At 35.3% G+C, this 113,722-nt stretch overlaps 11 protein-coding genes, 2 long non-coding RNA genes, 1 other non-coding gene and 1 pseudogene across 23 annotated transcripts; 7 read left to right on the top strand and 8 right to left on the bottom strand.

The window, feature by feature from the left end:
• Window positions 1-8,416: 8,416 nt before the first annotated feature.
• On the top strand, window positions 8,417-20,865 carry LOC108979994. 3 transcript variants are annotated; one of them, XM_035683633.1, is made up of 5 exons: window positions 8,417-9,120; window positions 9,547-9,782; window positions 9,870-10,407; window positions 14,355-15,485; window positions 17,597-20,865. In XM_035683633.1, the coding sequence occupies exons 1-5, from the start codon at window positions 8,955-8,957 to the stop codon at window positions 20,665-20,667; spliced, it is 5,142 nt and encodes a 1,713-aa protein (XP_035539526.1). In that variant the 5' UTR covers window positions 8,417-8,954; the 3' UTR covers window positions 20,668-20,865. The 3 variants fall into 3 exon arrangements, with proteins under 3 accessions (XP_035539526.1, XP_035539524.1, XP_035539525.1); XM_035683631.1 differs by having other exon boundaries at window positions 9,547-10,407; XM_035683632.1 differs by having other exon boundaries at window positions 9,547-10,407; window positions 17,600-20,865.
• A 107-nt stretch (window positions 20,866-20,972) lies between these two features.
• Window positions 20,973-22,136, bottom strand: LOC118343985. Its single transcript, XR_004797803.1, has 2 exons — window positions 21,916-22,136; window positions 20,973-21,710 (listed from the first exon to the last, which is right to left on the bottom strand). It is a non-coding gene; the product is annotated as an uncharacterized LOC118343985 (long non-coding RNA).
• A 452-nt stretch (window positions 22,137-22,588) lies between these two features.
• Window positions 22,589-25,513, bottom strand: LOC108980001. The gene is made up of 4 exons (XM_018950809.2): window positions 25,245-25,513; window positions 24,317-24,473; window positions 23,669-23,956; window positions 22,589-23,414 (listed from the first exon to the last, which is right to left on the bottom strand). The coding sequence occupies exons 2-4, from the start codon at window positions 24,449-24,451 to the stop codon at window positions 22,794-22,796; spliced, it is 1,044 nt and encodes a 347-aa protein (XP_018806354.1). The 5' UTR covers window positions 24,452-24,473; window positions 25,245-25,513; the 3' UTR covers window positions 22,589-22,793.
• Window positions 25,514-26,176: 663 nt separating this feature from the next.
• On the bottom strand, window positions 26,177-28,197 carry LOC118344050 (annotated as a pseudogene).
• Window positions 28,198-29,243: 1,046 nt separating this feature from the next.
• On the bottom strand, window positions 29,244-37,529 carry LOC109003611 (beta-taxilin). 2 transcript variants are annotated; one of them, XM_018981823.2, is made up of 12 exons: window positions 37,440-37,529; window positions 36,772-37,196; window positions 36,076-36,164; window positions 34,856-34,964; window positions 34,036-34,103; window positions 33,726-33,803; window positions 32,803-32,867; window positions 32,007-32,073; window positions 31,720-31,902; window positions 30,957-31,013; window positions 30,733-30,828; window positions 29,244-29,658 (listed from the first exon to the last, which is right to left on the bottom strand). In XM_018981823.2, the coding sequence occupies exons 2-12, from the start codon at window positions 37,166-37,168 to the stop codon at window positions 29,536-29,538; spliced, it is 1,332 nt and encodes a 443-aa protein (XP_018837368.2). In that variant the 5' UTR covers window positions 37,169-37,196; window positions 37,440-37,529; the 3' UTR covers window positions 29,244-29,535. The 2 variants fall into 2 exon arrangements, with proteins under 2 accessions (XP_018837368.2, XP_018837369.2); XM_018981824.2 differs by lacking the exon at window positions 37,440-37,529 and having other exon boundaries at window positions 29,267-29,658; window positions 36,772-37,428.
• Window positions 37,530-39,541: 2,012 nt separating this feature from the next.
• Window positions 39,542-49,159, bottom strand: LOC109003612 (transcription factor GTE6-like). 4 transcript variants are annotated; one of them, XM_035683396.1, is made up of 9 exons: window positions 49,153-49,159; window positions 44,792-44,926; window positions 43,333-43,548; window positions 42,752-42,829; window positions 42,197-42,421; window positions 42,003-42,101; window positions 41,746-41,804; window positions 40,206-40,356; window positions 39,542-40,096 (listed from the first exon to the last, which is right to left on the bottom strand). In XM_035683396.1, exons 2-9 carry the CDS (start codon window positions 44,909-44,911, stop codon window positions 39,908-39,910), a joined length of 1,137 nt encoding a protein of 378 aa, XP_035539289.1. In that variant the 5' UTR covers window positions 44,912-44,926; window positions 49,153-49,159; the 3' UTR covers window positions 39,542-39,907. The 4 variants fall into 4 exon arrangements, with proteins under 4 accessions (XP_035539289.1, XP_018837371.1, XP_018837370.1 ...); XM_018981826.2 differs by lacking the exon at window positions 49,153-49,159 and adding an exon at window positions 45,266-45,484; XM_018981825.2 differs by lacking the exon at window positions 49,153-49,159 and adding an exon at window positions 45,282-45,448.
• TRNAP-AGG lies at window positions 46,661-46,732 on the bottom strand. The gene has a single exon. It is a non-coding gene; the product is annotated as a tRNA-Pro (tRNA).
• Window positions 46,816-52,407, top strand: LOC109003614. Of its 2 annotated transcripts, none has more exons than XM_018981830.2 (2): window positions 46,816-46,925; window positions 51,516-52,407. In XM_018981830.2, the coding sequence occupies exons 1-2, from the start codon at window positions 46,847-46,849 to the stop codon at window positions 52,163-52,165; spliced, it is 729 nt and encodes a 242-aa protein (XP_018837375.1). In that variant the 5' UTR covers window positions 46,816-46,846; the 3' UTR covers window positions 52,166-52,407. The 2 variants fall into 2 exon arrangements, with proteins under 2 accessions (XP_018837375.1, XP_018837374.2); XM_018981829.2 differs by lacking the exon at window positions 46,816-46,925 and adding an exon at window positions 49,836-50,023.
• A 7,379-nt stretch (window positions 52,408-59,786) lies between these two features.
• Window positions 59,787-60,575, top strand: LOC109002971. The gene has a single exon (XM_018980907.1). It carries the CDS (start codon window positions 59,787-59,789, stop codon window positions 60,573-60,575), a length of 789 nt encoding a protein of 262 aa, XP_018836452.1.
• Window positions 60,576-67,076: 6,501 nt separating this feature from the next.
• LOC118344068 lies at window positions 67,077-67,706 on the top strand. The gene is made up of 3 exons (XR_004797834.1): window positions 67,077-67,331; window positions 67,411-67,492; window positions 67,625-67,706. It is a non-coding gene; the product is annotated as an uncharacterized LOC118344068 (long non-coding RNA).
• Window positions 67,707-71,413: 3,707 nt separating this feature from the next.
• LOC109002983 (protein IQ-DOMAIN 1-like) lies at window positions 71,414-76,355 on the top strand. Of its 2 annotated transcripts, none has more exons than XM_018980919.2 (6): window positions 71,414-71,807; window positions 72,319-72,416; window positions 72,576-72,932; window positions 73,393-73,620; window positions 74,457-74,576; window positions 75,311-76,355. In XM_018980919.2, the coding sequence occupies exons 2-6, from the start codon at window positions 72,336-72,338 to the stop codon at window positions 76,031-76,033; spliced, it is 1,509 nt and encodes a 502-aa protein (XP_018836464.1). In that variant the 5' UTR covers window positions 71,414-71,807; window positions 72,319-72,335; the 3' UTR covers window positions 76,034-76,355. The 2 variants fall into 2 exon arrangements, with proteins under 2 accessions (XP_018836464.1, XP_018836465.1); XM_018980920.2 differs by having other exon boundaries at window positions 72,579-72,932.
• Window positions 76,356-80,880: 4,525 nt separating this feature from the next.
• On the top strand, window positions 80,881-84,060 carry LOC109002984 (mitochondrial import inner membrane translocase subunit TIM14-1). The gene is made up of 3 exons (XM_018980921.2): window positions 80,881-81,004; window positions 82,035-82,213; window positions 83,758-84,060. The coding sequence occupies exons 1-3, from the start codon at window positions 81,002-81,004 to the stop codon at window positions 83,912-83,914; spliced, it is 339 nt and encodes a 112-aa protein (XP_018836466.1). The 5' UTR covers window positions 80,881-81,001; the 3' UTR covers window positions 83,915-84,060.
• A 1,590-nt stretch (window positions 84,061-85,650) lies between these two features.
• LOC109002986 (mitochondrial substrate carrier family protein C) lies at window positions 85,651-95,592 on the top strand. 2 transcript variants are annotated; one of them, XM_018980922.2, is made up of 7 exons: window positions 85,651-87,337; window positions 91,528-91,945; window positions 92,325-92,469; window positions 92,655-92,770; window positions 92,848-92,926; window positions 93,795-94,028; window positions 94,929-95,592. In XM_018980922.2, the coding sequence occupies exons 1-7, from the start codon at window positions 86,215-86,217 to the stop codon at window positions 95,274-95,276; spliced, it is 2,463 nt and encodes an 820-aa protein (XP_018836467.1). In that variant the 5' UTR covers window positions 85,651-86,214; the 3' UTR covers window positions 95,277-95,592. The 2 variants fall into 2 exon arrangements, with proteins under 2 accessions (XP_018836467.1, XP_018836469.1); XM_018980924.2 differs by lacking the exons at window positions 93,795-94,028; window positions 94,929-95,592 and adding an exon at window positions 93,627-93,788.
• A 420-nt stretch (window positions 95,593-96,012) lies between these two features.
• LOC109002987 (ATP synthase subunit d, mitochondrial-like) lies at window positions 96,013-99,086 on the bottom strand. Its single transcript, XM_018980925.2, has 5 exons — window positions 98,822-99,086; window positions 97,971-98,052; window positions 96,625-96,689; window positions 96,438-96,524; window positions 96,013-96,355 (listed from the first exon to the last, which is right to left on the bottom strand). The coding sequence occupies exons 1-5, from the start codon at window positions 98,990-98,992 to the stop codon at window positions 96,254-96,256; spliced, it is 507 nt and encodes a 168-aa protein (XP_018836470.1). The 5' UTR covers window positions 98,993-99,086; the 3' UTR covers window positions 96,013-96,253.
• Window positions 99,087-108,466: 9,380 nt separating this feature from the next.
• Window positions 108,467-110,463, bottom strand: LOC109002979 (LOB domain-containing protein 1-like). Its single transcript, XM_018980915.2, has 2 exons — window positions 110,085-110,463; window positions 108,467-109,154 (listed from the first exon to the last, which is right to left on the bottom strand). The coding sequence occupies exons 1-2, from the start codon at window positions 110,445-110,447 to the stop codon at window positions 108,813-108,815; spliced, it is 705 nt and encodes a 234-aa protein (XP_018836460.2). The 5' UTR covers window positions 110,448-110,463; the 3' UTR covers window positions 108,467-108,812.
• Between the last annotated feature and the right edge of the window lie 3,259 nt (window positions 110,464-113,722).

Raw genomic sequence — 113,722 nt, forward strand, 5'->3', positions numbered from 1 at the left:
ACAACTTTTATTTTTTTTAAGTAGTACTCACTTTTTTTATAAATGGGCTTATGAGAGATTTATTTATTTTAGTCAAATAGTTAACTACTCTTATGTTCATTTCATTACAATATTTTTAAGTAAGTCTCCCGATAACCGGCCTAAGTTTTTTTTATTGAATATAGTGACTATATTGGAGATAGTGACAATATTGATTGTAACCTTGATATTGAGTTTAAGCTTCTAACTATGACAAATGCATTAACTATGAATATGCTAATAGGATTAGAGCAGTTTTATATGACCCTTTAATTCAAGTTAGCAAGAGCAATATCTTCTTGCATAAAATGAATTCCAAACATTCATAACCTACATGTGAATGAGTCGAATTATTTATCTCTCGATCTATTAGAGACATAAGTGAAGCCCCGATCTTATTTTAATTAATATATCATTTGCATCCTTTTAAAATGAGTGTACAAGTTTTGCAATGTTTTTTTTTTTTTAAGGTTTTACCGATTTTAAGGATGATTGGTGTTGGAAGGCCAACTAAATGGATGATTCTGTCTCTGATATGTTCACACCGAATTATAAAATAACCATTTTATAAGAATAAGTGTTCCATTCCAAGATCCTATTTGCCTCCATGGTCCAGAAAGTTAAGTTGGATGGTGCTAGAACTTGGAAGAAGTACCTTTTTTTTTCTAAAGTCCCGAATATATATATAAATATTATGGACTAAAGTCCAGAATCTGAACTTTGAAATACGCGGAGTCGGTCCATAACATTAGGGAAAAGGCACATATATTTATACTCACTTGTCCATAATTTTTGTAACCACTTGTTAATTTTTTTTTCAAAAAGAAAAATCAAAGTTTAATGCTCATCAATACAATTTGTATATTCATATAATTAGTTCAGAGAAGATGATGAGTGGACTAAGAATGACGGCTTGCAATGGCCCAAAACATAATTTCATCTTACTTGCCTAATAAAAACATAATAAGGATAAACTCAAGCTTAAAGACGAGATAAAGAGCAATTAGAACTTTATTTTGGGTCGTAATTGAAGGATCATGATCTACTCCTCAGGGAGCAGGCTTTTTCTTTACGCCCTCACTCCCTCCCCTCCCTGTCTAGTTCTAAGGGGTGAGTGCACCATAAGGTACGGGATAGCCCCTCTCCACCTCCCACCCCGCATGGGTAGGAGGTGGGGTTTTTATCTCATCTCCCGCCCACTTAAATAATAGTTTAAAAGTGATCAAAAATATATTTTTGGACCTAAATTGTAAATATGATTATAATTTAAAAATTATTTAATTTTTAAATTTATTAGTATATATTTTGTATAGGTTGTAGTGTAGTAGGGTGACATTTTTATAAATTGTCCTCATAATACAAGTCTCACACTTAAGTAATATGAGACTTTTGTATTGCCTTGCAATCTATAAAAAAATCACCCTACTACACTACAACTTATACAAAATATTAAGTAAAAGTTATACTTAATACATATTATTGTATTTATATATAGTACAAATAATAAATATTTATAAATATGTATAGTATAAATATATATAAATATACTTTTTATATAATAAAATATATAAATGTTGGGCGGGAAAAATGTGGGGTTGGGTTGGGCCCTTCCCGCCCCAGCTAGGAGGGCCAAATGCTGGGTGGGGCCCCACTGTCCACCCCTATTAACTCTCTTTTTATTTCTATTCGATTCACACTATAGCCTAGACTGGCTGCTTCGATTACACATATACAATCTTTAACTTGTAAATCTCACGTATTTTATTTAAAATGATAATAAATTTGAGATTTATATTTTTTTTTTTTTTAATGAGTGTGCAGAACGTGCACATCCTAATATTACATATAACATTACTCTTAATCCAATGCTCTCATTATTATCTCATAGTTAATAAATCCTTTAAAACATTACATCCATAGCAATAACTACATGATGCATGTCATTGACGTGTCACAAGTGTGCCGCGTGGAAAATACACATATTTAATAACAATTGGCTTTGGTGTATAAAACGCTGAGATCTACATACCAATATGCCATGACACAACAGCTAGGTGATACAAGTATAAATATATTTAACAAAAGTGAGACACTACTGCATATTCATATTACTTTTCTAAAATCTAGTTGACCTGCTTCGGACATCATCTAGCAAATCGGCCAACAATTATTAGGACTTTTGTTTCATGCCATTTAAATACTAAAGGGATAGATATAGTTTATTCTAAAAAGGATAATAAATTATAATATATATTATTATAAAAAAATAATCTATTCATCATTTTAACTTTTATCATTTTATGATGTGACATTCGATGATAGATATATAAGTAAAATATAATAAATAATCTTTAATCACCTAATAACACATTATAGAATGATAAAAATTAGAATGATGAATAATATTATTCTTATTATAAATGTAGGGAGTCAAATGTAATTTTGGTTTTTGAAGAAGGGTGTACTCGTGTACAGCAAAATACACGAAGACTGCTAAAATGAATGGGAGCGTGACGTGGAGTTAGCAGTTTGAAGCTTCGGAAGTGAGCAAGCACTAGGGCACGTGTTTGGTTGCGTCCCGAGGAAAACGCCAAGCGAGTCGTATATGCCAGTCCACACGTGTCGTGGCTGACGTATGCAATTAGTCGTTTCGTGTTTGACTCCGTCTCAGTGCGCGCTGAACGGAAAACAGAATTAAATAAATAATAATAGGGCAAAATTATAGGGCGGGAACATTGAGATTACGAAAATGTTATCGCGTTTCGGCCGTTATGACATAAATGTCCTCTCCTTTAGTCATAAATACACTTTAAACTATGTTTGGAAAGAAAAATCTGAATTTAGATTTATGGATTGTTTGTGAATAGAGATGGTTTTATTCTATTTCATCTTAAAATCTGAGTACTTCTCTTGTTATTTCTATATCATACATTATTATTTGTTATTATTACTAAATTAAATGAATTATTTTATTTATCATCCATACATCATAAATTTAATAAGAAAAAAAATAAAAAAATATGTGTGGTTTATAGTGTAGGGATGATGAGTATAATTTTTTCAAAATTTATGATCTTATTTATTTCACAAACATCATTCAATCATCAATACTTTTCAATTTTTTAATTTTTCATTTAATCATTATTTAATTATTACAACTTTACCAATTTTCCAAACAAAACACACAAAAAAAAATCAATTTAACTTTTTCAAATCCCAAAATAAAAATTAAATCATAATAATATTTGAATTTTTTAATATTTTTATTCAGCTTTTTCTCTCTCATTTTCTAAAATTGAATAAAACATATTAACTCAAACTATTTTTCTACTATTTACAAATCATTTCACTACTATTAATATATTTATTATCTCATCTCATTCTCCAAACATTCTATAAATTTTGAGTTAATTATGATTTTAAATTCGAGATTTTGAAAAAAAAAATTTAGAAAATACTCATTCCTAAAAATATCTTATAAAAATAAACTTATAAACTATTCAACTTGATGTAATATAGAATCCAAACAAAAAATTGAATTCGGATATTTGGAGAATAAGATGAGGTAAGAATTTTGTGAATACTAGCGAAATAGTTCAAGTTAAATATTTATTGGATTTTGGAAAATGAGAAATAAAAAATTGGATAAAAAATATTATAAAGTTAAAATATTGTTATGGTATAATTTATTATTATTATTTTAGTTTTAGAATTTGAACAAGTTTTTTTTTTTTAATTTGAGAAAATTATGATTAGTTTAAAAATTTTGTAATGATTAATTTAAAAGTATTTGTATTTGATTGATATTTGAGAAATAAATGAGATTATAGAAATAAGATGAAAATAATTTTCAAACAACCCCTTAAAGAATCAAATCAAGATTTTACCGCCGACATCTTGCCATCCAAAATTCCAAATCCACCATGGATTCGTGAGATCAAATGTTAAAAGGGAATTGAAAAATGTTTTTATGAGAATAATTATTTTATAAATTGACGTAATTTGATGTGATACTTTAAATTTATCTTAAAATAAGAGCTTTACAATTAATGTATTAATGCACCGCATTAAGGGGTTGTTTGGAAACTTAGATGTGATTCTTATCTTGCTTAAAACTCTTCATAATTTCCTTCATAAACATTACAAAAACATACAAAAATTTTCAATTTCAAATTTTCATATAATCATTACAAAATTTTCAAACAAAACGCAAAAAACAATACAATTTTATTAAATTTGAAAATAAAAAATAATATCCAAACACTTATATTCAAACAATTTTGTTTACTTTATAATATTTTTATTTAATTTTGTATCTCTCGTTTTCCAAATATTAACTGAAATCATTTTACTATTATTCACAAATTATTTAATTAATTTCACATAATTCTCATATCATTTCATCACCCATACATATCCTAAATTTTACAAGTTAATAAACTTTATTTGTAAATTATTTATTAACTCGGTTATGATTTTTCAATAGGGAGTGGTTATATTTATATATAATTAGTTTGCTATATGAATAATTGCTATTCCAATAAGATTTATTTTTAGCTCTCGATAATAAAAGTATTTCATCTCATCATTATAATTTTTTTAAAATTTTTACATAAAATATAATAAACAATTAAATTTTTTTAGATTTCAAAACAATAATAATTTCAAAAAGTGACATACTAATAATACTTTATTTAACTTTCAACTTTCACATCAACTTATTATTCAAACAACACCTCAGAGATATTGGAATGATAGAGCTTTAAAAAAATTAGAATAATTCTACTTAATACCTCACACACTACACCCTTTTTTTTTTAAATAAACATGTGATGTTTGAATGATAAGTAAAATAATTCAATTAATCTAATAATAATAAAATAATTTTTTCCCTCTCACTGTTTAAGACTTAAGTGGCCGCCTACCACTTCGGGGCCACTACATGGCAACAGAAATAGTGTCCCATTTTAGAAAATTAAAAAAAAAAATGTAAGATTTAAATATTTCATAAAATATTGTCATATTCTTCAACAAAGAAAAAACATAAAAATATGAATGGAAATGTACACTCGTATTATTTATGGAAGAGTCATGTTATTTTAAGATTTGTATACCTTATATTGCTTACGCATTATAATTTGATTTGAAATATTAATTTTATAAATCAAATTTTATCATTTAATAATATAAATAACAAAATTGTTACGTATAACTGCGGTTTCTCGTGTCATTTTACCACTCCAGATGTTTTTTTTAAAGCACAAAAAATGAGCTCAGGCTATGCAGACTGTGAGGTTGAAGGAGAAAGTGTTATCGATGAGTCTCCCATGTCCAAACCAATTAATGATTTTTTCTTCAACAGTTTATCAAACACTTTGCATGCATTATTAACCCCCATCGCAACAGCTCTTCTACATTTATACCATTTATTCATACAACCAAACCAACAGCAAGTTTATAAGACTCTAAATGCAAGAAAGTAAGTGAATTGAAATTGATTTTTGTAGTTTATCTAATATATTCAATTCCCATACCTTTTGTCTATTTTGATTAAATTTCTACTGATTTTTCAAATTTTCATCTCCATCTCTATGCTCTGCAGGTAGTTCCCACACTGGAACCCAATTTCAAATTCTCCATAACTCTCCAATCCACACACTGATATTTATTTATTTTCCTTTGTTGTGTGAATTGCGAGTTTTTAGCACGGTGAAGAAGAAGCTTGCGATGAGGAGTATCAAGAAGCTCCTGATCCTCACGCCTGTGAAAACCAAAAATAAGAGAAAAATCAATAAACTAACTAAATCAATTCATTTTGTTTTATTTAATTCTAAAAAACAGAAAGATAGTTAGAGAACGCAGTGGCATATGAAACATACACATACAAAGTAATTAATTATAAGGTACTCATGATAATGCATGCAAGTTGGTTTTTGCATACTCGTAATGGGTAGGAGAAACCCTGAGGAATGAGACCTTGGTTTTGGAAGCCTCATTAAGGTTGATCTATCGAGCCCAGGTTGTGAGGCCTTTATAATGCGCAATCATGCAATTCATATATTTATACAATTTATTTCTCTCTTGCAAATAAACCCTTGCGTTGCTAAAAGTACAGGTAAAGAGAAGAGTAAAAGGAGCACATCAATAATTGAAGCCAAATGATCAAGACAATCTTACTACCCTGTCGTACGTAGCAGAACCTTCGTCCCCGCACTGGAACCCAAACTCAAATTCTCCATAACTCTCCAACCCATACTTTGATGCTTCACTCAATTTTTCCCGAACTTCATAAGACATCTCTCTCTATAAGACATTATAAATTTGCAGTTTCTCTATTTTTCAAAAAAACGTTCTCAGCAACCAAACAATGGACAACCTCCAAAATTTTAAATAAAAAAAAAATATATACAAACCCATTAAGCGGCAGAATTCCTTGGCGAACTTGAGGGTCTGGAGTGATTTCAGAAGAATGAGCCATGGTATTTGAGCATGCGGCAGAGGCAATGGGCCATGATATTTGGACTATCGTGGAGAAGAGAGGGAGAGGTATAGCTGTCATGGAAAGTAGGGAGAGCTTTGAGGGAGGAACGTGGGAAGAATAAGAGCTTCGTGCAGTCGGGACGTGCGAAGAAGAAGACTTTGGTTCGAGGCAGAGGAAGGGACGTCTATTTGCTTTGGAAAGTTCCATTCGTGCAAAAGACTCGTATCCAAAGTTTGGTAACGAAATGATTAGCATATTTGAAGGAGAGAGAGAAGTCCGACGGATATGGAGATGGAGATGAAGGGAGGGGAAATGAAATTTCGAAGGAGAGAGAGGGGGAACGAAATGGAGAGGGAGAGGAAGAGGAAGGGAAAAATGAATTTGGTGATTTGGACACACCGGTTGTGCCAAGCAGTTGCATCAATTATTTTTGTATAAATAATACGCTCTAGATACCGACTAGAGAATATAATAATTATTTCATTTTTGAAATACTCATTCTGCTATCTCAAAGTATTTGGAATTTAAGCTTAAGCCGGTGGAATATTTAACGATTTGCAAAATGTCTAGACAATATGATAGCCAGTGTGCTTTCGTTCATGCACACTTTTTGCCTGTAACAATTATTGCATCCATCGGGGCGTGCTTGGAATTCTACAATGGCATTTCAGTAACAAAATTGAGAATAAAACGTGACAACAAAATTTTTAAAAAAAAAAGAGAAAATAGGTTTACTTATCTCAACTTATCCGTCTCTACGTAGCTATATTTTTTTATAAGCTTGATAAATGTAATATATATAAAATATATTATATATATTTTGTATACACTTGGACATTTGGAGAGGCGGAGTTTTGAATCCAAGATCTTCATTTTAGAAGTTTAAGATTTATGCTAATCAGGTCACATACAGTAAGTAATGTTATATATTATATTAATATTTTACTTTTATTTTATTGTATAAAATATGATATTTTTATTATCATCTGATTGTTCTTTATTTTTTTTTTAAAAAAATAAAAATTTATGAGACAAAGGACAATATTATCTCATAATAATAATATGAAAGTAAAATTAGAACATGGTATATATAACTCTTTAATCCAAATTATCAGTGCATAATTTCGATCAAATTAAAATCGAGCTTAGCATCAAAAGATTGAATTAAATAATATGGTGTTTAAACTCAAGTTGGGCTTAACGAATGAACTTATTTGTTTTATAATTTGAACTCCATTAATTAACTAGAGCTTGTAAACTTTATTTTTAAAATTGTTTTTATAAGTTTAACGATTAATTTCATTAAATTTAAAATTTTAAAGCAATCTCATTACTCGCAATATTTGTGATTTCAATATAAAATATATTTTAATAAATTTTTATCCAAAAAACTTGTATTTTTCAAAAATCGAATAAGAATATGTCTCGAGATTTCTCAAGATTTAAAAAAAACTTCAAAACTTGTAGAGTATATAAATATGATTTTTCTAATTTTTATTATTCAAATTTAAAAACCATGGCTAGGTGCTGACACGAAGGTTCTGTCATTTTGAGTATTGGCCAAGGCTAAACCCGGCATTGTTGAAAAGAGGACGTATCTGGCGCGTGTACAACACCGGTACCTCCCGCAAATAGTCCCTAAAACCAGGGGCATTTTCCGGAGTTCGACTGGGAACACAGGAGGGACAAAGCAAAAAGGAAAAGTGGATTAAAAAAAGGTCAAAAAGATTGAAAGAAAAAATATATATTAAAAATAAAAGGAAAGAAAAAAATTATATATTAAAAAAAAAAAATAAATTACAAAAAATTAAAAAAACGTTAATTTTAATTGCGGACGCGAAGTTAGATTGAATAATGGTTTAATAGTGCTGTTGAGATCCGGATGCCAAATTCTCTCTCTCCTTGTGTCTGTCTGTCTGTCTGTCTCTCTCTCTCTCTCTCTCATGAAGGCTCTCCTTTGTGACTTTGTCCCATATCGGCTCACGTTTTCTCACTCCTCTCGCCCTGCAAGGCAGATTTTCGTTTACCACCAACCAGCCAGCCAAGAAAGAGAGAGAAAGGGGAAGATATCACAATATCAAGCCCTAGAACGAAGAAGATAATCCGAATCCATTACTTTGGACTCTGGGCATAGTTTCTTCTTCTATCTAATCGGCTCTCTTCCAAATCAGGACGGCGCGGCTTGTACTGCTTGTAAGGGGTGCCGCCTAGGGTTGGCGTTCGATCTGGAATCGACGGGATTCAGCTCTGTGTCGTCGTTTTGATTCTTTCGGTTTCAATCTTTTGATGTGGTGATTGTGGGGGGTGAACACGGTTCGTGCGTGGCTGCCCGTACGATCTGGCTTTAGAAACCCTGGGAGTTGCTTCTCCGGGTGACTTGTTTTGTTTGGTTTTCTCTTCCGCGCGGTGACTGCGGTTAGGTGTTTTGGCAGCCCATGCGATTGGGTTGGTTTTCATGCCGCCAGAACCATTGCCTTGGGACCGGAAGGACTTCTTCAAGGAGAGGAAGCACGAAAGGTCGTCGGAGTCGCTAGGGTCCGTAGCCAGATGGAAGGATTCATCCCATCACGGAACCCGCGAGTTCAATCGCTGGGGATCCGCCGATTTTCGCAGACCACCAGGTGATTTCTTTCGATTCATGTCTTCCCTCCAGAGCCCCTTGTCTCTTTCAGTTTGTCTGATTAAGAATACCTAAATCTAGGGCTTCCAAGATTATGATTTTTTTTGGGTTAAATAATTTTATAGTCTTTTATAACGTTTAGGTTTTTATCGATAAAACAAATTCCATCTGAAAGACTTTTTAGAAGCGGATTGGTATCGGATTTCCTGTATATGATAATCCTGTAGGGGTTCGGATTTTGTTTCATGCTTATTGTTTAGATCTATGATTAACTTGCCTCTTGGGTTATTGAAGATCCGAGTTTACGAATCTTATCTGGAAAATAACGCGCGTCATTTTTTTGGGGGCACATATTATGTTTTTTGCGAGAATATATACGTTGCTTGTGTTGATATCTTGAGCTTTTTTTGTTAAATATTCTCTGAAGGTCATGCTAAGCAGGGTGGTTGGCACCTGTTTTCGGAAGATTCTGGTCATGGTTATGTGCCTTCTCGGTCTGGTGACAAGATGCTGGAAGATGACAGCTGCCGGCCATCTATTTTGCGTGGAGATGGGAAATACGGCAGGAGCATTAGGGAAAATAGATTTAGTCAGAGAGATTGGAAAGGTCATTCCTGGGAAACAAGCAATGGGTCTCCAATTACGTCTGGGAAGCTGCTTGATGTGAGTAATAATGATCTGAGGTCTGTGGATGATACCATAACTTGCCTATCTCATCCTAATTCTGACTTTGTGAACACATGGGATCAGCTTCAGTTGAAAGACCAACATGATAAGATGGGTGCTGTCAGTGGGTTGGGTACAGGCCAGAGGTGCGATGCAGAGAACTCTGTAAGCTCGACTGTCTGGAAACCTCTTAAGTGGAGCCGTTCTGGAAGCCTGTCTTCACGGGGTTCTGGTTTTAGCCATTCAAGTAGCTCGAAGAGCATGGGGGGTACGGATTCCAATGACACGAAGGCTGATACACAGCTGAAGAATTCAACTCCTGTCCAGTCCCTTTCAGGAGATGCAGCTGCTTGTGTGACATCTGCTGCACTGTCTGAGGAAACTACCTCCAAGAAGAAGCCACGACTTGGATGGGGTGAGGGACTGGCAAAATATGAGAAAAAGAAAGTTGAAGGTCCCGATGTTACTGTGAACAAAGATGGGGCTGTTGTTTCTGCTTGTAATGCAGAACCCACCCAGTCTTTCATTTCAAACATGGCTGACAAAAGTCCCAGGGTTGCGGGTTTTTCAGATTGTGCATCACCGGCTACTCCATCCTCAGTTGCTTGCAGTTCCTCACCAGGTCAGATCTTTTTTTTTTTTAATATTTTTAAAATTTTGCATTTCTCTCTAAGTTATTTCAAAGCATCTACTTTGTCTATTTCACTCTTTATGTAGGGAAATTATACTCTCAGATGCCTCTTTGAATCACTGATATATTTACCATCTATAAGTTTAAAATGGTAGCATTTGATTTTCTTTAGCAAGAATGGTGTTTGAATTAGCTGAAATGAAATGGAGGAGTTCTTTGTTTTAGGGAGCACAACATGGCTTGTGGCGCTCTTGAGTGAGAGTATCAAGTGAAAGGGAATGAAATAACAAGATATCTGAAGCTCAGCTTATCTTTAGTATTCTGTTGGTGTTACTTGTTAGATTACTTGTCAAAAAGTATGAAAGAATGTCACTAGACTTGGGGGACATGCCCTTTGCTTTGAGGGGCAATTTTCTTCATTACTTTTGTTATATGCTTAAAAAATGACTTGTTTCGTCAATTTTTCTTTTGTGTTTCTGGCTTTTTATCCTAAGCATGCTAGCAATGACTCATTATATATTAGCAAACTGCCTAGCATGTTTGGGTTGTTGGCCAAACATGCTAGGCAGTCATCAAGTGGTAGCAGTATGGAAGATGATTCTGTTGTGCATTATGTGGTGTATTTGGACGGAAAGGAATGCTCGGTTTTTTGAAGATAAGGAACGTTCAAGGACCGAGTTGATGAATTTTTTTCTCCATACTCTTATGTGTTGGTTTTCCACTATTGTATTACATGTGGATAATGTTCAGGAATTCTTGTCTTTATTTTACCGTCTTTAGAATGTAACTAGGAGTTCTTATGTATACTTCCTGTATACAAGGACTATGTCTGTTTCATTCATATATATAATATCTTTCTTTTACTGATAAAAAAAAATTAAAAAACACAACTATTAGTTATTATAATCGCCATTCATTTTTTTGATAAGTAAATAATTGTATTAATAAGAATAAGCATAGCCCAAGTACACAAGATGATATACAAGAGGTAACACCTATCTAGGAAGAAGCAATGGAAACAAGAAAATCAAGACCATTGCAATCTACAGCTTTGGCCCATGGTGTGATACCCCATATGATAAAGATAATGGTAGGTGGTGTATGAGATCCCCCACATTGCTTGAGAAGGAGAAGTCCTTGCCCTTTATAATGTTTCAATGCAATTGTATCATTGACTAGTCCTTTTAGAGTATAGACCATGTGGTTTGGGTCTTCCATTAGAGCATTACAAATAGTGTCATAGCCTATCCCAACTAGAAATGTGAGACTTGAGTTATGCCACTTACAACGGATAGGCCCAACGAGGACGTTGGGAATTTAATGAGGTAGATTGTGATACCCCATACAATAAGGATAATGGTAGATGGTGTATTTGATCCCACATTGCTTGGAAATGAGAAGTTCTTGCTCTTTATAATATTCCAATGTGGCTCCAATTGTATTATTAACTAGTCCTTTTAGAGTAGGTCATATGGTTTGGGTCTTCCATTGGGGCGTTATACATAGATATAAAGTTCTAACAAAAAGTAATCTAAGCTCCTCTAATGAGGGTTCCTTGTATTCAAACCAACACCATAATCATCATTCATCACTGGCATATGCCAACACTATCACCTTCCCATTGTTAGTGTTGTCCACTGTGCTCTATAATCAATCAAAATTTTGTTGTTATTTAACCCAAATAAGATCATCAATGGCTAGGTATCACAAGATGGTCTATGTAGTTGATAATCTCTCGGTGAGAAAACACCCTAGGAGATGGTGGTAGGCAAGGATGGTGCTTAAGTTGAAGTTTTTGCTTATTTAATATTTAAAAGATATTCTTTTTATATGCCTTGCGTACTTGGGTTGCGCCCATTTGAGTGATTAATTAAAATGATTTATTTTTCAGATATTTGATAGAATTTTAAGTACTATAAAAGATTTATTCTATTCTCAAGTCAATGTGTAGAGCACACCATCCACATCACTTAGATGATAATATTTGATTTGTAGGATTCAAATTTTAAAACTTATATTCCAAATCAAATTATGTCATGTAAGAATTTTATTAGGTGTGCTCTACACACCGGCTTGAGAATATAATTTTTTACTATAAAATTATGGAACTATTATTTATTTATTTTTTATCAATTTGATTGAAAACGCAAAGGGGCACAATCCAAGTACACACAGTGTATGCTGGAGAAAGCACTTGACTAGGAAAGAGAGAGAAAATAGGAAGACCTAAAAAAAGATGGATTGGTGTTGCATGTGTAAGAAGAATGGTGAATCAGTAGAGATCATCTGCTTTTACATTGCAAGGTGGCTAGAACCATGTGTGATGGATTTTTTTCGGGAATCATATTATAATGGGTCATGCCTCTTAGGCCAGTGGATTTCCTAGCAAGTTTTCTTTGATTGGTAGATTTCCCTAGCAAGCAGGAAAGGCCTCTTAGGTAACCCACAAGTGGCAGCAATTTGGAGAATGAATTCCATATGTATGTGCTGGTGCACTTGGTGGGAGAGAAATGATAGAAGCTTCGCGGATCGCTAGAGAACAATAGACGAGCTTAAAGTTTTCTTTTTTAAAACATTGTTCTTATGGGCAGGGGTCATTGACTTTAATGGACTAAATGACCATGATTTTCTACTTTTGATTAAACCTTAGTTAGGTACTTCTCATGTATCATCCTGTGTACTTGGGCTTTGCCTTATATTATAAATAAAACTTCTTGATTACCTATAAAAAAAATTTTAAATTTTTTTAATATATATTTTGATTTTTTTGCTTCACGAAGTTTCTCTCGAAGATCCCAAGATTCTTTCTTCTCAATTAAGAATTACAGAAGTCAAAAAGAAAATTGGAAGTGAAATATCTATTGTGTCACCCAAAGTATGATTTGATGATTTTTTATAAGCAATCATAAGTTTTTGAATAGAACAATAGGCATAGCCCAAAGTATGATTTGATGATGGTTCATAAAGGCTGTCTTTACATTCATCCTCTGCTATGCAGAGGGACGGATGATCAAGGTTATTCTGTCTTGTAAGGTTGGTTACTGTCTAATCTGTACTAGGGGCTGCCTATATCGATAGAAATTGATATGATGCTTTTCCCATTTTTCCCCGAGAGAACTGGTAATTTGACCATGCATGTGCCTATTTCTTTCTCTCTTTGCACCCTCTTGTAGTATCCTAGTAATTTGACTGACTTAAATTTTCTATTCTCAGTCTACCACTTATAAAGTAACATCATGCATCTTGACTTTTTTCTCATCGTTGAGGAAAAGAAATAGAAAATTTGACTCATGGTGAGACTGTTTCTTGTTTTTTTTTTTTGATCGGTAAACAAATTTTTATTGATCAAAAGAGTAAGCAAAATCCCAAGTATACAGGACATATACATGAGCAACGCCTAAGCATGCTAGTTTAATGCCATGAAAATCAATTACAATCAATTACAATCAACCAATGGAGTAATGTATTGAAAAACAAAGTTCTCAACTATTGTTAACACACACTGTTAGAGCCACATGCTGCATGTGTGTATGTCTACTACATGTGTATAGTCTAGAATATGTGCTTTGAAAGTTATTAAATAAAATATTAACTTTAAATAGAATAGTATAGTCTATGTATGTTGAAAGCTATTTTAAGATATTTTTCCTTGTAATACCGATAAAAAACATATTTGTCCTTCTAATGTAATTTCTATATTCCAGAGATTTTTATGGATATTTTTTTTGATCGGTAATAGGTGCAAAAAAGCTAATTTTTACAAGCTTTTTCTTATGATGTGATGAAAATGGTAATTACAGAAAAAAATTAAATGACGAAAATGGAACAAATGGTTTGCCAATAAATATCTGCATTTTCTTAGATTTTCCCTAGTGAGTTAGACTTTCATGTAATATTTTCACCTTTTCTAATGTATATTATGGCAATCAATGTAACAGGTGTGGAAGAGAAGTCATTTGGCAAGGCAATGAATATTGACAATGATATTAGTAATTTATGTGTTTCACCTAGTCCGGGTTCTATATATCTTCCCGAGGGGTTTCCCTTTAGTTTAGAGAAGTTAGATATGAATTTGATAGCTAATTTGGGCTCTTCACTCGTTGAGTTGTTGCAATCTGATGACTCAAGCGCAGTGGATTCTAGTTTTGTGAGATCAACTGCTATGAATAAGTTGCTAGTATGTAAAGGTGAAGTTTCGAAGGCACTGGAGGTGACTGAGTCTGAAATTGATTTGCTTGAAAATGAACTTAAATTATTGAAGTCTGAAACTGAAATTGGCGAGCCTTGTCCAGCCGGATCCAGCTCCTTGCCAATGGAGAAGAATGCAACGCCCTGTAAAGGACAAGATGGTGTTTCCAATCTTTTCCCCAGGCCCGAGCAATTGCAAACTTCTTCTGAGAACACTATTATGGAGAAGATGCCTCTCTGTAATGGTGCCTTGGAAGACATTGATGCAGCTATTAAGGATGAGGATATGGATAGTCCTGGAACTGCAACATCTAAGTTTGTTGAACCACTTTCTTTGGTGAAAGCAGACTCTTTATCTGATAAGTTGGAGCATGGTGATTCTTCTGGTAACTTGGACGAAATTCAAATTGAGTCTGAAAATATGGTTGTGAAATACTCGGTGCCTGGTTCTGTTGGGGAAAAAACTGGTACCCCTGTTTCCAGTGAGGTGAGACATACTGATCAAGAAGATAGATTGTGTGATTCAATATTGGCTTCCAACAGAGAATGTGCAAATAGAGCATGCGGAGTTTTTAGTAAGCTATTACCAAGAGATCAACATGTGACCGATGTTTCTCGCACTGTCCATTTCTTGTCCTGCCAGAGTAGTGCTTTGATGAAAGAAAAATTTGCAATGAGGAAGCAGTTTTTAAGATTTAAGGAGAGAGTTTTAACAATTAAGTTTAAAGTCTTTCAACACCTTTGGAACGAAGATGCACGATTGCTTTCTGTGAGGAAACAGCGCCCAAAATCTCAGAAAATTTTTGACTTGAGCTTCCGGACAGCTCTTAATGGGAATCAGAAGCATCGATCCTCCATTCGATCTCGTTGTTCTTCACCTGGTAAGAAACTTTTTTCATATGCTGCTCATTATAATATTTTATTGTTCTCTGAATTTTATTTCATCTGGCTAAAATTTGAACTACTCAGTTCTCTTTTATCTGTAATTCAATGTAGTTTTTAATTCTAAATTCTATTTGATTTTGCTGGGATAGTGAATTTGATATCCTTTCCTTAGAATTTGGCTCCATTCCCTCACAAATTTAGTTCCTTGTGCTTTGTCTAATTTTTTATGGTACTTCAGGGACTGCCATAGTAATTGAGACAGACCGTTAGTTTTATTCAATAGTTATTTGTGGCATTTTTTTTTTGCAAATGCATCGACATAGGTAGGCAGTATATAGAGGTGATTGAAACCAAAGTTTTGAATTCTGTTTTAATAACCATACGGGTTTAGATATTGGAATGAAAAATTTCGATGTATGTTCAAGCAGATATGATCTTTATTTTTTTATAAGTAAGAGATAAATTTTATTGATACGAATGAAATAGGCATAGCCCGTGTATATAGGCGGTATACAAAAGTAGATATGATCTTTATATTTTTAACATTGAAACTTTTCGTCATTATTTATAACAAATAATATCTTTACTGATGAAAATAAATCTATAACAGGTAATATCTTTGAAAAATATTTTGGCAATTATTTTCTATTGATGTTGATTGTATTATTTCTATGATTAATTTCATCTTAAGTATGATGATTATCCATCGTGAATTACTTTCCTAAAGCAAGATACACTCATAATTAAATTCTTAAACAACAATAGAGGGCTCAAGCATATTACCACATCAATTAACAAAAAATAAGTAATAAAACGACACAATATTTGAGAAAAAATTAGAATGATTAGAGTTAAAATATATGAGACTGAACTTATCAAAAAAAATATATGAGAGACTGATAACATAGATTGAAAATAAAAGATACGATAAAAATTAAGAACAAAAATTATATCTTACATCTGAGATTTGAGAGTAAGAAACTAAGGGGGAAACTAGTATATGTGAGATTTTTTTTTTTTTTTTTGATAAGTAGTATATGTGAGATTTAAGAGGAGGAAATAATTAGGAAAGTGAGATGACATCTGAAAAGGGTTTGATTTGAAATTACAAAAATGCCATCATGCCATAAAATTATGGAATTGCCACTGGTGCATAATTATGGAATTGTCATCACAATTCTAGAAAATAACAAAAAATGCCACCAAATACATATCATACCTGAATGTAAATTCTGTCCAGAATGGACTGGTGTTTCAAGCGAAATGGAATATGGGGTGTAAAATGTACTGGTTACTACAACTGTACACAGTAAATTCAGATCATTCTGGCCAGAACGGAACAGAATTCAAAACAATGATTGAAACTCCACATCTGTCTTTTCCTGAGTAAAGTTATTTATGATGCAAGAGAGTGGATGTGATCTGTGGTCTATAGTAAGTTGGATCTGATTCGAGAATGGTAGGATTTCAAGTTTGACAGTGGTTACTTCATCTGATGTGACTTAGATTCGGTTAGAGCAATTTCCTAATTCTATGAGTGGATATGATTTTATGCCACTTGGTTCTGGACGGTCGTCTCTGAAGTTGTAAAAAACCTTTCAGTAAAGCATATGGATGACTTTTTTTTGCCGGAGTTGTTTGAATATACAAGGTAAAAAACATGGGATTTGAATATGATCCGAGTACTGGGCTTTTGCCTATTCTCTTATGATCAATAAAATCTTATTTGCCGATAAAAAAGAACATGGTATTGCCCATGCTTTGGAACCTTGTTCGTCCTTGTGTGTAAATTCTCGCTCATTTAAAAGAAGGGTGGATTGCTTAGTTCTAACACCTAAGCATATTTATGCCAGATGCACTTTTTCTTTTGTAGGCATACTATATTTTAATGATGCTAGGTTGAAAGTGATAAAACATATTTAATTGTCATGTTAGTCCTGTGTACTGTGGTACACCCTTTTTTCATTATAAGAAAATATAAGAAATTTATATTTCTTATATCTTAATACAATTTATACTACCTAATCAAAAATATTATCTTAGTTCTTTTTTGAATTACTTTATTATCTGTTTTTTTACATCATAAATTTATTATCTGTTCTTACAGCAGGAAATCTTAGCCTTGTCCCTACGACAGAGATGATCAATTTTACAAGCAAGCTGCTTTCAGATTCCCAAGTCAAGATTTACCGGAACACTTTGAAGATGCCGTCCTTAATTTTGGACAAAAATGAAAAAATGGTGTCAAGGTTTATCTCCAGTAATGGATTAGTTGAAGATCCCTGTGCTGTTGAGAAAGAAAGGGCTGTGATAAATCCCTGGATGCCTATTGAGAGAGAAATTTTCATGAAGAAGCTTTCCATCATTGGGAAAGACTTCAGAAAGATTGCTTCTTTTCTCGACCACAAGACAACAGCAGATTGTGTGGAGTTCTACTACAAAAATCACAAATCCGATTGTTTTGAGAAATCAAAGAAGCAAGATTGCAGTAAGCAAATGAAGGCCTTCTTTACTGATACCTATATGGTGACGTCAGAGAAAAAGAGGATTCGTGAGATTAATGCTGCTTCACTTAAGAAGTTTGGTAAATCTTCAATCATGGTAGCCTGTGCTGATGACCATGTGAGGAGCCAACATTCGAGTGCTGGACGACTCTTTTTGGGTGGCTATGGTGATTCTAAACCATCATGGGATGATGATGGCATTTTAGATAGGTCTAATAGTCTCGGTTTTATTGGGAATGAAAGTGATACAGTTATTGCTGATGCCTTAACTGGTATGTGCGGTTCCCTTTCATCAGAGGCTATGAGTTCTTGCATCACAAGCTGTGTTGACCCTGGAGAGAGCAACAGGGAGTGGAAGTGCCAAAAAGTGGACTCTCAAATAAAACGGCCTTTGACACCTGATGTTATGCAGAATGTTGATGATGAGACTTGTTCGGATGAGAGCTGTGGGGAAATGGATCCTTCTGATTGGACAGACGAGGAGAAATCTATTTTTATACAGGCTGTGTCAACGTATGGCAAGGATTTTGTGATGATCTCACGGTGTGTGAGAACAAGATCACGGGACCAGTGCAAGGCTTTCTTTAGTAAGGCTCGGAAGTGCCTTGGACTGGATTTGATGCATCCTGGGCCTAGAAATGTAGGAGCCCCAGTGAGTGATGATCCTAATGGAGGTGGAAGTGACACAGAAGATGCTTGTGTTGTAGAGACAGCGAGTGGCTCGGTTATCTGTGGCAAAAAGTTGGGCTGTAAACTGGATGATGATTTGCCTTTGACCACCATGAACACGAACCATGATGAATCCGATCCTGCTAAGATCGTGAACTTGCAATCTGACCTGAACAGATCAGAGGAAAACAATGGGATGGGACATATGGACCAAGAAGATTTTGAGGCTGTAGAAACTTTGGTTTCTGATGCATGTCAGGCAGAGAATAGTGCTGAGCTGGTTGTTCAGGGTGATAACAATGTTGTGGATACCGCTAAAAACCAGTCTGATTCGGTGAATGCTCAGAGAAGTGCAGTTTTCTTGGCCAATTCAGAATCCAGGGGTGATCAAGTGATTGAACAGGGTATGTTGATTGCAGAATCAGTATCCAATCGAGAAGGAATCAACCCTGGTCCGTTGAGTTCAGGAGTTTTGGTGGAGAATAAAGCTGTTACTTCTGTGGGATATGAAAATGAATTAGGGGGACAACGATTGCTGTTGGCAGAAAGTAGTTTGAATAATAAACAACATGAAGAAGGTGATGGAGATGCAACTGGCTTGCAAAGCTCGATACAAGATTCAAACACAGCAGGAAATGTTTCTCATCTGGCTGCCGAAAGTTCTTCTGGTTTCTGTCTCAACCCTGAGTACCAGCATAAATTTCCCTTGGAATTGGATTCTCTGGAAAAGCCTCGTGTTATCCCCTTGCCGCAGCAGAATTCTCTTGCTACTGTAACTTCATTGTCTCAAGATTCTGCATCCATTCTGTGTGATAAAACACTTAATCAAGACAGATCGTCATCGACACTTGATTTTCATGGGAACAGGGACAAGCAGTCTCCTAGATCTTTTAGTAGAGAGGACTGCCACCAGCATTTGTCTGGCCATCCTATTTTGAATCACGATGAATCCTCTCAGATTCTCAGGGGCTATCCTTTACACGTTTCAAAGAAGAAAGAGATGAATGGGGAAATTAGTTGCAGAAAGCTTTCTGAAGCTCAAACCCTTTCACAGTCAGGCAAGACCATCTCCACTCGATTTGTAGCAAAGGATTGCTCTCTTCAGAAATGCAGCAGTTCAAAGCCTCACAGCTCAGTGGCTGAACTTCCACTTCTGTCCCAAAAGATTGAACAAGATGGTTTTCATTCTAGATCTCATTCACGAAGTTTGTCAGATACAGATAAACCATGCAGGAATGGTGATGTGAAACTGTTTGGCCAGATACTCACTCACCCATCCTCCATGCAGAAATCAAATTCTGGTACTCATGAGAATGGGGAAAAGGGGATCCAAGATTCTAAGTTAAGCAGCAAATTGTCTAATCTAAAATTTCCTGGCCACCACCATGTGGATGGGAATATCCTGAAGTTTGATCATAATTACTTGGGCCTTGAGAATGTTGCAATGAGTTATGGCTACTGGGATGGGAATAGGATACAGACTGGGTTTTCGTCTTTTGCTGATTCTGCTGTCTTGCTGGCCAAATGTCCTGGTGCTTTTGGTAATTTTCCTACACCGCCTTCCAAGATTGAGCCACCACCATTGCAGGCAGTTGTGAATAGTAATGAACGAAACTCGAATGGTGTATCAGTTTTTCCAAGTAGGGAAATAAGTAGCAACGACGGAGTGGTTGATTATCAGGTATATGGGAACCGAGAGGGCTCTAAAATGCAGCCATTCGCTGTAGATATGAAACAGCGGAAAGACATTCTTTCTGAAATGCAAAGAAGAAATGGGCTTGAAGCAGTCTCAAGTTTACAGCCACAGGCAATGGGGGTGGTTGGAATGGATGTAGTAGGAAGGGGAGGAGTACTTGTTGGGGGACCCTGCACTGGTGTTTCTGATCCGGTCGCAGCCATTAAAATGCACTACGCCAAAAGTGACCAGTATGGGGGGAAGATGAAGACTGGATGCATCGTTAGGGAGGAAGAACCTTGGAGAGGTAAGGGGGGCATAGGCAGGTAGTAGAGCGGTTCTTTGCCGTAACACTGTAAAATAGTTTCTGTATTATTCAATTAAATGATAGGTTCGCCAAGTCCGTCTTTTTGGTAAAGTATTTTAGGTGCCTGTAATGGTGTAGCAGCTTTAATTTGTTGTACTTCATGGAAATACAGAAATAATCTGTGAAAGTTGGGAGGGGCAGTTTCAAGTCCTTGTGCAATCCTTTCTGGTGCCAACATCTATCTTGCATTTGACCCGTTATGCTTTATTGGGTGCTCGACATTTGTTTTCTTCCGAGGCTTTTGTGATTCCTTTCGAAGTTCTCTCTGTGCCTGACTCTTTGAGGCTGCCTGCCTGCACGGGGGCCAATATAATCAAGAGTTTATTTTTTTGACCTAAATTCAGATCCCAGTGTGGCTGTTGATATTGAAGTTTGCATTTAATGGTGGTTGGTAAATTTCAGTGTAGAAAAATTACGGGTATATTAATTAATTTAGTTGAAAATGCTATCATCCCCAACATTTCTCATTAATGATGCATTGGCCGATTGAATGGTGCAAGGAAGGATTCTACTTCTGACAAAAAAATCAAAGTATCCTGTGATGACGTGTCAGTCGTCTGTCGGCAGCATGTTGAATACTGCTTCGGCAAATTGATGCTGTTCACTTTGGCTTCTTCCTGTGTTAGGAAGGACAGAAGATGGATGGAAGAGGTGCACAGTCCTATTGAATACCTGCAATCGACGGCAGAAGTTGTTTCTCAGTGATATAGCTCGAGTAGCAGTTGGATTAGACTCCTTTAACTTGTTGATTCTGACAAATCTACTAATCATGATATGCGATTTGGTCAAACAAATTTTTGATGTTGAGGGTGAGGAACGTGAAAATGATAAAATAATAAAGAAGATCCCTTGTCGGAAATCATATATTTCAGATGTAACAGTGCATGAAAGCGAGTTGAGATTTACTCGAAGTATCTCCCTAAATCAATCTCCTGGTTTTTCGGATGTCAAAAGTTCCATCCATGTCTAGGGGACGAAGGTGTACATTCAATCTGCTAGTTTGCCCCTGAAAACATCATCAAGCTCATACTTTCAGAGCAACAGACTGAATTCTATGTACAATTAATAGAATGATGAAAGAATGATAGTAATATGATGAGAATTAAGATGATGAGTAGCATTGCTCGAATTGTGCTTCGTATCATAATCCCAAAAGTAGTAAACAGTGTTTTAGAACAATAATATCATGGACTTTGGTGGTAGTTACTTACCCAGAAAACTGGAATTCTTCGCCGGATGACATAATTTCGAGGTTGAATTGACTGTTGCAGCAACCTAGAGGAGCAATCAGGGAGTAACCTTATATTCTGAACAGTACAATAACTCACCAATATCATTTATGAAGGAGAGATTCACTCCTCTTCATCTAAGCTTTATCTAATACTAATCCCATAAGGTGGAATGGAAGGTGAGACCACTAATTGGAGACATAACTAAATCATCTGTACTGATGGACAGCGTGAAAGATCTCCGATTTCTGAATTTTATTTATTTTTTTTATAAATAATAAATAATAATAATAATAATAATAATAATACCATCTTCCAAAAGCATGGTAGGCGGCCTTCACCTACCTCTCACTTCGTCTATGTCTTTCCCTCGAAAAACGGAGACCACGTGGACGGTTCAACAGAAGGACCAAGTCAAGTTGAATACAATTGGTAGAAAAAAAAAAAGGCATTAGCTGAACTGCTCGCCAACTTAAATGGGCTGTCAAAGGACCAAGTCAAATTTCAGAATCCGGCCGTTGTGGAGCTGTTCTCTTTAGAAAATTCCGTGGAGGTTGACGTTGTACCTACTTCACCCCCTACCCACCTTTCTCCATTGACCGCATATAATATCATTTGCAACGAACTTGAATAATTCCACTCATGAAAAGTAACAGTACATGAACAAGGAAATCATTTTCACATTATTTCTTTTATTCCTTCATTTGCCGAAAAGTTTCCTCAATGAAAAGGGTACAAACTACACAGAGCCAAGACTTCGAAAAAAGCACACATGATTTGTTGAATACAAAGAATAACAACACCTTGTACAACACAAGGATATACATAATATACGATAACATAACTTGAAAACAAAAAACTTAGCAATAAACATCTGCTGGAGAAGAAGGCCCAGACATCTCAAGGGAAACTGAATCCCAGCTCACAATATCACCACAATGTCCCCCTTTTGATTTCACTAAATGTAGCTGATTTGATGAAACAGGTGCTCTGAGAGCTAATTTATCTGCAGCTATTGCCTTCATTCGGTGACGTTCTGCTCTCGATCCAATGACCTGTCCTAAAATTGATGCTGCGATGGTAAAAGCCATAGCTGCCTTGGGCATCAACACAGACTTCCTCAGCATGGCTATGAATGGAACGGCAGCATGAACTGCAGCGAACCAGGATGGTGAGAATTTCTCAGTGTGTTCTCTCCATATCCCTAAAGGAACGTTTGCTGCCATGCCCAGTAACCCAATCACAAGTACTTTTGCAGGCAGGGGTTGTGGACGGAGGTTCTTTGCAAATGCAGTTTTGGCTAGGGCTGCTCGGGCATCAACTATTGCAGGTGGGCACTTAAATTTCATGCCTGGAGGGGGCTGAAGTGCCTTAGCAACTAGGGGAATAACTTTGCTAACTGCTTGGTAGGACTTTGCAATGGGGCAGTTTCCTGTTTGCAGCCACTCGTTGCTCAATGCCTCATGCTTTGAACTTCCTCCCTAAAAGAGTAACCGTACAAACTATCAAGATAAAAGTAAAGGAGAAAGATGAATAATGATAGAAGTTCAATCAATAGCAACTAATCCAGTCACTTAGTCAGCTTCGACAATTCAATCCACAATATTCGGTATACTGATGAGATTCTTAGTTGTTCATAAAATAGTTCCCAACTAATAATTTAGACTTCACGTTGAATTCATATAGAATAATCAAAATGTGAAAATCATAGCTTGAACAAATGATGATACATTACCTGTGAAGAAGACTCTTTCTTGGATGAGTTCGATTTCCTTTTCTGATTCTTCCATTTCTCAGAAAATGAATCGAAACTGAAGGGCCCTCCAAAGGACGACAGGCTAATAGTGGCTGCCTTAGCAGCTAAAGGATTGAACTGGGCCGGGGCTGGTTCAGGCTCTACTTTCTCAAAACTCACAAATGATCTCGCAGAGAGGGGGACTACTCCATCATGGCCATGGAAAAGTCTGAATGCCATATCAAAATTGGGACCATCTTCAAAAATGGGACCTTTGCCTGCACGTACCTGAGCAGGACAATTTACAAAACACATAAAAATTTGTGTTGAGCACCAGGTGAGCGTGGAAAAGCTCAATAGAAGCACAATGCCAGCCCAAGACATGCATGCAATGGGTTTGAAATATTAAGAAGGAGGATAGTTTGCAGCTTTAGATATTAGCCGGGTCTGCAACATGATGAGGCAGCTCAAGAAGACATGATTTTCTGGGCTCAATGTTCAGTTAATAAAATTATATAAAGAAAGATAAGATGCGAATTCCTTTCAATCTAATACACTAGGTGAGGCCAATATATAAGATGTATTCTATAGCAACAAATAGAAATCAGTTCATAACCAAGAACAAGTCATTCAAAAGAGGTAACTCACAGGCATAGGGAAAGCCAGGGATGGTGAGAAGGAGAAGTTAGTTGGTTCGTTAATGTTCCTTAAGAATGGACATCTGGGCATGTCCACCTGAGAAGGCTTAGATTCTTCATTTAGGTCTCTGAAGAAAAATTCCATATCTATTGAAGAGCAAAGTATCCTGCACATCAGAAAAGTGCATAAACAATGTCATAATCACAAACCCACATTGCTACAATAGACTGGAAATTCCAAAACCAAGATTAACCAGCGTAAAGAGTCTATAAGAAAGCTAAAAGATGAGGCTTGTGTCTAAGAATCATAAAGAAGGGAAATTGTAACCGGGAGTGTCTTTTATATTAACTAAAGAAGGTAATGTCTGTTGCGAGTGTCCCATCTAAGATCGTCATCCAGCCACATGATATTAACTAAAGATCTGGTGTTAAAAGCTTGAATTATCATTAGAAGGGGGAAAAAATCAAGTTGAGAAACAGAGAAGGAAGGATTAGTTGCAGTGGCTAACCCAATCAAAATGAAATCTCAAACCATTTGTGCTGCAAAAGGCTAAATTTCAACTAAAGATTCCCAAATCTCTTCTGTACCACCAAAATTAGTCATGTAACGCACTTTTTTGAAAACCAATTCAAAACCCTTCTAGCATTCCTAAACCCATCGGGCGTTCTTACTTTCAAAGGCTATTGATTTACGTAACAGACCCAAATCTCCTAATTATCAATCTATTTTCAGAGTCATCTAATTTAGATCAGAGTAAATTTCAATATAAGCAATCATGCAAACTGAATCGACAGGCGACAGAGCTAAAATTACATAATATATATGTATATATCAGGAACCAATACTAGTATAGAAGCACACATTTATGCGCGCGCGCATACACACACACACACACACACATATATATATATATATATATGCATATATAATTAATTACCTGGAGAAGCTTGGAAAGGGAAAGGGGCACAAATCCCAGACCGAAAGCACGAGAGAAGAGAGACGAGAAAAGGAAGAAAGGAATCGGAGAGCAGTAGGAGTAAACGATGAAAGAGGTTGAGAAAGAGAGAGAGTAAATGGCGTTGTGGTAGGCACACGCACTTTGTTGAGGTTGAGGCGAGAGAGATAGAGAGCAGAGGACACCAAGTTGGAAAAATGTTCTATTTTACTTATTTTTTGGTAGGACCCGAAAATGGTGGAGATGGTCAACACGCGCCCCATTTGTTTGAGAAGGACTCGGCGAATCTAAAATTCGTGTGTACATATTTGTAATCTGCAAAACAAATGGGACTCTGACACGTTGCCGAGAAAGATCACCGAAAATCTTAGAGGAACGGATTGTATTTGTACATTAAGCGGTAATTCAGGTGCTAATTAAGCTTCCTTTCGATATGAATAAAATATCATTATAATATTAATTTTTAATATTTAAAAATTAAAAATTAAAAATTAAAAATTATTTATTATATTTTATGATAAAATGAAATAAGATGGGCTAAGTTGCATTGTACCGTTCAAATCAATATAATGGGCCGTGGGATTGTATCGTGGGCTGGGCTTTCGGGTAAGGGCCATGCTATTTAACTAATCCAATCTCAAATTTTTATGTTTAATTAAGTCATTTAAATTTTATTATCCCAACATATAAGTATGCGATGTCACCAATAAAAAGAACAAAAAGAAAAAAAAAAAAAAAAGTTATAAATCTACGTATTGAAGTCGAGAAAGTGAAGTAGCCCCATGCATCATCCTTTCTTGCTTGCATTGATGATGAAAGCATTATATATTTTAATTCTGGATAAAATGAAGGCACTCGTACGTAGTCTGAAAGGAAGAAAAAAAAAGGAGGCAGAACTGGTTATAAACTTGGAATCAGACCAAAACATAATTTGTTTGCTTGTATTTTGGTTTCAGCTCATAAGATCCTATATTAGATCCCTTGTCATTGTAGACACATGGGTCTTTAAGCACTTCTATCAGGAATAGGTGCTTGAGACTTGTTACTACGGACTTACGGTTTTCTTCTGCTATAAATGAGAGTCTTTAATAAATTTGAGGTAGGGACCACTATTGGACATGGGACCCTAAATATTAAAAAAAAAAAAAAAAGATTATAATAAATAATAATTAGAACAATATATATAATTTATATATATATATATATATGTGTGTGTGTGTGTAAGGAAGCAAGCAAGCAAATAAAAAGGTGGTTCTGTTGGATATATAGAAGAAATTAAACTACTTTAGGTTGGTCTGTCTCCTGGATAAGCTGTCTTAAGTCCAATTTGGTTGCCTTTCAAACAGCTTAAACATAATTTCTTCCATTTCACTGCGATCGAGCCCTTCTACGTCTTTTAATTAGCTGCCATTTTCTTGTTATCCTATACATTTTATATTTATGCAGTGGCTGAACAAAGTAAGTGCATAAATATATATATTATACGCAAAAGGAAATTAAGGAGCAGTATTTACATACACCAAGCTGCATCCCTAGTGGCATTGGCCACCTCATATGAACCCAATCGTCATTGCCGATCACCTGGAGGATCAAGTAGTTGATGATGATGAAATAATACAAAACGTGATTAAATTATGAGTCGTTCTATACAACTACCCATTTCCCTCATACGGCACACGAATCCTGATCTGGCATTTTTTTTTTATATGTTAAACGTTGCGTTTAGTTAAAACCTAAAATTATACCCAGTTTCGAATCTATTTTCCCTCCCCACCCCCGCACGCCCACGTTCTTCCTCTTCCTCTGTTCTCCCTCCCGCCAGCAGCGCCTAGCCTGTTCTTCCTCCGACAGCGACCATTTCATCTTCGACACCGTCTGAAACTGCCGACGAGAACGTAGCACGACAGACCCACCGCCAACAGCTTGCATCGACGAGTCTGCAGCTCCACATTCAACGTAAAATCTGGTTTTGGTTTTTTTTTTTTTTTTCTCCCTGTTTTATAATGTTTGAGCCATTTTCGTCTTTCTTAATGTTTTTATTTTAACTCACACAGACATTCGGGGTCAAGATATGTGATTTTTCTGGGGGTCGAGCTCAGTCCGTCGTCGCGGCTTTGGGAGTCCAGCTTCATCGAGTTGCCTTCATGGGTAGTGGTAGTTAAGGTCTTGAGAGAGGGATTTCTGAAGGGTCGAGTTTGTGGTGGTCTGATTAATTCAGGGAGGGAGAAAATTGAGAGAAGAAGAAGTTGATTCAGGGCGGGAGAGGCAAGAGAGGGTGAGTTGATTTAGGAAGGGAGAGGCGAGAGAGGGAGTGGGGCGAGAGAGGGAGTGTCGGGGAGGGAGGCGAGAGAGGGAGTGGGGCGAGAGAGGGATTTCGAATTAGACCGGAGGAAGAAGCGAACCGGTTTGCCAGGTGGATTTTCGTGTGGCGTGTGATGGGAAGAACCGGACTATGAATAGAGTTTTCCTTAAATTATATATGATATGTGTCATTAGAGAAAGAAGAAGGGCGAAATGGAGAAACCCAACCACGTTGAATGCACTGAAACACAAAACTTTAACACTCACCTGTTAATGCAAGAGAAAATAAAAATCCAAATACAAAACTGACATGCTTGCATGGATATAAACCATGGAACACTAGAAATCCAACACATACATGCTGACATGCTTACATTTAGTATGTAGATAACGTAAGTACTGTACTTTTGTGGATTACCTCAGTGGTGGAGTTGTCGTCCTTCGAGTGGAGGGGGTTGACGGAGAGGACAACTTTGGCAACGGGGCGAAAAGGCCGGTCGGAGTCATCGGGTGGAGACTGGAGAGAGGTATAGATGAGGTGAGGGCATTTGATGAGCCACGTTGCTCTCTCCGCTTTGCTTGTATCCAACAACGCATCGATGCTATTGTTGCAGTTGCCATCTTTCTCGTCCATGGCGCCACCGCGTGCGCGCGAGCGAGAGAGAGAGAGAGAACGAAATATGCAACGGATTTTCAAGACTCTGCAATTGTGGAGTAACAGAACAAACGATCAATATAATTCACAGCTCCGTTGTATATATATATATATATATATACTGAGGCCTTAGGGGGGCCATGCACAAGATTCCTATCCTCCCTACGTACTTACCTGGATTCTATATGTCTATTTTCCTTTTAATTTTCCCACAAAATTATCCCTTAAACATAAGACAGACATAAGACAATAACCATACTCTCTCGACCAATATTTTTTTTAACAATTTTTTGATCATGAATATTTTTTACCTTTCGAACCCAGATAGAAAAAACTTCCCGAATTCTAATATAATACTAAATGTTATTTTTAAAAAATTAGACTTTAATATTAAATATTGTCAGATTTAAGCATTTTATTTATTTCTATTCGAATTGCAAGACAAGTTTAGCTGGATAAAGACGCAGTGGAGTTTTAACTTTTAAGACGGCCGGCCGGGGCCAGTAATCTTTGATCCAATTATGAATCCCAATTGTATTACGTTCTAGTAAGAATATTTTCCTAATGAATTAGTTATTATAATGAAGAAAATAATTGTTAAGCTTTATGCAAATATCAACCCTTCGTATTTTTTAAACTTGTTTGAACTAAAATCTCGTAATCACTAGATTATTACTGGGTCTACATAAACTTCTAGAGATAACAATTCTCTAATTAGTATAAGACTACTTTGGTTTATGCAAAATTAGATAAATGATTTTTACAAATCTCAAATAGATAAATCTCGTGCAGATAGTTTATAAAAAAATAGACTTCATCTTAAAAAAAGTATAAAAAAACTTTTTTTTTAGTAGGACCTATTTTTTTACAAAAAGACTGCGCATAACTTATATATTTTAAACTTGTAACTAACATTATTCATATATCCCAGAAAGCATTATTACTTGGCTGAGAAAGCTTCTCAGCTTAAAGCATGCCTGTTTTCTAATGGATGGAAGTATCAATCAATTGTTCCACTGGACAAGTAAGAAAAAGATAACAACCAAAATTGATGTTCTAACTCAACTTTGAAGTTCATATATTTAAGGCTACATAGAAAGGCCAATACAATTAGAACTCTCAATAATGTAACAGGTTTTTTTTTTTTAATAAAGGAATTCCGTACAGTTACACTCACAAGATAACTGTTATCTTTTTATGCTGTTCTTTGACAAGGAGCCACAGCTTAAACAACACATGGGTATGAAATTATAAATAGTCATTCCCAAATAATTTTTGAACCTCTTAGTTCAACTTTTCCGGCATTCATACTGGAAATCATTCTGAACTTTTGACCTCAATGGAACTCTGTTTCCTTTCTGCTTGAAGTGATCGGCACAATGATTCCAGCTTTTCTTTCTGATTTTTCGTTTTCTCCAACTGTTTTTTCATGCGCTCCCGCTGATCACACAATAGAAATTTTTTAGCTTTTTGGTTATGAAGAGGAAACGATACAACTTACTTGAAAAAACATTAAAAACTTGTAAAAATTCCCCTCTAGGAACTACCAATTTGTCATCACTATGGCATTCATCTAATGCAAGCGAGCTCACTAGTTCCTAGGGAAAAGAGATATTAAATCTATCAAAAGACTTCAGGCCTGCCACACAAGTCCTTCTGGTCGCAGCTATCATATGTTCACATCACTGATCCAAGTTTTAGAAATTCTTTTTTTTGAAGTCGGGGAACCTCTCCAAGGCAGGGCCCTTCGGACCCACCCCTGCAGAGTAAACCCTAGTCCTGTGCACCGCACTCACGGAAGTTTCCCTACACAGAATTAGTTAAATTGCTAGATTTTCACCGGAGAGTGTAGCCCCAAAAGATTGTTTGCACCCATGAAGTATTGAACCCATGAGGTATTGAACCTTGGACTTTGAAGGGAGTGATACCCCCAAGTCCAAGGCCTTCACCACTTGGGCCAACTCCTTGAGGTTATCACTGATCCAAGTTTTAGAAATTCTTATGATTCTGCATCACCAATTTAAAGCCGGGTAATAGCAAAGCCAACACTGCATCAAGCCGGTACAGATGTCCATCCCACATAGAATCATTCCCAGGGGATTTGGCACCGACATAGACTACAATATGACTGCAACATACATTTTGAAGCCTTATTATTCAAGCATGCAAAAAAAAGAATGGAAGGATAGAACCAAGGCAATGCTAATGTCAAACCTATGATATTATAGTCAATTCAGAGTACTTTGTGTATAAGGCTCTCTTGCAAGGTATATGCAACCTACATCCGATAATGACTATGGCAGACAAAAGGTTTAAATCATATTTTTGAACAGAAGAAAGTTTGAGTGCACAGTATGGGAGACACATGAGGAATTGTGAACTGAGAAAGATAACAAGGTCAAGCTGCCAAAAAGATCCTGTACATGGTATGAAACTTGAAAGTAAGTTAACTTCAAGCCAAAGCCATCCTGGTGTGGGTGGAGAAGGCAAGCCAAAGATGCAGGAAAACCATACCTCATCGACAAGTTCTATAAGAGTAACGTCAGATTTCTCACTTTTGCTCTTCAGGAATGAATTTTCCTTCCTGAGTTCCTTGATTGATTTTGCCATCTAGTTGTTACATACATTGAAAGATGGATTTAACAGAACACATCATTCAAGTGACATTGTAAACAAAAAACAGCCAGGAAAGATGCATCTTAGTGAAATGTAATACTGAAGAAAAGTGTGATCATTACCTTCTCAATCTCCTGTTTGAATGTTTCAAAAACCTCATTGCTCTTTAACAAAGCATCCTGCCAAACCACTTTAGCAATTTAGATCGGGCAAAATTGACAAGGCATTTTCATACATACATGGCAAAAATCTCAGGAGGAACTATCGGCATGATGATCAAACCTGTACCTCAAAGGTCTATATGAGAAGGGGGAATGTTTAGTGAGGCCAACATAAGAGGAAGAGAATGGTCTAAGCTCTACAAGAAGGCTGCAATGCAAAGACAAGTGGGTGGCTGGTTTGCTATTCACAACAACTGATCAATTTGAAAGTTAACATGAATGAGCTTGGCTCTTCTTTAGCAATGCTGGGATGGTACACCCAACAGTTCTTAAGTCAAATATATATATATATGTATATATATATATATTATGAAATAAAGGATACCGTGGGGAAAAAAACCCCAAGTTGCCAATAGGTTTGGGATTAGAAAGAAAACAACACTGGTACACTAGGTTGAGAATAGTCCTGTCTAAAACGATGAGAATGAATATATTAGTGATTCATAGACTGGGAACCAATTTAATATTAATTCGTAATATTAAGATTGACAGCTGACCTTCTATTAGTACATGCACTTGAGACTCGATGCCTACTAACTGATGGACCCACTCAAATCAACATCACCCTTGAGGAACCTCTAACTATGAAATTTGTCATCTGATTGTGATAATATCATCTTGACATGATTTTACAAGACAATAAACAACATGGAGTGAAATATACCTGAAATTGTTGGAATTTTTCTCCATCAGCTGTCAACTGTGAGCGCAAATTCTTTTCAGTAGCCAATAATTGTGACACCTGTTCTGCATATAACTTCATCCGGGACTGTTCCTGGACCAATTTCTCTTCATGTTGCTTAATTTTCAGATCAGCAATCTGAAGTTCCAGTGTTTTCTGCTTTATCTGAGGATTCAAATTTCCAAGAACTAAATTAAATTAAAGATCAAAGTCTATAATATTAAAGTAAATAAAAACCCCAGTTTTACAAGAAAAAGGATACGTTTTACCTTCTGTGAAAATTGCTGCTCTGAAATAGTGTACTGATCAACTAGCTCCTTTAGCTTATTTCTTAGCCTGAATATGAAGAATGTACTAAATAATTTTGAATTAAATGAAAGAAACAATTATAACAACCTATTAAATATGGCATCGATGGATGAAAATCATATTCTATTCGTTGGTAGGCAATCAAGCAGTACAACATCAGGATAAAACATCAGTAGTACAACAAGGTGAGTTCTCAGGATAAAAGATTTTCCGCAATGAAAAAGGCACTTATGCTGTCTCTGAGTTGGTTGTCGGGAAATGTCACCACCAAACCTTAACCCACTGAAAAACTTGTTCTTATACTGAAGAGTTTATTTCTGGCAGCCCACTAATGGTTTACTACATCACATTTTGCTCTTAGCCAAAGCCATCAAAATATAGCCACCAGCAATACCACTCATGTTTTCTGCTACCCAAAAAAAAGTACAAATTCCAACCAAAATCAAAAAACCAATGCAGCAAATAATCAGTTCTTTGGGAACCTCTGAACATGAATTACTCCGTGGGCAACATTCAGTTTTTGGTTACATTTTCAAGATTCAGTTCTATATCCACCTTAAAAACGAACATGTTTGTGATGTTGCATGAATGACCATCACAAGTTGATAATGCGATAGTTCATTAATAATGCAACAGTCTCTTGTTTTTTATATAAAGTAAATGAAACTAAGAAAAATGCAACAGTCTCTTGTGAATGTATATTATATAATATCTATTAACGATGCAACAGTTTCTTGTGAATTTGCTTCATCTTACATCTCATTCTCCTTTAGCTGAGAGAGACTTTCATCCTTTTGCTCTTCTAGCTTATTGCTCACATCCTATAACCGAAATGAATACATACAATTAAATACATAATAACAAGGCCCAATAAATTGACATGAATCTCTAAGAAAAAAAAAAAAACTCTATCACATCACATGAGAAGAAATGGAACTTTTAAGTTGAGAAATTGAGAAAGGGGAAAAACTCTCTCCTATTTGAGCATTATCACGTGATGTCAAACACAGTTGGAAACTGATGAATACTGTGTTACAGCTCTTTTCTTTTTTACAAGTATATGTGTTATAGCCCGTTTGGATACTTAGAATATCTTAGTATATTTGTGAATAGTAGTGAAATGGTTTGAGTTAAAATGTTTTATTGGGTTTTGAGAAAGGAGATAGAAAAAGTTGAATAGAAATATTATAAAGTTGAAAAATTGTTTGAATATAATTTTTAATATTATTTTCGTTTTGAAATTTGAAAAAGTAGTATTGTTTTTTGTGTTTTCTTTGGGATTTTGGAAAAGTTGTAATGATTAGATAAAAAAGTTGAAGATTTGAAATTGAAAAGTGTTTTATGTTTTGAGTGATGTTTGGGAAGAAAAAATCTGAGAATACTTGAGATATGTTGCGTTGCCAAACGGGGGTGTACATGTCTTAACAAGAGACACTAAAGATGCGCAAAGTGATTTAACTTCCAACCACAGTAAATATATTTTGCAAATCCCATGTTGGAACTGACTTGGCAAGGCTTAAAAAATATTACATAACAATTACCACAACTACATTTTATGGTCTTTCTACTAAAGATTAGGGAAAAAGCAAGCATATCCCACATAACCTACTGAGCTAACTTTATGTCAAGATAAGTCACAGATTCTCAATCAAATTAAAAAAAAAAAAAATCAATTGAACCTTTATCGCATCTTGGAACTTGGCTGATAAATCTAATCTCAGGTTTTGCCCTTCCATGGATGCTCGTTTGCATTCATCCTGAGATAAAATCAGGAAGCCGTCACTCTTTCCAAGAAGACAAATGTTGTAACTTGAAGTACAAAAGGGATCAACTACAAAACTTTCCAAAGCAATTTGTAAGAGGATCAACATAAGTATTGAAGTACACACCACAATATAAGAACTCACAGATAAAGACATTGGCTATCTTATTGTGTATAAAATAGATAATGATGAGTATATTAGATGCAGTGCGTGAACGAAAGTATACCATTAGCATTTTGTTCTGGCGCTGTAATTCCCTACATAGTGATTCAAGCTTATCTCGCACAGTAATGGCTACATGAACAAGGGGAAGTAAATGGAAGAATATCAGTGTACACAGAACGTTATTAGATGACATGTATATGCATATGTGTGTATATATATATAGTACATGCATATGTGTGTGTGTGTATATATATATATATATTCTTGATAGGCATTTACAGATATAATTAAGGATGTCATGGTAATGCATACGCCAACAAAGATGCCATTTTTAAAAAGAAAAAAGAAATAATGCACAAGACTGTTACTCTGATGTACATAGCGGGTATCAATATCTATTTGTTTTGAACCACTCAAAGTTTGAAGGTAGAATTTGAAGTCATTGAAAAAGCTTCCACTTATGATATCAGTTAGCAATGCCTACATACCCTCTGATTCAAAATGTCTTCAGAAAAGTAAAAGTCAGGACTCTTTCCAAAGCAAAGACTGCTGGTTCCACTAGCCTAAAGAAAACAGAGGATTTCTTTTAACAAATTACAGATGGACCTATTATGAAGTAATATTGTTTACTATAGCCGTATTATGGTTAACACTCCACTAGAACGGGCATACATAGTCAACTTCTCTTACATGATATGTTACATCTTTCCAAGGGTCACTTTAACTAATTTTGATTAAATTTATGGAATTATAATTCTTTTATCTCTTAGTTTTATACCAAGTAAGTGCAGCCTACCTATGCTGCCGCACAGAAGAATCTTAAGACATTTAAGCCCTTTTTATAAGCTGGTCTAAACATTAGTGGAATCAATTCAACTTACCAGCATCTTTTTCTGCTAGAACTTGTTGATACTTCAGAGTGAACTCTAAAAACTCCTTTTCTGATCTGAACGTCCGCTTTGCACTCCTACATTTCGCTTCAGTGGTTTCCTAGGGCAATTTTTTTTTATAAGTAAAGCAATTATACTAAGGCGCAAAGGGATGCAACTGGATGTACACAAGGTATACAAGAGAAAGCACCCACTAATGGAGAAAAAGTAATGCAACAAGAAATCAATTCTAGATAATTGGAAAAGTTAGGACAATTATGAGCTGAATCCAGGCATAGAGAGTTTTAGTGTAATGGCTCTTATTTCTAGCATCTTCCTCTCACAATTGTTGTGGCATTCAAGTTTATCATAACGACTCTTAGACCTTAGCATAATGACATACGGGCATGATCCCCACTTGGGTAGAAATTGTCAAACTCACTTTTTTACATGTAATCGATAATTTATTAAAAAAAGCAAAAGATATAACTCAAGTACATAGGATGCATACAAGAGAGATACCAAATTAGAAAAAAAAATAAAATTACAAGGCAATTATGAAACTCAGCCCATTAAAATTTATAGAGGCTGCCAAGAGGAGTAGAGTATTGAAGAAGAAGATTTTAAGTCAAAAGTCACCTATCAAACAAACAAGTAAGAAATTTGAATAAACCATCAAAGTTCAACACGAAGAATGCAAAGGTGAATTGGCTAGTGTTATAATAAACTTTGATACTATATTCTTCCTCAGTAGACTTAACACGAATTTTCCATAGACATTGTAATCTGCTCAAAAAGTTGTGCAGAATACAAGATAGTTCAGCATCAAATAAAACAAACAAAAGAAAAAAATATTATGTACATAGCACTAATTTGCAGAAAATTCTTGTATACCAGAGAACGGGTATGCCACCTACAACAATCAGCTTAGCTCAAGTTCCATGGAAGCTAAATTTAAGTTATTTCACCTTATAAAAAAAAAGTTCAAAGAACTACTCAGAATATATATATATAGAGAGAGAGAGAGAGAGGGAGGAAGGGAGGGACATAGATAACACGAAAATATATATATAGCCATTCACCCACAACATTCCCGTTGGAGTTGAGGACCCGAGAGAGAGAAAGAGAGAGAGAGAGAACAAAAAAAGGTAAAATAAGTAAATAAAAAAAGCTAATTGTTTTTACTATCGAATGTATTATAAATATTAATCGAGCAATATGATATTACTAACTGGTTTTCTATTTTTCGCATTATCAGCACTCCCTGGTGAAGATATATCCTTCAAATGGGTTTCTGATGCTTCTGAGCCACCCTCAGTAGCTGTAACAAAGAAAGAGTGATATCAAATGGTCAAAACCAAAAGAACCAGCAAATAATTCAACACACATTTCAACATCACACACAGAGACACACATCTTCAGTTGACTTCTATTCCATTGTCTTTATGGAAACAACTCACAGAAAACACAAATACAATTGCAACTCTACAATTATTTATTCTGTTATTTAATTTCTGGGAGAACGTCTCTCCAAATTCTACTAGCAGTTATTTTTCTGAGATAAATGTATGGATGGCATATTTTCAAGTTAAAAATTTGTATGTGTGTGTATGAGAGAGAGAGAGAGAGAGAGAGAGAGAGAGAGGGAGAGGGAGCGTAATGGTTCCTTCTTCACCTTCATTCACATGCAAAATATCTACCCCGCCCCAAAAAAAAAAAAAAAAAACAGTCATTTTCAATTTACCTTAACAGGCTTCACACCAATATTTCTTTATAATCAATCGAGTTCTTTCAGCAAAGAATGTTATTACTGTATACGTATCATAAGAGAAGTGTCCTATAGTTATGCAATTCACCACACGAAAAAATCAATTCATTGCTAAGAAGGAAAAATAGAAAAAGGAAAACGACAAAGTAAAGATAATTACATCTCTCCGAACTTTGACAATCTGCTTGAACTTGTTCTTTTACCTTGCAGCATCTGGCTACCCCAACTGAAGCCTCGGAAACAGTTGATGCGTCTTGAGATCCCTGTGAACCTTCTGTCTGCTCGGAAGCATCGAAACTATCTGTTTCAGACAACGGAACTGGAAAAGTCCGAAGTTTTTGGGTCTTCTCTTCACTAACTGGGCTTGTTTGAAACTCATTTGCAGCCAACTCATCCGAATGATCAATTTCTGAGAAACTACCCTCCTTGTAATCTCCACGTGGTTTCTCTTGTTCAACTGTTGGAGTTGGAGGAGCCAGTGGTTCTGTGGAGCCCTCAACAAACCCATCTGGCAATGAATCCACTTCAGGAAGCTGATTTGCATCTGGGTTCACCATCTTACCTCAATTGCTTGCCAAAATATTCCTGGGGAAACAATTCAAGGTAAAGGTGCGTACAAAACATAACATCCGACCATGAGAAGCCGAAATGCCAGAGATGGAAGAGAGCACAAATCAAAACCCTAATAGATAAATGTATGTCTATATGGAGGGAAATTAAGCGATCTGAGTTGTAGACAGGGATTGATCAGGAACTACGAACACAGAGAGTGCGGCAGCAAAAAGAAAACTATTATTAAAAAAAAAAAAAAAACACTAGAGGAATTACCGGGCAGATGTATCGATGAAATTGTTCGGGAAAGCGAGAGAGTAATCCTAGTCGTCGTCGTCGTCGTACATTTAAGTGAAATGGGCAGGTATTTATTCTTATTAATCTTATAAATACCACCATTTTACTTCTTTAGAGTTATTATTATTTCAAATTGATTTTTTGTGTGTTTTTTATTTTTATTTTTTTAAACATTAAAAAAAATTATATAAATACACTAATAATAATATTTTTAACCATTTAAAAAAAATTAAATACACTAGTAACAATTTGAAGGAGCAGAAAATAGTGTTAATGCGAAAATAATAGAGTTACTACTTTCCTATTATTTATTTATTATTTTTTTTGTATTTAATTTTTTTTACATAATAGTTAAAGAAGTGATTATTAGTAAAATTATATATATTTTTTTGATGATTAAGAATATTAAAAAAATACTTAAAAATTAAAAAAAATTAAAAATTTCAAATAAACTATAAATAATAAGGGATAATAATCCTATTACTACCGGTGCTAAATAGCATTATTCAAATAGCTTTCGTAACTTGGTGATCGTATACGCCGATATGCATATCAAGTCCCATTCTTTTCCTCGGGTTGGGTGTTAATATGTTCATGATTTGATAGGAAGTCATCTGATGATTCTGATCGCCCCTTCCAACTATTTTTTGCCAAGAAAAGAAAAAAAATCCCACTCTTCTAGTAATCTTGTGCAAAGAGCCAATCCTAACCTAGGCGAAAGACACTTTGTATTTGCTGGAAAGACAATGGTGAAGTACTTTTTGCCAAAACAGATTTGATTAGTAAGGTCAAACCTAACCTCGGCGAAGCAAGTGCAGCTCTCATCACCATCAAAGAAGTTGAAAGGCTAAAGTTGAAAAATATTATCGTGGAAGGAGACTCAAATGTAACAATTCAAGCAATATCAAACTCCTCCTACGTCCAATAATGGATTTTGAGCCTCATCATAAATGATATTAGACATCATCTAAATTTATTTAAAAAATAGACAGTAAAAAAAATTCATCGATTTAAAAATTGATGTGCACACAAACTAGTGCATTGGACAACGGCAACGCAAGCCTCCGAAAATATCCCTCTGATCAAGATTTCAGCGTCTTTATTATAATTTTATAGTGAAAAAGATCCTCCTTTATAATTGTTAATCATGTAGATCTCCAACTATGTACTAAACTGCTTTATGTTTCTAATATATCTCTAGTAACTTGCGAAAAAAAAAAAATCTTGTGCAAAGAGTCATTTTAGTTCCAGTATCAAGGCATACAAGGATTACCTACTTCTTTTTAAGAAAAATGAGGCTTGTTTTTAGAAAAAAAAAAAAATATTTTTCACCTATATTTTACCAGATATTTAAAGTGTGCAAATTTTACATATTTCTTTTAAAATAAAGTGAAATTTACAATTAAGAAATGATTTTTCATATAAATTTCATGTTTATTTACTTTTTTTCAAAAAGAGTACATATCATTTGCACGCCCTAAGATTACAAATATAATTTATCTTTTAAATGTATTCGCTCTCTTAAAATAAATATATGGAGTTTACATGTACTAAAATTGTACAAATCATTTTCCATTAAATATTAACTCAAACTCATTCTTTTAGGATGTTGGTGTTTTATAATATAGAGAAATATTTTAGCTATAAAAGAATTACACAAAAGTAAATCTACAAACTGACATAACTTAATATGAAACCTCAGATTGTAAAGTTAATTTTATTGTAAAATAGATCTAATAAATTCCATGAAATTACGTAAATTTGTGAATTTATTTTTATATAATCTCTTTGTGTGTGTAGCATTTATCTTTATAATATGATGATGAATCCGATAAACTTTCTCCACGGATACATGTTGGAATATATGTCATCTTTGATTGCAAGATCTTTGCAAGTTGTTTGGCAAGAACTTTATTACCCTTCGGAAGCCGTTTAATGGAAGCTGTTCTTTTAAAGGTCTAAATTAATGGAACCTGTTCCCTATAATCACGAAATTTTAGAAAGTTTCTAACATTCCCGTGTGGGGATTATAGATCGTCATAATTAATTGCCGGGACTTTATCCATTACATGAATACCAAATTTTTTTTTTAAAAATTATCGGCACTATATTAATAGCATTTACTGACAAAAAATTAAATTGTCTAAAATACTGACTACAATAAGAACTCAATAAAAGACATTGTTTACAGATCATTGCATATGTTACACTGGCAGAGCACCAAGTGAAGAAGATTCACAAGGCAGCACACGACTTCAAACTAGAGATATTGATGAAGACTGCATCCATGGCCTCGCCATTTTCTCATTAGAATCCATCGGAAGGGTTCTCCGACCGTGGAGAATTGGACCCCCGCGAATGTCTTTAATGGTTCACAAGAAACGTGGCCAAATATACAATCCAACTGCACTCTCCAACTGCAAGACATTGTTATGATTGATGCCATTTTACTTCTTTTTCTTGGCAGATTTCGCAATAGCATCACAAATCTCTCTTTTCCGTTTATTGTTACTGATGTTGTTGTTGTTGTCATTGCTGCTGTTGTTGTTAACGCCACCTGCAATTGCAGAACTCTTGCCTTGAACTTCCAAAGCATCCTTCACAAAAAACTTCAACCTCCATAGCGTGGATTCGCTCTGCATAAGAAGCACAATAAATTATTCATTTTGTAACCGATCAATCGTGTGCAAGAATCTAGAAGATGGAAATACTGGCCGGCACTGGTCAGGAAATCATAATGATGACCTGAGCGTCAATGTCCAGGTCCACCTCTTCAGCAGTTGCTTGGAAGCATGGATTATTTTGAGCAACAATCTCCAATGCCTTGGTTAGATCTTCAGGGGATAATTTGGTAAGTGCTGCCCCAAGCTTTCTCTTCTCTTCAGTAGAAGTTTTTCTGAGAATCATGTTCTCAACGTAAACTTCAATTGCCTTTGCAGTGATGCAAAATTACTTATGTGTACATACCACTATCACTACCACTACCACAATCATGTCATTTCTTTTCAAGTAATCAAATATTTGATTTGAAAACCGCAACTCAATCATGTTATTGAAGGCAGCACAACAAATAATGTTGGAAAACTGGATTCTACAGTATTTAAGTACTCTTTCTTTCAGTTATCCAAGTGTACCACTGGTCAAAATGTTAATACAAAACCATTTCACAAACTTGTGTGTCGTATTAGATACACCTTCTGCAAACCAAACACAAGAGGTGGGCCTGCTTGATACGCATTTGTATGTGACGTGAGGCTTCAGTCTGCACAATATGAAAAGATTGTTTCTAATGCATTCCTCTAATTCCAAAGACAACCATACTTAAGATGCTACCAAACTTAAATTGACTTATAGTGTGGCTCCATAATATAAATTTTCTAATAAATTTGGCAACATTATATGCATCTATACACTATTAAGGTTTTTTTAAGATAATTTGAATTTACTTGCAAAGCTTCACATCTCTCCCCAACTAAGCAACTTATTGTATGCATTGAACTGTGTAGAAAATAGAGTTCTGTATGCTATTCGCTGGGTAATGACAGAATACCACAACAAGTCACTTCCATAAAAATCGCCCTGTAGTCTGGAAATTTTAAGTTTCACATAAACGTGCACGGTGCACCCATCTACATGCTATGGGTCCTTCAACTGGTATGTTTGGCAATGTGTCTGTGACCAAAATCCTTTGGTACAGATTTAAGTAGATGCATTTAAAGTGTGTTTAGTTACCACTGTTCCTGCTCCAAGCAAGAGGAACTATAGTCAACGAACAGCAATTGCTCTTCGTAATTATAAACAGTCCAAGTAGAACAGTTGCATTGGAATTATACAAGTACATAACAAGCATATTAGACAGGAAATACCAAGCAATCTGTAACACCCCCTGTAGGCTAGGGATGTTACATAATTTACGTCTCTCACACCAAGCAAGAGACCAACATACAAATTGATTCTTCATTTAATCAAAATAAATCCTTCATTTTAATCAAAATAATTCTTCACTCAATCTGATCTAGAACCCATCAAGCCTGAACAGTCATTTCCATTCTCTAATTTGATGACATAACTTCCAGTTGTGGGGAAAAATTCAATTAAGGCAAAAGCACTTGCGGAATTTAAATTAAAATGAGAAAGATAAATCTAATCCATGTGCACGTGTCCAATCATAATCAACAATCAAATCCAAATTTAGCCCTGATTTTGTTGGCTCTACGGGGATTACAAATACAAGCTAAATAAAGCTGTATTTTCCAGTATTAGATAATGATGTCATGGAACAAACCTGCACTTTTGAACAACCAGCTCTCGGAGATCTTCCAGATGCACGTCAAGCTCATACAGCTTAAAAGAATTCATCATGGCACATTTGATTAAAGGTCCTCATTAGATTCCCAGTATACGAAATCAGACTAGAATAAGGAAACCAGAAAAACACCTTCAACATGCTTGAAGATGCTTAAAAAAATCTATGAGTTATCTCATATAGCTTATTTTGTATCAAACATATCCTCATAAGAATGTTGAAAAATTTTAACATACCTCGTTACTTGTATCTCTTGCCATTTTGGCATGAGCAACCTCCTGAGCAAGCTGCATATCTAACTGTGTCTCTGCTTCCTCCTCTTCTTGTCTTTTTTCCTTCAAGTACATTGCTACTAACATTACAAATCATCAAAAAATCATTGACCGGGATTAATACAAGGATAGGCCGTCGATGTTGGGAAAGAAGTTACCTCTTCAGTAACTTTAGGTAGAAGTTGCAGCCACTTCTCCTCAAATTTTTCCAATAAAGTTTTGGCCATAACATGAACATCACTTTTATCATCATTATATTTCATTGCATTCTTGAAAACCAACCTCACGTCAGTACATAGTTCCCGAACATTCTTATATCCCGTACCATCCTTGGCCTCCATTTGATTTTTTATCGTACCGAAATCCATGGGTTTGTCAATTACCTATTTTACATCATCTAGAATGAATTAGTCAAATGCATACCAATGATGGCAAGGCAACTGAAGACTGACTGCCAAACATGAACCAACGGCGTATCCAATGGCAAGGCCAAAGTATTTAGGACAATCTTCCAACAATTATAATTACCTAGCACTAATATCGACATGGCAATACATGGCATGCCCAGAGATCACAAGCAGGTATACAAAAATTCAGTTATAGAAACAAAGTCACCTTTACCCAGATAACAACTCGTGAATAGGAATGCAATGTCACATGATTATTATCATATGCAGTGACATGTTTGGAAAATTAAAAACAAGGAACTTTACCTCATAGTAGTCATGTAGGTTAAGACCTTCTACATCTACAGGTTCCAAAAAAGGCCATGCCCACTTGTGTTGCATGATCTGACAGCCAACACAAATACACATCAAGAAATATGAAATAACATGCACGATCATTTTCAATCTTACAGCAAATACTATATGTAACAACCCAGGGAAACCGTTAGTCAATTTGCACTATAACCCCCAAAAAATAACAATCATTTTGAAGTTTCCCTAGAATCACTTCATAAAGCTTAGTTTCACCCAATAAGTGGCCAATATGAAAATTAACATCAGCGATTACATTTATAACCTACCCACTCTAAATGAGTTATTCATTTTTCTGATGTGGAACAAGGTTACAGAGCACATATGAGATCAATTATCCAACTAAATTAAACAAGAAAAAAAAATCCACATCCACTCAAATTCCCAAAATGGAACAGTAAATAAAATTCGCACACATGCATACGCACATTCACACCTACAAACACAAGATGCATCATACATCTAGGCATATATGTTAAGAACACATAATGTCTAAGCAGTGATATGTGACAGGATGGCTATTAAGCTTATTTAACCTGGCGCAATATTGTGCCAAATTGACGGATGAGCTCTTGCATTCTCTTTGCAGCAGCTGCTTCCCGACGTGATGCATCTTGCTGCTGCTTCTTAATACTTGGAATATGTTTGTCCTTATCTTTGTCCTTCACTATCGAGCTACCTTTGGATATGCCGAGTTGCTTTTTACTTGTGCTTAAGTAGAACTGTTCTATCTCATTTGTTCTCTGCTCAAGCTGTAAGGTACAATGAAATAATGACAATCAATTTATAAATGTACAGGCATTGATATGTAGGGTTGTTTGGGAACATACATCTCATCTCAAAACTTCTCATAATTTCCTTCCCAAATATCACTCAAATACAAAACACTTTTCAATTTCAAATCTTCAACTTTTCCATCTAATCATATATCATTCTAAGGAAAACGTAATTCACAAAATTATAACAGCATCCGCTCAATATGAAAAGGTTAATACTTTTTGTCTTTATTTTTGGATGAGCATATCTGCAGCCGTAGAAAATGTTCTTTAACTTACATGCAAAAACTTGATTATAACAAATCAAATAACATGAAATGTTTGAGTAAAGGATATAAACATGAACAAGTGAGCCCCTGAATGGATATTACAAATAAATAAATAATCAAACATAGCATGAATTTTCTTTTTCTTTGCACTGTATAGGTAAAAAAAATCACTAAATACTATACAAGGGAGCCGACGTTGAAGAAAACAATGAAAAGGTACAATCTGCTCATCATCGCCTTCCCGCAAACTCTAATCCCATATAAAGGGACCAAAATGCGGTTTCAAAATCTCAAGCACATATAGGTTTCCACGGCTATTTGGTGATTAAAATCAGCAGTCAATCAAGAGACAATTGTTAAAAGCCAATAAACATGGGGGAAAAAGCCCACGCCAAGACAAACTGTTTCAGATCACAAAATATGTTATACTTATTTTACAGCATATACTTAAAAACAAAATATTCAGGACATAGCAGCATCAGAAAATCCTTGCAATTAGCTATAATCTGAAGAATTAGGAACCATTTTAGATCTCTTGAAAATAAAATTATATCTATGTAGACAACCCCAACAGTGTTCTATGGCAGTCAACGATATCGTTTGTCTGTTTTCTGTTCAATGTGTCAATCAAGTTATCATAACGGGAAAAAATCCGTTTATAAAGTGCATAAAGGCATCTGTTTACAGATTAACCAGCTTCCAAAGCTATAAATGTCACATTACCTTTCTTTTAAGGAATTTCTAGTGAATTTCAAGTTTGAGTTCGCAACATAATAATTATACAAGCATGATATTGAAACATGCTGATTGATTGAACATGATAATAAACCAAAACAAAAACCCACGGTAACTACGCTGTCGTTTAAAACTAGCAAGAAAGTAAGCACTAGAATACAAGATATAAACGCATGGAAAGGCACCTGGTTATTAGTTGTTAAGTATATTCCTACCTTATCAACCTTCCCGAAAATCTCGTCGACTTGACGTCTGAAACCCTCGATATCTGCAGCAGTATCCTTAACAATACTTCCAATTCCTACATTCCCTACATCCAAAGTCGGTGCTTCCATTGGATATATCTGACACTGCAATACAATAACATGATCAATCAATGGGAGTGCCGAGGGAGAGCATGTGAATCTTTTACTGTTAACAAAGCATGGAAACAAAAATAGAGCTCGAATGTTCATTGTTACAGACAAGAGGAAACAAAAACCTGCACTTAACTAAGCTTTAGCACAATTATTTGGTTCAATTGAGCTCTAAAAACTCTTAATTTACCATGTATTAACTACTATGTAATAGAAAACGTTGAGAAATCGAATCAACCTTGCTAGAAAATACACCAATTGCACATATACATATAAATATAAATATGCAAACGTAAATATAAAACATATATCCGTAAACATATGTATGCATACAAGGAGAGATTGGAACCGGCTAGAAAGACCCAAGATTGTGTTTCGGAGACGAATTCTGCAGCGTATTTGGGTTCCGGGGAAGTGACTATAAAAGATCTTTCGACTGGCGAGAATGGTGTACTTGAACCCAGCGGCGTGGTCTTGTTAGGAATTAGGATTACTATGAAGTCCTTCTCCAACCCCTTGGCCCTTGCTTCCTTTTCTTTCTAATTTCTGTCTCATTTCAACGACAGTCGTTCACACTCCGTAAACGTATAGTAAATGCGACTGTCGTGAACAAGGTTAAGTTCATCCGGTTTATTCCGGCGACTGGTGGGACTTACAACAGCGACCAAGTCCCATTTAACAAATCCTTTCGCCACGAACTAACCAAATTGACAGTGCGTTACAAAAGAATCAATTCAAGCAATTTCAAACGTAATTTCATTTCAATAAATATATATTATGCTAATTAATCTTAGAACCTCAAAGAATTTATTATCAAAATAAGATTTTGAATCAATTTTGACCATGAAGAGATGCTTCCAATAAATTGATTTGAGTTTGAAAATTTTTTCTCATATGTCATTATTCACTATCTCACATCTTCCATTCTATAAAAAAAACTATAAGTATAAAATATGAGAGTAAATAATAACTGATGAGTATAATTCCTCTTCGAGTTTTGGGCACTAATTATTGTGTGATAGGTAACTACACTATCTTGGATCATACGTGCTTCCCCATTTTGGTCTGGAAAATAAAATAAAAATAAAAAGGGAAATATATTTCCTCACTTTTTAATACCATTTACTTTACATTTTATCCATCAAGAAAAAGCGACACACTTAATCCTTCAATTATTGTCACGCCACTCATCTTTTACAATATTATTATATGATATCAGGAATGAAAAGTATATTTCAAATTAAGAAACACCAACACAAAATAGTAAACTAATAAAAAATTAACAAATGTCTATAGCCTAAGATAAATACAATAATTGAAAAAATAATCAACAATCCATGGGTAGATCGAGCAATCAAAATCTCTCATACGTGCATTAATGTTAACGTTAGTATTTATAGAGCTTTGCTACACCATGTTGTCTATTAATTATTTAAAAATAATAGTATTAGCTGTTATGAATAACATCACATCAAGCATAATGGTATAAGAGCGAGACAACGGTAGCATTTTATAAATTTAAATAAGAACTCAAGGTGCTTTAAAAAAAACAAAGTGTTATTAATTGGTATACATCTAGATGATAAAATTAAAATTCAACCGTTGGATGACGACCATCTTTTGGAAGCAATAAGCCAATATCCAGTTGGGCCGTATTACGGCCCAACAAATAAAAATAGTATGTGGGCCCAAGTAGTGTGTCCCGCATGGAAAACCTTTAGAGGTTTGGGGGCATTCCGAGAATTGAACTCGGGACCTCTCGCACCCTAAGCGAGAATCATACCACTAGACCAAATGCCCTTTTTGTCCAAGTCTTAAAGTAAGAGAGTTATCTTAATCAAACATTCTTTTGCCCTCTTCTGTATTTCGTTCACGGTCTTTTGAGCTGGAATCAGATTTCGAAAAACTCGAGCAATGGCCATTACTGCTCTCCTTCGCTTGCTCCGTTCGCAGTCGAAGCAGCTCTCCTCCAGAAACTACTTCCCTTCATCAGGTTTTTCCTTCTGCCTCTCCCCCTACTCTAAGTCGTCTGTCTAGAATGAAATTGCCAAAAAATAAAGAAAAGTGATCTCTGTGGGATACAAGAAGATTCTACTGCTAGTGTATCATTTGATTGTTTTAAAACTCAATTCAAATGGCTCATCTTGCTGTATAACCCTATGGCCTGTTCAATCTCTCCCGTTGCATTCAGTTGGATATCAAATTATAAGATCACTGCGACTTAATTATTTTTGTGAAAATATTAAATTGCATCCAACATCTTATACTGCTTCATTCACACAAGTTATACAATTTGTTATTCCTCATGGATCATGAAGCAAGCTTCTATACATTGGGACTCTTACCCAGACAGTATTTGAGCAATTTGAGAGTGGAAAGCGATCTTGTTCCTCCTATCAATGTACTCTATTTTCTACAAAGTTAAAGTCAGGCATAGTTTGTTTACATAGATGAGATGAAAATTGAAAGTTAAATGAAATATTATTAAAATATAAGTTTTTAATATAATTTTTATTTTGAGATTTAAGAAAGTTGAATTGTTTATTATATTTTGTGTGAAAGTTTAAGAAAGTTATTATGATTAAATGAGATGGGATGAATTGAGATAGTTTGTGAAAGTTTTCCATAGACTAGGGCTATACAAGAAACTGAGAAACTAACCTAAACCGGCCGCTGGAGCTTAGAACCGGCCGAAACCTGTGAAGAACCGGTCGGTGTGCGACAGAAAATAGAAAAAATTGATATCGGCTAATTCGGCATCGGTTCAAACCTGACTCAAACCGCTGAACCGGCCGATTAAAAAAATTATATATTTTTTTTTTTATATATATTCTGTATTCAAAACAACATTGTTCTACTTAAGTTTAAGTAGAACGACATTGTTTTAAACCTACAGTTGTGTTTGAAATACAACTGAAACGACGTCGTTTTGTCGTTTCAAAATTAGGTCGTCTTCTTTCTCACTTCTTCTTGCCAATTCCCCGATCTCATTTCTCATCCTCTCTCTCTCTCTCTCTCTCTCTCATCTGCAACACACACTCTCTCTACTCTCTCAGACGAAGCTCGCCAATTAACCGACCGTAAACTGCCAGAGAAATGCCGGTGTCGAAAAGGCTGATGTTTCTCCTCCCCATCGACTAGTTTCGGCCGATTTCCTCCCCTAAAAATGAAGCATCGGTCGGCGTCAGTTTTGCCCCAAAACTATGCCGATGGGGTCGGTTTTCAACCCTACCATAAACTAATAGTTTTCTCTTATCTCGGACATGGACACCACACAAAGAAGGAAAAGAACTAGAGGGAATCTATTGTACAGCCTGTCGGTAAAAATATAAGAGAAATGATTTGTATAAATCCTAATAGACAAGTTTCGTGTAGGCTTTTTATAAAAAAATAGATCCCACCATAAAAAAATGTAAAAAAATTATTTATTTTTTAGTGAGATCCACATTTTTATAAAAAGTCAGCATAAAATTTGTTTATTTGAAATTTATACCTAAAATATAAATGCGCTCATGGTGACAAGTGACAACATTAGTCATTCATTTTTTGCGAGCGGGTGGCATATTTGTCGAGGGTGCCCCAGACGAAAACCTTGTTATCCTAGATTCCTATTATTTCTTAATGTCAAGTTTAAACCTTGAGTTATTATATTTGCTTCTCTACTTCAGACTAGAAATTTTATTGCGAGTATCCAAACACAAAGTGATGTTTCCTTGCGCTTTCTGTGTTCAAAGCTGTGTCTGTAATTTTGCATTAATGGTTAACAACTCCACTTAATGCATCTTTATGATATGTATGTGTATGTGTATAGAGCTCGAATGTTCCTTGTTACAGACAAGAGGAAACAAAAACCTGCCCTGAACTAAGCTTTAGCACAATTATTTGGTTCAATTGAGCTCTAAAAACTCTTAATTTACCATGTATTAATTACTATGTACTAGAAAATGTCGAGAAATTGAATCAACCTTGCTAGAAAATACACCAACTGCACATATAAATATAATAAAAATTTTATGTACAGTTACTTTTACGTATTTTTTATGCATTAAGCTGATGTGATTGACTACATTATTTTTTTTAATATAAAATAAATGTTGAGTTCCGCCACATTAATAGAGTGTGCAATGAGTACGTAAAAGTACTTGCATGTAGTAGAATTGTAAATATAAATATGCAAATGTAAATATAAAACATATATTTGTATATAAATGTATGCATACAAGGAGAGATTGGTACCAACTAAAAAGATCCAAGATTGTGTTTCAGAGACCAATTCTATAGCGCATTTGGGTTTTGGGAAGTGACTATAATGACTATAAAAGATCTTTTGGCTATTGATAGAGTTGGGCAGCAAGGCGGGGGCGGAGAGTGGGAGGCTCCGCACCATATGATGCGGGTAGCACCCCTAGCTGTTGAGAATGGGGTACTTGAACCCAGCTGCGTGGTCTTGTTAGGATTTAGGATTGCTATGAAGTTCTTCTTCAACCCCTTGGCCCTTGCTTCCTTTTCTTTCCAATTTCTGTCTGATATCAACGACAGTCGTTCGTACTCCGTAGACGTGTGGTAAATGCGACTGTCGTGGACAAGGTTAAGTTCATGCGGGCTTATTCCGGCGAGTCGTGGGACTTACAAGTTACAAGTTTACAACGAACGGCGACCAAGTCCCATTTAACATATATATGGGACTGACCTCTCCTAACAAACTGGTGGGCCAGAGGCCATTACATGAATTAGATCCTAAAGCAAACATGATCGAATGGGCTAAATGGACTGAGGCCCGACACAACATATAACTAACATAAAGGTCCAATAGACTAAAGGTTAAGACAAGCCCAACCCTTATTACGAACCAGACTCAAGCCCAAGACCACGGGGGACTTAACTCAGGCTGAGCTTCAAACTATCTAACCCTACTTCACTTCTGTCTTCCGCCTTCCTGAGACCTCCCCCAAACCCTATAGCACGAATCGGCGCGTGACAGTCACTTTGGCCCTGGAATCAGAATTCAAAAAATGGCCAGCACTGCTCTCCTTCGCTTGCTACGTTCGCAGTCTAAGCAGCTCTCCTCCAGAAGCTACTTCCCTTCATCCGGTTTTCCTTTCTGCCTCGCCCCTCCTCTAATTCTTCATTTTCATTTCAACTGTACAAACATATAAACATGTCGTTCCCGATTGCGTGCGTTTGTTTATCTATAGCTCTGCAGAGTACCTTTCTTGTTTTTCTTCAACACAGAATAGTAGAATACTTGTTTTTCCCAAATACCTTTAGGGTCCTGAGAAAAAGACGGATTTCTGCTTAAAATCTCAAAAAGGAAAACTTCACCAATATTATATTCTGTGTTGCCCGCGTTGGTTTCATCTAATTTTCTTAGTCGTCTCGAATGAGATTGCCCAAAAAAAAAAGAGTGATCTCTTTTTTATACAAGAAGATTCTACCGCTAGTGCATCATTTGATACTAATGGATCATCTTGCTGTATCACTCTACGTCCTGTACGGTCTCTCCCGTTGCACTCAGTTGGATATCAAATTATAAGATCACTGCGACTTAATTATTTTGTGAAATTATTAAATTGCATTCAACCTCTTATACGGCTTCATTCACGCAAGTTATATAATTTTTTATTCGTCATGGATCATGAAGCAAGCTTCTATACATTGGGACTCTTACCCAGACAGTATTTGAGCAATTTGAGAGCGGAAAGCGATCTTTTTCCTCCTATCAATGTACTCTATTTTCTATCAAGTTATAGACTAATGGTTTGCTCTTGTCAAGGACGCCGACACACACACACACACACTACACAAAAGAAGGAAAAGAACTAGAAGGATCGTGTTGTGCAGCCTATCTAGGGTAAAATATAAATGAGCTCTTGGTGACAAGTGACAACATTAGTCATTCGTTTTTGGCGAGCGGGTGGCATATTTTTTGAGGTGCTTCACACCAAAACCTTGTTATCCTAGATTCCTATTATCTCTTGGAAAAATTCTATTTGGAAGCTAGTCTGCAATGCGCACACTCTATATCTTGACATGGTAAGACTTGATTTGTTAGAGAAATTTAAAATTAACTTCTCTTACAAATCAAGTCTTGTCATGTCAATAAAATAGAGGGTGTGCTTTACACACCAGCTTGCAAGTAGAAAGACTATTTCTTAATATCAAATTTAAATCTTGAGTTATTGTTATTGCGAGTATCATAAAGTGATATTTTCTTACAGCTTTGTGTTCAAAGCTATGTCTGCAATTTTACATTATGGTTAACATCTCTTCCACTCAATGCATCTTTATTATATGTATGTGTATATACTGGAGAAAGAGAAGGGGGAGTGGAGAAGGATTTTGATGATCCATATCTGGTTGTTCTAAAACTCGTTTGCTGTTTATACATACCTGTCCATTGCAAATCCTCACCCTCAAAGTCTTCCTTCCTTTTAACCCCACCACCATACTTGTGAATTTAACGAACTTCATGATCCTTTTTTTTCCTGGTTTCTGTTCCATTTTCTGGCCATTGAAAAATAAACAATTTTTTTGACATTTGTTGTTATTATTATTACCAGAATATTAATACTCTGTTCTTCAGGTTATCATCCTTCTGGGTCTGGGGCATGGGCACATCGCCTGAATGCAAAACCCAACTTCAACCCTGCGTTCCTGCCTGCTGCTGCTGCCCAGAGACGATGGGCATCTCCAGCCACCACTAATGAAGATGACAGCAAGATCAGTATCGGACCACGGAGAGGGGAAGAAGCTGGGAAAGATGACAAAGATACTGGAGTTGTTTATTATGGTCCGATCTCATCCACCGTCAAGAAAGTCAAGCTCCTTTCTCTTTCAACCTGCTGCCTGTCCGTATCGCTGGGTCCGGTCATAACCTTCATGACATCTCCCGACATGAATGTGATCCTTAAGGGTGCAGTTGCATCATCTGTGATATTTTTAAGTGCTACCACCACTGCTGCCCTCCATTGGTTTGTAAGCCCATACGTTCACAAGCTCAGGTGGCAGCCTGGTTCAGACAGCTTCGAGGTGGAGATGATGTCATGGCTTGCCACATATGTCCCCAGGACGATTAAGTTTGCTGATATTCGGCCACCTGAGACCAATAGGCCTTTTGTGACATTCAAAGCCAATGGGAGTTTTTATTTTGTTGACGAGGAGCACTGCCATAACAAGGCTTTGCTGGCAAGGCTGTCTCCACAGAAACGTGAGTCAGCTTTTAAGAATTTGTGACTCTGAACATCACACTGAGTATGCCTCATTTGTTTTTACAGAAGAAATGAGATGAGTTAAAAATAAAAGTTAAAAAAGTTGAATTGTTTATTTTATTTTGTGTAAAAATTTGAGAAAGCTGTAATGATTAGATGAGATGAGAATAGTTGTGAAAACAAACGGCCTATAGGTCTTTTAGAAGCTTTTCTTTTGGAATGGCAGAACTGTTTTGATAGCATGTTTTTATGTAACATGTTTTGATAGCCCCGGCTCTGTACCTCTTGGCATTACCGATCATTATTCCCAAGGCAAGGCGAAATTTGGTTTGGTTGGGTTGTATTGACGGGAAAATTTACCTTGTCCATGATGTTTTCTTGGGCTTGGGTGAATTTCTTAAATGAGATTTCCAGTTTCCACAGACAATCAAGTTGGCGTGGATAATAATTTTAAACTTTTTCTTGCAAATCATGTCAACTGTATCATAATGTGTTTAAATATGATTTTTCTCGTCTAATCCTTCCCCAGCCTCCTTTTAAATGTTCATTGTTCAGTTTATTGAAGTCTCGTTACATTCTCTTCTTCTTCCTCTTGGCATGTAGGGCTACTCCGGTGCCTATCATACGTCTTGCATGGCAGTAAAATATCCTAGCTTAAATGGTCTTATTAATGGTCCTGTGTATGTTCATTCGATCTCATCTGCAGACCGATGGATATATTGCCCATCTCTTTCCTCCTTTAATTCGAGATGGAAGTAGAGCTGAGCAGAAACGGTCCCTCCCCTCCACTTCACATGGTGTTAAAAAAGTATAACTCCATTTAGAGTAATACTACATACAGTTATGAAATGCATAAATATCATACAATTGCTTTGAAAAAGAGTGAGATCTACTCATAAAAAATTAATTTCTTTTCATGTGAGTTTCATATTTATTCACTTTTTTCAAAGCGACTACACAACGCTTGCACACTCACAATTGTAAGTATCATTTCTCTTTCAACATACCCACAAACATTGAACTGCAACAAATAGATCAATAATTCAAAAGGAGAAATGCTGGGCATCAGCCGGAAGCCGCAGCATACCCTTAAGAATTTTTTTTTTTTTTTTCAACTCAAAACGGTGTGTTGAGGATGTAGGCTGATATTTTTCATTTCTCATTCAAAAGCTGGCCTGCAAATTACAATCGCAGAAAAAGTTACATTGCGGCAAGCATCGGAAGTAATATGTCTTCTGCCCCTACCAAATCACGAAGGTATGCGATGCAGTATCTGGGTGACTGTTGTCCAATCCCTTAAAAGCACTTTCATTGGATTAGCTAAAAGCTAAATTCAATGAATATTTAGCTATTAAAGAGTAAAATATGCTCACATTAGATTAGTCAAATTCTATATATTTGAAATTTAACTACAATGACTTTCAAAAGTTTTTCCAAATTTAAAAGTTACTTTTCATACATCAAATATATATTTTATTAATTATTTATCTCTCCCTTTCTTTCTATCACATATTTGATCACAATTAATATATTAATTTGACTTAGTGATATATTAATTTAATAAGAATATGATTATTAATTAACATATAATAAGTAAAATAGTAAAATATGATAAAATTAAATAAATTAATAATTAAAAAATTAAATATTTTTGAAATTATTAGTTATTCATTACCATATAATGAATAAATGTATAATCTAATGTGAAGATTTAATGTGAATAATTAAAATTAAATTTATCTTATATTATTTTATTATTATATAATAAAAAAATAATTATTCTAATATGAAAATTTATGTGAATGAAATAGTTAAAAATTAAATTTTTTTTATATTTATCAAATATGTCCTTTAAATTTGGCTAATTTAAAAAGTGCTTTTAGTGGAGTACCGAGGTTTCCGAATTGGCAAAACACTTGGGCAGCGAGCAATAGTAACTGGCAACTGCAGTAAAATGCAAGCATAAATTTTGCGGCAACACCACCAGAAACAAAGAACGCTGAGATAATGGCAGTAACATTATATAATATCAATGCTGTTCACAGAACTGGGTGCTTGATCACCGGTAGCTGGGTTGCTCTCCTTGATCTGCTTTGTCTTCTGCTTATGGGTATTGTATTGCGAGACTTGTATTCATAAGCAGCTATAGGGATTTAGGTCTGTTCCTTTACTGCCGGTGATGCTTTTTATTTACATTCATAAGGTATCTAGTTTTTGTGTGTGCGCATGTGGTAATTGCAGCTAGCTCGATCTACATTGTTACTTGTTGCAGCTGCTACTGATTAGTTTTTGAGAAATGATATTTGCAGTCGTGAGTATGTAAGCGTTTTGTAATTATTTTAAAAAAAATGAATAAATATGAGACTCACATGAAAAAAAAAATTAATTTCTTAATAGTAAACTTTACTCTTTTTCAAAACGACTGTACGGCACTTGTACACTTTACGACTTTATGTAACATTACTCATATCAACTGGTGTCGATGGCACAAGCTTTCGTGTTGACTTTATTGTATCAATGTCGTTCAATTTCATCATGTCTTCTGTTTTTAATGAAATGGACATTGTAATTCAATGTTCGGTTTTAAAATTCGAAGGGAAATATGCTTAGTGAACTGATGATGTGCCCCGATGAAATGTACACCGATGAAATTATAGGGTTCACGTTAGACGGAAAAATTATTATTGATTAAAACAAATAGCTTCTAGTAGTCTTAGGAAAAAAAGAACAAAGAGGAACAAAAAATAAAAAAAAATTCTACAATCCATTGTTCTATTCGACTTTTCACAGACGCTATAGACAAGAGTTGTAGAATAGGGTTGTACCGGTAGACCGCATGGTATGACCCGGAAAAGTAGACCTCGTGGGCTCACTAACCAAGAACTATATTGTACTATTACAATTTCTAGAAGAATATCTGATCGCAGGGTGATCACATAAGCTGGACCCAGGTATAAGCTTGTATACACTACAAAATAATAAAAAATAAATGTATTTTCTCATAGAAAAAAAATAACAAGGACATGATCCCATATAAAATTGTTTTCGTGGAGGTTGTAATTAAAGTCATTTACCTAAAACCAAATGACATATTCGCCGATCGAGCACACGTCATGCTAGTTTGTACGTTTTGAACCTCTTGATTTATATCCTCCCATGGAAGAAGACCGTGTCATGCAGGAGTAGTTGAAAAACAGTGATCAAGTTCTAGAGACAACAAAAAAACAAAAAACAAAAAAAAAAACAAACTATAACACTATTGGATGGTTTCGGAAGATTTTCAGCTGTTTAAATTCTTGAGCTTGATCAAGTTTAAGGTTTAACGCGTAAACATTAGACATTTTCTATGCAGAAAGTCACGGTTTTGAATGAGAAATCAATGCAAAGCACTGGTTTGATCTTTGAATACCACCTGTACGATTGGCTAGAATCTCACCCTACGATGAAGTTCAAGTATTACTGTCTGTTCATAAAATCTTACTGATGCCACGATCGATTGAATAGGAACAGCAAAGATAAAATTCGAAGAATAATGTTAAATATAATTATGATTTGTGAAAATATCGTGTACTTTTTTTAAAAAATAATAAGATCTATTGTTAAAAATTTAATTTTTTTTTTATATAAATTCTATATTTGTTATTATTTAAAAAAAATGCTGGACACTTGCATATTGTGTCTTTAAATATTATAGTGGTGCTACTCACACCAAAAAATGAGTATCGAAGAGGGCAATTTAATTTTTTTTTATTTTTAAATCACTTATCACTTTAAAAATTTAAATATTTTTTACAAATTTATTAAAAATAATCCCTTAACTATTAAGTTATAAAAAATTTATACAAAAATTCGGTAAACAAATTTGATGAGAGTAGTGTTTTTGAACTACGTCTTGTCTTGTTAGTTACAAGTAATTTAGCGCATCAAATTGTATAACAATTACTCATATAATTTTTTTTATTAAAAAAAATAAAAAATTTGTTTTAGAAAATAAAAAAATTTTCTATTTTACAAAAATCATTTTTATTTTTAATTCATTTCGTTTTATTAAATAAATACCTTATATTTACATCGATATAAAGTTTGATATACAAACTCGCTTACCATTAGACTTTTCCTTAATTTCATATTCTTGAATAAGCTGGACAAAGATTGAATAAGCTGCACCAAAGGAAGGGCCAAGAAAAAGGTCTAACGCGGAGTGGCACGTGTCACATCCATGTCATCCAACTGTGGACCAATTGAACAGAAAGTGAGTGCCGTCAGAGTGGGGGGGACACCACATGATATGACAGGAGAAGCGACCTGATCAACTCAGCCGGCAGCCCCCATCCCCAAAATAAATGCCAAAAAATAAATGCTCGAATCTCGGAAAAGTAATCATCTAGAAGACTGTCTATCCTTGACGAAAAAGTTACTCGAGTTCTTGATATATATATATAAATAAAGAGCATTGCTACACAACTTCCACCACACTCCACACTTTTTTAAATTTTTAATATTTTTTTTAAATTTTTTTTTAGTTTATTATTTTTAAATTATTTTAAATTATTTATTTATTATTTATATAATAAATATTTAATAAAAGAAAAAAATAATAAAAATTAAAAATAATGTAGAGTATGAAGTGTTAGGAAGTTGTGAAGATTTTTTGATAAATAAATACAAGCGGTGGTAAACGTGCAAAGCACGTTTGTTATATCTATTAAATTGAAGAAAAAAAATAAAGTATAATTTTAAATATTAAAATAATTTAATGTATAAAAATAAAATTATTATTTATTTATGTTCATCATTTATTATAAAATTTAAATTATATTAAAAATTTAAATTAATTAGATAATTTTATTTCTTAAAAATATACAATAAAATTTTATTATTTATTTAACGATAAAAAATTAGTATTTTAATTATATATTTTATGTTAGTTTAAATCAATATTTAAACTTCTATCGTTATATTAAATTTGAAAATTAAAGATGAAGAGTTGTAATTTAAAACTTATAAATTAATATTTTTTCTCACCTTTCATTTCTCCCTCTCTCTCATTCTCCACGCACGATTGTGGTATTACGTCGTACATTAACATCCACACAGACGAATCCAAAAAGAAACAGAAAAACAAAACAAACGTGAAAAAAAAAAAAAAAAAACCTCTTTACTGTTCATTACTGCTGATGAACAGTAATAGGATAGCCTCTTTTAAGATATAGGCAGGTATATATATATATATATATATAAATTGAAGTTAATTTTAAGTGTATGATAGAATATTTATATTTTAATTATCTATTTTATGTTAGTTTAAATCAATATTTAAACTTCTACCGTTAGATAGATTAAATCTGAATATTAAAGATGATATATCACTTTTAGTATTACTCTATAAAAGTCTAAATAACTTAAATAAAAATCTAAAAAATACTTATCACACAAATTTGATCCAATAAATTCAATTATATATACTTGCTTTTACAAATTCTAATACAATCACTAAAAATTCAAGAATTATAAATAAGAATTATATAACAAACCGACTATAAAGCAAACATTTGACAGAAGTAATAATTTATTTTACTCTTTAGATGAATACAAAAAAAAAGTCTATTTAAAGAGAAAGAGATAATATAAACACTTGCGGAAAAAAAAAAGGGAAAAAAAAAACTACATTGTTCATTACTATTTATGAATAGTAACATCAACAGTAATAAACAGTACATATATAGCGGCTTTTAAGTATAGGCAGATATATATATATTTTTTTTATTTGGAGCTGGATGTTCGTTTTGACTAATTTTGGATGTAAAAATAATTATTAAATTTTTCTCAATTCAATATTATAATTTTTTTAAATTTTAATATAAATATAATAAATAATTTAATTTTTTAAAATTTTAAAATAATAATATTAAAAAATAATATTTTAACAATATTTTATTATTTCAATTCAACTCAATTTAACATCTAAACGCAATTAATAAAGAGTTTTCAAATGCACTTCAGATAATTTATGAAAAAAATTATTTACTTCAATGGTTCCCGAAGATTACTTACACTTAAAGAAATTTGAATCTTAAATTGGGAAGAGCAAACCCGAAAATTCGAGGCCTTTTACCACTTAACCAATCGTACGGTTGAATTTTTGATCAAATTTTAAAGTTTTATTTCAAATTTAGAGCTTTTAAATGAGAGATATATATATACTAATAAAAGGATATATTTTAGGTACGTATTTCTTTTCTGAAAAATTTATTTATAAATCAATATAAATTTACAGTTAATAAAATACTTATATATTATAATTTAATTTATAAGAAAATGAAAATTTTACTAATTAAATCACATGTACAGTGAAGTAAACACAAGATAGAATACTCGCGAATTTGTTTTCTCAGCCTTAGCGCCTGCTTTTCTAGAAGGCCAATCATAATTTAATGAAAAATGCTGTGGACAACCGGGCTGCGTCCTCGCCGCGGCCTCGCATCCGACGTGGCAAAAAAACAAAACGACACCGTTTTGTTTTTTGCCTTTCTCATTTCCAAAGGGTCCTCGTGAGTGAAGGGACGATTCAAAGATCCCTACTTTCTCATTTCGGTCTGCCTTCTCCAAGCTGCACATGAAACCTCTCTTCGTCTTCTCTTCGTCTTCTCATTTTGTTCTGTTCTTGGGGCTTTAACAACCCCCAATAATATCCGGCCACATCAACAATACTCCATGGCATATTATGGAACTTCTCACATTTGATAAAATTAACATAAGTGAAGCAGTCCTTGTCCAATTTGTAGTAAACTCTGGAAACCCATTCTGAAGAGGAAATTTCAATAAGCTGAAAACGATTTAAAAAAAAAAAAAAGTCAAATTTTAGTTTCCTCACCTTTCTAAGCAGCCAAACAGACACAAAAAAAATATCACATATGTTCTCAATATTTCAGCCCCTAACGACGAGTGTACGAAACAGCTAATGAGGACTTCTGGTTGTAGTGTGCTGGTGAGAGATTTACATCTCCCTGGATCTCTTGTGGGAATGAAGAAGACGTTGGTGTTCTACCGAGGAAGGAAGAGCTTCTGTCTTGTTCTTCTTCTCCTGTAAGTGTTTGCCCAAATGACCTATTGAGAGAAAAATCACTCTGTCGTCGATGACCTCCAAACTCATTTTCTTCTTCATGTTTAAGGAGGATAAAGATCCCAGTATTTTTAAAGGCATGTACCTGCAATTGCTAAAAGTTTTGGGAGAGATGGTCTTGGGCGAATTTTTAGAGTTTTGGAGAGGGTCTTGGGCAACTGGGCAAGGCCGCGAGGTTCTGGAAGGGGAGGGTCAAGTTCTGCTTTTTTTTTTTTTTTTAATTCATTAAAGCTGATCTGGCATGCGCGGGGACGCAACCCCGGTTGCCCCCAGAAGAACTGTAATTTAATAGTACTACTTTATTAGCACCAATTTTTCTTTTCCTCTAGAAGGCACAAGCCCCATCAACAGCCCCGAGGATCTCCTTATATATATACGGGTAATTCTGCAGGTCCCTCAATCACCAAACTTGAAGATACTAGACCAATAAGCGATTGGAGCATAAACTGTTCCTCCATTGCTCAGCCCTCTTCACTTTCGGTCACCCATTTACTTCTCCTGCCACTCTTTCAGTTCCTGCATCATGGCAGTTCAGGAACCTTACCAAGACCCAGTAAATCAAGAAAAAACCGACTTGCAAGATTCATATGAGGTTGAAGAAACACTCTCTCTATGTGATCTTCCCATCTACGGCGACGCATCCAACTGGGATGATTACTCAAAAGAAGATCAAAGCTTGTCCGACGACAATGACTTTTTCGAGTTCTTAAGCGAGGAGTTCACCGCCTCTACTTGTGCAACCACAGTGAACAAGAACATCATCTTCTGCGGTAAACTCATCCCCTGCAAAGACCTACCCGAACCCGAAAAAACACAGAACCAAGAAAGCACCCCCAACACAAAGCGCGCGAAGACGGGCTTTCTTCGATGGAAATCACTCTCTTTCAACAAAATAAGGAGCTCCTCAAAATACAGCTCGAAGCTGCCAGAAGATAAAGATTCGAAAACTTTGGCATTACCTTCACCAAAAGGTTATGCTTACGGTACTAGTAATTGTGATTTTTCAGTAGGGAAGGTGTCGATGCTGGCATCTTCGTCGAAGTCCCGGTGGTTTTTGTTTATGTTTGGGATGACGAGGTTTCCAACGGAGATGGAGCTGAGGGATATGAAGATGAGACAGAGTCGGATGAGGAGCCAATCATCGATGTTCCGTTCGGTTCAATGCGATGAAATGAACAATGGCAACGAGGATCGGAGCAGAGGGAAGGGGCTGTGGAGGCTGCTAAGGGTTTTGGGACTGGCGTCGCGCAGGAAGAGTCAGCATTCAAACGCTGTCGTAAAGGCTTCCTTTGGTTGCATTCCGCATCTGTGAAAGGGGTTCGTCCTCGTACGTGTGCCAGAACAAGCCAGGATGTTTTTCCTATTTTGAATAGCCAAGTCCGAACAAGCCAGGATTGACTTGGTTGTTCTTGTCTAGCTACGGTTGATGGCCCGAGCCCTGAGGCGGCGGACACACCCATGTGATTCTGTGAAGGTCACTGGTCATGGCATCAAAGGGTCCACTTTTGACTAGGCTAGGCTACCCATGTGTTCTACTTTTGTGCGGAATCAAATATTTTTTTAATGCCTCATCTTTGCCTTCGCATTTTTTAAAAATAATTAATGTGACAGACGTTGATACTTGATATATCAGCCTCAACCACTTAATAATATTATACAAATGTTATTTTAAGATTTTGTTTAAATAGTAAGATAATTTTAAATATTTTGTAAATAATAATAAATAAATAATAATAATAATAATAAAATATTCCGAACTCTACCCTCCAAACTAACCTTAAATATAAACATTGACACGGTAACAAATTTTTTACGACCCCGAGTCTCGGGTATGTATGCAGTAGGATCAAAAAGTAGTTTTAAATGACTTTGAGCAATTTCATTTTCAAACTTCTATTTTTTTTCCATTATTTGATAGGTTTGGCCAGTGAAATAAGATGTAGAATTCTCATTTCATTATTATATTTTTTAAAAATTTTTATACAAAATATAATAAATAATTTTAATTTTTTTAAAATATTAATTTAACATTTTTAAATATTAAAATAATAATAATATTAAAAAATAATATTTTAAACTTTCATCTAAAACTATTAACATCTATATTTTTTTTTTGGCAAGTGAGATAAGATACAAAATTCTTGTCTCATTATTATAATTTTTTTAAATTTTTACACAAAATATAATAAATAATTTCAGTTTTTTTCAAATATTAATTTAATTTTTTTAAATCTTAAAATAATAATAATATTAAAAAATAATATTTTAAATTTTAATATAAAACCATTAACATGTGCATTTTTTTTTTTTAATGTTAGACCGAAGTTTTTATGAAAAAATATTATATTACACTATTTCCATCTAATTCTGGGTAGTCCACTTTTATCGAAAACAAAATTCCATATAGGTAATTTGGAAACCGAGTAGTGTGACATGAGTCATAACTTTTGCTCCAAGTTTTGCAAGGCCATCCGCCAATCTGTTTCTCTCAATGTGCTGAAGTTCAAAATTTAGAATCCTACCAGGCTACCATAACAAAGAATGTCTTCCCAAATCTCCTCGTATCGACATGGAGGATATTACTTACTGTTAAATCAGGTAATCATTAAAAGTGCATTCAATTCAATTATGACTACTCAACTAGATTTCGGTTCGGGAACCTGAATATACCTGAACCGGAACTTGGGTTTCAAATCCGGACCAGGTTAATCCGAGTCAGACTCGGGTCAAAATCCGAATGAATCATTTTTTTTAATTATAATTATTATTTAATACATAAAGCCTACATTCATAAGCAGCACATTGTTATTCAATATTTATATTACATACTTAGATACGAAATTACATACCTTAAAACTTCAATTGAATTATAAGCATCAATAACAGTGGATGCAGCTTTAGAAGCAGCCAAAACTGCAGCTTCTTAATCACTCGTGCTTTTAAATTCCTTAACATATAGAGTAACAACTAACAAAGCATTAAGAAGTATAAGACTTCATAAGACCTCATTACTCTATATAATATATGCCAAATAAAAGAAATAGAGAGTATGCTGCATACCTAAAAATTGCACTTTTGACAACTTCAATAGCAACATCACCCGTTGCTTTGATAGCTTCTTCAGGTGCATTGGCTGCTCTTACTTTAGCTTTGGCAATTATAACTACTTTCTTTACCATGTCAGAGATATCATTACTTCAAACTCTACATTCTACTTCCAACTCTACATTCCTAGAAGTAGTCATCATTATCATCTTTTTCGACAACTAAAACATTAGATGTGATCCTGCCAAGAGTATTTCTAGCATCTGGCAATTTTTTCACATCTAAATGTTTTGAAAAACTCCTATCTTTTGTACTTCACCCTTATCCCAAACGACTACTAGATCCTGGTGAGGTTAACACTTGTTCAGTCTCTAGATCGTCTTCATTAATCCTTCCCTTGCATATGGATTTTGCTGATCCACGATTCACTTTGCGCCTTGAGGAATCATCTCTGCCATTGTCATCAAATTGAAAAGAAAAAGAAAAATCCAGATTCTGAGTTTAAAACCCGGTATCCAGATTTTTCTATGCTGGTATCGGTCCGGAACTCGGTTGTCCAGATGTTCAGCTTTAGCAAACAACAATCTTCCGGATAATGTTTAACATTAGGAGTGAACAAAAAGACCGAATACCCTACCCAACCCGACCGAATTACCCGACCTGACCGGACCCGAATTACCCGACCCGGTTGTGGTTTAAAGTGGAAACGGAATACCCGTTATCCGATTCGTTTTTAAACGGGTAATACCCGTTTACCCGATTTCATCTAAAATCTTACGGAATACCTTTCCGCTTGAGTCTCAGCTCTCTCCATCGCAACTCTCCCTCGCAGCCGCTCTCCTCCATCAGCAGCTCTCTCCATCGCAGCTGACTCGCAGATCTCACTCTCTCCATCGCAACTCGAGTGGAAAGGTTAGTGGGTTAAACCCATTCTCATCTTTGTTCTATTATGCTCGTTGGTAAAATTTGGTATCTGGTTTAGGGTTGAAATCGTGTGGGTTGAAATCGTGCCATGTATTAGGGATTTTTGAATTTCTGTGTTGGCCGATTGTTGTGCGGTAGTTTCTAGACTGATTTCTCAATTTTTTCCTCTCATGATTGTTCTAGTTGGTGGTAACCGAATAGAGGAAGGATAATATTTTTATGTTGTGCTCTGTTTTACTCCCAGCCGTGTGCTTTGTAAGGCATTTTTGATGTATCCCTTCCTTGTGTTTTCTTGAGTTTAAATTATGTTCTTAGTTATGTTTAAGCCTTTGTTTTATGTGTTAAATTAATAGAGATGAGAATGGGTATTTTTAATATTTTCCCTAAGTTAATAGTCTTACTAAGCAACCAAGTATTTTATTAAAACTAGTGATTTTTATGTTGTAATTTTCTAGTTTATAAGGGATTCACCCTTGCTGTTTTTTGCTATGTTTAAACAAAAAAAAAATGATGTTTCTTGCTAGTTTTCTTCAATACTAGTGTCCTTAGTCTATGTAGTTGGGATTGTGATTGAATGGAGGGATGCTTAAAGGCATGAATGCACTAAAGCTACTAGCTGTCTATGGAGGTGCAGAAAATTCTGCTATGCACTCTGTTTTGAGGCTTAAAACAGTTCACTTCATTCCCATTATTCCCTTGCATCCTTTCCTCAACCAAAGTTAATTGTTTGTATGAAACACCATTGCAAACAAGTGACAAAGAGTATCATGGTATTAATTTCGTGGATGATCAAGAGTCTACACTTGCATGGCTTCTAATTTTAAGCTTGCCAAATAGATGGGTGTTGCTGCTGTGGTGCACTTGCATGTCTTCCCAGCAATACTATGAAAGCATTTCTATGGAATTAACCCTATCTATCATACATATTAAAGGAGTTATGCAATGATATGTTACCATTTGATTTTAACTTACTTTTCCATGTTACTAAATTATAAGGTCTTCGGAAATTTCATTTGTACAGTATTATTTTATGTGCCTTTCAAGTTACCGTTTCAAACAAATTGTTCATGTATTGTGATTGACTTTGAGATAGTTTTGAGTACATTCTTAATGACAGCTTGATGTATAATCCCTGGGTCACTGCAATGCTGGAATGGGGTTAATATTGAGCAACCTTTACTCCCGAGTTTCTCCACCAGTTTAGTCAAATTCTCCTATCATCCTCCTTTTGGTTTGCCTGTTAACATCCTTTAGTAAAGAATTTACAGGCTTAGACAGATTGTATTTTAAGATTAAATTAGAATACAATGTGAGTTGTAACTTACAACTTGTAAGCATGGCATGAGCTAGCAAGCTAGTGATGTATACCATGCATATATCTGCCAATGATTCTGATATCTGCCAAATAGGTATTTTTTAGACTTCTTCACCATAGCACATCCAGGTTCCTCCACGACCTGCAGCAAAAACAAAATTTGATGTACCATAAAAATTAACTTACATCACAATAACTCTATACTGGGTTAATAAAAATATGAACCATTTTAATCAAAAATAATGATTTCATGGATTACACAGTGGAGGAGTTACAGGATTGTAGGATCAAATCACCTCAGAGTCACCAAAAGAGTCTACATGTTGAATCTTACTTCCTGAATTTGATGTACCACCTGATATAAACAAATAAAACAAAATTAGGAACTTCTTTACATTCATTGATGACTTCCAATACATCAAATACAAGTTCATAAGCCCAGGCCGAAAGAAGGGAAGGCCTGGCCCATGAGCAGTGACTCGGCCTCTTTTGAAGCCCTAGTTGAATTCAGTACAAAAAAAGCTGGCACCTGCATCACAGATGATGTTGACTAATGGATGAATCTATTAATAGTTTAGTTTAAATTTAACAATTTTCTTTTTATTCAAAACACATACAACTTAAGTCTCTCTTTGCATCCTTTTAAGGGAATATGTTTTATTTAATTTGTAGGTATCTTACTCTATTTTTTTTTTTAATTTATAGGGAATATGCCTTCATCTGGGTCTGAATCAATGCCCAATCTGATTCATTTGGATAGTACTTAGCCTCCAACTTTGGATAGCTCTCTCCCAACAACTAGTCCTCAAGCTCGCCCTCCTATTACAAGAAAACGGGGAAGATCAGATGTATGGCAACACTTTACGAGGATTGAGAATGTCGAGGATCCCGATGAGCCCAAAGCCACGTGCGATTATTGTGGTAAGGTTTTGTTATGTCATCCTAAAAAACAAGGTACTTCATCTTTGAAGTACCATCATCAGACATGTAAAGTCTTTAATGCTAGTGGAGTTGGAAGGGATAACCCCTAATAAAAAATGACCGGGACTAGGAAGACGGGGGTGGATGGTACAACTAGCAGTCCTAGTGTTGGACTTGCTAAGTACAATGAACAGAAAATACGATCGACGGTAGCTAAAATGATAATCATGGATGATCTACCGTTTAGATTTGTAGAAAAACAAGGTTTTAAAGACTTTATGGCCATAGTTGAGCCTAGATTTCCAATCCCCTCTTGCATTACTATTATGCGAGATTGTATGAAGATGTACATGTTAGAAAAAGATAAGTTGAAGAACATGTTCATGGCATTTGATTATAAGATTTGCATCACTACTGACATGTGGACATCAATTCAAAATCTTAACTATATGTGCATAACAGCCCATTTTATTGATGATGATTGGATCTTGCATAAGAGAATTATAGATTTTAAGAAAGTTCCTGATCACAAAGGAATAACAATAGGAAAAGAGATTGAGTCATCTGTACTTGGATGGGGCATAAAGAAGATATTTACAATCACAGTCGACAATGCATCCTCTAATACTATGGCCATTGATTATTTGAGGAAAATTGCCAAACTTAGGGATTGTATGGTATTAGAGAATGAACTTATACATATAAGATGTTGTGCACATATTTTGAATCTCATTGTTCAAGATGGATTGAAAGAAGTTGATAAATCAATTGTCAAGATTCGAAATGCAATAAAATATGTTAAATCTTCCCCTGCAAGACTTAATAAGTTCAAGTCATGCGTAGAGAAGCAAAATATTTTGGGTGGTGGGCTTCTTTGTCTTGATGTTCCAACTAGGTGGAACTCAACATATCTAATGTTGAGTGCGGCTCTCAAATATTATGCGGCGTTTGAGGTGATGCAAGATGAAGACAATGAGTTTGGCCCATATTTACATGAGGTTGGACAAGGAATACCAACTTTACATGATTGGGAAACCATTAAGGTTTTTGTAAAATTTTTGAAGCTTTTTTATGATACGACTTTGCGGGTTTCAGGCTCAATTTATGCAACTTCAAATTTGTTCATTAGAGAAGTATTTACAGTCTATAATTATTTGAACAAATTTTCTATGAGTGAGAGTAATATGCTGAAAACCATGTCGGAGAAGATGTTGTTGAAATATGACAAGTATTGGGGGGATTTTGAGAAATTGAACAAAATGTTGTTTATTACATCTATGCTTGATCCGTGCTTCAAATTAGAAGTTTTGGAATTTTGTTTTAGAAATTTTCTTGGGAATGAGCGAGCGTCTGAACTTGTTGATTGGTTAAGGAGGATCATTGAGCAGATGTATAAGCAATATTCAAAATCTAGTGTAGGTTCAAGTAGGAGCCAATCAAGTGTTGGTGAGACCCAAAGTAATACTTCTTATGATAATGTGGATGATATATTAAGTATGTTTGAACAATATCAAGCATCAAAGGGTGTGGTAGAGTCTAAATCAGAATTGGATAAGTATTTCATGGAAAGTGTTGGAGGATCGACACCCGACTTTGATATTCTACTATGGTGGAAGGTGAACTCAATCAGATATCCGATCCTTGCCAATATGGCTCGAGATGTGTTAGCTATTCTCATATCTACTGTTGCTTCTGAGTCGGCATTTAGCGTTGGAGGTCGTGTCTTAGATTCATTTCGTAGCTCATTGGCCCCAACAACAGTTGAATCTCTTATTTGCACACAAAACTGGTTAATGGCTCCCTCCATTAATTATGACTCCCAAGATGTAATGGAAGATGCTGAAAGCTACAAGTTAGAAACCGGTAAGATTCACATTTGAACTTTATTTTCATATAGTCTTTTCAATTAATTATATGTTTAACATAATTTTTTTTCATGTAGAGATAACTTTGAAGAATATTTTAAATGAGATCGATTGAAGATTACTTGAAGTACTTTTGGACCAAAACTAGCTAATCCAAGAGTAAGACCATTTTTTCTTTTTCTTTTGTTTTGTTTTTTTTTTGTGGGCATGTTCTTCAATCTTCACTTTCTTTCTTAGCAATAGAGGATGTCCAATTTTAGTATCATTATCCAATTTTTTGTGGGCATGCAGATTAGCTAGTTTTGAAGACAGGAGGAAGATTCATGAACACGCATGGATAGGATTCATGTGGACATCAATTTTTTGTGGGCATGCAGATTACTTGAAGTATTTTTTTGTGGGTCCGGTTTAATTGATATGTATGCCAAGTGTGTTTGTGTTGGAAGTGCTCGCTAAGTGTTTGATAGGATTAAAGTAAGAAATGCTGTTATGGAACTTTATGGATCAATACCCATATTTTTTAGTTTTTTTTTTTTTTATGTGGATATTTACAAACATATTTTTTGTAAATTCTTGGAGTTAGAAGATTAAGAGACTAACATATATCTATTTTTCAGAAAAAAAAAAAAAAATCGGGTAATCGGGTATTCCGAAAATAGTGTACTGGTCGGCCAATCGGGTATCGGGTAATCGGGTAACGGAATAGTCTTGGGTTCGGGTCGGGTCGGAACAGTAAATTTCGGGTCAGGTCGGGTGGGATGAACAGTCCAATTAACATAGTCTTGACCACACCTTCATGTTTTGCCAGATTTCGAGCAAGCCATAATTCCCAGATAATCAGGCAAGGAACATGCTGAGCAAATCAGATGAATTTGGTTAGAACCATGAAACAAAGACCAACGTCATGTTTGCATCTAGTTATCCCTCGTTTCAAGACATTAACATTTGCATCTACCATGTCATCTCTGGATGCCTTGTATGTATATTCTTTTTTCACTCTGCACTAGGATAGATGCTGCAGCAAGTATTAGGGGCCCATTTGATAGATTTGAAATCTGAAATAGTTTTTGGGCCTTAGTCAGTCACTCTTATTAATAGTTTTTTCTATTTTTTATTTTTCTAAAAATTGTAATAAAGTAAATTATTTATGTTTATTTTGTTCCCCTTACTGATAATTTCATTTTAATATCCGAAAGTGACTGTTAGGCAGGAATAGCGAATGGGACCCTCAAATTTCTCAGAATGGGCATTATTGCTGGTTGAAGGTCCAAACATTACCATCAAGACCCAAGGCATCGAGGGCGAGCAAAATGGAGCCTAAATGTGCATAGCACGACTATGGGACAGTATTCAAATATGATATAATAAATGAGTAATGCTAGGTACAGTCTATATTTAGGGACTGCATGTGTAGGCCTAGTCTATTTTAACTTTAAAATTTTTAAAATTACAAAATTATCATTCCTAAAATAATGTTTTCTCTCATTTAATAATGTGCCTGCACATGCAGTCCCCACTTGAGGACTGTAAATAGAATTTCTCATAATAAATAGGGATTGGAGATTAAATTGAGCAGCCTAAGCCCGTCGTGGCCTGACTAGCAGACATGTATGTGTGTAATAAGAGTAATTCTACATATAAACGTGAAGAACGTAAACGTCATGTAATCATTTTGAAAAAGAATGAAGTTCACTTTAAAAAATTAATTTTTTTTATGTGAATTTCATATTTTATTTATTTTTTTAAAGCGATTACGCGACGGTTGCATAATCTACAATTACAAATATATTTTATCGTGTAATAAATATCTGATAAGATTTTAATATATTTTATCGAATATTTAGCACATTATTGCTTAAGAAAATGAGTGTCGTTGGAACACTGTATTTTATGTAAATTTACGTTTGGTTATCAAATTCACCTCAATATATCTCAATTCATCATTATAATTTTTTCAAATCTCAATATAAAATATAATAAATAATTTAACTTTTTAAATTATAAAATAATAATAATATTAAAAAATAATATTTTATCATCCCAATTTAACTCAACTCAATATCCAAACGTTACGTAACTTTGTGAGTGTGGAGTAGAGTTGAAAGTTGTTGAGATACAAAATTTGTTGCGATGCATTTTGTATTAAAGTTTGTGAAAGTAGTATTATTTTTTTTATATAGAAAAATGACCGGATTATAAAATTGGAGAGATGTAATTTTGTTTTTCAGAATTAAAAAGATGTTAATTTAAAATAATTTCTTAAAAAAGAAAATGCGAATCCTAAACATGAATTCAATTATCACGACTGCTGACTTTCTTGATAGAAAATGGATAAATATATAAAATATACAAAATATTTTTATTTTATTTATTATTTATGTTATTATTGTTAAACTAAATTAATTAATTTATCCATCATCTATATAATATAAATTTAGTTAAATAAAAATATAAAAAAATATTTGTAATATATAAAAAAGAAAATAATAGAGCCATCGTTGGTGGCTCCCACTGGGAGTCACTGCTGGCTCTACCATTTGTTTTTTGAATAAATCTTCTCAACCTCCTAACACTCCACACTCCATATTATTTTTAACTTTTATTATTTTTTTTCTTTTATTAAATATTTATTATATGAATAATAAATAGAAAATTTAAAATAATTTTTAAAAAATAAACTCAAAAAAAAATTTTAAAAAAATTTTAAAAATTTTAAAAATTAAAAAAAGGTGGAGTGTGGAGTGTAGTGGAGGTTGTGTAGCAAAACCCTTGTTTTTTTATGTATTTTTTTTGCAATTATTTTTATATAGATTTTTTTAATAATTTTAAATATTTTTAGAAAATTATAATATTATTAAAAAATATTTTCTTAATTATGAAGTAAAAAAATTATTTTTTAATTTTATTTAGTAATTAAGAAAGTATTTTTTAATAATTTTTTTTTACTTTATGATTAAGGAAGTATTTTTTTATAATATTATAAATTTATTTAATTTTTTTTAAAATATTTAAAAATATTAAAATTTTTTTTATAAAAAATAACTATAAAAAAAACATATAAAAAAACATATGGCTTCGTTTGGTTGTCAAACTCCTCTCAACTCATCTCAACTCATCATTACAACTTTTTCAAATTCCAACACAAAATATAATAAATAATTCAACTTTTTCAAATCTTAAAATAATAATAATATTAAAAAATAATATTTTAATAATATTTTATCATCTCAACTCAACTCACTTCAACATCCAAACACAACTTTAATCCTCGTATAAAAATGATGAATACAATTTTTTCACATAAAATAGTCTCGGACTCAGCTTTCAAAACGGTCACGTGAGGGCCAGTACAATTTTTTTTCTTTTCTGCTTTTTACTTTTTCTGGACATTTTCCCAGCTCTCTTTTTGGTAATTGGTCTGAGGCACTGAGCAAAGGAGGTAACATGTGATGTAAATAAAGCTCCCACCAAACACACGCCTTTCGAAAATATTATTAATGATAAATGATTTGTAAGAGTTCACAAATTTTACACAATTTTTTTTTTAAAATAGACTTTATCTTAAAAAAGGTAATTTTTTTTTAATGTTATCCAATTTTTTTTTATAAAAGATCTATCAATAATTTATTTATTTAAGACTTTATACTTTATACTTAACATTACTCACTAATAATAATATATCTCAATTTCTTCTATTTCTTAAGATCCTACGAATCTTGGTGTTTAATCGAATTGTATTTTGTGTCATCGATAATTTTGTTATTTAAATGATATAGACGATGTATTATATATATTATCGATTTATGAATATAATAATTAAAAAAAAAACCACCTTTGTCATTATGTTTCATCATTGGTCCAGCTGAGCCCACCTTTGCCAGGATGTTCCATGCTATGCCTTATCCCATACTTGTGGTCTGTGTCTGTGAGTGAGATCGTCACTCTAATTCCGAGCATAGCAGTATCGATCAGTCTTTGCGCAAACACACGGTTTTATATAAATAGACTCGTCAAAGGTATTTACGTAGCCGAAACATGAAACTCCCTCCTGTTGGATGCGTAATTGAAACGGGAACATCACTATCTTTGAATAACTACTCCTTGACCTTGTAAACTTTGTTATTGGAGGAAGTAAACCAAAAGAAACAAAAGCAAAGACAGCAAAAGGCCGTTTTGTCGTTGCAGTTGAAGTTGCTGTAGTTGCCGTTGTTAAAAATCTTAAAAATAGAAATCACAACCTTCGCCAACCTCTCCCAAGCTGTTGTTACTGTTCCAATATCCCACAATTGAAGGTTTCTTCGGGAAGATCATTTGGTCCCCTCTTTCCATTCTCTCTCTCTCTCTCTCTCTCTCGTACTTTGTTCACAGAAGACTCGTGTTCATCATCAAGTCCTCTGGATATTTTCGCGAAGAAAGAGAGAGAGAGACAAAGAGAGTTTCTTAATCTTCAGAGATCTGGGAGTTCCATGCAGAGGTACTAGAATGTTTTGTGTTGATTCGTTTTTGTTAACGTTATTTGTCCATCTTGTCCATATTTATGTGGGTTCTGCGTGTGTGTCTCTCTCTTTAAGTGGGCGAGTCCGAAGAATTATCTAAATAAATTGGAAACTTTGATATGAATTGGTTGTTTTCTGCGAAAATCTTGCTACTCCGACATTTGGGTCTTGCGCCATTTGTTGGATTGGATGTATCTTAGACTCTTAATTCTAATTAGTCCTTTGTTTTTCTCTCTTTCACATCAATGGTTTTTTAATAGGGTTGATTGGTCGTGTGTGTTATAATAGATCTGTATCCGAAGTTTTAAAGGCTATATATCTATGAGTCGTGGCTGTTTCCCTGTACAAGTTGATGCATAAACTTTTTTCTTTTCTTTTCATTTACATGTCTCACATTGGTTCATGTGATTGTAGTAGTAGTAGGCATTGGAAATTATGTTAATTTGCACTCATGAGGGGCTGAAACTATGCTTTCATTTGATTTTCCAGAGGTGAATAAGTAGAGAATGGAGAAGAAAGGGGTCTGGTTTTCCGCACTGAAGAAAGCTTTCTGTTTTAAATTTAAACTCGAGGAAAAGGAAGAGAAGGTTTGGTCCCTTTTTTATGGTTTTTAATTTTTATCCATTCTTATTATCTGAGTCCGCATGCAGAACAAACATCATGGTTTTGATTTCTGCAATTAGATTTTGTTCCAATTATCTCAGCAAATATTATATTATAATTAAAACTATCTTATATCTTTTTAGCAGAAAACCCGCAAACCAAGGAAAGGTTGTTTTGGGAAGCTCACTAAACGGGCTCCAGTTTCTTCATCCAAAGAAATTGCTTTGGCTATTTCTTCCCCTCCCCCTGCTCCTGCTATTCCTGATCCTCTCCCTTCGGCTTCCATTGAAGAAGATGTGAAGTTGACCGAAACCGAGAATGAACAGAACAAGCATGCTTTTTCGGTGGCAATCGCCTCCGCTGTGGCTGCAGAAGCGGCTGCTGCAGCTGTTCAGGCTGCTGCAGAGGTTGTTCGGCTCTCTACTTTTACATGTTCTTCTGGAAAATCGGAAGAGGAAATTGCAGCTGTCATGATTCAGACTGCATTCCGTGGATACTTGGTACGGGTTCTTCTTAGATAAACCACAATGATTTGTATAGATCTTTTCCCATTTTATTGACGATGCTTAAATTAAGATTATCTATTAGCTTTAGCAAATGTGGAGCGATTAAGTGCACTTATTTGCGTGATTTCTGATTGTTTAAGTTGTTTGTGTTCTGCCATTGTTGGAAGCAATGGCTTGGTTGAGAATCGATTTCCTTTTATGGGAAAAGCTGTACAGCTTGTGGCATTGGCTGCCAGCATTTTTGTCAACTTGTACTACAAATTTCAAGATTGCATTCCATATTCTCTTCCAGTGTTTGCAGCATTTAGAGCAAAAAGGGGGCATTCTTTTCTATTAAAGGAGCCAATATCTAGTGATTTGCGACTAATTGCAACCATGTGTTCTCTAAAATCATGCAATTATTATAAATCTGCTGTATATAACATGTAATGGTTTTTCCTAATGGGTCTCTTAGGCAAGGAGGGCATTGCGGGCTTTAAGGGGATTGGTGAGATTGAAATCATTTATAAAAGGACAATCTGTCAACCGCCAAGCGGCCACCACATTAGAATACATGCAGACTCTAGCTCGTGTGCAGTCTCAGATTCGTGCAAGGAGAAATCAAATGTTGGAGGAGAACCAGGCTCTCCAGCGGCAGCTCCAACAGAAACGTGATAAAGAGCTTCAGAAGTTAAGAAATTCTGTAAGTGTTTTCCCTATTTAAGTCACTATAGAGCGGAATCGAGGTCTTACTGAATGCATAACTCAACTGTTCTTTGGCCACATAAACTTTCCCTCATGCCATTTTTATTGTTCCATTATTTTACTTGTGAATATTAAGCGAGTACGTGTTTTCTTTTCTGCTTTGGCTTGAAGCTGAATCGATTAAATTGTTTGTGATTTTGCTCAAAGTTGAGAGTACGATTATGCCTTCCTACATATTAAATTGCATGGGTTCTTTTCCCCTTCCCCCACAAGAAAATTAATGCTACATATAGATTGCGCAATCGCTTTGAAAAATATAGGATCTATTATTAAAAAATTAATTTTTTTTTTCCATGTGGGCCCTGTATTTCACTTTTTTCAAGGAGATTGCGCGATGTTTGCTTATTCCACGACTACAAATATCATTTCTTAAAGAGAATAAGGCACACGACTTGTGTTACAACCAGAAATATAATAACAATTAACAAGTGCAAATGTTACAGACTGCTAAATGACAAGCCTTTTTCATTATTATTATTTGGCCAGTCTGTGTTCTTTTGGTCTCAGACTCCCAGCTGTTTGATAAGAAATTTCCAATCCTTGGCTGTTGTTGTTGCCTGTTGGTCCCCCCCTCTCCTCCTTCTCAGCAAGATGTTTTGGATAGTGGGAATGTTTCTTCAGGCAGTATCTGGTATACATTTTATCAAAAAAACTCAATATGGTGGAACAATGTTGTTGAGGCTTTTCTTTTGATTTATATTTAAAAGGAACTTCTCAATTGTGATTTTATACTGTACTGCTTGAAGCCTTGAAGTGTTAACACTTCTGCAACAGATGTCAGGAGACTGGGATGATAGCACACAATCTAAGGAGCAAGTTGAAGCAAAACTACAGATCAGGCAAGAAGCTACTATGCGAAGAGAAAGGGCATTGGCTTATGCATTCTCCCATCAGGTAGAGACTCTTCCCCTTTTATCCTACGAAAACTTTAAAAATCTAATCTGAACTTTGATGACCAGTAAGGGTCAAGTGTGTTTTGGATTCCATTACCAGAGTGGATATGTATCAATTTATTCTTCTTGGTATCTGCTTTTGTTGTTTGCTTAAAAAGAAAAAGGGTTCTATTAGGATCTCCTTCAGTTCATCTTATTTCTATTACTCAGTTTTACACAAGTAACTTATCTCTTACGTACGGTGAATTAACTTGAGTGATTTTCTTTCATGGGAGATTTGAATGCTTCTACAAACTCTGATGGTCAGGGAACTTTTCTGAGTCTTGAACCCAACATCAGCATGAGGGTGATGTTGATTTTGTATTAACTTCCTGAACGATCAGAACCACCATTGTCCGTGAACTCTCAAGTGTTCTGGTGATATTGATATTTTTGGGCCTTCTATTAAATAGAATTTCTCACTCATCCATGGCCATGGTGATCCGATTTTATCTTGAGTATATTTTAAGAGTGAAACTTGTCTGAACAATTGTCTCAAGTGCTTGTATCTATCTGATCCATGGCCATACTTGCTTAACAATTGTCTCAAGTGCTTGTATCTATCTGATCAATGGCCATACTTGCTGAAGTCTTACACTAGGCCTATGTTCTTTTACACGTGCATACGAAAAATATTATGGAATCTAATGCAAATTCAGACATGGAATCTAAACTGCATGTTAATTTTTCCAACAGCGAATGTGGAAGATTTCTTCGAAATCCGCAAATTCAACATTTATGGATTCGAACAATCCTCATTGGGGTTGGAGTTGGTTAGAGCGATGGATGGCAGCCCGTCCATGGGAGAACCAAAGTGTGATGGATCACAGTGACCGTGTATCTGTAAAAAGCACTGCAAGCCGTGCCATTTCTGTTGGAGAAATCACCAAAGCTTATTCTCGTCGTGATCTTAACCAGCATAATAAGCCCTCTGTTATTGGAAAAAAACCAAGCCGACCTCCTAGCCGCCAATCCCCTTCAACTCCCCCTTCAAAGGCACCACCTTCATCATCAGTAACCGGGAGACGAAAGACACATAGTCCCAAGGGGAGTGGCTGGAGTGGGGATGATGACTTGAGGAGTATGCTCAGTGTCCAATCAGATCGTTGCCGCCGGCATAGCATCGGAGGTTCATCAGTGAGGGATGACGAGAGTCTTGCTAGCTCACCTACAATTCCAAGTTACATGGCACCAACACAATCGGCAAAGGCCAGGTCCCGCCTGCCAAGTCCATTAGGACCAGCCAAAAAGGGTACACCGGAGAAGGGATCGGCCGGTTCTGTGAAGAAACGTCTCTCATTCTCTGCCTCCCCTGTTGGACTGAGAAGGCATTCCAGCCCTACTAAGGTGGACTTTACCTCCAACAAGGACATTGGAGCGGATACAGGGAATTATATCGATACTGCTGGGACCAGGTAATGGGGGGAGACAAAACAAATTGTGGGTTTAGGCCGAGTGTACATGAAAAGATTGGGCATAACATGGGTTGCGAGTTTGATCTTCATTTTCATCTTGTTCTTTTCCAGAGTCTGCTTCTGTTAGAGAGATGCCATGGAAGAGGAAGATACAATCTCTATGGCAATGATTCCTGATATGCATAGATGTAATGTTGTGGGGATTTATTTTCTTTAATCATTTTGTTTTTGTCTCATTTTATAAAGTGGGGTTCTTGAGATTGTGACAAAAACCTGGTGTAACACGTTCATTTAATGCTTTGCGGTTTCCTCTCTCTTTCTTTAAACGGTGGAAATCAAACTTGTTCTCGTACATATGCAAGGCATACCTTTGTGTACAGAGACTCTATAGGCATCTCACAGACAGAAACTCCAACTAATAATCCTCCTCGAGAGAGTCCAGAGACTATTACTTTAACAACGTGGATTTCCATTAAATATATGGCATAGTCCTGTTTGAATTTAAACATAAGTTGAGATGAATGAAGATGATTTTATATTAGTTGATTAAAATATTATTAGAATATTACTTTTTAATATCATTATTGTTTTGAGATTTGAAAAAATTGAATTGTTTATTATATTTTGTGTGAAAATTTGAAAAAGTTATAATAATGAAACGAGATGAGATGATTTTCTAATCCAAACTGGGGCAAAATCTAATGGGTTTAGTTTTTTAGAATAATTATAGATACAAACTGTTTATTGTTATTATAATTATTATTATAATTATTTATTTTTTTATTAATGAGGAGGGTTTCGAACTCCAGACTTCCATTTTGGAGGTTGGAGTTATGCCAATCAGGCCATAGTGGTAAACCCCACTATGGCTGGTGACCAGGCCAGCATGTCCAGCCTGCCCAGCGCGCGCAATACGCCAGCTTGGCGGTAGCACTCATATTAGACCCCCACGTCGAGTTGCCATACATGCCTTAGTCATGATGGGGACATGGCCCTTGGCTAGCCCACAAGCATGCCTTGGTTCGTGTCATGACACGCACGGGGCGCCCAGCATGCATGCATGCCTTGGCCCGCTCGATGGCACACACGGGGTGCCCACATGCGGGCTGGCGAGGTTAGTGATCCTAGCATGCACATACCCATGTGCACAGACGTGCGCCGCGTGGCATTGCGCATGCTCATGCCCATGCCCACTCTTAGGAGCCGTGTGGCCCTGCGCACGCCCATGGGCCGCAAGGCCATGTGCGCGCGCCTTGCGCCGCACAACACACAAGCACTGTGCGACATTGCCAACGCCCAGGCCTCTAGCCTGGGCCATGCCGCTCAGCAGCACACCCCAGCCCACCTGTCGCACACTAGCGAAGTTAGTGGTATGCCCTCACAGGCATGCCATTCAGTGCACGGCTCCAGCCCGTGCCTTGCAGGCAAGGCCAGTGGCATGCCATCCAGCGCATGTCTCCAACCCATGCCTTGCAGCCTCAACACCCAAGCCACCAGCTTGGGCCATGCAGAGTCAGTGCCTAGGCCACCAGCCTGGGCCATGCAGCTTATACACATGTCTCACCATCAGCAAGCCATGTCGCACCACTTAGCCATGGACCAGTCCGAATACCACCATGCACCAACCTAGCCCCACCATGGGCCCATGCATGCCACGACCAAGTTTGGTCCATACCACTATCATGTTTATTTATTTTATTTATTTAATTTATTTATTTTCAAGGGACCTATTGGGGGTTTCCAAATTGTATTGCTTATAAATAGGATACTATTCACTTGCTTTAGAATCTTTTGGCAAATTTTCTAGAGGGAAGACTATTGTTTGAGAGATCACAAACCGGTGCCATTGCACTTTGACTTTTTAGGTGAAATTCGTGAATCCCAAAGAGAGGATCTTACCTTGCAATTCCTTGAATATGTGTGATTTATTTATCTTGTTCTTGCAATTTGGTACAATTAGTGAATCAAAGCTGTGTTATCATTGTTATTATCTTTTGATCAATATATGATGTTTATTCAACACTTGTGCAATCCGTGAATCAATTGTTGAATTGTTATCTTTGTTCATTCAAGTTCTTAAGTATTTTTTGCTTTTGTTCTTGAGTGTTCATCTTGGTGTTCTTCATCCATTTGCTCTTTCAAGCCATCCAATCCATATTTTCGACCAACCCTAATGTTTGTCACTTTCCATAAATTGTTTGTCTCATCATCTTTTGACCTAGCCGAACACAAGACCCTTGCCATCTTCAAACCCATTTTCGGCAATCACTTGCCATATTAGGATTTGACCTAGTGGCCCACTTTCTTTTTCCAAATTGGTGTAGAATCCTAGTTGACCCAATCCACTCCTATAGTCAGTCATATTCCCTCCATATTGAGTCCTAAGATTTTAGGAACCCTTCCTAAAATCTCTCAATCAATCAAACAAGTCAAATACCTTGTGGCCGTCCAAACCTAGCCGCCCATCTCCAAACCCTAATTGCAAACCCTAGCCGCCCAACACCATCTTCCAAACCCTAAACCTAAACCCCAAAGTGGCGCCAACCCTAGTTTCACCCATTGATGTGCACCCCTTTCCACCATTGAAGCCATACACTTCATCATCCTTTTTACCATCCCATACACAAATTCAAGCCTAAACACCTAACCTCACCATACCAAAGTTGTCATCTTAGTGATCATTATTCGAGAATCAAGCAGGAGAGGAACTGGCTTTCGGACATCTCAAAGAGATCCTAGGCGTGGAGATCATAGTGTTTAGGGACTTGATCGAGATCCCTAACAGCGTAGCAGTCCCGCGTGCGCACATCCCAGCGCTCGACATAGGCCAACACAGCCTAGCGCCCAGGCACCTTGCCTGGGCCATGCCAGCTTGCCCTTGCAGCAGCCCCAGAGCCCAGGCCATGCCTGGGCCATGTCAGCCACATGCCAGCGGCCTTGCCAACAATGTCAGCCATGCCCATAGCCCATGGCATGGGCCAGCCTAGCCCACCCATGGGCTCATGCATGTCATGGGCCAACTTGGACCATACCAACTATGTTATTGCTTATTATTTATTTTAATTTATTTATTTATTTTTCAAGGGACCTATTTGAGGTTTCCAAGTTGTAATCCTTATAAATAGGACTTTTAGTCTTTGCATTTACATCTTTTGGCAAAATTTCATTGTGGACGGATTATTTTGTTCTTGAGATCACCATTCGGTACTAGGCACTCGGGCTACTTTGGAGACGTTCATGAAACCCTTGTAGATGATCATCACCTTGACGTTCGTGAATTGGTGTGATCCAATCTATCTTGTTTATTGTCAACTTTGTGAAATTCATGAATCAAAGTTGGTTTATGTTTATCCTTGTGTTCATTCATTAATTTTGAGTGTTCATATCTTTTCTATCTTATTCATCAATACAATATCTTACACGCATTTGATCTTCCATTTTCTCTCCATTGATTCAATTACTTTAAGTGAATAGTACTCGCATTGTTCTTGAGAGTTCTTGATGATATTCGGCCACAACATCATCCATCCATTTTGATCCTCCCACATACAAAACTCGACAAACCTTAGTGTTTGCCCTAATTCCCATAAACAGATCACTTCCCCTAATTGCCCTTCATCCTTCACAAACCTTGACCTAGTCGAAATCCTAATTGCCTTCCATCTTTCCATTCTTTCACTTACCATATTCGGCCACCATAAGTCTTTCCTCCATCAAACCTTATCCGCCCACCTCAAGTTCCTATAAGGTAATTCTTTCCTTTTAGAAGTCTTGACTTACTCTCATTTCAAATCCCTTAATTTAAGGAATTGACAATGACCTTCAATCCCTTAAATCACTCTCCCTAAAATCTCTCAAGTCAACCATTAACTTGCCATCCTAGCCAAAACCAAATCCTCCACTTATCCTAAGAGATTCATTCCATCTTAGAATCTTTCCATATCCATTTTCAAATCATCAAACCCTATCCAACTTCCTCCAACTCGCCACCCTAATTCCACCATAACCATTTCGGCAACCCAAGTGCATTGCACCCCAAAACCCTAAGTTTCCATCCTAATCCACAGCAACCCTAGTTGCCCCATACCCGAAACCCTAGCCTCACCTCATCCACTCAACCCTAGCCACCATCAACTTAGAGCCACCCACCAAGAACAAACCTTAGCTGTTCACATTGTTTTGCCTTCCCTAAACACTTAGCCTATCCAAGATTATCATCATTACTATCATTCCATCACTCAAACACCATCCCTTTGTTAAAGGCCAAGCAAGTTGGTAAGGTCACTCAGTCATTATCCACACCAAGAAAAGCTCATGATCCTTAGTGTTAGGGACAAGACCGGAGTCCCTAACACATAGGCCTTTGGCTAGATACAAACTTTTAAGTGTACAAGTCTTACATAAATTCTCTGTAAAAAAGTGAACTCTACTAAAATAAAATAATTTTTTTTATACTTTTTTATGGTGAAGTTTATACTTTTACAATGAACTTTCACGATATTTGTATGTTTAAGACTTGTGTAAATTATTATTCTTTAATAATTATTTGTTTTTCAAAAGAATTTTCTTTATTTTAAACAGTTAATGCATGAAGTCATGTTAATAAATTTTATTGGGGATAATAATTTTTATTTTTCAAATTCTAACTATAGGGGGTCCGGGTTTTTTTTTTCAACATATATTATTTTTAGAAAATTCTTGATTATTTTTCCACCATTTTATAGGCCCAAGAGGCGAGCAGGCACACGATCCATGACGGTGAAATGGACTTGAACCCTTGAACCCACCCCTTATTGGTCACCGGACCGAACCTGACAAATAAAACAAGCTCATCGCTCATAAAAATAAATTATAAAAAAATATAGAAAGAAAAGAAACGAACCAAGCTCGGCATCTCCTTCCATAGCACAGAAGCAAAAGCTAAGCTGAATGAGAGCGAAGCCTTCGCTTCAAGCTCCTATATTTCAGAGACATGGTAAGAAAGCAAATATCATATCCCTCCTCCATTGCTTTATTTTACCTTACAAACCATGTCCTGAAAACGAAATTTCGCACTTTGTTTTAATGTTTCTTAATTTGTTCTAAATTCGAAATGATTGAATCTTTTGACTAAATTAAAGCTTTGTTTAGAGCTTTGCATCTGTGTGTGTGTGTATTTTACCTTTTTGTTTTAAACCTAATTTGAACTCTGGTTCTGCGCATCCAAACACTCACTTGGGCTGGAGACCCATATGTTTGATTCCAATGAGAAGACTGCTAGTTCGAAATAGTGCTTCTTGGGAGTTTTATCTAACCAATACTAAACTGTATTGGGTTGTTAAATTTGAACTGTGCAATAGTTTTACACTTCTCGTTGACCAGCTGAGGAGAATTTTACTTTACTACTTTGGCTCATGATTTGGGTGAAGTCCCATTAGTTACTTGGATTCATCCAAGAAAAAATGTTACATTGGTTATGCTCCTTTATAAAAATCTGAATGTGAAAAGCTAGCCCTTTAACAAGATTCATGTATTAGTAAACTAAGAGAATTCAGTTCACTGTTTGAATAAAGAGAATCACAGAAAGTGATGAATACTGTTGAAGTGCGAGAAATATTTGCTAATATTTTTGCTGGCAGTTCTAAAGGGTTATTTTTTAGGTTTCATACCTTTTCTTTTGGCTAGTATGTATGTAGTTTGAAGATCCTGGTAATTATAGAGCACAGCGGTCTAATTAGAAAGCCGGTGTGTTAATATTTGCATTTCACAGACTGGCACATGGTGGGGCTTTCAAAAAGCCAGTTACTTTTGCAATTCTTACATAATAATACCTTTCTCAGTGAAATGCTCCTTTGTCATGATCTGGAGCACTGTATTTGGATGAACTGGAGCATTTCTAAGTCAGAAGGAGTTGAACTTGGACCTTTTTAATTGTATTTGAGTCATGTAAAATTGTTCAACCAGTTCAAAATTAGGTTTTTGTGTTGCTATATTTGAGAACTGAATCATTACTCGACATGCATCAGGCTACACCACTTCTAGCTGGCCTTGCAGTAGCTACTGCTGCTCTTGCTGGTAGATATGGGATCCAGGCCTGGCAAGCATTCAAGGCACGTCCTCCAAAACCCAGAATGCGCAAATTCTATGAAGGTGGTTTCCAGCCAACAATGACGAAAAGGGAAGCGGCTCTTATTCTTGATATTAGGTAATGATCGCTTCTTTCCTGAAAATAAATAAGAATCCTATATTACCCATTTATGCTTAGAGCCATGAAACTGCAACTGTTGCGCTCTGGATCATGTACTGTCATGGTGTTTATTACAACCGAAATATTAAGGACTAAACTGATCCATGGGCAGAATAAACTAAACATACACTGTAGAATTTACCAATTTTAGTTGATGCTTATATTTTTTTTTTGATAAGTAATTTAGTCGATGAATATCCCTCAAAGTAACATTTAAAATTGCATTCTTGGTCTCCCTGACCATGCTTATGTTTACATTGGTTAACCTTCCACCTTTTTTGTGTGATTGAGTAAGCTAGGTTCAACAAGGCAACTAATATTTGAGAAGGCCTGGTTTGAATACAATAAGTGTTTCATCTCATCTCATCTCACCATTACAACTTTCTCAAATTTTCGCACAAAATATAAAAAACAATTCAAATATTTTAAATCCCAAAACAATAATAATATTAAAAAATAATATTATAACAATATTTTATTCAACTTTAATCTTTTATGTTAACTCATCTCATCTCAACTCACTATCCAAACGGCACCTAAGAAGGAAGAAAAAATGTTATGTGGATCATGTTTGTTCATTAAAGGAAGGGTTATTAGAGAATTTCATAAGTGGTTGAGAGACATAACATTGTAAATTTTACTTTCTAAAGTGACTAGGGAACTCCAAGAAAAGTGGTTACTTGATCAAGTGAATGCATAGAAAGGGAGAGTTCAAGTTGTGAAGGGATAAACTAACTGTGATGCGTTAAGTTTGTAATTTTGCAAGCTTAATGAGGCCGCAATGATGTTACAAACTTAATGAGGTTATCATGTCATTTCTTTGATGATATGGGGCATCTAAAGTTAGAAAGTTCCAATAATTTCAAGATTTTGCCTAAACAAGACAAAAACTAGGAGAGATAGTAACAGGTTTGGGCTGTTTCAAGGATCTAATTATGTAAGGAGATATGCTACTATATCATCCCAGTTATACTGCTCACTGTCCCATTGACGTGGTGGTGCCACATAGTTTATTAAAAAAACTAGAAATACAAACATAAAAGGGTAGAGGGAACCTAGGGTTTCAATCTTCATTTTGTTTTCGGTCATCATTTTGTTTTGAATAGATTTTTTTAATAAACCACGTGGCACCAAGTGGTGGTGCCACATCAATGAGACAAAATGAGAGGTATAACTAGGGCGGCATAGTAGTATTTCTCTTATGGAAGTGGTTTTATATCTAAGTGCTGGAGTTTAATGTGAACTGGTTTCAAGCAAAACAAAAATGACTTTTGTATTTGATTGTTACGGGATGTTGCTTTTGTGACTCGGGCTAAGCAATGTTCCAATCTTATGCTGGTGATTTTAGGTCATGTGTGAATTTGTTTTCCCTGTGGGTTATGGACTTGGCTTGGCTATTTTTTCACAACCCAGTTGAATCTACCCATCCAGTTATGCATTTGCTTTATCTTGCACCCTTTGTACTGGAAGAAAAGTATAAATCTTTCATATGGTTTTAACAGGGAGAATGCAACTCCGGACAAGGTCAAAGAAGCACATAGAAGAGTAATGGTTGCAAACCATCCTGATGCAGGTGGGAGCCATTACCTTGCTTCCAAAATTAATGAAGCTAAAGATATGATGCTTGGAAAGGGGAAGGGTAGTGGCTCTGCATTCTAAAATTTGTGGGAAGTTTCATGGATGATGGTTTTCTCATACGTAATGTTACATTTTAAAACAAAACAAAAACTCATGCTGAACCATGACCTGTGTGCCTGTCCTGAAGTTGGAGAATTGAAATCTCGTAGCACTGCTGTTTGTCATTCCTTTTACCTTTTTACAGCAGGGTTAGACTTCTCCCTAATTAAACAGCGTACCCTAATCCACAACTGGCCATGAATATATATATATGCTTGTACGATGATCAGGAGATTGGTTATTTATGTTCTGGGGAATAATATAAGAGGACTGATACACCAACCTCACTCCTTCACATTTCACAATTTGTTTACAACTTCATCATAAAATAATATTATTATGAAATTCAAATCCAACAAATAAAAAGAACAATTTTAAAAATTAATATTTTATTAGATAGTTGTCAAAATAATTATGAAATACTGATCAGTTTATCATTTTTCATAATATAATACTTACCTTACAGGTATACTCTTGATTGTAACAGAAATCGACCGTATGCATGCATGAAAAGTGGGATAATGATAGTTTACTTTCTTTCTATCTTCTATTTACTACTTTTTATTTTATTTTATTTATTTTAATTTTTTTATTTAATAGTTAAAAAAGTAATGATTAATGAAATTATATATTTTTATAATTTTTTCTTAATGAATAAGAATGTTAAAAAAATACTTAAAAAAAAATAAAAAAATAAAATTTTAAATATACTATAAAATAAAAATTATGATAAAAAAAAAAAAATCTATCGTTATCCTGTAAATAATATAGATGGGCCTAAAGAGAATAACTTTTCAAGTCACAAATAATTCAAAAAAAGAAAAAAAAAAAAAAAGGAGAGCGACAAAAAGTTTCAACTGCTGTTTACACGTGTAAGTAGCACGGGCTGCATGAAATATGAATGAAACGCGTGGGTCCAAAGAGCTGCTTGCTCTCAAGGAAGCTAGTCATATCCTCGGCCTTTTTCCGTCTGTCTGTCTGCCTGTCGTTTGGTAATGCCTTCTTTGTAACGGACGATTTAAGTCTTTCTTTTGTTGGTTCTATCCGTTGGGCATCTTGATTGGCAGCTCCCGCCACGAGGACATTAATATACATAACTGGATAAACACTGCCTTTTTTTATTTTTCAATTTCGATGAAAAATATGTAAATGGAGTATATATAAAAAAATCCTATTAAAACATCTTTTTTTTCAGATTTTTTTTATTATTATTACAAGAGAGCCAAGCCTTTGTTACTTTTTTTAATAATTTAGTAGCAAATGCTCTCCTTCAAGCATATAAACTATATTTATATTTCACATTGTTGTGCATAATTTATTGTCAAAATGCATCTACTAAATTATATTTCATTTTTTTATTAAATTCAAAAAAACAAATTATTAAATTCCCAATTGGGGCTGAAATTGTCGTTTTGGACAGTCCTATTTCGGTCGAAGAATATATATTATTAACTTTACTTTTATTTTTTGAACACTGTAAGAGATTTTTGTACAATTTCCTTATATTCTCGTTTTTAATTAAATGGAACATCATTATTTTTATTATTATTATTATTTTTAAAACAAACCATAATAATACTTGAGCCCCTACCCTACAACCCAAGGGGCCAAGTGTCCTTCCTACGTGCAGTTGCTACGTCAGCTTTTATCCATTTTTAACATTCATTATCCAAAAAAATGTTTTATTTTTTATTGTTATCTTTTATATTTTTCTGCTGCTTCTTCTTCTTCTTCCCTTGCCACCCATATTCTCTCGGTCTGGAATCAACAGAGTCACACACACACACACACAGAGTCCAAGACGCTAAATTAACCACTCTCAACGAGTCAACCCTATCCAACTTTCCAAAAATCTTCCTCTAAACAAAACTCACACTCCGCACCCTGTAATAAGAACTCTCTCTCTCATTTCCAATCTCTTCTTTGGCACAGATACATACATACATGTTTTTTTCTTTTGAGCCCAGCAAATGTACGGTTTCCCTTCAATTTCCAGTCCATGCAGTTAGGGTTTCGCGGTCCTACATTCATTTTCATCGGATCTCACCAGCTCGCTCCTTCTTCAAAATGTTCTGGTTCGGTTCAATAACCCTATTTATCCCTTGTTATTGAAATTCTTATATTTTATTGAGAAGCCTTTTTAAATTGTAAGGAAGAAATTTGTAACTTTTGTGGTCCTTCTTTATTTTTATATAAAAAAAAACTCATACCCATATTTTGCGATAATTGATATATACAAATTATAATTTATATTGGAGCGGAAATCTTCGGGTTGGTGAGTAATGGTATCTGCCAATGACCCCATCGAATCGTTTTTCAATTCGGTTCAAGTTGTAAAAGAAGTGCTTTCGCCTCTCGAATTGGGCATTCGGAAAGCGGCGAAAGATCTAGAACATTGCTGGGGGGGAGGCCCTAAGAACAAGGGAAACAGTGTTGCGTTGGTTGGCCAAGTGAGCGGTGGTGATAGGAATGGCAAGGTTCATATCTGTGGCGTGAAGAAGAAGGATGGCCAGTGTGTTGTTGGTGATGATAGGAAGATGGGTTTGTCGATTAAGGTTCCGATCAAGGCCTTCCTGGGAATGTTTTCGCCGAATTCGGGAAATGGGCATCGCGCTGAGTTGCCTGACAGGGGTTTGAAAGAGAGGGATTTGGGGGATAAGGAGGATGTTGGTTCTTGTATGAATTGCTTGCAGTTTGCAGTCACATGGTCTTTGTTGCTGAACAGTTTCCTTCAGGGGTTTCCCAGCCCGTTCAAAACGGGTAAGAAGCAGTTTCAGAAACCCGGGGATGAGGAAAATTTTTGTACTTCTATAAAACCAAAGGTTTCATGGGAAGCGAAACAAAAAGATTCTGAGGGACCAATTAGAAAATTTCAGAATCAAGCAAAACATGTATCGCTCGATTGCTTTATTGGTTTTCTTTTGGATCAGTTAACTCAGAACCTTCAGAAGTTTGATCAGGGTGTGAAAGAACATGGTTATAAGAGTTCTGACACTTCTCTGCCGAACTCTTCATCTTATTCCGATCATTTGAATGCACTCACTAATATCTTAGAAGGTCGAAAAGCAGATGTAAATGGGCTTTTAGGAAATTTAAGGTTTGCTAGAGTTGGAGGTGTGCCTTCGAGTGTAGTTGACGTGGCTTCTTCGGTTAATGAAGACGGTTATGATGGTGCTGCCGCTGGGAACAGTGAAGAAACTGGAGGCACTATACCGCAGAAGCTGGCCAGTGGTATCCTTGGTATTCCTCTATCAAATGTGGAGCGCTTGAGATCCACATTGTCCACTGTTTCGTTGACAGAACTAATTGAGCTCGTACCACAGTTGGGGCGTACTTCTAAAGATTATCCTGATAAGAAGAAACTATTCTCTGTCCAGGATTTCTTTAGATACACTGAAGCAGAAGGTATGGTATTTCAGGTATCCTAATAATAAAAATGAAGGTTGCTTCAAATTTGGTTTCACTTTTTTCTGTTTCTTTTTATCTTTTCTTTTTTGTCTATTTGGTATAAATTCTCGACGGAAGTTTTTTTCATTCTGGTGGATGGGCCGTCTTGTCCTTGAAATTGTAAAACACTAAAGCTATGTTATTGAAGAATCTGCGTCATGTGTGCCGAGCACTGTTATGTCTAGTCATTATCATGGAAGGTGGCAACCTGGGGAAAAAATCCGGTGGTGCCATTTTGCTCATTTTTTGGAAGGACGAAGAAAAAGTTATTTGGAATTGCAAGAACGTTAGTATTTGGGTTATTTTGGAATAAGATCTCTGGGATCTTATTTCCTTCATCTAAATGAAGCCTTCAACTTGAACTGCAGTTTTAGAGCACAACCTTGTTGACAGAGTAAAAATCCTTGCATGCTGCATTTGTCCTATAACCTACTCATCTAAATGATATTGTTATATAGATGTGGTGGCCATGAAAATATACGTTCCAATGTTAACACCTACATTATAATTTTGTATCAATTTGTTGTTGATTCTGGGCTATACTGGTCAGAACTGGAAATAGGATCTAAAAGTTCTTTCTATTAATATAATGCTAGAAACATCGCATAATTCTATAATTTACACACAAAATTTCAATAAAGTTTTACTATTAGTTTGCGGATCAGCTGAATTCATATGATCTAGTTGTCATAACATATGCCATGATGAATTTGGATTTTTGCTGGCTGCGTGGGACCAAGTCGATCTTGTTACTTTATTAATCCTTTTTCTTATAAGTAATAAGAGATTTTATTTAAGCAAGTAAATAGGCATATCCTAATTTCACATTAAGTATACAGGCGGAAACACCTAGATACAAGCTAGAGACTAGGAGCTAGGAAATGCTAAAAGAAAATAATGTGGCCCGTTTGGGTGTTAAGGTGATCTCAAATCATCTGAGATAGTTTTGGATATACCCTCCATTCAAACACAACTTATTTCATCTGAAATAACCATTTTTTATTTTTTATTTTTTTTTTTATTTTTTATCTTAACTCAACATTGTTCATTGATAGGACTTTTATTATTATTCCATCACTACAACAACAAACCAATCATTGATGTGACCCTCTACTTTTTCAACTTTCCATAAAAAAATTAAAGCACATCTCAACCTACTTCATACATCCAAACATATATCAATGAGACTTACAAAACCCACTCCAACATCTTAATTCACTACTATTCACAAATAAATTCAGATCATCTTAGATATTCTTAGCATTCAAACAGAGCCTCAGATTATCCCCATTCAATACAAGAACTTTCGCCCAAATACGTAGTTTGAAAGAAAAACTCTGTAAATTCCCCCAAGAGTGTTCTCTATCATCAAAACACCGCCCATTCCTTTCCATATGCACCACATTAAACATAAAAGAATCATCTTCTAGATATCAGCAATGCGATGACTACCCATAAATCCTTTCCAACAAGCCAAGAAATCCACCACCCTCTTGGGCATTACCTGGGCAATACCTGACCTGCTGAAAATCTCATCCCAAAAAGTCTTTGCTACCTCACAGTGCAGGAACAAGTGATCTGACTCACCATCTTTCTTGCACAAATAACACCAGTACAAGCAGATTATACCGCACTTTCTCAAATTATCCATTGTCAATATCTTCCCTAGAGACACCTACCAGCAGAAAAAGCAACTTTACTAGGCACCTTGGCTCTCCAAATACCCTTCCAAGGGAATTGATTGTCACATTGGCAAGTCAGCATGTTATAATAAGAGCTGACTGTAAAAATGTAATTTCCAGCATGTTGCCACAACAATCTGTCCTCCCTTCCCTGCACAATTTTCATATCATACAGCCTACTAAAAAAAACTAGAACAACCGGCTCTTTATTAATACTTCATTAACTCCACCGAGGGTGTGGTGGCTCAATGGTCATTGGTTTACTTCTAAGTGATTTGCCATGTACTAGGTCCTAGGTTCGAATCCGAATAGGGATTCATCTGAGATTATTGGTATTAGCTGCCAAAGGATTTATTGAACTCCCTAGTGGGGCTGGGTCCCAAGCTTTGGCTCAAACCCGACTTGAGAGAGTGCCTGCAGCTTTCCGCCGTCTAGGCCTCTCCTGTTCGGTTGGGTAGGGCTATTATGGTCACACCAAGGTAGGGAAGCCACCTCCGGCTGCCCCCTCTTACCCTTTTATTCAGGAAAAAAAAAATAGTATTTAAGATATGGTTCATTTTTCTTTTTCGTGATGTGTGTATATCTTGGCTCTACATTCTCCATTCTAATTAAAGAATACTCCACTGATTTGGAAATATCAGCTGTCCCTTTTAGATGATTAAAGATTCCCAAGAACCTCCATCCATGAACTTTAATCACCCAAGCATGATCATTTGATTCACAGAATCGTAAAAATTCCAGCATAAAATTTCATGTGATCACAAACTAGAATACTTTAAAAAAAATAATGTCATTGACTAGAATGAAACATGACCATGATAAACTTATGAAACATGACCGTCATAAACTTAGTATAAACATAAACATAACAGTCCAAGTGATTACTGCTTATTCTCTCTATTACTAGGTCAAGTCTTCTCTACTGCCCTTAACCTGCTGACTTATCCTGTTTTTTTTTTTTTATCGGTAATCAAGTAATTTTATTCATAATAATAGGCAAAGCCCAAGTACACAGGGAAGTATACATGAGAAGTACCTAACTAGAGTTTACAACTGAAATTAGAAAGTCATGGACATTTAGTCTGTTACAAACAATGTTTTAAAGCTCTGCAAACAATGTTTTCTTGGGTGGGGGCCATTGTTTGTAGAGCTTTAAAACCTAGAGGAACATTGGTATTAGCTGCCCACCCGAGATGAAAGCCTAGAGGAACAGGGCAGATCAGGATATTAGGCTCTCTAGAGCTTCAAACTTTCCCTAACAGCTCCTGATATTTTCCCTAAACTCTCTATATAGATCTCATCTATATTTGGCAGCCTCTCCATTTCCTTTGAGACTTCTCTAAAATCTTAATCAAACTGCATTTTCTATTAAAACCAACTTCTTTCCATTTTTTTAATCAGTAACTTTTTTTCCATTTTAAACCACAAACAACTTCCAATTTAAAACAAAACCATTGTACAGCTATATAAACACGCACACATGCAGGAACCTGTCTTATTGTTATTTAACAAATTTCTGCATGCTAAAAAATTAATATCGAGTATGACAGTAAACCGGAGGAGGAAAATGTCAGGTGGCGAAGATATGTTTGCTTTGATTGCACAACTAGCTGGTTTTTAATAGCGAGATGCTTGATGTTTGAGTTCTAAAAACATCTAAGAAAATTATTTATGCTTTTGAGTGATGACAAAAATGAAAGTAATTATGATGTTTCTATGTAAGTGGAGTAAATTATCTAGAAAGTTGATACTATTTGTACCTCTGAGTCACGGCATTTAACAACTGTTGTTCCCAGCTAGTTTAATTGACACCCGTAACGATGGATGTTGTTTGCTGGTAACATGTTTGTGGACATTAAGGCTGTGTTTGGTTTGTAGGATAAGGCTTAGAGTAGGATTTACGTGGATTGGCAATTGGTACACATTTCAGGCTTCAATAAATAATTCCTACCCCTAGAAAGAAGAAGAGAAAAATGCAGGGGGAGTGTTTATTATCTTATGAGAAGATGCGGGAACCATTGCCTGTTTTTCTGTCCTCTTTTTGTCATTGTTGAGTGTAATATCCAGGAGAAAAATTCTTCTTTTCAGCCACTATTCACCACCCCACACCCTATGAAAAAGCTATCCAGTAATATTTAGGTTTATATTGTGTTTCAAAAAAGGCCAGATTAGGAATGGATACAGGGAAAACATTTATACTGCCATAACCATGCTATGTATTACAGGGAGACATTTACACATGAGTGGGCATTGGTTACCATAGCTAAATGATGGGCATTGACGCTTGGTCAATGACTAGATGGTTGACGAAGAAATATACAATTTTAGGAGATTGAGAGTTTTGAAAGGGGAAAAGGGAAAAGAGTAGTCATCTTGGTTAATATATTTTTCCTACTCAGGTTCTTCTGCATATACATTATCTGAAAAGAAACATTTTTACCCATTTTAGCCCACACTTTCTTACAGGGAGGAGGTTCTTTGAGGAGTTGGATAGGGATGGTGATGGCCAAGTAACTTTGGAAGATCTTGAAGTTGCATTTCGAAAGAGAAAATTACCTCGAAGATATGCTCAGGAGTTTATGCACCGCACTAGAAGTCACTTATTTTCAAAATCAATTGGTTGGAAACAGTTTTTGTCCTTGATGGAACAGAAGGAACCAACCATTCTTCGTGCTTATACTTCTCTCTGCCTGAGCAAGTCTGGGACACTGCAAAAGAGTGAAATATTGGCATCGCTGAAAAATGCAGGGCTTCCTGCAAATGAAGACAATGCTGTCGCTATGATGCGATTTCTGAAAGCAGACACGGAAGGACCTATTTCTTATGGACATTTCCGAAACTTTATGCTGCTTCTCCCTTCTGATCGGCTTCAAGATGATCCTCGGTAAGAAAGTTTTCAGAACGTGTTCATGCATGTTTTTTTGTTGAATTTCCTTTGGTTCAATCAGAAGTATGAACTTGTTCCCAAACCTGTAGTTTGAGTCTTGATAGCTGAATAGCTTGTTTGGTTCAGTTACTCCTAAATTTTCTAGTGTATACTTTTTTCTTTGCTTGGTGCCTTGAAATGGTAACAGTTCTATTTTTTTCTTGCTGGTTAATGCATAGTTTCTGGAGACTGAAACTTTGGAATGAGATTAGAGAATGCAGAAACAATTAAGCAGTTCTCTAATATACACTTTTGATTATTTTGTTTGCTGATAGGACTAGTATTCACAAATTACTAATTTCTTGCTGATGGTAACCTCTTTTTGTAATATGTACAGGAGCATCTGGTTTGAAGCTGCAACTGTTGTTGCTGTTGCACCGCCTGTGGAAATACCAGCTGGAAGTGTTCTAAGATCTGCATTAGCAGGAGGCCTTTCTTGCGCCCTTTCATGTTCTTTAATGCACCCTGTCGATACAATAAAGGCAAATTCTTTTGCTTGGTTTTTTGGTCATGCATTGGCACTTCTAGTAATTGTGCTGTCATGAACAGTATATATAAATTTTAAGTACCAATCTTAATGCACTTTCATTTCTTAGATTTCTATGGTTGGAGATATTATTGGTACAGCTTCATTTCTTAAAGTGATTGGATTTATTGGGTTTTTCAGACTCGTGTACAAGCATCAACGCTGACCTTCCCTGAAATCATTTCAAAGCTTCCACAGATTGGAGTTCAGGGGTTGTATAGGGGTTCAATCCCTGCAATTCTTGGACAGTTTTCAAGGTTATTTTTATTTTTTCTTCTCTCATTTGCCAGTCAATTCTTGTTCTTTTGGCTGATGTTTTCACTGGACATTGCAGCCATGGTCTGCGAACTGGGATATTTGAAACAAGTAAACTTGTTTTAATAAATGTTGCTCCAGCACTCTCAGACATCCAGGTAATGGTTATTTAGCTGTGTTTATTACAGAATTTTACACCACTCTCCAATCTTTTCATGTTTTTGTCCTGTATCTTCCTTGGATTCTGTTTGAAAGAAGTTTTGAGAATTATGTACTATCTGATGTTAGGAATTAGCAACAATTGCCTATTTTGTCTTGAAAATGTCAGAGATAGGTTTTCTTAAGCATGAGATATCCAGTCTGTCCTGTCTTTCAGACTGTGTAGTTCCCATTTAAGAGTCTTACTGGGAGGTTGACTAACTTATTTTAGTTTACGATTGCCATCAATTTGTTGTTCTGTACCTTTTGAACATCACAAGAAGGCACTAAACCATGAAGAAATTTTTTTGCCCCAGTTAAATGTCCTTCAGAAGCTGCCTTGTTTGTCACATAAGCATAGGTCCCGCATGCATCTTCAACATTGTGGGTGTTATTCATGGCATCTAAATTATATGCTTATATAAAGTTAAGGAGCTCTTTCATTCTAGTTTCAAAATAGATAATAGCATAAATCAAATTAATGACCTGTAGAGTATACTGTAGAAGTAAAGTACCAGTAGAGTAATTCCAACCAGCTAGCTTCCATGTCCTGTATTTGCATTTTTGTGGCTACTATAAGCTCTCTCTCTCTCTCTCTGTATGCTCTTGCACACACGCACTTGAAGAGCATAAACAATAATGGGATTTGGGATGTGATAGGACTCTTTGTTGCCTAATATACCTTTGGAAGAGGAATTCAGATATTTGCAAGAGGCGATGGATTTAATCACGACAGAAAAAAGGGAAAAAAAAAGGTCTTAGACTCTTAGTTGCTAATTATGTTTTAACAGATAAAGAAAAAAAGTCACTATATTTGCTCTTGTGTAGGTCCAATCGCTATCATCATTCTGTAGTACATTTTTGGGGACGGCAGTGCGGATCCCTTGTGAGGTATTAAAACAGCGGTTGCAGGCTGGCATTTTTGACAATGTGGGGGAGGCTATTGTTGGGACTTGGCAACAAGATGGTCTTAAAGGTTTCTTTCGAGGGACTGGTGCCACTCTTTGTCGGGAGGTTCCATTCTATGTTGCTGGCATGGGGCTTTATGCTGAATCCAAAAAGGTGTGGAACTCTAGTGATAGCTGTTCTTCTTATTCAGATGCGCAGGTGCCAGGATTGTCTTTCTTTTATAGGGTTTGTTGATTGTAATCTTCTTACTGTACCAGTGACTGAAAGAATTCATGGATCCCAAAGTAACCAAATTTTATTTACATTGATATTGTAGAAGAGTAATGATAGACAACCATTTTCAGTATCATGTTTTAAATTGGGGGTATTTTTGTAAAATGATGATACTTTTATAATTGTTTTATAAGTTACTTTACAAACTTGCCCTTCATTTAAAACATGTTTTTGAAAATGAAAATTGTATATACCACATTCACATCCTACTATGATGAGGTGGCATTGCCCATCACTATTAATATTTCTTCTTTAAAAAAAATAAAGGATCATCCAGGGTGATAAAAGTGCCACATTTTACATAGTGGAATGAAAGTGGGATGTGAGTGTGGTTTATAGCGTTACTTTTTTGAAAATGGTTGTGAAAAAAGTTGTGTATCATTGTCCATTGTGGGATGATTTAAGAGTTGGACAAGAGAACGAAGCCAACAGAAAACATGGCAAATGGAAATTTAAGAAGTAATATCCTCACAAATGTCCAGTGTAGGCCCCCTTATATATAAAAAATTAAGAACTCGTTCAAGCTTTCGGATGCCAGAATTCTGTGGAGAGAGAAGTCTCCACCATGGGCATAAATGTCTGTTGCTGGTAATTGATCAAATGGGAGAAATTATCTAGCAGGCCTTGAGCTGATACAATATGAAATATGTTTGGTGTAATTGGTGTTCTGTTTTGTCTGTTTATTGTTGTTTGTTAGATTGAGTTTGACATGGGCTTAGGTGGGACCCATGTGAAAGTCAATTGGTACTATCATGTTGATCTTCATGTGCTGTTTTGAAGGCTGTGCAGCAACTTCTGGGACGGGACCTGGAACCCTGGGAAACAATTGCTGTTGGAGCTTTATCTGGTGGGCTAGCTGCTGTTGTCACTACACCCTTTGATGTGATGAAGACTAGAATGATGACTGCACAAGGTCGATCTTTACCAATGTCAATGGTAGCCATCTCTATTCTCCGCCGTGAGGGACCCCTTGGCTTATTTAAAGGTGCAGTACCCAGGTTCTTCTGGATTGCTCCCCTAGGGGCTATGAACTTTGCAGGCTACGAGCTTGCAAGGAAGGCCATGGACAAAAATAAGGAGGTAGCAGGCGAGCAACTGTCTCAGGAAAAGGTGGCAACTTCCGGCTAAAGTTTTGAAGCAGCAACACTAGAATGCATCCTTTGGTTTTTCACATGATGATAGCAAGTTAATGCAGCTGAAAAAAAGTTTTGAGCTTTTTCCGAGCTTAGTATTAGCATTTTATACCCGAATTTTCCGTTGGCAAACGTTACTGCCATTTTTTCTTTTGCAGTTTCTTTACTTGTTTCGTACTTTTTTGGGCCGCTTGATGGCGGCACAAACATGTTTATTCTATCTTGTATCTCCCGAAAGTTAATTCATTCCCAACTTTGTTTTTTCTCTATAATTCATGAAAAAAAAGAGGACTTTGTTTTCTCTTTGCTTTTGACTTTCAGTTACATACGTGATTAAAATGTACATATATATCTTTTCTTGAGCTCTTGTGATATGACCATTCTGCGTATCCAATGACGATAAAGTCTAAATATTTGAAAGATTACCCTGATCTGCGATGATCGTTTTATTGATCAGAAGATAAACTCAGAAATGCGTTTGTTGCCGTTTTGTCTCTTGAAAAAGGTGGTTTTAAAATGTCGATGCCGCAACATCGGGCTCTCAATATAATTAGTTGCATGGTGGTTGACGGATCGTTATCAAGCGCATCCACAGGCAGCTAATGGCGACCACAAAATTGCTTTCAGAAGTTCTAATGCTCAGATGAGATGGAAAACACATCATCTGGATGATTTCCGGGACAACATCCGAGAAATATTCTGTAATCCTATTATATGAATGGGAAACATGATACTCGGTAATGCTCGCAGATTCAAATCCTGCTTTTATATAAATCAAGAGGGAGATCTGTGTCTGCCGTACAAATAAAATCCTATTTTCACATGGTTTGGCTAAAGCTCAAATCCTCCAACCAAAAGTAACCAGATTACAAACAAGAGAAAATGGTTATTTATTACCCAACAAACATGGGACATGAGAATTTTGCGGGATTCAGCTGAAATGAGACAAGTTGGTAGAATCAGAAGACGTAATCAATAACCCCAGTAGTCATTACGGATTTCATCATCAAACTTCTTCTTCAACTCAGGATGCTTCTCAAAGTACTCATTTGCAGTCATGGTGCTAATCTTTTTCTGTCAATATAAATGAAAAGCTGTGAGAAGTGATAAAAATTTTGGGAGACTGAAGATGTAAAGAGCAGTTGTTTTCTATCACCTTCATCTCTTGTACTTCGACAATTTCCTTTTCCAAACGATTAGACTCCTTTAAGGATTTCTCTTCTGCTTCTTTCAATTCCACCAACTTTATGTAAAGTCAACATATAAACATATCAGATGCTAATATCAAGATAGAGGTAGGGAGGAAGAGGGCATAAAGCAATTGATCTTGAGTAAGTTCTCACCAGTGCATCGAATTTTGGTTTGTACTGAGGAGTGACTGTGTCTACATACTTGGGGATTTCTATGCCTGCAAGTTACAAACAATTGACATGGGGAAAACATGGATAATCATAAACTCTAGAAAAGTGAAAACCAACTAAAAAAAGGACAATAAAAGTGATTCCCAACAGAGACATGGACTAAGAAATTAAGAATGGACTAGTAAAAGCACTAAAATTCATTATTCCATGATTGGCATTTGAAACCATATATAAAGAATTGTACAAGTTAGTAATCAAATTCCTGCTGCCCATAATATGTTCATAGGTAAACATGCTCCACATTCAGCAAATCCCTCAAGAAAAAAACTTGTCAAATGGTAAGCCTAGAAGTCCCTTGAGTGTTTCATGCTGATAATGGTTTACTCGGCACAAAGTTGCGATAACGAATGATACTACTTGATCTCGCTAATCAAAATTTCAATCGTTCAAGGGTTCTTGGCTAATCTGGCAACGATAATGAAGAATTAGAACATATTTCCCAGTCAAAAAAAGTATTAGAACATATTTCCTAAATTATCCTTTCCATACACAAGCATAAGCTGCTTTTAGAGTTAGTTTGAACTTGGAATACAAGAATTCTCATTTACTTTCCTTCTTACCCTTTTCTTTCTCTTCCTTTAGTTTTCCTCCCTAACCCCAAGGGGTTGGCCCAAGTTGTGAAGACTTTGGTCTTGGGGTATCACTCCCTTCAAGGTCCAAGATTTAACATCTCATGGGTGCAAACAATTCTTTGGGACCACACCCCTGGTGAAAAGCCAGCAATTTAACCAGTTCCGTGTAGAGAAACTTCCGAGGGTGTAGTGTACGGGACCGGGGTTTACTCTGCAGAGGTGGATCCGAAGGGCCCTGCCTTGGAGAGGTTCCCCGACATCAAAAAAAAAAAAAAAAAAAAGTTTTCCTCCCTGGTGCAGCACATGAAGGAATTAAGCAAGTGCACTTAAGCAACAAGTAAATAGCACAAGGACATTGAGTGAGAGCATGCCACCTAGAATAAATGGTGTTGAGATATGCTAACCGAATGAAGGGTTAATAAACAAAAAGAAATGAAAGAAATGGTTAGGTACCGAATAGACTACTAGGTACCAGAGTTTTTTTTTTTTTTTTTATAAGTACTAGGTACCAGAATTAGCAACCTAAATGTACCATCTAATGACATAAGAACATAAAGTAGAATCGTCTGACAACAAAGATGCAGAAATCGTGATTGTACAAGGACCCTAAGGATGATGCAACTATAATAACATAAAGTAACCACACAAAACTAATATATATTGCCAGCGCATTCACCAGTGAGTTAGAAAACATACTGTCATAAGCCTCTTTGTACATATCCACCAAGCGAGACCCAATTCCTTTTCTGTAATATTCCCAATCTATGGGCTCTGGTTCCTGCCCAAAGATAAATCATTCATTCAAGATCAACAGCTAGTAAGGTCAAAAGGCAATCTAATTAATTACTACTCATTATCGATCTCCATGAAGCCATTTTATGTTATCTAAAGCCACACATCAAACGCTCATTTGAGCTCCTACATGCCATACTCTCCAAGCATGCTACTCATTTGAAACATGGAGAGCATTAGAAGGATCGAATCATAGTATATTATTGTAGCTCCTAGCTAAATAAAACAAATGCATTAGTCTAAAGCTAATATTTTTGTTTTCTTTGATATCAAACAATAGCAAAAAAATTTTGTTCCAAAAACTATCATTCCTTTCTTAACCTACATTCCTAACGAACCAAAGAAAACATTAAATAGAAAAATAGAAAAATAAAAATAACCTACATTTTTAGCTCTATTTTCCCGAACTGAATTTCACAAAACAGTAGCCAATGAAAGATTATCCCTCTTTCATTTTCTACCACAAACCACTGATAGCAACAGAAGTAATTAAAATACAGAAATACAGAAGAGACCCGTCCAACAAAAATCAACGAACAAAACCCCAACTGAAGAAAATCCAATTCTTTCAACACGACAATTCTGAGCAATCTCCGATGCATAACAAATAAAAAAACATTAAAATAAAAAAGAAATCAATTTAGAAATGGAAAAGATCCAGCAAAATTACAGAGGCACCCGTAAGAGATAAATATATATATATATATATATATATATATATATATATAAGAGGGGGTTGGTGGTGGTGTTTGGACCTGGCTGAACTTGGTCTGGAGGGTGGAGTTGACCTCATCAAAGGCGCGGCGAAGAGTTGCGAACTCTTTCCGAGCCTCATCGGTGACCAGAAGCCTCGCCATCCCTTCCCAGTCTATGGTTCTCGACGCCTTCAGTGCCACATCGGCAACTTTCTTTCCTGCTCCGCTCATTTTCCCGGAAAACCTATGTGCTCAAGAGACCGAATGTGCTGCCAGATGCCTAATCGCTCATGGCGATGCCCTTTTCTTGGTGCCGGTGGTGCAATGGTTGTGCTCTATTTTGGGTCTGGCTAAGAAGGTGGGTCTTGGCCCATTTTTGGATCGAGTCCGGACCAATAAGATTTGGGCTTCTTATATGAGGAGGAAATAAATAAATTCCCATATCAGCGGTTTGAAAAGCGCGGCCCAACGTTGAGCTTCTGGTCCTTAAATGAATGCAAGGATCCAGCGAAGAGAGCACTGGGACTTGGGCCCGTGACTGCTGGCTGAACTCTCTTCCCTACATGGGCTCGCGTAATAAACTATTGCTCTTTACGTATAAAAATAGAGGAAATTATAAAATAAAAATCTTCAATAGTTTTAGTATAAAACGATATAAAACGATAATTTAGGATGTAAATTAATGGTTTTTAGCAGTTTAATGCATAAATTAAATAAATTTTTAATATATAAGCCGGTTAGAGTCTTATATATGTTCTAAAAGTAATTTATTTGTAAATCTATTTATTTTAATACTCAACACAGCACTAACGTTTAAAAAACATATCAGTTAGCATAAAAAAGTATTGATATTTTAATATTTTTATAACCATAATGAGTCTTACAACAAGTAGTCTGCTGATCATAAACTTAACTTATAATATATATATATATATATATATATATAAACACACACACACACATGAATAGAAGGCCTAATTTATTATTGAATGTAGAAAATTAATTGAAAGAAATAAGTGATGAAAAGTTATTGTACATGACAAGAGGCATTTGCTGAATTCAGTTAGTCGATCGCTTTCTAAACTAATCCCAACCTAATAGAAAGTGACCCAACATGCAGCTTCATAATTATATTATAAGTTGACATGCATGATGCATCAGCTCCTGCATGCACCTATAAATACATTATGTGGGACATTAATTAATAGTGTTACATTTGCACCAAAGATGCCTATAAACTAAAACAATAAACAGAAAAAAGGGAAAAAAAAAATTGACCTAGAAATTAAAATGATTGCCAATATTTAGCCTAATTAATGATCATTCCGACCATACAAAAGTCAAGCCCCACAGAAGCTACCTAGCTAGCAGAACACGTACGATTGGCTTCTCAACCTTTAATGGGTCAAATATATATATATATGCATTATATTAATCACAAGATGAATCTTGTAGCTAGCACATGCATTCAACCTCAAGCATCGAGTATTATTCTCTCAAAAAGAATAACGTCGTACATCGTTCTTCTCTTGTCTCTAGCTAGCTTGAACAACCAGCTAGCTGGTCTTAATATAAAGCCGATAACCCAAACGTCTCTTTCTTAATAAAAATGAATCCCAAATTAGACTTGCCCATTAAGTACCATTATTAATGTAGACGCCCACATGACACACGCGATAGGCCGCATGTTTTCACAATATAACTGTTCTTTTTTCTGCGTAATCCGTACTTACTTAGAAAGCTGCAAAAAAAAAAAGAGCACTACTTCAGCATTCAGATCGACGAAGAAAATGAATCAGTCCCAACAGCTTTTCTTTTGTCGATCGTATTAGAGCTGACCAGTCTGGCTGGCAAAACAAATTTAGTTACGGTTTTGTTTTACAGTTAGCTTAGTTTAGTTGGCTCCTAATTTAGTTTGTATATAAGCAACAGCCTCATTGTAATTATACATCATCGAATTTTATTTTGTGAAATATTATTTTTCTTGAATAATGATCATAAAGTTTTCTCCTAGTCTCTACTTGTTTTGAGTTTCTACATGGTATTAAAAGAAAATCCATCTTTCATGACTAGTTTCCGCACTTTGTTTTTCTCTACTTTTATTTGATTTCACAGTATGTCGACTACAAATCCTTCATCGTCTACAGTTTCTTTGTCAACTAACCTTGACAATCAATATATGATCACTTCGGCAGATGTTTCCAATACGGCAATCGTCTCTCCAAAGCTCAATAGCAAGAAGTATTATTCTTGGGGCCATGCAATGCTTATGACGATTGGCTCTCGGAACAAGATCGGATTTATTGATGGCAGTATCCAACCTCCAAGTTCTACGGATGATCCTGGTTACAATGCTTGGTTTTGTTGTAATCTAATGGTCTCTTCTTGGATATGTGCTTCGGTGATTCCAGAAATTGCACAGGTAATCTTGTATATAGAAACTACTAAGAAGATATGGAAATTGCATAAACATCGTTTGCAGTAGAGCAACGAAGCTTGGATCTTGGAAATCCAACAAGCTCTTAATAATATCAACAAGCTCTTAATAATATCACTCAGAATCAATCATTTGTGAGTGATTATTTCACTCGCCTTGAATCTCTGTGGAACAAGTGGCATCAATTCTCGCCTATTCCTGATTGTACGTGTGGAAAATGTGCCACATGTACCTGTAAAGTTCTCGAACTCATTGTTGCTCGTGAAGAGAAAAACCTTACCATGTTTTTTCTCATGGGACTGAATGAGAATTATCTCACTACTCGAGGTAATAGTCTCTTTATGAAACCATTTCCTTCGTTGGACGAAATCTATTATTTGATTATTCAAGAAGAGCGTCAACGTGTTTTCCTCGTACCTCTTCGTTGAATCAAGAGAACATTACTATGCTAGCTTCTCAAGCACATTCACTTTCTGATTCGGTTGTTGCTGCTGTACTGAGGAAGAATTTTCATTCTACTGGTCAGAGAGAATCTCCTCACTGCACACATTGTAACCGAAAGAGGGCCATACTCGGGACAAGTGTTTCGAGCTTCATGGTTATCCCTCGGGTTGGGTGTCAAAGTAGAAAAATTCTGTTGATTCTAAATCTGGATTTCACTGATCATCTATTAATCAAGTGTCTACTTCCCTAGAGGCAAATTCAATTCCTAATTCTGGTCAAGTCTTTTCTCAAGAGCAACTTCAACAGCTTTTCAATGCTCTGCAAACTCAGCTTAAAACCAGATTCACCTCTAGGTATTTCTTCTCTATCCAATCCACCACAACCTACCAGCTATGCCAATATGACAGGTAGTTCATCTTCTCTTTGTTTTGTTAGTTCTGCAATAGCTCATTGTCTTAATTCCATTTCTTTTACACACATTCATTCCCTGAAAACTTGGATTGTTGACAATGGAGCTACAAACCATATGGTATGTTTTCTTTCTCTATTTTCTTCACCTTTTACTCCTGTTAATGCTACAGTTAGCCTACAAATGGTCAATTTGCTCCTGTATCTCATATAGGATCAGTCATGCTATCGGCAACATTAACCTTACAACATGTTTTGTATGGCCCTTCATTCACTTTCAATCTGATTTCCGTGCATAAACTCACCTCAGATTCAAATATTGCCATGATATTCTTGACTGATAAATGTTTGCTTCAGGACCTGTTTGCTTCGAAGCCGATTGGAGTGGCTAATCAAAAGAATGAACTATATTTGCTGAATTCCAACTCTGCTTCATGTTCTGTATTTCAACCTTTATCTTTACTTTCTTTCAACTCTATTTCTTTTTCAATTTCTACAAATAAACTTGCCTTGTGACATAGCAGATTAGGATACATGTCTTTGTTCAGAATGCGTATGTTACATGATGTACTTCCTGATGTCAGTTTTCATCATAATAATAAAATCAATTTCAAATCTATCCATTAGCTAAGCAGCATAGACCTTCTTTTCCCATTAGTTCTATTAAATCTACCATTTCTTTTGAGCTTATTCATTGTGACCTTTGGGGTCCAATTGTTGTTTCGACTAATAATGGTCAGTACTATTTTTTAACAATAGTTGATGATTTCACTCGTTGTACTTGCCTTTGTTTGCTAAAATTCAAGTCCCAAACTGGCAATATATTTGAGTCCTTCTTGCCTATGGTTGAAACACAATTTGTATCCAAAGTCAAGATCCTTCGTTCTGATAATGGCACATAATTTAATCTGTCTAATCTCTTGTCTTATAAGGGAATCGTGCATCAACATAGTTGTCCACATACTCCACAACAAAATGGAGTACCTGAAAGAAAACACCAATATCTATTGAATGCTACTAGAGCGTTAAGATTTCAATCCAACATCCCTTTATCTTACTGGGGTGATTATATCATAACAGCTACAAACTTAATCAATAGATCTCCCTCTCATTTACTCAACAATAAGTCTCCTTATGAGCTTTTGTTTGAAAAATTCATACTCTCACTTGAAGGTATTCATATGTCTATGTTTTGCTACCAATATATCTCCTCACAAAGCCAAGGGTTATAAGCTCTTAGATCTAGACACTCAATCTATCTTTGTCTCTCGTAATGTTGTTTTTCATGAGAATTCATTTCCTTTTCAAAATCTAACTCCTAATTCTATTTATCACTCAGACTTTGTTCTTCCTACTTGTGTCAATGACATTGATCATTCTCCATCAGTTGATGTACTTTCTTCCCTACCAACTTCTAGTGACATCAGTCCAAAACATTATGATCTAGTTGATGTTCCTCCTAGAAGATCTTCTCGTGCCAAACATCCTTTATCTTATTTGCAGAATTATCATTGCAAAATCGTTCATACTTTTGATCAAACTTCACTCCCTTCGAGTTCTATGCATCCTGGTACAACATTTGATCTCTCAAAGTATCTCTCTTACACTCATTTTTCTCCCACTCATAAAGCCTTTAGAATTTATATTTCAACTCATCTTGAACCCAAGACATACAAACAAGCTTCCAAAGATCCTAAATGGCAAGAAGCTATGAATGCAAAAATTTCAACTCTTGAAAATAACAAAACTTGGACAGTTACTGATTTGTCTCTTGGTAAGAAAGCAATTGATTGTAAGTGGGTGTATAGGGTGAAGTACAACTGTAGGGGTGTCAATTCGTGTTAACGGGTCGTGTTCGTGTCGTGTCAAGGTATGTACATTACACTTAATGGGTCGACACGAACACGACTCGTTAAGGATTTCGTATCAAAATTTCAAACCTAAACACGACATGGTAAGATAACGGGTTGACACGACACGACCCATTATGACCCGTTAATGAATAAAAAATAAATTGACACGATGCGACACGATACGACCCGTTTCGTTTCAACCCGTTTACGTTAATGGGTTGAACAGACACGATACGACACGACACGACTCGTTTGACTTAATTGATTTTATATAAATATATAAATATAAATAACATCTATAAAAAATGAAAAACTAACTACAAGTCTAAAATTACAATCCAAACAAATATGATCCACACAATTTATAATAATATTCATTATTAAAATTACATTTCAAATATAATAAACAAAACATACAATGTAAATATATTAATATTACAATCTCAAATATAATAAAAAATTAAAAACACAGATTTAAATAAATTTAGAACTTGAAGAAGGAAGTGGAGCGTCCTCCTTGCCCTTTAGGTCTAAGGGTATAAAGGTAAATTTAATTTTCTTAACGGGTCATAACGGGTTGACCCGTTAGTGACCCGTTAAGCAATCGTGTCTTAACGGGTCAACCCGTTTTGACCCGAACCCGTTAAGGCTAAACTCTAACTCGCTTTTATCGTGTCGTGTTCGTATTGAATTAACGGATCGTGTCACATATTGCCACCCCTAAGTACAAGGCATATGGCAGTGTTGAAATATATAAAGCATGTCTTGTAGCAAAATGTTTTACATAAAAGGAGGGAATTGACTATGCTAAAACATTCTCTATTGTTGCTAAAATGACAACAGTTCGTTGTTTTTTGGCTTTGGCTGCTAGTCAAAATTGGTTTTTAGAATATTTGATATGAACAATATTTTTTTGCATGGGGATTTAGAAGATGAATTTTATATGGCGATACCACTAGGTTTTGCAAAAGAAGGGGAGCACAAAGTATGTCGTTTATTGAAATCTTTGTATGGATTGAAGTAGGCTAGCTATCAATGGTTTCAGAAATTGACTACTACCTTTTTGTCCCTCGGTTATAAGCAATTTAAAGCTGATTATAGCTTGTTTACAAAGGTGCAAGATTCATCTTTTACAACACTTTTGATTTATGTTGATGATGTTCTAATTGCTTCCAATGATATGTTATATGTTACTCAAGTAAAGTCTTATCTTCATGATCAATTCAAAATCAAGGACTTGGGTCAACTAAAGTATTTCTTAGGTTTAGAAATAGCACATACAACTGCTGGAATTTATGTATCTCAACACAAATATGCTCTTGAAGTCTTAGAGGACAGTGGTTATCTTGGTTGCAAACCTGTCCAATTCCCTATGGATTCCAAGCTTATGTTGACAAAAGCTTATGTTGATGTTTTAGAAGATCATTCTCAGTATCGAAGACTCATTGGTTGATTATTATATCTCATAATAACTCATCCAGACCTATCATATTCGGTTCATTTCCTAGCATAGTTTATGGACAAGCCTTGCAAATCCCATTTAGATGCTACCTACAGAGTTCTTCGATATGTAAAAGGAACTCCTGCACAATGATTGTATTTTCCAGCATCATCTTCTACTCAAATTAGAGGGTTTTTTTACTCTGATTGGGCTGCCTGTGTTGACAGTAGAAGATCCATTACAAGGTTTTGCCTTTTCCTTGGTGATTCATTGGTTTCTTGGGGGTCTAAGAAACAAACTATAATGTCCAAAAGCCCTGCTAAAGCAGAGTACCATGCCTTAGCATCAACTAGCGGTGAAGTCATATGGTTATTACAGCTTCTTCATGACTTGCGAATTTCTCATTCTTCACCTACCTCTCTATATTGTGATAGTAAATCTACTATTTCATTGGCTGCAAACCCAGATCATCATGCTCACACAAAGCATGTTGAAATTGATTGTCATTTTATACAAGAACAGTAAAGCAAAAGGTGTTATCAAGACCTTTTATGTTGTTTCAGCTCACCAATTAGCAGACATTTTCACCAAGGCCCTCGGGAAAGCTCAATTCCAGTTTCTTCTATCCAAGTAAATCTACCATAATCTTCATGCTCCATTTTGAGAGGGGTTATTAGAGCTAACCAGCCTAGCTAGCAAAACAAATTTAGTTACAGTTTTGTTTTACAGTTTTACAATTAGCTTAGTTTAGTTGGCTCCTGATTTAGTTTGTATATAAGCAAGAGCCTCATTGTAATTATACATCATCAAAATTCATTTTGTGAAATATTATTTTTCTTGAATAATGATCAGGAAGTTTTCTCCCAGTTTCTACTTGTTTTGAGTTTCTACAGATCGTCCTCGAGGAGAATCTTATACAGAGTCGACAAAGAGTCATGAGAGGCACTAATTAAGTTTTCGTTCAAACATGCATGCACGGTGTATGGCGTTGTCGGAAAATGGTTATGATTTGATCAAGGGAGAATATATATATATATATATATATATATATTAATCATGCATTCTTATTTCTAAGAGCTTGCGAATGTTAATAATGTGAATTTGGTTGATCATCTTATATATGAAATTGTGTCAATCTGGAACTGCATGCATGCTTTTAACGCACAGTACTATGTGGAAGCTTGAATTAAAGTTCAAATCACGTGTATCTACAATGACGATTTTTTAAATAACCTAGTACTGTATGTCGCTGGTTTCATCGTGATCAATAATTAACAATTAGTGTTCTAACTGGTATTCAATACACTATTTTAAATATCATACCGTACCAGCCGGTATGACTGAAATATGCCATATTGGCCACTAGTCCAGTACAGGTATTACATATATTTCGTACCGGCCTAGATTTTGGCCTATATTTCGACCTTCAATTTTTTTTATCATTTTTTCAAAATACAAGTTCATTTTTTTACCTCCAATTCAGACTAGACTATTTATAATTTATATCTATGTATTTATATATAATTTATTCATATATAGACTATTATTTTAGAATATAATTTATTCATATATCGACTATCTCGAAACAGTATACAAAATGATATTAGTATCGAAATACTTCATTCTAATACTTTAATCGATACGATATCCGGTACGATATTCAAAATATTGATCCAATATAAGTAAGATGCGTAACCTTACTCCAAATTAAAGTTTTTGCCTTTTGGTGATCTTCCAGTTACTGCATGCATGCAGCCTCTTTAATGTTCATGGCTACGCAGGTTCGAGAAAAAGTTGAAAACTTGATGTAATTATCATAGCTTGGCAAAGCAACAGAACTACTTGATCTGATCTCCGACTCCGACAACTGTGGGTCAAGTACGCGGTAATATATGTGACCGGCCGACAGCAATCCTTGCATGCATGCGTGGTTGTGAATAACATGTAAGCTAGCTACCGGCCAATAGATTATCAGGCCCTAGTTAGCACCTAATACATGATTCACTCATGTGGAAACTGACCTTGGGGCAAAAATAGAAAATGTGGAAAGAAAATAATTAATGATTTTAGTCCTCATGATGTGAATGCAACCGAACTAGCCATTATATACAGGCTTTGGGTAAAAATATATAAGTTAACTCCATGCATGCATGCAGACCTTTTAATATCAGACAAGTTTTAGCGACGTACAGTACTATATAATTATTAATGATCAATCACTTCACTTCTAATGTTCCAAAGGACTTACACTTCACGTTTCCTCTGTAAATCATTAATAATTAAGCAGCTAGCGGCCTGTCATCCATATATATTTATATATATATATATATATATTACCATATAAATTAAAGTTTGATATATAGTTGGGGATGAGGATCAAACTTGAGGAAAAGGAGAGCCTAGGACTGTTTATCTTGGTTGGGCTAATCCAGTCAGGATTTTGGCCCGGACTCTCGAGCTGGAACTCGGATGAAATGTCAGTCCTAGAGCTAATGAGGAGTGGGGCTAAGGAATATATATATATATATATATATATATATAAATCAATAATGTTATATACCATATTATCATATCATTTTTATTTTACTGGGCACACTCATTATTATTGAATAAGAATCGTATAATAGTACTAATAACTGATAAGTGTGTAATATCTTATATAATGAAATGAAATTTAGGCAGTGTGGTAAATAAAAGTTTCCTAAATAGATGTAGTACTGATTACCATTTTAGCAATATTTGATCATGACCTTGACATTTCAACGTCACACAGCTCTATTTTTGGCGGATATGATAAGGGCTAATTTGTCTTATCAATCCTGTCTTTAGCTGCGTTACTTTGGATCGAACTGTCTTTATTTTTTCCTAATATATATCAATCCTGCAATTTTTCCTTCGCATGGTTACCTGTAATTAATTACTTATGCTGATCGGATGTGCATATATGGTATATAAAATGTACGCACGTACGTACGCTTTGTTGCTCACAAATGTACATGAAGTATTCTCAGGACAATCTAGAAGAAATATTCGGTACTCATAAGCATTAATTTCCGAAGATAAAATTAGTATATTCTTTGACTCAAGAATTAGAATAGAGATCATGCACTAAGATCATTAGGATCGATGTCCTTATACATTCCTAATTATTTCCTTCAAGTTTTGCTCTATTTTTTATTTTATTTTTCTCTCTCTCTCTCTCAATTACTCCTTAATTTTCAATGTACGTAATACAGATAGTACTACTGGTAGGTAAAAGGTTTCCCTCGTCAATAATGACGACATGAGGTCTAGTGCAGAAACATCATCATGATCTACCATAACAAATTAGTAAATTACTTTATTGCAAATATTCTCTAATTCATATATATGTTCGATCTTGATCACGATCGCATCCCGGCCGGACCCCACCTGCTGGAAAGTTGACCGAAAATTTTCATTCCGCTGTTGATGCATGATCGATGATGATCATGTCCAAAGAGGTTCCCAAGCCAAGGCCAAATTGTTATCCTCTAAAAGACTTCCTGTATCAACAGATGGTATAACTTGTAATTGCTCATTTATAACACCGTTGTAACACTCCTGAGATTTTGTCATTTCCATGCAAATCAAGGCAACCAAATTGGCTTGCTGGTATTGCATGTTGACGAGCTCAGCTTGCGCCTTTGCCAATTGTGCTTGAAGCTCGCTAACTTGTTTTTGAAGTTGACAAATTGCACCAGCACAACCGTAGACTGGGTCTCGAATCCTGGCATTTGCTTCATAAACCATGCTGCTCACTGCATCTGCTCTCTGGGACTCCGGAATTTCCTGATAATTTTTGTTTGTGAGATGGGAGATCGAATTAATTACCATGCATGGAAGCAGCTTGGTGGCCGTACTAATATTGCAAGAATTAAATCACATTATTAAGTACTTACTGATCAGAGCAATAGCAAGAATTTATAACAAAAACAGATCGAGAGATCAGTATGAATCATACATGAGATATCAATAGATATATACCAGATAACTCAGCTAATTATTTAATTGGTTGTATTTTTTGTACGTACTCAATGATATTGATGGGACGAGAATGGCCGGGGACAGATTTTTTTTTTTGGAGTGAATTTTACGTACATTAATGATGGTCTTGATTTGCAGTAGGATGCAAGCATGTCCCACTCGGGGTGGACTTTGAAATGTTTGAGTCCATCATGTGCAGCTTACGAGTAGAACGGGTTCAATATGATTGTCAATAATAGTAGAAAAATCATAGCTCTATTACCTAACTTTGACCTCCCTCCTAAAATTACATCGTTGTTTAATTGTGACCGATTCTTAACTTTTGAAGTTTAATTAAAATATCTGTGTGTGTGTGAAACTCTCCAATATGCCATTACCCGATAGCCAATATATATTAAGGATAAATTAATTAATGGATCGAAGTTAGAACCGGACCATGAGTACTTGGGATTGTCCCAAATTCCCAATTCTAAAGGGTTCTAAAGTTAAATCCATTGATTAAGTTGATTTCCATGATTTCACTTCATGATCGTTTTAAGATATTAAAGCTTGCATGACGTACTATAAAAGAAACACTGTGTAATTTGCTTTATTTGGAGAAGACCCACTAGGAGATTGAAAAATAACCATATACACACATATATTTTTATATATTGTAGATATAAAAGAATTTTGCACATAATCAGTTGACCTTAATTACTTTCTGGGAGAGAGAGAGAGAGAGAATAACAAAACCTGCAAAAATTTGATGATGTTGCTCGCTCCAAAGACCCTGTGAGCAATGGTGAACTTAAGTGGATGAGTTGGAGGAAAGTATGGAGCTAAAACACATTTCTCCCCACAGCGGCGGCGAAGGATCTTGCAGGCGGCACATGGGCTGAGAACAACAGGCGGAGGAGAGGGAGGAATTTCAGTATTAGGAGAAGAAAAGTGCTGTACTGAAGATGATGGAAAAAACGGAGAAGATTTAGAAGGTGGAGACAAGCTTGGAGAGGATTGGGGAGGTGAAAGAGAAGAAGATGGAGAGCTAGAGAATGGAGGGGAGACAGTTATTGGTGTTGGTTGTGGTGTCATAGCTTTGCCCTTCATGTATTCCATTTTTTCGGGAGAGAGAGAAGAGTGAGAGTTTTTTGCATTACAGAGCAGAAAGCACCGAGTTATATATAGACGGAGGAAAGGTTCAGGAAAAAAGAGTGGTGTCAATCGAAGTTCATGTGTAAAGTATCATATGATAAGATGCCCTTCACTCGTACAATATTTATGCGGCGAATACTTTAAATTCTATTTTATTTTTCGATTTTCATTTTATTTGAAAGAAAATATATATTCTAGAGCCATTGAATAGTAAAATACTTATATGACATAATTTAATTTAAAAGATAAATTTTAAAACTTGAATCTTACAAATTAAATCTACAATTTAAGTAATTATGTGGATCATGATGTGTTCTATACACTGACTTGAGAATAATATAATTATTTCTTACTATTCCTAAAACTATTCATCATTATTCAAAACAAGAAAATAAATTGACGAGGAGATATTATTCTAAAAATTAATAGTACTATGTGAGGCTTAAAAATTTGAAATCGAGTAATGACCGATTCAATTAATAGGACGATTCAATTTTGAATCGGTTATTTCAATATTAAAAAAATATTAAAAAATATATATATAATGCAGTTCAAGCATTTTATATCATGTAAAAAAAGGTATGATATATAAATTAATTTACTAGTTTTAATAAAAATATTATATGAATCTAAATAATTTCAATAAATATGTTATTTATTTATTTAACCCCAATTGTCCACGTTCTTTGCCTCATATACGAAGAAGATAAATACAATTAAGTTATAAGCACATGGCTAATGTAATATTTTTATATGCACAACCACAAATTGAATATAAAATACTTAGTCATCTCTTAAATTTTTTGTTTAACTAAAAAAAATAAAGAACTATATGTTTTATCTTTTAATTTTTTTGAAATTCTTATTGAATATAATGATAAAAAAATTAATATATATTTAGTTCTATCATATCCATTTTGAGATTTATACCTAACATTATTCATATATAATGGACACGCATACGTGCATTGATCAATATTATATGCATGTCTTGTAAATTAATGAAAAACCTCGGGCATCTGTATTCTTCTTGCATGTTGCTCGAGATCATCAAAACCCACGGTGCATGCATCATGCATGGCAAATATTTCACATTCTGGCCATTAATATATATATATATATATACCGCACGTAGCTTTTTATCATTGGCTATCATTCAAATTCCTAAGTATAAGGTACTATTCATTAAATGTCTCAACTTACAATACTCATGATCATGTGTGCCATGGCCAGCAGTACATGATGATCTTGCATGCATGCTGGCCGTCATACGCCGCCTAATTAATTAATTAATACAATCGACATTTGGCTTGAAAGGGGACTAGCTTTAATTGCTTAATTTCAAACCCATCAATCAAATTAATTAAGATAAGAGATCAACGGTAGTACTAATTTCTTTATTAATTTGTATCTTATCATTTTCGTTTTAAAGAAATTCACAAATCAACTTTTATATATATATATATATATATATATATATATTAAAAAGTCATATTATAATAACATCCCGTGAAATATCATGTGTTTATAAATGATAAAATTCAAAAAATATATATATCAATAAAAATGAGAGATTTCATATATACATATATAATTGATTGAGTAACGTACATTGACGAATGTATTCAGAGATGAGTTGAGATGATTTTAGATGAGTTGAATAAAATATTATTAGAATATTATTATTGTTTTGAGAGTTGAAAATGTTGAATTGTTTATTATATTTTATGTGAGAATTTAAAAAAATTATAATGATGAGATGATATGAGTTTAAATGAGTTTACAATCCAAACCGGGGTAAGTAGGTGTCAAACCCTAGCTAGCTTATATCTAGTATTGTTTAGTTGTTCTAGAAGATCAATGCATGCCACCTCCATGGCTAACTTGATATAATATTTTCACTAAATATATACTTATATGTATATAATTGGATGCCGCCACATATATATTCTTTCTTATTTTGGATCAGTTTTGTGTATGCCACCTCAAATGCGACAGCCTATAAATATATATATATATATATATATATATATATATATATCTTGTAGTTATTAATATTAATCGGGCACCATATTTTTACTATTAATTAAAGGCATGCAACGACTAGCTAGGTAGCAAGCTGGGTGGGGCACCATGTTCGGTGAGAGACCGCTAGGCTCGTGGATGGCAAGAATATTACGAGAGAGGGTGGCATTGTGCTAAAAGTCCCGAAGAATGCGACATCTAAAAGAGACTTTTGGATGTTCTTTCTTCAACTTGGAAAAAATAGGCCGTCCTTTTAACACGGCTTCATGTGGTGGAATATTTCGCTGAAAACAAATGAGGCCATAATCTCATGCATGTTTAAGTCCACACGCAAAAGCCTAGAATAGCTAGGAAAAATGTTGGTATAATGTGAAATATTAAGGGCTTTTCTAATTAAGGAGGTAATTGCGAAAAAGAAGGTTGACATTAATATATATATATATATAGAACTAATTAAAACGTTGTTGATTTTAATTAGATTAACATCATGTAATTAATTAAGAATATCCATTAATATTCGAAGCCCTGGAGTACTCTACTCTCTACTGATCTAGTAGCTAGCTAATGGAGTTCTTCCTATCAATAACGATGATTATATATATGTCTCGATTGATCGGGAAATGTCCAAGAGTTGCACAGTGAAAGCAGTTATGGGGGGCCGTCTCTCATGACTCACAACAAAATCATGCAAACATTTGGATTATATGAAGTGCCTAACAATAGATCATTATATATAGTTAAAAGTACTATCGGTATTAATTATGTATAAGTTGTGATCTCTTTTTCATCAATTTATAACTTTCGCAGGAAAAACATGAATTAAGGCCGGAGTCTTTTGCGTGTGGACTTAAACATGTTCGAAGAAATTAGGCATGCAAGAAAAAGTGAACACCATTAATTATTTAGCTAAAAAAGTGGGTTAATGCGACAATTCGATCCCATAGAAGTGACAAGTGACATGACATGACAGCAGTTTACATCTATCGAATAAATACTAATCCAAGTTCATACTCATAATCGAAGTTTACTCGACCAGCTTCCACTACTAACTTCTACACTTTGTTCGACTTTTGATCCATCTAATAAAGATGGAATTAAAGGAGTTTTATATTTATAATTAATAATGAAGATACAAGCCGGCCCTAATTTTAGAGAGAGGCTTCTCATTCTTTCCAGAAATTACCACCAAGTCAAAACATTCTCCCTCCTTCATA

Source organism: Juglans regia, chromosome 12 (assembly GCF_001411555.2).
Source record: "Juglans regia cultivar Chandler chromosome 12, Walnut 2.0, whole genome shotgun sequence".
In the NCBI taxonomy this organism is placed as follows: Eukaryota; Viridiplantae; Streptophyta; class Magnoliopsida; order Fagales; family Juglandaceae; genus Juglans; species Juglans regia.

Excerpts from the sequence above, each read along its gene's own strand:
- LOC109002979 (XM_018980915.2), bottom strand. The coding sequence starts at position 110,447 with ATGGAATACATGAAGGGCAAAGCTATGACACCACAACCAACACCAATA. Across the intron at positions 109,155-110,084 it reads ACATCATCAAATTTTTGCAG|GAAATTCCGGAGTCCCAGAG; the intron begins GTTTTGTTATTC and ends AAAAATTATCAG.
- LOC109002971 (XM_018980907.1), top strand. The coding sequence starts at position 59,787 with ATGGCAGTTCAGGAACCTTACCAAGACCCAGTAAATCAAGAAAAAACC.
- LOC108980001 (XM_018950809.2), bottom strand. The coding sequence starts at position 24,451 with ATGGAATTTTTCTTCAGAGACCTAAATGAAGAATCTAAGCCTTCTCAG. Across the intron at positions 23,957-24,316 it reads CCCTGGCTTTCCCTATGCCT|GTACGTGCAGGCAAAGGTCC; the intron begins GTGAGTTACCTC and ends TGTCCTGCTCAG. Across the intron at positions 23,415-23,668 it reads AGAAAGAGTCTTCTTCACAG|GGAGGAAGTTCAAAGCATGA; the intron begins GTAATGTATCAT and ends TTACTCTTTTAG.
- LOC109003612 (XM_035683396.1), bottom strand. The coding sequence starts at position 44,911 with ATGGAAGCACCGACTTTGGATGTAGGGAATGTAGGAATTGGAAGTATT. Across the intron at positions 42,422-42,751 it reads ACCTACATGACTACTATGAG|GTAATTGACAAACCCATGGA; the intron begins GTAAAGTTCCTT and ends GATGTAAAATAG. Across the intron at positions 40,357-41,745 it reads CTGGTTGTTCAAAAGTGCAG|AAAAACTTCTACTGAAGAGA; the intron begins GTTTGTTCCATG and ends CATGATTCTCAG.
- LOC109002983 (XM_018980919.2), top strand. The coding sequence starts at position 72,336 with ATGGAGAAGAAAGGGGTCTGGTTTTCCGCACTGAAGAAAGCTTTCTGT. Across the intron at positions 72,417-72,575 it reads TCGAGGAAAAGGAAGAGAAG|CAGAAAACCCGCAAACCAAG; the intron begins GTTTGGTCCCTT and ends ATATCTTTTTAG. Across the intron at positions 74,577-75,310 it reads CTTATGCATTCTCCCATCAG|CGAATGTGGAAGATTTCTTC; the intron begins GTAGAGACTCTT and ends TTTTTCCAACAG.
- LOC109003611 (XM_018981823.2), bottom strand. The coding sequence starts at position 37,168 with ATGGTGAACCCAGATGCAAATCAGCTTCCTGAAGTGGATTCATTGCCA. Across the intron at positions 36,165-36,771 it reads TTGTCAAAGTTCGGAGAGAT|CTACTGAGGGTGGCTCAGAA; the intron begins GTAATTATCTTT and ends TCTTTGTTACAG. Across the intron at positions 29,659-30,732 it reads TTATAGAACTTGTCGATGAG|CGGGAGCGCATGAAAAAACA; the intron begins GTATGGTTTTCC and ends TTGTGTGATCAG.
- LOC109002984 (XM_018980921.2), top strand. Across the intron at positions 82,214-83,757 it reads GCTCTTATTCTTGATATTAG|GGAGAATGCAACTCCGGACA; the intron begins GTAATGATCGCT and ends TGGTTTTAACAG.
- LOC109002987 (XM_018980925.2), bottom strand. The coding sequence starts at position 98,992 with ATGAGCGGAGCAGGAAAGAAAGTTGCCGATGTGGCACTGAAGGCGTCG. Across the intron at positions 96,690-97,970 it reads GTACAAAGAGGCTTATGACA|GCATAGAAATCCCCAAGTAT; the intron begins GTATGTTTTCTA and ends TGTAACTTGCAG. Across the intron at positions 96,525-96,624 it reads AACCAAAATTCGATGCACTG|TTGGTGGAATTGAAAGAAGC; the intron begins GTGAGAACTTAC and ends CTTTACATAAAG.
- LOC109003614 (XM_018981830.2), top strand. The coding sequence starts at position 46,847 with ATGGCCATTACTGCTCTCCTTCGCTTGCTCCGTTCGCAGTCGAAGCAG. Across the intron at positions 46,926-51,515 it reads AAACTACTTCCCTTCATCAG|GTTATCATCCTTCTGGGTCT; the intron begins GTTTTTCCTTCT and ends TCTGTTCTTCAG.
- LOC108979994 (XM_035683631.1), top strand. The coding sequence starts at position 8,955 with ATGCCGCCAGAACCATTGCCTTGGGACCGGAAGGACTTCTTCAAGGAG. Across the intron at positions 9,121-9,546 it reads CGATTTTCGCAGACCACCAG|GTCATGCTAAGCAGGGTGGT; the intron begins GTGATTTCTTTC and ends TATTCTCTGAAG. Across the intron at positions 15,486-17,596 it reads ATCTCGTTGTTCTTCACCTG|CAGGAAATCTTAGCCTTGTC; the intron begins GTAAGAAACTTT and ends CTGTTCTTACAG.
- LOC109002986 (XM_018980922.2), top strand. The coding sequence starts at position 86,215 with ATGGTATCTGCCAATGACCCCATCGAATCGTTTTTCAATTCGGTTCAA. Across the intron at positions 87,338-91,527 it reads TAGATACACTGAAGCAGAAG|GGAGGAGGTTCTTTGAGGAG; the intron begins GTATGGTATTTC and ends ACTTTCTTACAG. Across the intron at positions 91,946-92,324 it reads CGGCTTCAAGATGATCCTCG|GAGCATCTGGTTTGAAGCTG; the intron begins GTAAGAAAGTTT and ends TAATATGTACAG.